Below are 142,911 nucleotides of genomic sequence, written 5' to 3' on the forward strand. Positions count from 1 at the left end.
CATCCAGCCATCCTTGAGAGATTTTTTTTTAATCACAAATAAGTGAATTTTGTCAAATTTTTTCTCCATCAATTGACATGATCTATGGTTTTTCTTTTTTCACTTATTGATATGGTGGATTAAGTTGACTTTTCAATATTGAACTGGTCTTGCTTATCTGGATTAAATCCTACTTAGTCATGGCATATTATTATTTTTATACATTGTTGGATTATCTACTGTTTTGTATTCACCCTGGTATTTAATCTGATAAATGTAGACTCCAGAATGGTGCCTCTTTGTAAATATGCAAAACCACATGCCATAACTGCTATTATTGGCATAAGTATACTTCTCCCTGGGAATGTGAACTGGTGCAGCCACTCTGGAAAACTGTGTGGAGATTCCTCAAAGAGTTAGAAATAGACCTGCCCTACGACCCAGCAATTGCACTGCTGGGGATTTACCCCAAAGATACAGATGCAGTGAAATGCCGGGACACCTGCACCCCGATGTTTATAGCAGCAATGTCCACAATAGCCAAACTGTGGAAGGAGCCTTGGTGTCCATCGAAAGATGAATGGATAAAGAAGATGTGGTCTATGTATACAGTGGAATATTACTCAGCCATTAGAAACGACAAATACCCACCATTTGCTTCGACGTGGATGGAACTGGAGGGTATTATGGTGAGTGAAATAAGTCAATCAGAGAAGGACAAACATTATATGGTCTCATGCATTTGTGGAATATAAAAAATAGTGAAAGGGAATAAAGGGGAAAGGAGAAAAAATGAGTGGGAAATATCAGAAAGGGAGACGGAACATGAGAGACTCCTAACTCTGGGAAATGAACTAGGGGTGGTGGAAGAGGAGGTGGGTGGGGGGTGGGGGTGACTGGGTGACGGGCACTGAGGGGGACACTTGATGGGATGAGCGCTGGGTGTTATTCTATATGTTGGCAAATTGAACACCAATAAATAAAATAAAAAAAGAATCTGGGTTAGAGTCCCAGACTTCTCTGTTCAGAAGACAAAAAAAAAAAAAAAAGTATACTTCTCCCTTAGCCCAGGTTCCCAGCTGCTATAGTACTGCATAAAGCCCACATATGTTTCCTTAGAACAGTTTCTCAACTTTGGTATTATGTACTTTCGGGGGTGAATAATTCTTTGCTGTGGAGAATGCCCTGTGCATTGTAGGATGTTTAGCAACATCCCTGGCCTCTAGCCACTAAATGCCAGTTATAGCAATCAAAAGTGTCTCCAGACATTGCCAGAGGTACCCTTGTGTGGGGGGGCTAGGTGGGGGGAATCATCCCCTCTCCTATTGAGAACTACAGCCATAATACATTTAGCTCCTCCTTATCCCTAGCTGGAGTGATGTTTTTTTTTTTTATCTTGGCCATTGAACAAGGGTAAGTGTATGGTTATGGATACTACAAAACGATCTGCCTTTTTAATAGTAGTGATAAAATATATAACAACTTTTGAGCCTTTACTATGCCACTACGCTAAACATGTTACCTATATTATCTCTTCTAGTACTCAATGTTCAGTGAGGGAAGATGCTGGTAATATCCCCACTTTGCAGATTGAGGCATAAATGGCTCAATAACTTAACCAAGATCATACATTTCCTAAGTGATGGAGCAGGTCTGTCTGACTCCAGACTTCATACTGCCCCTGAGATCTGTCTCTCTGCCTCTAACTCCATCACTCACACCCCTCAGTGGACATAGAACATTTCCAGGCCCTAGTCTGAATGCCTAAGTGCCCCCCCCCCACATTCCAACCCCAACATATTGGGACTACCCACCACTGCCCAAATACTTTAAACCTCTAGGCCTTCACTCTGAGCTTTTCCCTTAGCCTGCCTGGCCCTTCCCTCTGTGCTAAACCGAAAGCTCAATTTTAAGATCCAGCTCAGATGGCTGCTCGTTAGAACCTTCCCTGGCTATGTCAGTCATAATTTATGGCTCCTTTCTCAAGAGCAATAACATCTCTTCTCCAGTTAGCCTCATCTCTGCTTATGCTAGACATCTGTGACTACTTGGCCACTCCCTAGATCATGAGCTCTTGGAGGCATTGTTCGGATCAGACTTGATCTCCCAGTACCTGGCTGTGGGACTAATATTGTATCTGGAATTAGCTGATTACTAAATCCAGTGTGATTTCCTTTAGTAGAGCATGATGTCTATCCTCTAAGGAGTTGACTCACTGCATTTACTTTTTGTTTTCTATCAGTCTAACTAAGCACTTTCCTTGGTTTCACCCTATAGATTTGTTGAGGGATCTTGAGAAAATTCTAAAGGCTTGTCTTTTCCCAGCGGGGTCCTTGAGAAAGTTCTTGCTCTTTACTTGGTGAGACCTTCTGTGCCTCTCCTCAAGACAGAGCTATCAGAAGACCTTTAGAGGTCTTCTAAAGTATGTCTTTAGACACTGAAGTATGGGTTGTTGTCCAGCACCTGGGCCCAGATGCCCTCATAGGCTGGCATTTACCCATTCACCATGGGATTGCAGGATGGGCCACCTGTTCTATACAAAACTAGCCACTGGCCTTGGGCAAATCACTCCATATCTCAAAACTTTATATACTTCATTTTTCTCAACTCTTATCTTTCAGAATCTCCATAATCTTCAGTCCAAAAGAGAATGTTCTTCCTCCCCAAGGCCTTGGGCTCTGCTCTTCTTCACTGGGATGCTCATTTTGAGGTTCTAGCCATGGCCTAAGTCTTCCCCCCAAGACCTCACATGTCCCCTCCAGATCATTGTTCCAGTTTTTGGAAGATACATTGGCCTTCTCTGTTAGGCCCTGATAAACCCCATGTGATGGTGCAGCTGTGCCAGCCCGGCCTCCCTCCATGGCCCTCCAAGTGAGCAGGCTCACAGCTCCTTTACCATTGTCTGGTGATTCCAGTTGCCCTTCCATGCTGGACATAGTTGTGAGCCCTCAATCCCACCCCTCCCAGCTGCCCTCTAGCAATGCTCAAGGTTGCCGTGGTGCTCTTCAGGTCCAGCCTCAGAACTGGGCACAGGATCACAGGACTGGTTTGGGATTGAGAGCCCCAGGATTGCGCTGACTCCACCTCCCAGGATCCAGACCCTCTGGCTGTTAATACAACTTAGAATTATGGTGACACTCTTGGCCCATGAACTCATTAGACTAAGCCCTCTCAGTCCTTCTTGCTGCTGACCCTCCACCCCCTGATGTCTTGTGTCTGCAGTTTGTCTCATGAACCCAAATGTAAGGCAAAATTGGGAGTCAGACTGCCTTGGGATTAAATCCCGGCCCTGCCACCTGTGAACTGGGTGACCTCACTTTAAATCACTAATTTAAGTTACAAGCCACTTAATTTATGTATGTCTCTGTCCCTCTGTCCCTCTGTGAAGGTACTTACCTTGCTGGGTTTTGTGAGGATTAAATGAGACAAAATCTGTCCAGTGCTTGCCCTGCACCTGTCATACGGCAAGTGCCCCAGTGAGTGGTGGTAGCAAAGATGATTTTGGTGAGCTGTAAAGACACCCAGCCGGGAGGTCAAGAAACATGCGTCTCTGCCTTCCTTGGCCACTGTTACGCTGTGTAAGACTCAGGACGTTTGGAACCAGAGCCCCAGGGACTTGAGACTGAAGAATTTCCCTGAAAACCTTGGGATCGCCTACCGCTCAGTAGGCTGAGTCTTGATCCCAGAGCGCCCTCTGGTGGTTGGTACATGAAGGTGCAGGCTCGGGAAGACAAAGGGAAGGAGGGGCCTGTTGTGGGGGGTGGGGGAAGGTGGGCTGGGTGGAGACAGGCATCCCCATCCAGGAAAAGGAGAGCAAGTTGTGTTGTAGGGAGATAACCAAGCTGGGTGCAGGCCTGAATATGGGTCTCATCTTTTCCCCTGTGGGCCTTGGGATGAGGAACAGCAGGTATGAAGATGCACTACATCAGCATCTTCCACAGTTGATTTAGCAGACCCTGGACAGTCATTTTAAAAATCTGAATGTTGGGATGCCCGGTGGCTCAGCGGTTGAGTGTCTGCCTTTGGCTCAGGGTGTGATACTGGAGTCCCGGGATTGAGTCCGGCACTGGGCTCCCCGCAGGGAGCCTGCTTCTCTCTCTCTGTGTCTCTCATGAATAAATTTTTTTTTAAAAAAATCTGAATGTTTATATGTTTTCATGTGTTCTAGAAAAAAACAGTAACTTTCAAATCCTTTAGTTTGTGAATATGTCATTTTAAGGTAAATAAAAATATTTTTTTAAAAATTGGAATGCACTAAAAATTGTAAAGTGAATAATGATACAGGTGGTATTAGGCAAAAATCATAAAAGTGGCAAGCAAAAAAAACAGAAATCTGGGCAACACTGGACTAGCTTAGATGTGATTTCCTGCACAGTTCTGATAAGCTAACCTTATCTACATACTATCTGGTAATATTCTCTAGTACAATGGTCACCATTTGTTGTTTATTGTTCTAAAAAAAAAAAAACAGAAAGCCAATTCATACCTGCCTGAGGCCACATTGGTGTGTGGCGGAGGGGGTTTGGAACCCAGCCTGTCGGGCTCCGGTGCCACGATGTACTCTGGTGCCCCCAAGGATGTGCCTTCTCTGCCCACCTCTACTGGGAACTCAGCAGCAGGGCCTGGGCTTGCCAGTCTTGGTGTCAGCTGCAAGCTCGTGTCACAGTTGCCCAGTGACGTGCACATCCAGCTGGGCTGTGAAGTGAGCCCGTGGAGCCTCAGGCGTAGGCTGGCTCCAGACACCAGGAGGGCTGCCTTCCCAAGACCTGTGCTATAAAGCTCACTCTCCCCTACCAGTGTCATGTGGTGCAGGGGGTGCTGGTGCAAGTCCTGAAGTCTTGCCCCAGGCCATTTATTTACTCACTTGCTGATTAGTGGACTTGCCCCTGATTGTGGGCAGTTGTGTTGGAATTAGAGATGTTTTTCCCTGAAAAGTGTCCTGGGCCTCGCCCCCAGAGATTCTGATTTTGTATATGTGGCATTGGAGCTATATTTTAGTCATTTTGCTAGGTTTGGGAATCACAGTGCTTGATGACCTCAAGGGGGGATCCCTTCTAGTCCCCATATTCCATGAACCTCAGCTTGGAGGGGCCCAGAGACCCTCAGGCCCTTCCCCTGACCCAAACTTAAACAGGATCAAGGACACTCCTGCTCCCGGGTGCGGGGGGGGGCCCCCCCCCCAGCTGAGCAGATCAGCGGCCCCGCCCCCAGAGCATCCAGGCCCCTGCAGACTGAGAGCTCTGTAGTTACTGCGGGAACTGAATCCAGGGCTCCAGAGCTGGCCCCGCCACTGTGGTTCCTCCTGGGGCCTCACGGGGTAAACAACGCCCACTGAGCCTCATGGTGGCCTCACCGGATAAACAGGATAAACATCACTCACTGAGCCCTGGACCAGGCAGGGGGCTGAGCATCTCCCCCAAGTGCTAACACCTGAAAATCAGTACAGCAGGCCCCTCCCCCAGAAGACCAGCTAGACTGACAGGGGAAAAAACAAATTATTGACCAACCTCAAACAGGATAAGTGACAGATAAAATAACTGTAAAAAAGACACTTTATTATTAAAAAAACAACAACCAGTGATCAATGAAACCATGCATCCTGCCACTCACACAGTCACACACACAGCTGTGAGCCACTCGCACGAATACGCCCTCACCCACACAGCTCCCTCTCGCCATAAGCAGCAACCCTGTGGGTGAGAGTCTCTATTGCTCTTCCTTTTGACTTTTGTCTCCAGAAGCAACACGAATGAAAAGTCATTGGACCAGAGAAAGGGATTGGTAGAGGAAGGGAGTGGCAAGGCCCACCAGAATTCTCTGGTCTCTGCCACGGTTGGCTACATATACTCTACACGTGTACACACATACTATACATGAGGTGCCCACATGTGCAGACACGTGCCCACATTGACCCTCCATGCATAGGGTTGAGTCACTGCAGGTAACACTTAGATTGGCAGGCATCCGAGATGGAGGGGCAGGAAAAGGCAGAGTGTCCAGCCTGGACACTTATGTCCAGCTCCACGCCTCTACCCTGCCCTGATGCCCTGAATGGGGAGTTCTTAGTTCCTTGTGTCTAGGGAAGAAAAATCCCTTTGGGGCAACTCATCCAGGCAGCAAGATTGAAAAGTGCCTAAGAATTTTAAAAACAAAGAATTATGTCCTGCCTGCCTTTGGACCAAAGTGCTTGAGAAACTTGGGGTGAAGAACCCAGAGTTCCATGAGGTCTGCATTCTTTGACAAAGAAGGTTCAGGGCTGCATGAATCTTGGCAGGCCCTGGCTCGTGGAAAGTCATATGACTTAAAGAGGTGGAGCAAGTTCCTTGGACTCTGGATTTGAGGAGTGGGGCCTCAGGAGACTGAGGTCAAGTGGTGCTCCTCAGAAGCCCTTGTCGCCTTCATTCACATCGTGCCCGTGCCTAGCACAGTGCCTCACACAGAGCAGATGCTGCGTTTACGTATGAATGAGGCAGGATGCACAGGTGCATTGCTCACCTCTCAGCCCCAAGAGGATACCTGTGGCCCTCCAGGGTCAGGTGACCCTGGACCTTGTCTCTGTAGCTGATGTAGTGATTGCCTGTCAGGGGTAGACCTGCCTCTGCCTCTGCCTCTGCCTCTGGAATGGAGCTGTGGGCGAGTGTAAGAATGCTCCCTGACAGCTGCCTCCCTGGGGACAGAGAGAGGACAATCAGTGAGACAGACTGCCTCTTGCTGGTCCCAGGAATCAGTTTGTCCTGGTTTTCCACGGTTAACTGCTCTGTACATCTCCATTCTGCTGGAGGCCCTAGTGCTGTTTTTGGAGCTCTACCCTCAACTTCCCTCCATCCTCAGGGACTACCTGGGGGTCTGTAAGAGCACATTTCAAGGTATGGCAGCCTGGACTGGGTATGAGGGCTTCCTTCCCACTTTTCCAGCCATGCTCAACTCACTCCTGTAAGACAGGAGGAAGGTGCCAAGTCCTTGCCCTCCTACCAGCCTTCCTCTGAGGACAGCTAGAACATAACCTCCTCACAGCTCCCATAATCACTCTCCACCATGTCAGAGCCCTCATAGTTGGGGGGAGCCTGGGGCTGGCCCCGCCCCGTGGGATGCCCAGCCCCAACCTCACAGTCAGCATAAGAGGGCCCAGCTCGGCTGAGGCGCATACTCACCCCTTTGTAGCCCCCCTCTGCCAGGCAGGGCCCTCCCCCTCCCTGCTGGAACTGTGAGTGGTAGTAGCTGATGGCTGTGTACTCATTGAGACAGGGGGCCAACAGGTGTTCCCGGGGACTGGGGGGCCGTGGGGGCATCAGATCTTCCAGGTTCTGGTTGCTATAACGGGGTGGGAGGGGTGCCCGCTTGTTTTCCAGCTCCAGTGGAAAGGGAAAGCCCCCATAGAGGCCACTTGGGTCCGGCATCACAGGTTGGATCTGGTGCTGGTGAGGCGATGGCGGCAGAGGGCCAGGGGTCATTTCAGTGTGGGGGTATTCCCAGCATTCCTTCCTGGAATAAGTTGGGGGCCAGATCGTAGCTCCACCGGGGCACACTGAAAATGACAAGATAGAGACAAATGAGCTCCGAGTTTCCCTGGTGAAGGTTTCAGCAGGCCTTATCACTGCTATACATAATTCAGCATGTGGTAGAAATGGGCAAAAGACTGGGTGGGTATGTGGCCATCTGTATGAGTTGTCTGTGGCAGCTTAGATTGATATCTAGAATTCAACAGGGCCAATGTCAAGGCCAGGGGTTTAACCCAAAGCCAGCTCAAATAGCACATCTGTACCAATGATCCAAGAGTCAGTGAATAAGGAAGAGTATGGATGACTCCATGCAACCCACTCGCCACTGCTAGAGACAGCAACTCCATCCCAACTCCTACCAATGACTTATGTCTCCTCAACTGAAGGAAACAGACACACATTTTGGACTGGGGGGGGGTGAGGGGTGATGACATCTGTCACAGAGGGTGACTGCATGAGATGTGGCTTGGAAGATCGGAGACCAGGCATCCTTGGTCTTTGCCCTGTCCCTTCTACTGAATAGTTGCATGAGTTAGAACAAGTTACTGTGTCTTTATGGGCCCTAATTACCCTATCAGCAAAAATTTTATGAAAATACCTTTTAAACTATTGGTGGATAAGCCAGAAAATATAAAGTGCTTTACAAATTCACCTCCTTTTTAGCCAAAGATGAGAGTGAGGTGAAGATCCCCTCTCTAGGTCAGTCAGGTCTGGCCCAGGGGGTGCCACACCTCCAGATTGGGTGATCAGAAGCTTAGACTACTACTCTTGCCTTTCCCAGAAAACCACAGAGGAACAGAAGCCCTGCTTTCGGCCCAGGTATCCCATTTACACCTAGCCAGGGTCTACAAGTTTCTGCCATAGATGTCAATCCTATGGAGTGAGTTGGAATTTAGAGGAGGAGTTCATGATGCAGTGGTGCAATGAGCCACAGACTCTGAGTCCAGAGACATGGCATCTGGTCCAGCCTACTAGTGCCCTGTGACCTTGAGCACATCCCTTCATATTCCATCCCAAGAGACTGGGCTGGATGGCGGCCTCACATAATGGAGTGTTTAGGTCTATCACCCTATTCTGTCAATTCCAGAGGCTGAGGGCCTCTGGCTATACTGACCCATCTCTTCGCCCGACCATGTCCTCTTAATGATGGACTCATTGTCAGAGTGGGAAGGGGCCGCAGCTGGCGGGAGTCTGGGAGGCACACTGCAGACCACTGGCCGTTGCTTAGAGCTGGGTCCGAAAGTGACAAGTTCATTTGGAACCGAGGTCTTGCTGGGCTCCAGTTGGTTCAGGTTGGTGCAGGAGCTGGTGGTCAGTGGGCTGAGCTCGATGGCAGGCATAGTTTGGGTGTCTACACCAACACTCCTGGCCAGGAGGTCTGGGTCCTCCATGGCCACGGGCTTGTGGGACTTGCAACGGCGGCAGTAGAAGAGAAGCCCAGTGGTGCTTAAAATGATAAACAGTAGGGCCACTATGATGATCAGAATCTCCTGCTGCCCCCAGTCCCCCCTTGTGATCTCAGGGGTGACTAGACAGTGTCCTTCTGAGCAGCCCCTTGCTTCCATTTCACACCTGCAGAGACAGAGAAGGAGTCAGGGGGTTGAGTCACTGTACTTCCCTTTCCATGTCCCCTCTCACAAAAATTTATGGACCCCTGCACTCAAGCCTACCTTCTCAGTTTTCAACCAAAAAAAAAAAAAAAAGAACAAAAAGGCAGCAGATGATAACAATCACACATATCAACATCAGAGCCTTCCATCTTCCACCAGTAAGGTGTGGGAGTCAGTTACAACTTCATTCATGACCATTTGGAATCTAGGCTCTGGGCACATCTGTTATTTTTGATTCATGAGATTCAGGCATTGGCTATACACTCCACCAGTGAGGTGAGGTTTCCAACCCCATGTATCAGCCCATTTGAGCCAGCTGTCCTCAGCAGTAATGCCAGAGTCCCAGCTGCAAGTCAGCAGCACCCAGCCATGGCAGCTGGACACCACCAGTGTTACCCACTGTTCTTCAGGAGGTCACAGAACCCAGTGTGGTCCTGCACAGACCTTCCATTGGACAACCGTTCAGAGAGAGCACTTGGAATGGTCACCGTCAGCTTGGCATTCCATGGTGTAAGGCTCCTAGGAGGCTTCCGTGGCCAGTTTCATCTACTTTTGAGAGCTATTGGGAAAGGCTCCCTGCAGCCTGTTTGAGTCTCAGTGTCTACAATTTCACCACCAACACTTTGTCCTTTTGGGTTAGACATTGTCCTTCCCAAGTTCCTCTTTTAAAATGCAAACACTACCACTTTCAGCCAGGACGTGTGCTGCCAGCACACCTACTGCAGAGTGAGGTGTGCGGTGGGGCCGGAATGCCAGGTGCTGAGAGAACGGACTTGGGTCATAAACACATGAGGGTATTTGGACAAGCCATTTCCTTCTCTAAGGGCTTCGTTTCCCCATCTGTAAGGTGAGTGAGTGGACTGTATCATTCGCTCTCTTATGCACAAGCTCACAGGAAGGGGAATCCCTTGGGAGCTTGTTATAGATAGAATCCCAGGTCTCATTCTTTGGAGATTCTGATATCGCTGGTCCAGAAATCTGTATTTTTCACAAGTATCCCTGATGATTTTTTAAAAGCTCCCAAACTGGAGGGTCATGAAAGCAGATAATCACCAAGCCTCTAGACCTCTGGGATTCTAGGGATCTAAGGATGCTTGCAGTCCCCCCAGGCCAGCATACTATAAAGCACAGGTAGCTTGCAGCAGGGTTTGAGATCTACAGCAGTGTTTGTACCTGAAGGAGTCATTGTCCCCCGGCCACTTTCTGGGAAGTCACAGTCCAGAACCAGAGAATAAGAACTTTAGCCATTTTCAGACTTCAGCAAAAATCAGAAATGCCTGAGGAGCTGATGAGAAGTGCAGATTCCCAGGCCCCAGCCTAATGAGTCTGACTCAGTAGGTTTAGAACAAGGCTTGGGAAATGTTCATAAGAACCCTCCTTCCCTGAGTGTTCTGGCGTAGGTGGCTGGAGGGAGAAGCCTCGGCACCTGGGAAAAGCCAGATAGCCAGGTCGCTGGAGCACTCAGCTCCTGGTCTCTCATTGGCTTCTCTGGAGAGCAGAGTGCAGAGGTCATTTCCGAACAGTGCCCACCCAGGATGAGGAGCCAATGGCAGGTGGCCCCTCTGCACTTACCTGTCTCCCATATAAGGGTGAGGGCAGTTACAGGAGGCACCTTCAGGAGATGGGATGCAAGTGCCACCTTCCAGGCAGGGCATGGACGTGCAGTTCTCTCTTCTTCGTTCACAGTGCCTTCCCGAGAACTGGGGGGGACACTTGCAGACATAGCCTGGGAGGGAGGGGAGAGCTTCAGGCAGCTGCAGGCTGAGAGGGCCTCTGGGACAGAGGGGAGGCCTCAGCATGTCTGCAGATCCGAGCATCCATGTCTAGTTATTGAGAGCCTCCTTCTCTGACAAGCACCCTGCGGAGCACTGCTGCCAGGCTGGATGGGAAGACGTGATCCCTGCCCTCAAATGTATAGTCTACAGAGAACAGGCATCTACAGACTAGTAATGGAGCTCTACCTCATCATCCTACACGACACTTGTTTAGTGCTAGTCACCGTGCCAAGAATCTGCATGTATCGGCCCATTTGAGCCTCATGACCACTCTGCAATTGATTACTGTCATCCTCATTAGGGGACACATAGAAGCTGATGGCAGGTGAGGAGATGAGGCACAGAGAATGCATGACATTTGCTCAAGATTACCCAGTAAGGAAATGGCAAATTTAGGATTCAAACCTATCGAACCACTTGTGTATAATATCAGTATATTAGTAATTATCATAAAACAACAGAGCTTAGCAAGCCAAGGGAGAGTGGGGGTTGCAGGGCGGTAGGAGGGCTGGAGCATCACTCTGAGCCAAATGCAGGAATTAGGAAACAGGACTCTATCTTAGAGTCTATCTCTCTATCTTAGAGCCCCCTGGCGGGCTCTCCCCTGTGCTTACTAATACATCCCCTTCCTTAAACCCACCAAAACTGGACCAAGTGGCCTCTCTTCTCCTGGGACCAAAATCTGGGGGCCTCGCCACCCCCCACCCCTATACCTCTCCTCTTTCCCTTTGGCTCCTTTTTGCCCTGAGCCCTGCCCTCGATCCGTTGCTTGGCCGGGGCTCGGGGACGCTGCCTCCTGGTCTTTCCTCCACGAGGATGCCTCGCCCCTAGCTGTGGCTGCAAGGACTTAATTTATAGGGAGAGGCCTGTGGCGGTGGCCACCCCAGCCACAGCTGTGCCGCACTCACCACACAGCCGGGCAGTCGGCCCCTAGCAGGGGCCCTCTTGGCTTCCCATTTTTCATTCCCCTTGCTGTGGCTAAGGGGTGGGCGGGAGGGGATGGGGGGAGGGCTGCCCACCATGGGCCGGGGCTTGAAAAACCTGAGTCTGCTGATTGAAATAAATGTCTCTGTCTTTAAAAAAAAAAAAAAAAGCCACTTCAAGGTTTCCAAGCAGGAAAGTGACACACTGAGATCTGCTTTGTATAAAGGTCACTCTGGTGCCCTGCTGGAAGGTGCAGGTGAAGGGAGAGAAAGGAGAACAGGGAAGCGGCCGGCCCAAGGGTGAGAGACGATAGCCACTTGGTAGTGCAGACAGACAGACGTGATGGGCCCCTTAGATATTTTGGAAATGACAATACTATTATCCAAGCCAAAATGAGAAAATGGGATCATGCCAAGTGTTGACACAGATCTAGGATCCTCCCTCACTGCTGGTGGAAGTGCAGGCTGCTGTGACCATGCTGAAGAGCAACATGGCCCTGAATGTAAATTTAAAATAATTATTTACATTCTCTGGGTATGTGAATTCCATCCCGGCATGGTGTGTATGTGTGTGTGTGTGTGTGCGTGTGTGTGTGTGTATGTGTGTGTGTAGGAAGTTCTCTTACAGTTCACAAGAAGATACATATGAGGATATTCACACAGCATTGTTGATGGAGGTGGGATGTTAAAAAGATTGGGAGGTGGGATCGTTGAAAGATTTCCAGGGGTGTTTGGTGCCAACTGAGTAGAGAGGGAAGACGGGACTGCACACCCATCGGTGTACTGAGCCACAATAAAAGCAACGACTATGAATCGTGGCTATGTGGACAGGAAAGTGTAAAAACTTATATGGCACCTATGTAATTAGAAATTCAAGCCCGTGTAAAGTCAGTAGTATACATTTTGCAAGAACTCATTTAAAAACTTGAAGTGTTTGCCTATGGGGGACAGCAGCTGAGTATAGATTAAAGGGGAATAAAAGAGAAGAACTTGGCACAGCCCAGGGATAACACTGAGGTGTGTGATGCCCTCAGCCTGCGGCACCAGAGGTCCCTGATCATGCCTGTCCCCCATCCAAACAAGTAGAAAGTCAGTCCTTGTTGAGCGAGAGCAAAGCCTGCTGGCTTCCCTTAGTGTAAACCTAGTCCATCCCAACCCGTTACTCACGAGACAGTAGGGGGAAGAGAGAGACACTTGGATTTGGGGGGGAGGGAGCTTTCCCCTGAGATCTGCACCCCAAATGCACCTTGACACTTAACGGCCATGTGCCCTTGGGCAAGTTCCTTCACCGATCTGGGTTTCCTTACACAGCCCAGCAGTTGCCTGTGCTGTAAAATGGAGCCATCCGCGGCCTTCTTCAACCCCTCTCTCCCTCATGGGGCTGTGCTGGACGAATATACTTTGTAAACTCTTCAGTGATACGTGATCGCTAGTTCAACAGGCTGGGGTCAGCTGAGGCGCCTCCTGGGATAAGCCGCGGAGCCATCTCCAGCACCTTACCTGCCCCTCGGGTCTGCGAGCACTTGCCGCCGTGGAGGCACGGGTTTGGGCTGCAGTCCTCACTGCGCCAGCAGCACTGGGTGAGGGCCTGCCTCTCCAGCAAGCCTGATGCCCTCTTGCCGTGGGCCAGCAGCTGCAGCGCCTCTCCGTTGATCATGACCGCATCCAGGCAGCCTTCAAAACCCTGGGACACGACCGGGGAAGAATGCAGGAGAACAAGGCCACCCAGAAAGAGGTCTCCTTCAGGCCTGAGACCCTGGCAGTTCTCTGGGAGCGCGAGGGAGGTATTGCCTGAGCCGTCAACCAACAGGCGAATGGAAGTGCCTGTCTCCGCCACCACAATGGAGTGCCACTCTTGGTCATTCACGTGGAGCCAGGAGGATAGATTTCCATGGAAACCACCTGGGCAATGGTATTCCAGCTGTAGGACTCCGTCGACCAGCTGCAAAGAAAACCCAGATGGCCATGAGCAAAGCCAAGAAGTCCTTGTAAAAAGCACTGCTAACAGGCTGTGGGTGCAAAGAATGTTGGTTATATTTTTATGGGTGAGAGAGGCAGTATTTGGTGATTCTCAAGCATTTGGTGCTTTAAGCATTGTCTTTATAGAGTATGAAAGCCCAAGCCCTCAATGCCTATCTATGGTCTCATTTGGTCCTTACCACACTCCATGGAATGGTCTGGAGGGATGCCATCTGCGTTTCACAGATGAAGAAACCGAGACCCGGAGAAGCCTTGCTGACTGAGACTATGTCTTTTGGATTCTTCTACAAAGCCTCTCCTATGCTCTGCACTCCTCAAAGTTGGCCCTCAAGAACCAAACAGAAAACCTCCCTCACTCCTGTTCTCTTATTCAACAGTTCTGCGGTTCTCAAAGTGGGTCTTCAAGACTTTTCCAGAGGACCCACAAGGGGACACCATTTTTACAATAATCCTAAAAAATTATTTGCCTTTTCTACTCTCATTCTGTCACAAATCTACAGTGATTTCCAGACATGTGCTATCAAAACAGATGAATGCAGATGTAAAAATGAAAATCCAGCTATCTACTATAAAGCTATACATAAGAGGGATTTGCAAAAATGTAAAACGGTGCCACTCTTCTTTTTTCCTAATTTTGGACAATGTAATTATTGTTCACAATAATATGATATTTATGTTAACATATAATAGGTTTCTTGCTATTTTTAAATAAATTAATAAAGATTTTAATATTTCTCAGTTTTAATTTCTTTTTTTTTAAAGATTTTATGTATTTATTCATGAGAGACAGAGAGAGAGAGGGGGGCAGAGACATAGGCAGAAGGAGAAGCAGGCTCCTTGCAGGGAGCCCGATGTGGGACTCGATCCCCAGACCCCGGATCACGCCCTGAGCCAAAGGTAGATGCTCATCCGCTGAACCACCCAGGCATCCCATCTCAGTTTTAATTTCTACACTTGATCTTAGCCAAAAGGCCGAGAAGCGATCAGTTTTAATTTCTAATACTGGAAAAATTCATAGCTCTAACCCACAAAAACAAAACTTTCCTAGATCTTCAATTATTAAGAGTCCTGAAATCTTAAAAAGTCCTGAAAATCAAGAAGTCTGAGAACCGCTGGGTTATATCTTTTTAGTTTCCCTCACCCTAAGTGGTGCCTGATTATGGCGCCATCTTCCTTGGTTTACTCTCCCAGATGACTATTTTCACAACTTTTCTCTCTTCAGACCCTTGATGCTCCCCTCCCCATCCTTGCTCTCAGCAATCAAATGGGGACTTGCAGGCACTCTGACCATCACATCTATCCACCTTGGTGGAAGCCAATCTCTCCATTCATGTACTAGGTCCCACCCTGGTGCCTCAAGGATGAATTTCCATTGACTCCTTTTTCTTCCCTATATCTTTGTTCATTCTCTACTGTACATTCCAGTCATCACACAAATATGCTTTTATTGCTCTAATCTTTAAAAAAATTGTCTTGAACCCACTTCTCCCCCTAGATAAGACCTTCTTCCTTTGCTGTCTCATTGCAGCAAAATTACACACACACACACACACACACACACACACACACCATGATACTGAAACCACTGGTGTCAGAGTATTCAGTAACCTCTGTGTTGCCAAATCCATGATTAATATCACTACCCATCTCACTTGACCTCTCAGCAGTATGTTATCAGCCGGTCACTCCTTCCTTCATGATACATGTTCTTCATTCAGTTTCCTGGATACAATCTCTTGGTTTTCCTCCAACATCACTGGTTGCACATTTTCAGTCTCTTTTGTTGGATCCTTCTCTTTCCCCAGACATCTCAATGTGGAGTGTCATAAGGATGAATCCTTGGTCTACTCTTTTTTCAATCTACATCCTTTGGTGATCTCATCCAGTTTCACAGCTTTCAATACTAAGTATTTGCTGAAGGCTCCCAGATCTTCATCTCTATCCCAGACCTTTCCTACAGACACTAGACTTGTTTATCCAGCTCCACTTGGAAGTCTAATAGGCATCTCATACTTCTATCTCCAAAGACTAGACTTATATCTCCAAAACTGAAATTCTGATCATCCCTCAAATTCAGATCATCCCTCTGGTCTACCCATATCCTTCCCCGGGTCTGTTGGCAACAACTCCATTCCAATTATTCAGGCCCACATATTACTCCTTGCTTTCTCTCCCAGCCCTCATTCATTAGGAAATCCTGTTGGTTTTACTTTCAAAAGTCTATCCAAAATCTGAACTCTTCTCCCCAGTTCACTGTCATTACCCTGATCTAGACCACTACTCTCACTTGAATTATTGCAATAGCCTCTTGGCTGGATCTCTCTGCTTTTATCCTTGTTTCTCTAAAGTTGTTTTTCAACACAGGAGCCATGATGACCTTTTTGAATATGTCACATCATGTCAATTCTCTGCTCAGACCTTCTCATGCCTTCCATTTTGCTCAGAATAAAAGCCAAAGTCCTTCAATGGCCTATGAGAACTTGAGGCCTATGATCTCAACTCCTACTACTATTCTCTCCCTTACTTTCTTTACTCAAGCCATATACACATCTGGACTGTTCCTTGAACATGCTCAGCATTCTTCTACCAAAAGGTTTTTGCATTGTTATTCCCTCTCCCTAGAATGTTGTTCCTCCAGATGTCTACCTAGCTAATTCCCTTATCCTCTTCATATTATGGTGCAATTACCAACTCAGTGAAGACTTCCCTGGTTACCTTACTTAAAATTGCAAGTCCCTACAGTGCTGATCCCCCTTAACTTTTTAAAGTTAAGATTTATTTATTTATTTATTTATTTATTTATTCATTCATTCATTCATTCATTCATGAGAGACACAGAGAGAGAGGCAAAGACATAGGCAGAGGGAGAACCAGGCTCTCCTTGGGAAGCCTGCTGCGGGACTCAATCCCAGGACCCCAGGATTATACCCTGAACCAAAGGCAGATGCTCAACCACTGAGCCACCCAGGTGCCCTGCCCCTTAACCTTTTTTTAAGCCAAAGCATATCACATTTGGACAAATTATAATTTTCTGAGTTATTATGTTTATGTTTATTGTCAGTCTTCCCCTTGTAGGGGTGAAAGCCCTAAGAGACCATTAGAAAGGAAATTCGTTTTTCTTCCATGTGATTCCATATAACTTAATGCCGGGGTTTGTAGTCTTGAGCACCCCAGTGGTAGCCAGCCTCCCAGTCATCTTGGAAAACGCTGGTCTGTTACTCAGCAAAAGTGATAAAACAACAACAGCACACCATGGCTAAGTGGCCTCCCATTTCTCCATCTTCAGGAGCTCTCTCTCCTCCCACAGAGCAGTCCAATCTCTGGTTGTTTTTTGGATATATATTTCCATTTGAGGGGGGCTTTGGACATCACAACTGGAAAGTCTTGTGTCTTAACCCAATAGTCACACCAGCATCCCTGAAAACTATTCAGGGTTTTCTTTGCCAGAAACAGAAACTTCTTGGCTGTTCCTGAGGTTGTCCCTACCTCCCTAGTCAGGCACACCCAGATGAAATCTCTCAGGCTGGCAGTGCCTTACCTTCAGGGAGACATACACTGTCTCATTGCTGAACAGGAGAATAGCCTGTGATTGGAGTGTTTTCAGGCGGAAATGGATGTGCCAGTTCTGTGCCTCTGGAAGATTGTACCGCCCAAAGCTTTGTCCACTGAATCTTGTGGCAGTACCTGTAGAAGCAACCGGAGATGTCAGCTCCACATGAAGAGGTCTCCACAGAATCTTCAAACCAACTTTGTCTCATTCGACCCTTGGGTCATATTGCTCACATTTCATAGATGAAGAAGTGAGGCTTCTTGGGGGGCAGGGGGAGGTACCTGGCCAGGGTCACTGCAGCTAGACAGAGGCCCTGACCCTGCACACCTTCTTTTGGCCCCAGAGCCCCTTGCCTTGGGTCCTAGCTTGAGTCTGGAATTACAAGCTCAAACCATTAAGAAAGCAAGAATCAAGCCAGAAATGTACCCAATTAAACATGTAAAAATCAAAATTTCTATCCTCCATAGTTTCTGTGTTATTTCTGATATCACTGGGGGAAGAAGGAGGAAGAATGGAGAGGATTCTGTATATATGTGTTATTTCAGGAATACCATAAAGGTCATTTGCCTCAAGATCTCCCTTTCATTATTAGGAGTGTAACTGTTTGAGAAGATGTAGCCAGATAAAATACTGCTGAGAGGTTGAGAGTCACTGTAACCAAAGAAGGGGGGTAAACTTCTATGAAGTCCTGTATGTGCACCACCCTGTAGCAATTGCTAGCGCATAGTTGCAGAGACAGGAGTCTCCTCTTAAACTTGACTTTCTCCAGTTTATTTGACCATGGGACCCTCTTATGTGGACCACCTCTTCAAAGTTCTCAGAAATGGCATTCTGTAGACTCACCTTGAGAAATGCTGTGTTATATACATCAAACAGTACCCTCCCCAGAAGTGAGTCCAGTTGTTAAATCCCTAAAACTTCAGTGTGAATAAGCTCATCAGTGGACAGGCAAGGGGAAGAGTTGTATAGGCCCCAGATGTCCCAGATTGTTGAAGAGAGGGAGCAAAAGCCATGAGGAAAAGGAAGAACCATGAAGCCTGAGGCACATGGGATTTCAAGATCCTGAGTCTGTCATCCCTTAGGTCTAAAACTCTCTGCTGCTAGCAATTCTATTGTAGTAGGTCATTAATAGATGGGATATTGAAGATGATCTAGATTATCTAGGAATTCCCAGACTTGGCTAAATATCAGGATCAGCTAGAGAGTTTTATTTATTTTTTTAATAATAAATTTATTTTTTTATTGGTGTTCAATTTGCCAACATACAGAATAACACCCAGTGCTCATCTAATACAGAATGCCAGACTCTACCATCAGAGATTATGACTCAGTAGTTCTGGAAGCACACATGGATCTGTATTTTTAAAATCTCCCCACAATGGGTGTGGTGACTGGAAGAGAGACCAAAGGGGGCTTCTGAGAAGCTGGTCATGTTGTGATCCTTGTATCAGTGCCAGTTACATGGGTGTATTTGGCTTGTGAAAAATAGTTGAGCTGTACACTATGGGACATGGACCCTTCTGTATGCTGTATTTCACCAAAATGTTAATTGCCTGAGATGCTGGTTAAAAATGACAATTCCAAGGAGAGAAAGAGAGAGAGAGAGAGAGAGAGAGAGAGAGAGAGAGACCAAGAAACAGACTCTTAACTATAGGGAATAAACTAATGGTTTACCAGAGGGGAGTGGATGGGGTTGGGTGAACCAGGTGAAGAGATTAAGAGTACACTTATCATGACAAACACTGAATAATGTACAGAATTGTTAATCACCATATTGTACACCTAAAACTAATTCAACACTGTATGTTAACTATACTGGAATTAAAATAAAAACTTAATAAAAAATGCCAATTCTAGGTCTCATACAAGACTTTCTAAATAATACACTCTGGAAGTGACACCCAGGAGCACATCTCTTTAAAACCACACTCCCCAGTGGAATATCATTCAGCCATCAGAAGAGAAAAATACCAACATGGATGGAACTGGGGGGTATTATGTTGAGTAAAATAAGTCAAACAGAGAAGGACAATCATCATATGGTTTCACTCATACATGGGATATAAGAAATAGTGAGAGGGATATTAAGGGAAAGGAGGGGAACTGAGTGGGAAAATTAGAGAGGGAGACAAACCATGAGAGACTCCTAACTCTGGGAAACAAACAAAGGGTTGTGGAAGGAGAAGTGGGTAGAGGGATGGGGTGACTGGGTGGCGGGCACTGATGGGGGCACTTGATGAGATGAGCACTGAGTGTTACACTATATGTTGTAAAATTGAATTTAAATTTAGAAAATGTAAAAAAACAAAACAAAAAACAAACCACACTCCCCAGATGATTTTACAGAAGCATGAATTTTAGAACCTCTGGTGTCTGGTGCCAGGTGACCAAGAGAGAAATTTTGGCTATCACAGTTCCCCTTGCAGGTAACTCTGGAGCAAGAGACACAGAAGGGAAGCACACCTGACCTCCCAGTCCCCCACCTCCCCACCTCCACCCCCTCACACACACACACACACACACACACCACACCAAGAGTAGCATACCCAGCTTCAATACAGTGGGACCTGGAGAAAGTCCACAAATCTTTAGAGTAAGAATTTCCCCCATGCAAACAGGGGGAACCCATTAAGGGCAGGCCAGACCAGGCAAGGGGTGATGGTGACCTGGAAGCAACATCATTTTCCTTTTGCCAATACTCCTGAGCTGGTCCAGAGCATGGATTCTTGATGCCAGGGGTGCTGGGGTGAGTGTTATCTGAAAACTGACTTTCTGTAGAGCGCGGTGAAGAGCTCAGGCTTTGAGTGGGGCACATGGGTATTTAAATAACCAGCCCTTCAGTGGAGGCTGTGTGGTTTCAAGTAAACCAATACAGTCCCCATCCCTCAGTTTCAACTGTAGTTTGAACTAATGACCCTGCTTTGTAGGGTGTTGGTGACAGTCAGTTTAGGTATCATCTACACAGTGCCTGGCACATAGCAGAGTCCTTCTAGCAACAACTGCTACCACATGAATAACAACCATCACTGACAGGGTGCTTATGGGCCAGAAAAAGGCTAAGTGCTTATATATCCATTAAGTAATTTACTTTCCAAACCCACTCCAGAAGGCAGGTGATAATATTTTCATTATTTTCTAGATGAGAAACAACAGCTCAGAAAATTTATTAGCCCACCCAAGATTACACAGCTAGTAAGAGATGGAGCTGGAGTTAAAACCTGAGCTGTCTAATTTAAGTCTTGAGATTAACAGCCACCAGGCTGTAGTAATAATGGTAATATTATTAGTGACTCATCTTAGTGACCACTTTCTCTGTATCAGGCACTTTTCTAAGCAAGCCCTTGATGTTTAATACTCATTTAATCTCTATAATAGCACAAAGGCAGGGAGAAGCTAAATAATTTTCCTAAGGTCAGTCGGCTAGCGAGTGGCAGAGCTGGGATTTAAACCCAGGCAGTCTACGGGACGCCTGGGTGGCTCAGCAGTTGAGAGTCTGCCTTTGGCTCAGGGCATGATCCTGGAGTCCCAGGATTGAGTCTCACATCGGGCTCCCTGCATGGAGCCTGCTTCCTCCCCTGCCTGTGTCTCTGCCTCCTTCTCTCTCTGTGTCTCTCATTCATGAATAAATAAATAAAATCTTTAAAAATAAAAAAATTTAAAAACCCAGGCAGTCTGATGCCTGTGCTTTCAGCCATCATCGTAACTGCCTCTTGTATCCTCCTTTTTTTTTTTTTTTTTGAGAGAGAGAGAGAGAATGAGAACACAAGCAAGGGGGGAGGGGTTGAAGGAGAAGCAGACTCCCCGCTGAGCAGGTAGCCCAATGCGGGACTTGATCCCAGGACCCTGAGATCATGACCAGAGCTGAAGGCAGACGCTTAACCAACTGAGCTACCCAGGCGCCCTGCCTCTTGTAGCCTTACTGTTATTTTCAAAACACTGCAAAAGGGTCAAGAATAGGATGTCATCCCATGACTAGATTTTGGGTGGACACTACCTATTCCATGGTGGCCTGTGACCTGTGGCCTTTTGCCTTGCTAAAACCCCCCTCTAACTGCCCCACAGGGCTTCCCTGGGATCTCTATTCCTAGAGTCAGTCTGGCTGAGCCCTACAGTACTGATTGTCCTGGGGAAGCCCGTTCCTCACCATTGCAGGAGCAGCTCCTCTCCAGGCGGTGCCGCGGGGTCAGGATACTGAGCCTGGCTGTGCTGTATGTGGGCCCCACCCTGGGGTCCAGGTGCACCGTCGCTTGGCACATTTGACTCTGGCAGCTGGGGCCCTGGCAGGGCACCACCGGCATGGCTGACCTCATCTGAATTCCCACCGAGTGCTCCATCTCCTTGGCTGAGTGAGAGATGATGGATGCCAATTCCTGGAGCTTATAGAAGGTTCCAGAATGTCCCTCAAAGACCAGGAGCACATCCACCCCAGCTGTGGCCTCTGCAGGCTGAAGGCTGGCCAGGTGGATATTAGCTCGTTTGATGTCCAGTTTGTTGCTGAGGAACCTCTGCAGGTTCCTCCAGTGGTCACTCACCAGCTCCTCTGGGGTAAGCTGGTGGAAGCCCATCCACATGGCCTGCTGCAAAGCCTCCTGCCCCACATGCCACACATGGACGTGGACCCCAGCAGTGGTGGCGAAGGTCCCATCACTGACTGTGACGTTGAATGCATAGCGGCCACGAGGCAGGCCCTGGGCTGCAATAATCTTGCCATCAGGTGCACCCACTGAGAAGTGCCTGGTTAGGGTCTCCTCTCCTGCCAGGCTGTAGGTCAGTGTGTCCTGTGGGTCTCGGTCTGTGGCATGGATTTTGCCCACCATGCCACCCTGGAACTCCTCCTCCCCAGTAGTGATGAAGATCTCCAGTGGGAGGGTGGAGGGTGGATAGTGGCTCTGCTCTGTCACATGGACTCTAACAGACGTTGAAGACGAGAGGGGAGGGATGCCGCTGTCTGACACCTGTGGGCAAAACAAGCACTGCCATTACTATAGGACTGTAGCTCTCTGTCGCTCAGACAAGGCTGGGCCTCCTTGGGCAGCCATGTCTCTGTGTCTGAGGGCAGACTCAACATAATTACCACAATCATAAAAGAGAACAATAACTGCAAAGCACAGAAGGTTTTGTGGAGGGAGTTATATCCCATACCACACAGTAAGACTTAACTCCATTTGCTCATCTGACAGCTCTCTGAGCCTCTTCCTAAATCTCTCCAGCCACTCACACTTATGCCTTCTTCTTCTCTAGTGTCCCTCATTCTGTCTCTTTCCTTAGGTGAGTCATCAAATGTCTCTTCAAAATTCCTGTACACATCCTTCATGACTCCTGCCAGCCTAAGGAGGTTCTCTTTGGAATCTCCCCTTACTATGTGATTGGGGTCAGGGTGGGCATTTCTTCCTCAGATCAGTCAACAAATACTGAGTACTTTCAATAGGCCAAGCCCTCTGCTGTGATCAGGAGAAAAGAGACCATAAACATGTTATTAACTAAACAAGAGAATGTCAGACATAGATAAAGTTCTGTGAAGGAGATAAATGGAGCATGGGACAGAAGTCTGAAGAGTGAAAGGGACCTAACTCAGATCAGGTGGGAGGGGAGTTGTCTCGAGGAGTTGACATTTGAATTGAGTCCTAAGGGATGAGAAGAGGTAAGGAGAGGAGGTGCTAAAGGGAACAGCAAGTGGCAAGCCTTGGAGTGGAAAGAATGTGGTGAGCTCTATCAAGCAGGAAGGGGCCATGGCTGCTGGAGCCAGTGGGCTGGGCCAAGGGCCAGAGGAGGGTGCGAGGGAGGCCGCCTGGTCACTGATAGGCTGAGGAGCACAAGGTCGGATTTTATGTCAGAGCCATGAAAAGACATTGAAGGTTTTAACAAGGCTGTGCTATGACCTCAGTGAAGCAAAAAGAATGTAAATAAAAAATGCCTTTTCCTTTGATATTTCACCAAGCATCCCTGCAACTTTCTGTCCAGATTAGCAAGGACAAAGTTTCCTTTAGTGACGTTATCACTTTCACAGCTGTCACCAGGGGTCTCCACAACTTTCCCGACAGTGGTGTTGTTCATATGTATTCCAGGGCTTTGGGTAGGTGAGCAAGTTGTGAAACTATACCTAGTGCTGGGATTTGTGCATAGCACAGATGACATATTATTAATAGCAGCAACAGTAATTAGTACTTCTGCTAAGTTTAATATACAGCTGCCATCAACTATTTGCCAGTCACTTGTAACACTTCTGATGCATGATATCAGCTATCGCAGCAACCCTAACCTTAACATTTCTCATGAGATAGATACGACGAAGTCTCCCATCTTAAAAAAGCCATCACTGAGGCTCGAAGAGGTCAAGTAACTAACCAAAGGTCAGAGCAGAATCTCAACTCCTACCTGTGTCATAGCCTGTTTCTTTGCTGGCCTCTAGTGCCTCCCAGAAAGCAGAAATACAAATCAAGGGCAAGAGATGGTGATGCCGGTAGTTACTGAGAGATTGTCTGGGTCAGGATACAGAGTTCATCACCTCCTAGGCAATCATGTCCATGACTTTAGCTTTGAGAAAGAACCCTCTACATTAGCCTACACCTGTCCTCTGAGCTGTCCTCTGAGCTACAGACTCCCATTCCCTGCTACCCACTGGACACCTCCACTTAGACATCTCACCTAAGACAACTAAAAGGTGACATGTGCAACACAGAGTGCTCATTTTACCCCGTAAACCTGTCCTTCACCCACCTCACCGTCCTTCCAGCCTCAGCAATGGGCACATCTCCCAGTCTTCACTAGAGTCTGGAACCTGTGAGTCACCCCTGATTCTTCTCTCTCTCCCCATATCCAATCTATCACCAAAACCGGTTTATTTCTAGAAGAGCTTGTCCCTAGTCTGTCCACTTCTCGCACCTTCCTTGTCAGCCCAAGGTTTCTGCACTGCTAGCTCCAGCTGGCATTGGAATGAATACTAAATGTATTACCAAGACTTATAATTAGGATGGCTGTATTTGTTGGTTTGCCCAGATCAGTCTTAATTTTCACAAATTGATCCTGTTGTGTCTCAGTGATCACCAATTAACTATTTTTAGTGCTTCTCTCCCTCTCAGGAGCATCACAGTTTGGACCTCAAGTAGGATGGTCACCTGAGCTAGGAGGCCTCCATGATCCAGTCAACCCATCTCTTCAGCTTTATTCCCATTAGGATCATAATGCTGACCACGTTGGCCCCATCTCAGGCCACTTTAAGCTCTTTTCCCACTCGAGGTGTTGGCTTATCTTGTTCCTGCCTGTGGCACTCTCCTGCCCATTCTCACATGGCTGGCTCCCCAGGTCCCAGCTCAAATGTCCCTTCCTTATGAGGGCAGTTACCCTCTGAATATGTCTCCCCTGTGCCTTATGAGCCTCTCATCTCTTTATTTCTTCATCTATTTATTGTTTATCTCCATGACTCGAATCAAAAGCCCATGGGGATGGGGATCACCCTTTCTTTCCCCCTGCTATATATTACCAGCAGCAAGCATAGGCCCTGGCACAGGATGGGAGCTCAATATTTGTTGAAAGACTTAGCAAATCACTGACTAGCTGGATGGATGAATGGATGTATATCATCCTGAGCCCAGAGAAGTTTGCAGAATAACAGGGTCCACTAGGACTTGAGATTTAGGAAAGGGATCTTGAGGGAATGAAATGAAGAAGAAACGTTTCACTACCACCTTGACCACTTTCTTTTGGCTATTCTCACGCTACCCTTTGCAATACCACCATAACCCCCTAAATATGTATGTATCTTCTCAAATTTGGACCCCACAACAATTTCTGTGAGGTTCAGAGAGCTGTCCTAGCCAAACTCAAGCAGTTAGAGCCAAGGTGAGTGAGGGTATTGCTCTGCCTGGGAGCAGTGTGGGAATTCAGAGCTAAAGCTCTAGGCTCAGAGTATTTGGTCTGAAAACAACCCACCTCTGCCACTTATTGGTAGTAGTATTTTAAGACAGTCCCTCAACCTCTTTGTGCCTCAATTACTACATCTATAAAGTGGGGGTGGTAACTGTACCCACCCTAAAACCCTAAAACCTGTTGTGGGGGGGTTAATGCAATAAGGCATGTGAAGTACAGCCCGGGGCCCAGCACCTAGTAAGAGCTCCATACATTTTCCTCTAATTATAGAAGCACTAGTAGTGCTTTTGGCAGCACATTAATGTCCCCATGGTCACCACCAGTGGCCCAACACAGCTCTCACCTTGATCTGAAGCTGATACCATTCTTGGACTCTCCTGCTCAGGCCCATAGTGGTTACTAACCATCCATCAGGGGTCACTCGGAAGGCAGAGCCATCATTCCCCTCGGTGATTAGGAATGAGTAGGGGGGACCATTCTCTGGTGAGTCCGGGTCACTCAGGATCAGCTGCAGGACTTTGCTGCCAATGGGTGAGTTCTCCTGAGGCAGAGAGTGCCAGGAAATCAAAGAGCAAAATGAGTTCCAGTCCTTTCTTTGGTATCTTTCTGGATCCTCTTATCTGGGATGAATCCTCAGCACTCCGACTGCTCTCTCAGGCCATGTCTGGACTTTGAGCTATCATTCATTCATTCATTCATTCATTCTGCCAACCTGTAAATTGGTTATTGGCTTTGCTAATCTAGACCAGGAGCTTCCTGAGGGCAGTCTCGGTCTTAGAAACAAAGAACAAAAAGGCAGGAAGTGTATTTAGAGTCCCTTATCCTATAAAAGGTGACTTGCCCAAGGTCACATAGCTGATGATTCGTGTATATAAATTAGTTAATGCCTGGGATCCAAACGGAAATTTGTGATTCATAGGGTCAAATGAACACCTATAAATGGTTTCCTGAGTAGAAGACCAATGGAATATCCAGCTCAATGAGAAAATTTAAAAATGAGTAGGAATTCAACTAAGAAAAATGGATTCCCTGGGTATTGTTCCAGTCTCTGTTCTATAACATGGGAATTCAGTATCTATAATACAGTGGTTGTTAACAGTCTTTTTGCAACAAAATCCTATCTACAAACAGAATCTTATGAAGAGAAACTAATGGTTGCCTATCCAACAGACATTCCTTCCTCCCTTTCTTAAAAAGCCAACTTTTGTTCAAGTGTGGGTGGCAATATTCTCAGAAAAGATATGCCCTTATTAAGAAGAGATGAATTGGGGCACCTGGGTAGCTCAGGTCAGTTAAGTGTCTGACTCTTTTTTTTTTTTAAGATTTTATTTATTTATTCATGAGAGACACATAGAGAGAGAGGCAGAGACACAGGCAGAGGGAGAAGCAGGCTCCATATAGGGAGTCTAATGTTGGACTCCATCCCGGGACTCCAGGTCACGCCCTGGGCCGAAGGCAGAAGCTAAACCTCTGAGCCACCCAGGGATCCCCAAATGTCTGACTCTTGATTTCAGCTCAGGTCATGATCTCAGGGTCATGAGATTGAGCCCCATATCAGACTCTGTGCACTGGGTATGTAGCCTGCTTAGGATTCTCTCTCTTCCTCTGCCCGTCCCCACTTGTGCTCCCTCTCTCTAAGAGAGAGAGAGAGAGAGAGAGAGAGAGGGAGAGAGACTATGTATGCTTGGTCTAAATCAGTTATAAAATCTGATTTCCTGTGCCAGTTTTTGGTTTAATGGTGATCATGCAATCTGATTCTGATCACTGGAGAAGTCAACCAGGTGAGCGTTCTGAGTTTTCTTCTTTGATAAAAACAGATCCTGGGGTGGGGTGGGGTGGAGTCTTTGTTTGTTTGCCTTTAAAGATGGTTAGATAATGATATGATGCTGGAGCTGCAGCAGCCGTTTTGTAACCATGAGAAAGATGAGGGAATTTCAAAGAAGCTAGCCCAAAGCTGTGGTGCTGTTTTTCTGCTAAAATAACCAATTCTGGAATAGAACTTCCCACCATCACACCCTTTTATAGGAAATAATAAGACCTTATTATTTAATGACATTTAATCAGGTAATGTGTTATTGGCAATCAAAGCATCCTAACTAATAGTCATACAAACAAGTAAAAGTGGAGTGACTCTAGCTGATACATAGCAGGACCCAGGATTCCACCTTCCTGTCCTCTTCCTCACCTCCCTCACCTCTTATTGTCACAGTTCCCATTGAATCCCTAGGCCTCTCCAAATCCCATTTGTAAATCATTGGTATGGTGGAAATAGCTTGGGGATCTGGAAAAATATCTAGGTGTAAATCCCAAGTCTGCCACATTCTAGCTATGGTACATTTTTGCACTTCCATTTTAAAAACTCTGTAAAGAAGGCAGAGTAGGCCCTTTATCCATAGGGATATGTTCTAAGACCCCCAGTGGATGCCTGAAACCATGGATAGTATCACACCATATATACTGTTTTTTTCTTTTTTTTTAAGATCTTTCTTTCTTTTTTTTTTTTTTTTAGCATTCCAGCTGTTGTCTCTTTAAAAAAAAATTATTTTTTATTGGTGCTTAATTTGCCAACATATAGAATAACACCTAGTGCTCATCCTGTCAAGTACCCACCTCAGTGCCATTTTTAAGATCTTATTTATGTATTCATGAGAGACACACAGAGAGAGGCAGAGTCATAGGCAGAGGGAGAAGCAGGCTCCCTGCAGGGAGCCTGATACAGGACTCAATCCCAGGACCCTAAGATCATGACCTGAGCCAAAGGCAGACGCTCAACCGCTGAGCCACCCAGGTGCCCCTGATTATTTTTAATTCCATCGTTCATAGTCCCCTTTAGCAGGCTGTGTTGCTATTAGGGATATCAGTGGCAAGGTCATGGCCACTGTTTGGGTGGACTGATACCAATGGTGAGCACCCTCTACCAGGAGGGAAACAAAGGGAGAAAGGTTTCAGGATGTCTTTGGAAGCTCAAGCGTACCTGGACAGAGGTGCTGTAGTTGAGTTGGAAGAATCTTGGTGGGTTATCATTGACATCAACCACTTGGATAGCAATGACTGTGTCTTCATGCAGTGGGGGCCGCCCACTGTCTGTGGCTCGGAGCCTCAGGGAATAGCTAGAAGTCTGTAGCAAGATGCCAATGGAGAGTTAGCAACAAGACCCCTCAGTTCTGTGACTCATTGCTAATGTTTTCAAAAAAATAAGGTTGGAGACACTCCCCTATTACCCACTTATACTATTTTAGGGTCCAGGTTTTGGAGTCAGAAAGAAATAGATTTGATTCCCAGTTCTACCATTTATTAGCTATGAGAACTTGGGAAGGTGACTAAACATCTATGAGGCTATCAGGAACCACCCCCTAGGATTATTTTAAGGACCAAATGGCATAATATATATAAAGAACTTATCAAAGTTCCTGGCACAGAGCAGATCATTAATGATAACTTGTTATAATGATCTTGCCTTTGAAGATGGTTAGATAAGGATATGATTCCTGGTCAATAGTAAGAACCTAGCCTGAGCTCCTGTAGTGAAGGTTAAGGGTCAATTTAGTCCCTCTCCTGCCTCTGGCCTCACAAGCCATAGAGACCACACAGAAAAAACAAGGGTGGAACACTGAGGACAAGCCTGGAGAAGTCAGCATGGGGTGTGGACCTCAGTTTATCCCCTGGACCTGCATTAAGGCCATATCTATAGCTCTGATAAATTCAGATTGGGCCCCTCCCACATAACTCACCTGTTCCCAATCCAGGGCCTTGGCCACCTGTAGCTCCCCCTTCTTGGGGTGGACGGTGAAATGCCCAAGCTGATTCCCTCCTACCAGGCTATAGGTGATGGCACTATTTGCAGGTCCATCTTCGTCAGTCGCTGACACCTGCAGCAATGGGAGAGTAGTTGTGAATGGAGGGCAAGAGGAACCAGAAAGGAACTTTTGCCCCTGGGAGAGTAAGGGAACAGATATGTCCTCACTCCAATGACAGCCATTGGCTGGCAGTCCCTGGACCATAGTCATCCGTATAAAGGAATCTCTTCATTTTATAGCCTACTATAGATTTCAGCATGCCATGTTTCATTCATTTACTCATTCACTCATACTGACCGGCTTCTGGGTCCTGAGCTAGGAGGTGAGGGGTGTGCCAAAATGAATATGCCCACAGGAAGTTTAATGTTTAATTTTATGGGTAATTCTAATTTGGGGAAAAGTATGATCAGCTTTATGAGAGGACAGAGAACACAGTGATAAATTCTACCTGGGGAGATTAGCAAAGCATTCCTGGGTCCCAGAAGGATAAGGAGGGCTCCTGGGAGTAGAGCCAGCATTCCAGGCACGAGCCCAGAATGTGTGAAAATGCAGAGGCTGTTTAGGGAAAGACACATCTTCCTGTGTGGTTGGAGCATAGGATGCATGTCAGAGAGTGGGAGGAGATTAAGACCAGAAGGCAGAATAAAGAGGGGTCATAGAGGACCTTGGCTTTGGTTTAATTCTATGTAGTAGGGAGCAATTACATGTTTAGATGCAAAGAGGTGCTATTTGGTGCCTCTCTCCCTACACACACACCAATACTCCATGTCACACACAGTGACCAGGCCTTTCCCAGGCCTTGAGCCTCTGGCAGTCCTCTTGGATCTCTCCTATGCCCCATTCTAACAATACCTGATCTAGACCTTATCAAACATGGCTCTGAGACCCTCTGTCATGAGTAACAGTTTAGCCAAGCAGCTGCAAGTCAAAGTCCCTAGTGTATAAATTGATAAACTAACCCATGGTCATAGACATCTGGGAGAGGGGGAGATAAAAGCCCACCCAAGTCCATGCCCCCTAAAAGGCAAAGTTGCAGATCCTTACTGTGAGCACAACGTCACCCACGATGGCATTCTCTAAGACCCTTGTGCTGTACAGATCCTGGGGGAATCTGGGTCGGTGTTCATTGATATCAGTGATGTTGACCACAATTGTAGTCATGTCACTGAGAGAAGAAGAGCCTTTCCGGCTGCATTCTATGGATAGGAAGAACTTGGGGCTTGTCTCAAAGTCCAGGCTCTTGTTGACATACAGGATCCCTGAAGAAACAAGAGATGATGGAAGCAATGAAGCATTTGGGATTGCAAAGGTATAGAGCTGAAGAGTCTTGAGCCAAACCCCAGAAGAGGCAGCTCAATAGGGTTGAGAAAGACAGATCTTCTCCATCATCTCCTCTGTCTTGTCCATGATCTCTTCCATTTTCTCCTCCACTATCTCCATCATCTCCAACATGTCCTCCATCTCCTCCTTCATCTCCTTCTTCATCTCTTCCATCATCACCTCCTTCCTCTCTTCTATCATCTGCTCCATCACCTCCTCCTTCATTCCATCATCTCTTCCTTCCTCTCCTCCATCATCTCCTATCATCTCATCCTTCATTTCTTACATCACCTTCTCTGTTTTCTATTTCTCCATTACCTTCCTCTCCCCTCCTCCTCCATCTCTCATTTTCCTTATTGTCATTCTCAACAGCAGTGTTTCCTTTATTTATTTCTATAATATTTCATTGAAATCTCATTTAAATCTGTAATATCAAATCTTTCTCATATAAATCTATAATAATTCTGTAGAGTAGGAATAACTGTGGTTCCCATTTTCTAAGTGAGTCAACTGATGCTCTCATCAGTAAATGACCTGCTTAAGTTCACCCAGCTAGTAAGTGACAGAACTTAGATTATAAGGAGTTTTATACTACCCAAAACTGTTCAATGAACTGCTAAGGCACAGATTTATTTTTCTGAAAATTGGAAAAGAATAAGGACTTATTGTGTTGTTCCTGCATAGTTATATGGTGGAAAGCTCTTCTTTATAAAAGAATTCCAATTAGTAAATGAATAAGGAATGATAAAATTAGGAGATCATCATTATGCTGTGCCTAATGAAATAATGTATCTAAGAAATAATCATCTAAGGTTGCTAAAACCATTAGAAGAACAGCTGATGAAGAACTCTATGGGGGTTTGGCCCTAGGTTGGGTCAGGCTGACAACACACAAGCCCATTGTCCATCTTAACCTCAGAAAAAAATCCGATCAGCTATATATACCTCCTGACAAAGTGCAAAGCACAGCCCAACATCATCTATGAAGCACTGTTGCTATGAGATTAAGCTTGAACCTGATCATGGTCTTTAATCCAAATGTCATTTATGAGAAATATAGGGGCTAGAGAGATATATGACATCAAAAAAATACAGTCAGTAATCAATCCAAAATAGAAAAAATTCTGCCCAACATATGACTCAAGTTTCCTTAGTTAGATGGTAGATGAAATAAAGAGGGAGAGGAAAATGTCAGAGATTAAAAGAGACTTAAAACACTGCCTGTCGACCAAATGCAGTATGTGTGCATGGGGGTGGTGGTGAAGGGCAAATGTCAAATCAGACCAGCACACTGACAATTACTGAAGCTGGGTGATGGGAACATGGGGTTCATTACACTGTTCTCTCTACATTTTTATATGTTTAAAGTCTCCACAGTACAACCATTAAAAAATACTGCTCAGTGATAAGACAGCTGCATTAGAAGGTAGAAAGTACTATTGCAAGGGTGCTATGGGGAGGAATCTGACCTGAGCAGGCTCTGGGGCCCTTTCATGAGATTCTGTGAGTCTGACTCAGGCTCTTCTGAAGGAAAGAAGAGACCGTTTCCTACTTCTCTTCATGAGAATGAGGGGAGAGGCAGGGGTGCCAGGATATTTGGGGAGGGTTGTGGGAGGGAAGCAGGTAGCCATACCCTGGGAAGCTTATGCCCCAGATTCCAGCAAGTGCCTTGTCAGCCGAGGGCAGAGAGTGGTCTCATTCTCCAGAGGCTGGGCCTGAGCTGGGACCATGAAGCTACAAACTGTGGGAGGAGAGTGGGTTGCCAAGCATCCTGGGTGGGGACGTGAAGGAATAAAGGGTGTCCCCACATAAGCTGGCCCCGGGGCAGAAGAGGGGCTTGGGACCTGGAAAGATGAAGAGTAAAGAAAGAACCAAAAGAGGGATCCCTGGGTGGCGCAGCGGTTTGGCGCCTGCCTTTGGCCCAGGGCGCGATCCTGGAGACCTGGGATCGAATCCCACGTCGGGCTCCCGGTGCATGGAGCCTCCTTCTCCCTCTGCCTATGTCTCTGCCTCTCTCTCTCTCTCTCTCTCTCTGTGACTATCATAAATAAATAAAAAAAATTTAAAAAAAAAAAAAAAAGAAAGAACCAAAAGAGTTTTGCCCTATATGTGAAGAAGTCAGTGGTCCCCAAGACCCTGGGTGTGCAGGTGCGTGTTGAGGGTGGGGTTGCCTCAGGTGCTGGCTCACCTGTGCGGGCATCCAAACGGAATCTCCCCTGCTCGTTCCCACTGACCACACGGTAGCCAGTCTTCTCGGCCCCAGGACGAGTGAGGGTGGCTAGCCGCAGCACCTCTGTGCCAAGCTGGGCGTCCTCGGGCACCTGTACGCTGTGCTCAGTGTTCAGGAACACGGGCAGATAGTCATCGAGGCCTACCACTGAGATGGTGACTGTGCCCAGAGTGGACAGTGGTATCGGAGTTCCCAGGTCAGAGGCACGGACAGTGAGCTCCAGTGCCTCCTGTGGCCTGATCTGTAGTGGCTTCTCTAGCCGAATCACACCTGTGGTGGCCTCAATGGAAAAATGACCTTCAGCAGAGTCCGTCAGCGAGTAAACCACCTGGGCATTGGCACCTGTTGGAGAGACCAAGAGTATGATTCATACTGAAAGACCCTCCTCTGGCCCCACCGGCAGTGAATTTTCTAACCACAGGAGAGACTAGGGTGGAGGGTCCCCATAGAAGCTAACATACTCAGGTTAAAAGTGAGAATCTTTCAGTGGGAGATTCTTCACTGGGGGTTCAAGGCCTCATAGAAAGGTTCCTGGGGGCGGAGCATCTGCAAATCTATACAATTATCTGAAATTGCTTATGTGGGAATTAGAGTCCAATGCCAGCTTACAAAGTGAAAAATCTATAGTGAGTCCCTTGGTTGTGATAGAACAATTCTATATTTTGATTGTGGTGGTAGTTACATGAAATTCTATACGGGATAATATTGAATGGAACTATACACATAAAGACATGCTCACACGCACACATTCAAATGAGTGCATATTACAACTGGTGGGGAAAAAAAACTGGTGAAGTTTGAATAAGGTTTATAGTCCAGTTACCAGTAATGTCCCAGTACCAATTTCCTTCTATAGCTAAAATGCCACCAATGGGAAAAGTTGGGTGAAGGGTGCACGGGCCTCTCAGTACGATTTTTGCAACTTCCTATGAGTCTACAATTATGTCAAAATAAAAAGTTAAGGAAACACACATACCCATGGAAAGTCCTTAGCAAATCAAAACGTGGTGTTTCCTCAGCTTTGGCTCAAATTCTATGATTTTGGTTGTGTACTAGATAAAGCAGTAGGGGCCATTGTGCATGGTTGTGTACTAAGTAAAGCAGTAGGGGCCATTGTGTATGAAGAACACCAATACTGAATGCTCAGCCCTAAGATCCTTACCCAGTGGGAGGAGTACACACCCTGAGCCTGAGGTTCTCACATCTCACACACACCCTTTCGGTGGAATAGTGGCAGAAACTGCCTATTAGAATAGTTGAACTTACATAAGTTAAGTACACATACCATGCAATTTCCCCATATACACATTTTTCTGGAAAGACCATATTCTTTCTAAAGAGAGGAAGCTTCTGGTCAGGTCACATTTGGAATATCTGATGGAGTATTTAAATTAGAATAATAACAGTTTTAAAGGGCTAATGGTAAACTGGGTACAAAGCCACAGGATGTGTCCTAGAAAGAAGGCGTGATCAGAAGCATGTAATTGAAGAAACTAGGTCTCCTCCACCCAGAAAGGAAAGCTTAGGGCTGGAGCAGATAATCATCACCTCCCAGTCTTGGAAGGGGTGTCGTGGGTGGAAGTCTAGATCTGTTGTGACTACAGAGGACAAGGCCAGGACTGATGGGTGCCAGCTCAAAATAGGTAGCACTTGATAATTATCTAAGGTACCACAGAAGGTCAGTAGGGTAGCTGCTAGGAAGTAGGGAGGTACCATGAGAAAGTAGGTGATTAGTTGCCTAGGAAGTAGGGAGCTTCCTGTCCCTGGAAGTGTGCAAGTACTAGCTAGTGAGCACAGCAGGACCTTGTAACCATTAGATGCCTTTGCTCTATTTGCCCTCTCTTAAACCCCTACATTCCTCCAAAATCTCCCATCTCCTTCAATGCCAAGCTAAAACTCAAGAAAATTGGACATATGTACTGTGTATATATATATAAAGCACACAATGCTTCATGATGGTAGAAGTTATAATTGGTACAATATGGAACAAATATGCACAAATCTAATTTGCCCTGTAAATTCTAAAGAGAATTAACTCCAGTGCAAATAATGTCATTAAAATAAAAATGTAAAATACTGAAAATGATTCCACCTTACTGTATAGAAAATTGAGCACAAAATTTAATAGCTTGGTAGAATTCGTGCCAAAAACTCCTTTCTTTTGGCAAATTTATTGGACTTGAATAGTTCCAATTAGCGTACTTCAGATTAGATGGTTGTATTTAAAATGTCCTTGAGGGTAAATGGCAGAATTGAAAGGGCTCCAGGTCTGAGAGCCTGTGAGAAACAAGGAGGCTGAAAGGCCCTGTACCGGCCTCAAAACATTACCCAAATCTTTTGTCATCTAGCACTTAGGTATGCGGTTTGTGGGCAAACACTTTCCTCTTGTAAGTGTTTGTAGACTCAGCAAGGAGGCAGAGTCCTTGCTGCATCTCAGAGCAACACACGAAGAGCCAAACCCTCACCCCCGGTGACCCTGTGAGCAAGTCGCCAATCCTTCTCCTCCTCACCTTGGTCAGGATCCCGGGCCAATACCACAGCCACGGGGGTCTTAACCGTGGTGTTGTCGAAGACAGCCACAGCACAGTGGCTGGGGAAGAAATGGGGGGCGTTGTCATTCACATCCTCCACATAGAGGGTCACATCTGCCTGGCACGATTGGCCACCTCCATCCGTCGCCTTGGCAACAAGGCTGTACGTATCCTTCTTCTCTCGGTCTAGAGCTGTTAGGGTGGTCAGCTCCCCTGGCCAGAGAAATGACAGCAGGTGAGATTTCCCTAGGGGACATTACTCCAGAACTTGCCTTCTAGATATCCAGGCGAGACAACCACAGGCACACAGGGTTTTGTCACTCTGTGACAGAAAAGGGTCAGAGAAAACAGGTCAGTCCTGCCTATATACAGTTAGGAAAGAAGGTGAGTCCCACACCTACCTCCTCCCTAATCCTCCCAAATGCACTCCACAGCCATGTCACCAGTTTAAGATCCTCACCACAAGCTACAAAGAGGCACAACGTTTTTAAAGGGCAAGGAGGCAATTTCTAACAACACATAAAATGTGTTTATCTTCTGGTCCAACATTACACATCTGGGAATATAGCCTATGGAATAATCAGACCAAGTGTAAAAATGTATAAATAAAGATCTTTTCTGCAGTATTGTTCATAATAGCAGCATACTTAAAAATACCGTGTATGTCTTTCAAAAAGGGGCTGTTTGAATATATCATGATTTAACCATACGGTAAAATTTCTGCACAACCCGAAAGGAATTATGATGGAGTTTTATGTAATGACTTGTTATTACCTCCAAGGTGTTGCTATGTGGAAAAAAAAAAAAAGCCAAGTCACAAAATAGTACTCTAGAGTACTTATCTTTGGGGAGGGGCTGGTTATTATATAGACTTTCCAATTTCTGCATAATACATGCCTACAGTGTTTGAATTTTTTAACAATAAGCATGTATTATTTCCATACTTAGAAAAACCACCCAGTTCTTTTTTTTTTTTTTTTAAGACCCCACCAATCATCCTGCAGCTGAACAAACAGCAACAGAGAGAGATTAGGTAACCTACCAGGGGTGACTCAGCATGCCCATGCTAGAATGAGAAAGGACAATGTTGTCTCCTATCTATCCAGACAGCTTCCTGGGACATCACTCTCACCTGCCACCTCCCTGCTCAGGAATCTCCACGCCATCCTTTGAGCTACTGGTTCCAAGCCAAGTGTCAGCAGCTGGCCCTCTGAGGCCTAGGCCTTCTGTGCTGCCTGTCCCCACACCCAGCAGCAGGACAGGGATCTCACTATGGGGCTGCTCTTCCAAAGGAAGCAGACCTCATCCTGTCTTCTCCACCAGACTCTCACAGCCCAACCTCTCCCAGGCATTGGGTGGTCTACCCTGCAGGGCTGTCTGCTTCTACCTCTGTGCTTTGTCCTCTAATAATAATGACAATGGCAACCACATCTACTGAACTCTTATTATGTGCCAGACCTGAGCTAGACTTCTATATACTTCATCTCTTAGGATTTTTACAATAACACATTGAGGTCTGCAGTATACGCATCTTGAAATCATGCCCTTGACCATGAAGCTCATCTGCCTGAATCCTCTAGTAGCTCTAAAGGAGAGATTTGTACCCCCCACCCTCACTCTTTGTCCTCTCTCCTCCCCTCTGTACACCAGTTTCTGGCCTTCCATCAGGACCTCAGATGTATGTGCTCTTTCCTAAAACAAAACCATTGTATAAATTCTTCTGCCTTGAATGTCCATCCCTATTACTCCCTTTACTCCCATGCCTCCCTCCCTGCTCCTGTCAAACCTCCTCTTAGCATCCTGCATTTTTTTTTCTTAACTCAGCACATTTCAAACCACTGATTCAATGATTGCCTTTCCCACAAGACCAGACTGTCTCTTGATTATGTCCCCACCACCTAGTGCAGTGCTTGGCACATGGTGCCAATATATTTGCTGAGTGGATGTATGTATGCATGTATGGATGGATGGATGGATGGACGGACAGACGGACGGATGGATGGATGGATGGATAGATAGATAAGTAAATTACTGTTTCTTCTCCAAGGAATCTAACATGGTACTGGGCACTAGTATTCATTAAATAAATTCTTGGCTTGATCCTGTAGCTCAGGAAACCCACCTGTATGAGGATCCAGCTTAAATTCATCTGCCCCAGGTCCATGCAGAGAATATGTGATCTGAGCATTGGTATCAGAGTCCAAGTCTGTTGCAGACACTTTCAAAATAAAGTGTCCTGGAGATGTATCTTCACTGACTTTGCCAGTATAGAGAAGCTGTAAATGGAAGACAAAGAAGAGAAAGACTGTGGGAGATACACCTAGATTGAGAGAGAGGTAGAGTGACAGAGAGGGAGAGAAAAACAGAGAGAGATAGAGAGCAAGATGGGGAGAGGAAAAGAGAGAAGCAGGGCAGGGGTGGAACAGAGAGAATAAGTTGAAACATGCAAGGAAATGGAGATTAAAAGCAAGTAGTAGGATGACAAGAGAACAAATCAGAAGAGAGAATGAATGAGAAAGAAGCTCCACATTGAAAACCCACACTCATAGCTAGAAGGACCTGCTGCCACCTACTCCACAGGGGCCCTTTCAGGCTTCTGGATGAGGTTGATGAGATGGTGTGATATGAGGTATTCTGGAAGGTGTCAGGTCAAGCTACTCACTCCAGGCCAGGCATCCTGGTCTCTGGGGTGAGGTCATGCTGTCAGGCTCACTCCCTGCCCACACCCCAAGACAGACTCTTGGGTATGAGTCAGGTCTGGACCCAATGGCCCCCTGGGTCTGCCCCATCCTCCCTCCACTGCGGGCACCTTCATAGCAGGGGTTGTGGCACAGGGGAGAGGCTGGAGCTCCCTGGAAGCCCAATGTTCCTATAGCTGTTATCCCTGAGCATAGTCTTCAAGCAAACTGGTACCCCCCCACTGCAGGGTGTGGGTGAGCATGAACCTCTGTATGTGCTCTGGATGGAGGCTTTGAGCCTGGGTGGGCTGTAGAGATGGGTCCCCAGACCTCTTCTCCCTGGTTCTAGTGATGGTGTTGATCACCCCTGGGAAGGCCAGGTGGTGGGGGGAAGGCGGGGGTTGATCCTGGTCTCTTCCAGCATGGGGAGGATGCAGGCTGGTTGTTAGGATGGCTAAGGGGAATACGAAAGAGGAAGAAAGTATGGCCACCATCCCCCCAAAAAAGGCTGCCCTTCTGAGACCACCAAAAAGGTGATCATCTTGGATCCTGCAAAGACATTTTCCATGCATCCTGATAATAATGTAGGTTCTCTTTTTCTACTATGATTTTATGTGGTTGGAATGTAGAAGACAAAGGAAGAAAAGGGGATGGGAAAATGCATTGTTTTATGTTACAGGGTATGTGCTGCATATATGTGTGCAAACAAATAAAGTGTATATATGCAAATGCACATGTGAGTATGTTTGTGTGAGTTTTATATGTATATTTTCTTGTATGGATGGGCATACAGATGGATGAATGTTGTGGGTATTAAGTATATGCTTATGAATCTGTGTGTATGTATATAATATATATGTATATATATGTGTGTGTATTTGCATGTATATATAGAGTTGTTGATAATCCTTTGTGTATGTGTATGTGAGTGAGTATGTGTGAGTTTGCATTTATGCATGTATGCTGAATGGCTGGATTTTATGTAAATTTGAATCATTTTAATAAAAAATGTTATAAAGGTAAAATGTTAACATTTTAACTTTATCTGAAAACTTTAAGGTAATGCAAATCCCGAAAGTTAAAAATTATTTACTGTATTTAAAAAAATATGTTTAAATGCAAAGCTACAGGACAATGATTGTTCATTTATGTCCTCTAAGAACACAGTTCTGTCCCCAACACACACACACACACACACACACACACACACACACACCATCACCACCACCACCACCACCACCACCATTCAACATTTGTTTTCACAGGAAATTTAAGGTTGAGTTAAATGAAGTCCTCAGCAAAATGTAACACAGGGCAGTCTGCATGTTTGTGTATACATATAACCTCGGGAGAGCATCTGTGGTGCTCTGTATTACCCATGTAGATGTCGAGTTATGTATATATATATGGGCATGGTAGCAGTGCAGGGTGTCTCTAGGGGCTATTCTCTTTGGACATATTTGATAATGAGCCATGCTAACAAACTGAGTGGTGGAGGGGTTTTCCCACTGGGCACAGCAGACTGGAGAATGAAGTTACTTTACTTCTGGATATATTTTTCAGAAAAGTAGACTTTTAAAGGCAGTGTAAGGAGAGAAGTATGGACCAACGGTTTTAAAGAGCTTGGTGACTTCCCTATGCCAGGGATAGAAGGGAGGAATTACCTAGAATGTACCCTGCCTAGGGCACTAGTCTGAGGCTAGCTGGGGAGAAGCAAGGGTTGGTCAGTGATGCCCAGCTTCAGAGATAGTTCCCCCAAGCTCTTCTCCTTCCTCTTGGCCTTCACTCAAGCTTCTTTGCCTCCAATGCCACCTCACCCTCACAAGGCTCTCACCTGTGAGCACTGTGGGCTGTTATCATTGATGTCCAGGACGAAGATCTCCACAAGGACCGAAGCCTGGAACTTGCCATCGGAAGCTGTGATTCTGAGCAAGTACTTGGCCATGTGCTCACGGTCCAGGGTCTTCCTTGAGAAAATCCTCCACTCATCTCCCACTTGGCTGATGCCAAACTGGCCCAAAGGGTCTCCCTCTAAAGAGATGAAACAGAGCTTCCAGAAGCCAAGGAATAGGAATGAACCAGGCTTTGTACCATAGGTGGCTTCCCACATGACATTTTTTTTAGGACTGCTGGGAAAGACAAAAATTTCCTCCCTTAACTAAGGACCCACAGTTGTATATTGAGTTATTTGGTGTTATGAAGATTCTTCTGACTTCAACCTATTAAATGGAATTATCACTGTGAGAAGCACCACTCTAAAATATGTAGCTGAGGAGCAGGTTTCTTTTTCTTTTTTCCCTTCTTTTTTTTTTTTTTTTGTGCTTTGAAAGGCACTGGGGGAAGTTAAGGAAGCACATTTCAATTTTAAACAAGAACCTTCTGGTATCTAGTTTATCTGTTCAACAGTAGAGAGGTGGGAAGTGACCGACAACACTAAGCTCTCTGAGGTTTTTTGTTTTGGGGTTTTTTTTTTTTTTTTTTTTAATAAATGACAACACAGACTACATGGAGGTTTCCATAGATCACTAGGTTTGCTTCTGAGTCATTTTTTCCTTGACACCAAGCACTGATAGAGGAGATGGATTTATGAGATTCCAAGATTCCAGAGTTCCAAGACTCAGCTATTCTAGGAGTTGATAATCTATTGACATTTATTCTATCATTTGGAGATATTAAGACTTTAGTGTTTTTCAGTCTGATATTATAGGATGATAAGATTCTATTTCCCTACATCTCCATATTTCAAACAGCTCTGATACAGGATCTGTCTCTATAGGAATTTATGATTTTTGGTTGGAACTTCAGGTTCATTAATTTTCTCCCAGATAGCTGTGAGAGCAGAAGGAACCATGTCTATGGGGATGAGATGATATGGCATCCAGGAGAGAGGAAAAGGGACATTGAGAAGTAAAGAAGCTCTTTTTTGGCCCCTGGCTAGCTGGTTCAGCCACTGGACAGAGATTGGGGTAATTTAGGTTTTCAATAGGTATCCACTGAGGAAAGCAGCTCGTAGGGTGGGGTTTTAATCCCAGACCTGACTCAAGCTTGGAGTGTAACCTTGGTTGAGTTTCTGCCCCTATCTGGGCTTTGGTTTTCCTGTGTGTGAAATGAGGGGGTTGAACTGGAATCAGAGCTATGGAAGTGTTTTCACTCTAACACGTATGTCCTGTGATTGACTTAGGAGTGTTTCTAGTATCTTGCTCTGGGCAGAATAGACTCTACAGGCGCAGTCATCTGACAGAGTTTCCAGGGATTATACAATTATTGATGTCTTCCCCATCCTCTAGAAGCTAACTGAGAGCAGTTACGGTATCTCTCTTCTATTCTATTCCACCTAAAATAATAAGAAATTCTCTCTACGAAACACTTGCCAATTTATAGGAAACTCTCAAGAGCTTTTTCAAGTTAGATCTTACTGGCATCCTTGTAAGGTGAATGAGAACAGGCATGCCACATTCATAGATGAAGCAACTGAGATCCTGGAAGGTTAATTGATTTACCCAAGGTCACATTGCTAATAAGTGGCAGAGCCAGGACTGAAACCCATGTCTTAAGGTACCTCTTACTAGACTTTTTTTATAGTACCCCAGTTCCTCCATACCAAGACACATATCCTTACCTGTGATATAGCAGGTGACCTGTCTGTTCTGCTCAGTGATATCAGCATCCAAGGTTTTAAGAGTGGCCACAACTTCACCAGGTTCACTGTTCTCAACCACAGATCCTCTGTAGTCTTCAGAAGCAAATTGGGGAGCATTGTCATTCTCATCTGTAATGGAGACTTCAACCAGAACCTGAGAAGATAGCTGGATAGTCCTTCCATGGTCATAGGCCACCACATAAAAGCGGTAGGTCTGGTGGGTCTCACAGTCAAGTTCCTGAAGTGTGGTGATCCAGCCAGTCTCACTGTCAATGGCAAAGAGCTCATGGATATTGCTACCAGGGTCCACTGGCAGCCTGTAGCTCACCTGGCCATCATTCCCAGTGTCCTGGTCATTGGCAGTCACTTGAATGACTGAGGTCCCCACTGGCATGTTCTCAGTGAGAACAGCCTTATAGGGATCAGCCTCAAATATAGGCCTATTGTCATTGACATCCTTCACTTGGATATTGACAGAGACCAAGGAAACCAAGTGAGTATCATTATGGGGACAATGTGCCATTAAATCAATCTGGTACCATTTGGTGGACTCATAGTCCATGGCCTTTCTCACCTTTAGAACTCCTGTGTTTCGGTCCAAGGAGAAGACACCATCTTTGTTGCTCTCTGGTGTGGTGCCCTGCACTAGGCTATAGATGACTGGATCTTGAGCAGCCACTGCTTTAACAGAACCAATTTCAGACCCTTCTGGAAGATCTTCAGATGCAGAGAAAGTATACAGAGGTTCGGAAAATTGGGGCAAGGATACTTCGTTAGGAACGACCTGAAGTCGTAACAGCACCAGAGAGTTCCAGTGAGGAGGACCCCCATCTTGGGCTTTGATTTTTAAGTCAAAGGCCCGATTTTCCAATCCCACCAAGCTCTCCTTCACCTTGACAACACCAGTAATTGGGTTGACTTCAATGACCTCTTCATCCAAGTCCTCCATTGAGTCCACTGAGTAGGTGACATCTGCATTCTGCCCCTCATCTGCATCATAGGCCAACACCTGGATAACTGGGGAATCTTTACTGACATTGGATTGAATGGATACTGTGTATTCAGATGCTTTAAATTGTGGAGGGTTGTCATTTTCATCTGTCAGGATTATCTTCACAGTGCAGAAAGCCACTCTTCCTCCTCCATCCTGAGCCATGACTTTAATAGCAATAACTCTTTCTGTTGAATTTTCCCGATCCAGTTTCTGCAGAGTAGTGATCTGGCCATTGGGGTTTATGGAGAATTTCTCACCTGCTAGCTTATTGATGATGGTATAATCTACAGTGCCATAGGGACCACTATCTTTGTCGATGGCTAGCAACTCAATCACCTTTGTTCCCACCTTTGCATTCTCTGCTAATTCTGCCTCATAAATGTGCTGCTGGAATTCTGGGCTGTACTTGTTGGCATTTGTAGTGTTGATATACACTGGCACAGTTGCTCGGAAGACCCCATCAGAAGCACCTACCCTCAAATTGTAAGAGGAGTCCAGGTGCTTTTTGCAAAGGTTGAACATAGAAATTATTCCTGATGAGCTGTTAATGGAGAAGTGCCTGTCCTGATTGCCAGAAAGAATCAGGTACTCCAGACGGGAGGTGTCCCTGCTGTCAGGGTCTAGAGCTTGGACTTTAAGAACCAGATGTCCACAGGTTGCCAGCTCACTGACATTGGCTTCATACTGAGGTTGCCTGAACTCTGGGGGATTATCATTTATGTCAGAGACGTTAACAACCACAAGGGTTTCACCAGTGAGTGGGGGGTCTCCTCTATCCATGGCCCTGACCTTCACATGAAAATGTTGTTGAGTTTCATAATCCAGCTCTTGAACTGTGGACATCTCCCCTGTGCTCCCATTGATCTGGAAAAATTTGGAAATATCTGAGCCATCCTCTACGATCTCATAGGAGACATCACGGTTTTGCCCTGAATCCTGGTCAGAAGCCAACAGTTGGATCACAGGGGTCTGGGCAGGCAAGCCTTCTGAGACTGAAGTAGTGTAGACCAATTGAGAGAAAGTGGGAGGATTATCATTGATGTCTTCGACCAGGACTTCCACTGTGGCTTCAGAAAATGACCCCAGAGCTGTGTCTGTGGCTCTGACCGTGAACACATGTTTGGTTTTAGACTCATAGTCCAAAGGGCCTGTTACTGTTAGAACACCAGTCTTAAAGTCAGTGGTGAACAGCATCAAGGGCTCTTCCTCCACAATGTTGTAAATGAGTCGGAGTCCCTCTGGACTTCGAGCCTGGGTGTGGAGAATGGGGGTATAGAGTGTGATATTTTCAGGCACTCTCACTTTGTAGTAAGGACTCTGAAATAGTGGGTTGGATTTATTTCTTACAGTGACAAGTACCTCTTCCTCAGTCTGGAGGGATGGGGTTCCTCCATCCCGAGCAAAGACTTTGAGGTGATACTTATTTAAAGCTTGATAATCAAAGGGTTTCTTCAGTGATATGTCCCCAAGATAGGGGTCAATTCGAAAATATGTGTAATCTTCTGCAAATGCATATGTGATAGCACCATTTACTCCCAAGTCCTGGTCAGTGGCAGATACCTGAAAGAGGACATCCCCTGGCTCTGTGCCATCTTGGATAATTGTGTAATAGGGCAGATGCTTAAATTGAGGGTGGTTGTCATTGACATCCTCAACAGAGACTCTGACCAGAGCCTGAGCCACCCGCTGAGGGGTCCGATTGTCCCTCAGTTCCACTGCCACCTCATAAGTATCCTGTTCTTCTCTGTCAAACACCACGCCTTTTGTCTGCAATACTCCTGCTGACTTGACCATATGAAACATATCTGTGCCATTCAACAGGAAGTAGGAAAGAGTGTCGTTCAGATGATTGCCCTGGGCGCCAAGGATCACCAGTGCCTTTCTGTCCTGTAAATTCTCCTTAACTGTTGCTCTGTAGACAATCTTATCAAATTGTAAGCTTGTGTTAAGGGCTTGTGTCAAAGAAATTTTTACCAGTGCAGTATCGTGATACAGGCCATCAGAAGCCTTGATGGTAAGCTCCCGAGAGACTCCCAGGAAAGCAGGATTCAACACAGATATACAACCTGTGATGGGATGGATGGCCACAGCTTCATCAGCATTTCCAGTTTTGATGCTATAATTGACTTCTGAGTCCTCATCACTGGCCCTGCACGATGAGGAGCTCCATACCCCGATGAATGGGCTTCGCTATTGCTACTTCATATACCTGGTCAGAGAATCTGGGAGGAGAATCATTTACATCTCTGACATTGATGATGACCTGGACTGGCCTGGATGCAAATAAGATAGGGTTTCCTTGGTCATGGACATAGACACTGAATTGGAAAGAGGGCATGTTCTCATAATCCATTTCTGATATGATGATTAGGGTTCCCATACTAGGATCAATTTTGAAAAACTTCAAAGCTTCTGATTCCAAAATTTCATAGACCAACAAGGAATTAGCTTCTTTATCATTGTCAGAGGCACGAATCACAAGGGGGTTGTTGTTTTCATCCATTATCATGCTGTATAATGGAGCTGCTTCACTAACTTGGCCCACAAAAATGGACTTTAAGAACATGGGGGCATTGTCATTTTCATCAATGATGTAAACAAGAGCCATGACATCAGTAAATGCACCTGCCATATTGCTGCCTCGGATTTTCAGTTGGTAAGATGAAATTTTCTCATGGTCCAGTTTCTTCTGGGTGGAAATGAGGCCAGAATATGAGTTCATGGAGAATACACCATCCTTGTTTCCCTCTCTTAACTCATAGGTAACTTCTGAGGAGCTTGTAGCTGACACAAGGAGGATTGGGGAACCAACAGGGATTGATTCAGGGATTTCTACAAAGTACTCAGCTTTGGAAAAGATGGGGGCACTGCTATCTGAGGGGTAGACATTAATGATCACTGTAGCCAGGTCATGCCTCTGTGGGGAGCCTTGATCTTCTGCCTTGACTGTCAGACTATACCGGGCGTGATTTGCCTGGTCAAGTTTCTGGGCCAGAGTGATGATGCCTAGCAAGGTATCGATGCTGAAGAAACCCTCGCTGTTCCCTGAAACAAAAGACAAGACAAACTGAAGTTTGCCGCACGACAAGAGAGACTAACTTGGCTTTATAGATCAGTAAAGGGGCTATTACACAAAACTTGGACAGGACAAAATCTACATGTTATGCTACTCTGGATTTAGTTATGATATAGTATATAGGGAAGATACCTACTTTATAAAATACCTTATGTGATGCACATGGTAGCTACTCCATAAATGGCAGCTTCAATGATTACTCAGTTTTGGGGTCACAAACTAAGCTACAAATCAAAGCTTATAGGGGCACCTGGGTGGCTCAGTGGTTGAGCGTCTGCTTTTGGCTCAGGTTCTGATCCCAGGGTCCTGGGATCGAGTCTTGCATCATGCTCCCCACAAGGAACCTGCTTCTCCCTCCACTTGTGTCTTTGCCTCTCTCTGTGTGTGTTTCATGAATAAATAAGTAAAATCTTTCAAAAAACCCCACAAAAAACTCAAAGCTATAGAAGGTCTTGAAAGAAAGGAAACATATACTTTTCAGGAAAAGCACACCCCACTCTATTTCAGTGGTGGCTTTTATAGGTGAGTTTAAAACACTACACTATCTGCTCCCCCATATAGTCTATGGTGGGAAGGTCCTTGTCAGGCTTGGGGGTTGAGTGGCACAGAGTTAAGTGGGGAGGAACTGGATAGAACACACAGACCCAGAGGCTCCTGGTCAAATGCCCTTTCTACCACACTTGGATTTCCTAAACTTGAGACAGTCTCACATTGCCTTTGCAATTTTTTCAATATCCAGCCTCTACCTTTACTATTTTGTACCATTATTTAATGGCTATTTTCCTTTAAATTGATTCATTTTCTTTAACTTAAAATATTTTAACAGGCAACTTTTGTATTGCTATTTTTAAAAAAAGAAAATCATAAAAAAAGAAAAAGAAAATCATTATTGCTTGTCATAAAATCAGAGGTTACCATAGAAACAAGTCATTAAACAAGTTATTAAATTCTGGATAAAATCTATTACTTGCTAAAGGATGTGAGCCTGAGACCTATCCTTTTCCTACAGTAAAAACAGAGTAGCAAGGACTAGAGAAGAATTATAGAGATTCTAGTACCTGGGAAAAGTTTTGTCCTTGACTAATCAGGAAGCCCAAATGAGAATCAAGGGAGAGTACTTTCTCCACATCTGATTGCCTATTTTTTTCTAGGCCTTTTAAATTTTAATATTTATTTTGATAAATGCATAATAATATTTCAAATTTAAGTTTTGAGGAAAGTTATGGTTATACATTATATGATTCACAAAATCTAATGTAGAAAATTAGTTCTATTTCCCTAAAAATATAGTTTCTCAAAGTTACCAGTTTTTAAAGTCTGACCTCATTTAAACAGCAACAGTTTCTTCCTTCCTTCTTCCCTTCCTTCTCTCTCTCTTTCTTTTTATAGGAAGAACAGATAACATGAGATCTACCTCTTAACAAATGTTTAAGGTTATAGCACAGTATTGTTAACTAAAAGCACAATGTCATACAGCAGATCTCTAGAATTTCATCTTGCATAACTGACATTTCCCCCACCCAGTTTTATTGAGATATAATTGACATATAATGCTGTGTTAGTTTAAGGTGTACTGCAAATGATTTGACGTACATACATACATATTGCAAAATGATTGCCAAAATAAGTTTAGCTAACATCATCTCACATAGGCACGATTTTTTTCTTATGATGAGATGACTACCTATTTAATGCTCTTAGTAACACCTGAGTAATTTTGCTCACCAGCAAGGGTACAGGTCTTCCACTTAGGGAAGTATTGCTCTTTACTATTCTTATTCTGCTTATCATTCAGGTGCATATTTTATTATTTCAATGCAAAGAAATAGCTAGGCTTCATCACAGAACATTCCATCTGATTCCCCCCATTTATGGAAGCTATTGTCCAGTTGACTAGTGAGATGATTTCCTAATTTGCCCTTGTGATACAAACCCTAAGTTCCATCAAAGAATACAGTTTCAGTAGGTAGACTGTAATTTAAAAGGAGTTCTATTAAAAGTAGCCAAGTAAACTACCTACGGGTAATTATAATTTAGATTATACTGCTGAGAAAAAAATTAGGGCACAAAATTGTATATTCATTTCAATCTCACTAAGGCAAAGATGCACCAAAAAGATAGGAAGGAAATATACACAATTATTTTGTCTATACTGAAAACTATGGCTGAGTGCTATTTTCTTCCTTATGTATTCCTGCTTCTCCCATATTTTAGAAAATGAGCATGTGGTACTTCTATAATCAGAAGAATATTTTAAAACGAATCTTAACTTATCTGTAAGATAAAATACATCAATGGGGTTGTCAATGAGATGAAATGATATAAAAGATGTGAGTATGCTCCATAAATCACAAAAATAAGCAATTAATGGGTTAGAATTTGTATTATTTTTCTTTAGTGATGCATAGATTTCTGCCGCATGGCAAGGTATAACAACTTCTGTTTCTTAAAAAAAAATGTAAAAGCTCTGATTTCTGGAAAGTTTATAAGCAATAAATGAACATTATGCCCTATGAGAGCAAAGAGCAAGTCATCTTCACTTTGTCCCTCCACAACATCTAGCACTATGGAGTATTAATTTTATTAAAGATAATAATAATTATTAAATATCATTAATTATGAATTAGCAAACATTAAAATTATTAATAATTAGCTAGATACTAGGTATTATAATTTTTGTTTCTTTAATTATGTGTAATTAACACTTATCAATGATAGCAATAAACCCCTAGCATTCATATAATATTTTACAGTTTACAAGATATATTAACATACATTTTCTCTTTTAATTTTTATAAAAGGCTTTCTGGCACAAAGAATATTGTTCCCATTTATGAGAGGAGGAAAACCATATAATAGATATAAAATCACAATACAGCTTTAACAGAAAATGTTACTCCTAAATGTAATTCCTAAAACTGTCCCATACATCTTATAAAGTATTTATAGGTCCCTTCTATTGTAAAGGCAAAAGGTATTACCTTTTAAAATGTTACGTGGACTTCATAAACATCCTTCACATATACAATTGTTGGTGAATTTATATAATATGTACATAAATTCTCCCATTACTAAATAGGCCCTTAGTTATTATTCTTACCATCTTTGGAAGTGTGTTAAGTAATTATAAGCTCAGAGAATACTCTAGAAATGATATTTGCCAAAATTTAGAAAGCCTGGCATTTGACTTGCAGTGGTTTTTCTTATTGCCATAAACTCTTCCCTCATAGTCTGGACTCATTGTCAGGCCTCTCACCTTTGAGGAGGGAGTAGTGGATCTCAGCATTGGCTCCCCGGTCAGCATCCATGGCTCGGACCTGGAGCAGCTCTGTGCCAGAGGCTGTGGTGTCAGGAACACTTGCCTCATAGTGGAGCTGGGTGAAGCGAGGTGAGTGGAGGTTTCCATCTCCACGTGAATGGACACCCACACGAAGTTCCTCTTGATGGGCATCTCCTGGTCTCGGACCTATGGGCCCAAAGGGATAATGCCATGAACAGAGAAAGGACTGCAAGAAGGCAGGGTCAAATTAAGGTCAATGAGATAGAATGCCAGTGAAAAATATACCTAATTGTAACTCTCTGTATTCCTTTAAATTTTGCTCCCCTTTATACTCTTTTTTAAAATAAATTTATAAATTAGTGATTATTAGGCTTGACTATTTTCATGGATAATCCCACTTTAGGAGGAAGGCAGAGATAAGCACAGAAACAGTATTTTCCAAATTAGGTCTCAGAAAATATTAGTTCTTCAAGATTTTAACATGTTAGACAGGAAAAAAAAAATTCTCTGGTCAACTAAATTTAAGAGGCACTGAGTTAAATGAAGTTAAAGTTTTCTTTGCTGTAGGATTTTACAGAGCCTTTAATGTATATTAATGTGCCCAAAGGATGATAAACTGACACATAAAATGCTGCACCTTGGGTCAGGAAGGCTAGCTTTGATTCTGGTTCCTTCATAAAGAACTGCATGATAGTGAGCCTCTGTGGGCCTCAGGTATGAGAGTAGTGAGTCAGGTCAGGGTTGGGACTGAGTGAGACACATTAGGCATGCAGGGCATAGACTGAAGGAGGCTCACTCTCAGGGTCATAAAAGTGCGGGAACCAAACCCTGAAAGTGAATCCTTCTTCAATTCTGTGCCCTGCACACCTCATTCCCTCATCATGGTGCTAGCTCCAGGGCGAATAGTCTCTGGTTCTTCCCATCTCTGACACTGTGTCAGTCCATGTTGTGGCCATGCAGTCATGGAGCAGGGAGAGAACTGTTGGGGGGTATTAGAGTGAGCTCAGAGAAAGCCAGGGTGGCAGGAGCTTCTTTGGCAGCTATCCCCTCTTCTTTACTCTCAAGCATCCCTTAAGCCTGCCTCTGTCAGGCTGTGAAATGTCACATCTCATGTCATGGATCATCATGAGCATCAGCACACCTGGCTCATCAGGGGAAAGAGAACCTTCAGCATTGCTCCATATATGTCCACCCCCACACATCCACATGCAAGTGCATCCTTCCCTGATTTCTCAGTTTACTCACCATGACTGTCAGTGTGTGCTGGGAAGGGCCTAAGCCCAGGTCCAACTTCCCCACAGTTACCAGGACCCCACTGCTTGGGTCCAGCTGGAAGAGGCTGGCACTTCCCGGGTCTTGGCTGCCATGTATGGTGTAGATGAGGCCCTTGCCCTTGTCTGGATCTGTGGCCTGGACTTGGAGGAGCTCAACGCCTGGCAGTGTATCCTGGGGAACTCTGACTTCATAATGAGCCTCCAGAAACTGGGGGCGATGGTGGTTAACATTGGCAATCATGATGATGTAGACCTAGGGAGGAGAATGAGAGAGAAGGTTGACTGTAAGCTCCAGGGGGTCAGTGACCTTGTCTGTCTGGTTCTTCACCATATCATTTGTGCCTAGCACAGTGCCTGGCACGCAGCCATCACTCAGTAAATATTTGTTGAGTGAAAAACAGGATTTCAAAATCCCAAGGCTTTGAAATCACATGCAGTGTAGTGGTTTTTAAAAACAAAATTCTGGTTAAAAGGGCCTTTTCTTCAAGTGAAATTTTTTGTGAAATTCCAACATATGAAACAGATAGAACTCTGGCTGAAACTAGGGTAGAAATCTAGGGCCCCACTTACCATCATTCCTCATAGCCATGGTAGCCCCTATGGAACTCTGTCTTTAAATGAAAACTGCTCATCTAGACAAAGTCCTTCATTACCAGAGATCACAATGGGAACAAGAATTGCCCCAAGACCATAGAAGGCATATCAGGTAAGACTGGAAGACAAAATTTTGGTTCCAAATTCAGTGCCCTCTGAGATACACCACATCCACTGAAAACCTTCTGTAGCTTCATCCCAACCAAGGAGGCCTCCCATCCCATCTTGGCTCAGGAGTCCCTGGGGAGGCCTCTAACCTGAGTGGCAATGGTGTGTGACCCATCGGTCACCTCCACGGTCAAGTTATAGCTCGACCTCCTCCTTGTGTCAAGAGGCTTGGCGATGACAATGCTGCCTGTGGTCTTCTCAATATCGAAGTCCATGTCCTTGTCGCCACCTGGAGTGGGAACAGGGGGGAAAAGCACACATGGCCTCAATGATGAAGGCCGCGTAGTGCAACAGGATTTGGCTAGCAGATTTAGAGGAGGTGATAGTAGATCCTGTCAAGTTATTGTCAAATTTTTAAAGATCTAAGTGATGGTACAGAAAAAGGTAATGTTTAAGGACTGAAGAGTGCCAGAGGAAGTCCAGTGTCTGCCATAGAACGTGTTCTGCTACCAGGACTGAAACATGCATGAATAATGGAGCTCTACATTGTGGCTTTTCAGATAGTTTACATAGTCTAAAGGAGCTTATATGTAGGGAAAAAATGAAAATAACTCCGTTCACCAGGAGGGAATTGATTTCATAAACTATACAAATCTAAATATGGAATTAATATGCAGCTATTTAAATGCCTACTAAATAGAAATCTGTTTAGTGGCATAGAAATATGTTCACATTATATTTTAAAAGGTTATATAAGTGTGTGTGGGGGGGGTGTTAAGAAAAACAACTAAATGAAAAGACATCAACATTTTAGCAGTGGATTATCTTCTGACTAGTGGAAGTTCGGATGATTTTAATTTTCTTCTCTGCATTTCTTAGTGTTTCCTAAATGATCTACAGAATACATGTGTTGATTTTGTACAAAAGAAAAAAAATCCAAACAAAAAAAATGGTGAATCAGAATTGAAAGTAGATCCAGAGGTCAAAAAGCTTGGGACAGGTGTACATCCAATCTCTGAACCAGGGTGGGAATCTCTATAATAGAACTCCATGGTTCATGTGGTACTTAAACTCTCAGAGGTTCTTGAAATTCCTGGCTGGGTTTCAGAGAATCTACAAATCCTTATATTTGTGTGCAAACGTTGGTGTGTCCACATGCACATCTTTTGGGGAAGAGGGCCTGAGTGTTCATTAGATTCCCAAATGGATCATCAGATTACCAAAAGGGTCTGAGATTCCCTCTTCCCAGATATTTTAATAAAATCTTCGTTTAGAGACAGTAAGGAATTTCAGAGAAGACCAAAAGAGCTTGGTCTCTATTTAGAGACCTATAAAGAGAATGGACACTTTCCCTGATTGTGAGGATGGAACCTGGGATTAGAATATCAAGCATGGCCCCAGAGTACACTGGTCTTCAGGCTCATGGTGAATGATGGCAGCTTGACATGGATCTCACACTGAGGCAGGAGAGGAAACACAAAACTTGTACTGTCTCCTGAGTCTTCCAAGCACTTGGAGTAACTGTGGCTCTGCCCATTTCTGCCTGGGAGCTACCAGTGAGACCATGGAGGTTCTCCTGAGATCATAGCTGGTGTGGAAGGCCAGTTTGGCAGAAGTGGTGGTTCTACTCACCCACTGCCCCAGAGAATAAGGGGAGAGACAGTCACCAATCATAGACAAAAGAGGGGCTGCCAGGGAGCATGACCTGAATGAGAATGCTCAGAGGACTGTGCTATGTGGACCAGGGCTGGTTTATAAGGATGGAGGGGCTGGCCCTCCTAGAGCTCTCACCAGAGATGTTGAACCAGAAGAGCCCGGGTCGGCCCTCAACACTGATGACGCCCACCATGTGGTTCACAGGGTCTGTCTCCATGACTGTAAAGCTGTAGTGGGGCTCGTCAAAGGCCAGTGGTATGGATGAGGACCGGGGCTGGGGGATCCACTCGATGTGTAGCCGGACGCTGGCTGAGAGTGGTGGCTGACCACTGTCTGTTGCTTTGATCTGAAAAGAAGCCAAACCTGAAATGGAGGCTGTGTCTGTAGGATTGGGGCCAAGAAATAAGAAGACCCAGGTATTCAGTGAAGAGACAGAGTACCCTGTGACTAGTGGAGCTGGACTTTTATCTACTCATCCCTTCATTCAACACACAGTTGAAGGCTCACTGTAAACAGGCACCATGCTAGTTGCTGCTGGCACAGTGGTGAGCAAAACAACCTGTGCTCAAGAACTTCAAGCGTAGCAAAAAAATTATCAGAGCCTTAAGGTGTGCGTTCCTGAGCTGGACTGTACATAATGGGCCATAAACATAAACTAAATAGAATTTATGGAGCTTTCACTAGTATCCCACCCTGCTCTAAGAGCAATATATGCAATATCTAATTTAATTCTCATGACAGCCCTGAGAGAGGTACCATTGTATCTCCCTTCTGCAGGAGGAAGTGCATTCAGCGTGCTGAATTCAGCTCCCTGGGATCATCTGCCTGGCCAGCAAGTAGCCGGGGTTGGATCCCAGGATGGGAGGCCTCGGGCTGTCAGACATGAGAGTCCACATCTTAGCCACATGTTATATCGGCTTCCTACAAGAAAAATGTTCTTATTTCCATTTTACAGATGGTAAAACAAAGGTTCAAAGAGGTTCAGTGACTTGTCCAAAGCCACACAGGTATAAAATGGCAGAGCTAGGGCTGGAATGCAGGCTTACCTCCAAAGTCTATGCTACTCTCACCAAAATCCTTACCTCTAAGACTAGAGCAGATTTCCCAGGTAAGGACCTTATTGCCTTCAAAGAGAAAGGCCAAGAATTCTGATGCTTTCGCTGATGTCAGGGCTCCCATTTCTCTCAGAAAAAGCCAGAGAAGGGAGTACCACCTCCACCATGCCTGATGGCTGTATCCCTTCTCCTGTATCCTCAAAGAAAATCACTAACCAGTTATGACTCTCCCCACTCTGTGGCCTCCATCCCCTCCTCACCGTGAGGATATTGTACTCCCCGGCCATGAAGGTGCTGCTGGATGACACCATGCCTGTGACTGGGTCAATATTGAAGCTCCCCTCATCACTCTCCTCGATACTGTAGGTGACTCTGCCATTGAGACCCTCATCAGGGTCTGAAGCCACCAGCCTGTACACGGGCCCAGGGGTTGCCGGGCTCAGCCTCTCCGGAAGGCGGACATTGAAGAGCTTGTGGGAGAACACAGGGGGGTTGTCATTGACATCTACGATGTGTATCACCACCCTGGACGTAGACTTTAGGGAGGGCTCTCCGTTGTCCAGGACAGTCACCTGGGGACAGAATAGAGTATGAATGGCCAAGTGTGAAGCAGTTAATATGCATCACCACCCACTGCAACCCTACCACGTGACCCCTGCCTTCAGCGGCCTGGAAATAGGAGTCAGTCTGTTCTTTGGTATATGCTTGTGAGTTTTATTATCCTAACTTCACCTACTTGGAACCCAGCTTTCTGGTAACCTCGCCCACAGGAAAGCCAGCAAGAACAGAAAAAAGAAACTAGTAAGAATTAGAAGAAAAACAAAAAAAAGCCACAGAGGCTCTAGAGAAAAGTGATGCTCTTTACTCAGGAGGCCCATGGGCCATTTCTCAGAGACCATTTACTTTTTATTTGCTTGTAATTCTCACAAGCTTTGTTCTCTGGTTTCCTTAAGCTACTGGGGGTTAGAAAAAACAAATGAGAAGATGTATATAAAGGAGTGGGTGGTACCTTTTGAGTCAGGCGTGTGGACCGATGCATGAAATGAAATCCAGAGTGAGAGAAAAGGCACTAAAACAATTTCAGAATCAGGGGCTATTTCATGTTGGGGCAAATCGGCCCATGCATCAATAGCCCCAAGGGCATCATGCAAGATAGGACATTTCCACTCTAAATGGTACTGAATTTTTTAAATATTTTAAATATTTTGGTGTTTAAAGATAAATACCTCTACTGAACTAGGGAGGATGCCTCAGTCCCTAGAAGGCCATTTGCAGCAGCTGCTTACTAATAATACCTATTTCTGACAAAGGGAATGTGCCAGAGCTAGGAGCAGAGAAGGCCAATTTATTTCAGTTCTGCTGAAGAATGTGTGCCCCTCCCACCTGATGTCTTTAGGCCTGGAAGAAATGCCTGTTCATGAGCTATGAATAGCTCTAGAGGGGGCACTAGATTCCTTCTGATTTACTCCCCTGTGGGTCAAGACTGACTCCCCCTGTTGGAATGGGCACCAGAGATGTTTATATGATTTTAGAAATATCCTAGAATCCACAGATCTAGAGAACAAAGGTCTGGGTTTTCATCCAGGCTCAGCTCCTGACCTAGTGCTTGACCTTGGGTGGCTCTCCCTCTGACTGTAGGGATGGGCTGGAAGCCATAGCACGCGTGTACCGTGTGTACCGCTCCCTTTTCCTGCACTCGCTGCAGGCTTTACTAATCAACCAGTGCTTCCTGCCCAGCCCAGACAAAGTTTCAGATTCCTTCCCTTCCCAGTGCTGGAGAGCCAGGGAAGACTCTGATAATCTTCATCACCAACCACAGCAAGACTCAGCTTAAGAAACTCCTCCGCCCTGAGCCCAGTGCCCTCCTCAGCCATAGTGGTTGGAGACATGCTAGTGGCCCCAAGGCCTGGCTAGGCTTCTGCTCGGACTCCTTCAGGAGGTTTTAGAATCCAGTGAATGAGTTCAGTACCATTACTCACCTCCAAGATATGTTCATCCTTGTTCTCTCTGTCCAGCTGCCGGGCTGTGGATAGGAGACCTGGGGGAGAGGTAGAAGGAGGGACACCTGAGCAGAGGGCTCCCAGGGCCACTTACTCAGGAGCAAGTTCACAGATACATCCAAATCCTGGGCTAGAACTTTTCTGGTCTTTGGAGGACAAGGACATTAAAGGGGGGATGGGACTCTGGAGAAGGAGAAGGGAAAGTGAGGAGGTGGGAGAGTACAGCAGAGATAATGGGATCAGTGGAGGCTCCCACCTGCATCCCAGCTTCTACCTCTAGGAGGGATGCTGTGCACAGGTTCTATGGTGGCTGGGGAGGGGGAGGCAGCTGGTGTCCTCTGGGTCCCGCTCAGCTTGCCTGGACATTGAAGAAGGTGGATTTGGTTATCTGCAAGTCTAGTTTTAATTTTCTGAGGCACTACAACTATAAATTGAGGCCATCTGAAGCCACAGAGGAGAGAAGGTACCATTTTTCTGCAGGCATCAGGGAAGTCAAGAAGCAGATTATGCGAGAGGGTCATCCACAGACAGAGAGGTCAGGGCTGGAAAGGGAAGTTCTCTTCCATGAAAGCAGAACAGATGAGGTCAATGGATCATCTGAAACTTTCAGTAATGTGTTTTTGTTTTTAAATCTTATTTAAGGGGATCCCTGGGTGGCTCAGCGGTTCAGCGCCTGCCTTTGGCCCAGGGCATGATCCTGGAGACCCGGGATCGAGTCCCGCATCAGGTTCCCTGCATGGAGCCTGCTTCTCCCTCTGCTTGTGTCTCTGCCTCTCTCTCTCTCTCTCTCTCTCTCTCTCTGTCTATCATGAATGAATGAATGAATGAATAAATAAATATCTTTTAAAAAATAAATCTTATTTAGGCAATAAAAGGATGGAGTAATGAAGTATGGAGATGGGGGCTTGGTGAGGGGAGAAAGGAGTGGGGATTCAGTGATGGGGTGGAGCCTCCCATGCTGGAGCACGTGTGAGGAGTGGCCTCTGTTAGTGTTCTTCCCTTGCACACTAGAACCAAGTCACCAGGAGAACCAAACTGCCTCAGGCATGGTGGGGAGCAGAAAGGTTTCCTGGAAAACCCCACAGCCAGAGACCCTTCCAGTTAAGGAAGAAAGGCACATTCCTCTGAGACAGTGTGAATATTGTCCCAGATCCCCCCACCCAGCTCATCCCCAAGTTAAGAGGCCTGATGGGCAAGGACCCAGGATCCAGGGGGCCTCCAGGAGGAGTGCAGGGAAGAGAGGGCCTCAGCGGGTGAACCTTTCCTCTGGTTCAGTGCTGACTTTTCTCCCTGCACCTTCTCTCTCTCCATCCCCTCTTGCCCCTTTCCCTCCTGTCTGTCTCTGTTTCTCCCTCATCCAACCTCCTCCCTTCGTTACCCCTCTCTTCCACTCTGTCTTCCCCCTGTTTACCTCTGAATCTTGCACATTCTTTCTCTGATTTTTCTTCTCCCTCTCCTTTCTCTCCCCAACACATCCTCTGACCTTCTAAGAGCCAGCGTCCTGTGGAATTGCTGCCCGTGGCATTGCCTTTGTTGTCAGCCTTATCCGCGTCTCTGAGCTCAGTGTCCAGATTCCCAGGAAGTGCCACGTCCAATGGGGACATAGCAGAGTTGCCCCACAGGGCTGTGTGAGGGCCCACTGAGCACCCCTCCTGGCATGAGGTGGGCCCCTATCATTTCTCCTCTCCAAACAAATGTTTCCCATCACCCACCTCAGGCCCATTTATGACTTTTCCTCATCCAGTGATTTTTCCAACTGCTGTTGATTCCACTTCTAATGGATTCCAGATCCTTCTATGCCATTCACCCTGACCCACCACAGTCTAGGTCTTAACCCCAACCACCTGCCCACCTCCCTCTCCCCCAGGATCCCAACAGTCAGCACCCATGGTGCTCCTGTGTGTCTAGATGTTCTTCCAAGCTCTTTATATCTCTCTCTCAATTAACTCATCTAATCTTCACAACCACACAGGAGAGGGCCATTATCATTTGCACTTCACTGGTGGGAAAATCAGGCTTTGAATAGCTGAGTAAGTGTCCTGAGATCCTAGAGTAGATAAGTGGGGGGAATAGGATCTACCTTCAGACAACTGACCTACTTGCTGGCTCATCCTCCCTGCTGGCTAGGACTCCAGTGACTCTCCCTGCCCCCGTGCCCCTACAGACTGCTGCCTGCAGTCCTCCATACCCTTTGGCTGGGCATCCCCACCCCCACTCCATGCAGCCATTGTTACTCCACTACATGGAGCAGCTCCCTCTCTCCTCTGAGCAGTAGTGGCATTGAATGCCTCAAGGCCTGAAACTGTGTTTCATTATCTTTGCATCTCAACATGGCACATAGTTTCAATGCTTCATAAGGACAGACACCTTTAAACATTTGCTGAACGAATGAATGAAGCTCAGGCTTCCCTAGAGATTGTAGATGCTGGCAGAGATTCATTCATTCATTTCCTTCTTATTTATTGAGGTCCTACTGTGTGCCAGTTACTGAAGATATAATAGAGGGCAAAAATAGTCAAAGTTCCTTTTCTAGAAAGCTTTTGAAGCTTAGTGGAGGACAAGGATAATTAATGGAATATTCACATGAGTGAATATAATGTTCTATGTGATAAGTGTTTAAAAAAGAAAGGAGTGGATGGTGTTAGGAGATGGATCATAGCATCAGGAAAAACTCTCAAGGAAGAACAGCTAGGCTAGGATCTGAAAGAAGAGCAAGAGTTAGCCAGACAGAAGAAGAGAAGAAACTTACGGAAGAAAGAACAGTGTGTGCAAAGGCCGTGTGCCAGGACAGGGCATAGACTGAAATAGGCCACATGGCTGAAACCAGAAAGTGACAGAGTGAGAAAGGCAGGATGAAGCCCGAAAGGTCAGCGTGGGCCATGTCAGACACAAGTGTATGAGGCATGACAGGTTTTGACTTTATCTTAAGGATGTGGGGAAACCATCCAAGGCATCCAAGCAAGGAAGTGGGATGATGTAATAGGGGTGATAAGAAAGGTGGGCTAGGGGCTCCACTGCTGACTTATTATTTAATTTTTAAAGTTCATGCTGGGGCAGCCCGGGTGGCTCAGCGGTTTAGCGCTGCCTTCAGCCCAGGGTGTGATCCTGGAGTCCCAGGATCGAGTCCCATGTCAGGCTCCCTGCATGGAGCTTGCTTCTCCCTCTGCCTGTGTCTCTGCCTCTCTGTGTGTGTGTGTCTCTCACGAATAAATAAACAAAATCTTTAAAAAAAAAATGTTCATGCTGGTTCAGATTTCTTCTCAACTGCAGAAAGACTAAGAACATCTCTGTTCTCTGGGGCATTTTGCCAGATCCTCTGTCAGGGAACTGTTTACAGTAAACAGAATAAGGATTTGGAAGATGCTGAGAAGCCAGTGCCTTAGGTGAGAGATCTCTTCCTTCTTCTGAAAGGCTTAGGACAGGATGGGCCCAGGTAAAGAGGCAGCTTAGGCCTATATTCCAGGGCTAAAGGGTCCTTCTAAAAGGACTAATCCATTCCCTGAGGTCAAAAGTTAACAGGAAAGGCTCCAAACAGATGTCCCTGTGCAAATAGACACTAGTGTCCTCTACCCACTGTCTGTCCCAGGACCTCAGGCTCATGTTCCTCTTTGTACCCTTTTGTCTTAAAGATGGGTGATGAGTTTTCTCCCTTCCCACCTTCTCCAATCTCACCAGGGTTCTGTCCTTCCAAGAGTCAATTGTGGGAGGGGCACCAGGGTGGCTCAATTGGTTGAGTGTCTGACTCTTGGTTTCAGCTCAGGTCATGATCTCAGGGTCTTGGGATTGAGCTCTGAGTTGGGCTCTGTGCTCAGCAGGGAGTCTGCTTGAGATTCTCTCTCTCTCCCTCAGCCTCTCCCCACTCTCTCTCTCTAAAATAAATAAATAAATCTTTTTTAAAAGTGAATTATTAGAACCAGAAAACAGGATTTTGGGTTCAAAGAAGAAAGCGTCAGCCTCCTCTGCTATAGGATTGTTGTTCATTCTCTAGGAGGAAGATGTGGCCTTAGAGATGTACCCAAAGTGCTGAGAGCTAGCTCTCAAATTCCAACACCAACAGGAGCCAGGCAGGCAGCATAGATTTGGGAAGCTGGCCGGGAATGGTACAACTGGGAGTGAGGGAACCATGAGTACCAGAGGACATGCACCTGCTCTGCACAGAGGGCTCCTGTTGGCTCCAGGCAGTTACAGCCCTGTGCAAATGTGGGGTTAGTATGGCCAGATCTCCTAGTTGTTTATGAACAATGAGAAATTTGGAGTGTTTTATGGAATTTTTAAATGTTGGCAACAATTTGAAAAATGATTGATTAAAACTTGTGCAAGCCAAACCGAACACCTCTGAGGACTATGTCTGGCTCACTGCTGCAAGCTCAAGACCTCTGGATTCCTCCAAACCATCCACCATCCTTGCCCTAGATGGCCTTGGGCCAAGGATAGATATTTGTGAGATGGTTGCCTACACCAAAGTGGCTCTCTATTGCCACCACTCTGTGGGCAGGCTTTAGATCAGTTCAGAATGAGGGTGAAGAGATTCAGTGTGGCTATGACTCAGGGGAAGGGTCAATTTAGGAGCACTCAGGTCTAAAGTAGTCCCAGCTTGACCACCACGCAACCTGCTTAGCTGCCCTAGGCCTGGAAGAAAGAAAGAAAGTCAACATAAGTAAGAATTTTCCCAGAGACATGGACTTTGTAGAGCAGTGGTTCTCCAACTGTGCACACATAAGAATCCCCTGTAAATAAAATATGGATTTCTGGCCCCAACCTGTGTTCTGATTCAGAACGTATAAAGTGAGGCCTCAGAATTTGAATTTCTGCGCCTGGGTGGCGCAGCGGTTTGGCGCCTGCCTTTGGCCCAGGGCGCGATCCTGGAGACCCAGGATCGAATCCCACATCAGGCTCCCGGTGCATGGAGCCTGCTTCTCCCTCCGCCTGTGTCTCTGCCTCTCTCTCTCTCTCTGTGACTATCATAAATTAAAAAAATAAAAAATAAAAAAAGAATTTGAATTTCTGGGGCATCTGAGTGGCTCAGTGGTTGAGCATCTGTCTTTGGCTCAGGTCGTGATCCTGGGGTCCTGGGATCGAGTCCTGCATTGGGCTCCCAGCAGGGAGCCTGCTTCTCTATCTGCCTACATTTCTGCCTCTCTCTCTGTGTCTCTCATGAATAAAATTTTTTAAAAAGAATTTGAATTTCTAACAAGTTCATAGGTGATGCTGATAATGCTGGTCCAGGACCAAACTTTGAAAAGCACGGTTGTAGAGCTCCCCCTATTCACCCAGATTTCTGAGGTCCTTACCTGTAACAGGGTGAATAACAAAGAATCCCATGTTATTCCCACTGGTGATGTTGAAGGTCAGCTTCCCTTTGGAGCTGGAGTCCGGGTCCCGGGCATCCAGCTGAAGCACAGAGGTGTGCAAAGGTGCATCCTCCCGGACGGAGGGGTAAAACACGGGTCTGGACATCTGGGGTGGGTTGTCGTTGACATCCGTAACCTCGATGTAGACTTCAGTTACAGAAGAGAGAGGTGTGGAACCCCTGTCCACTGCCAGTACCGTCAGCCAGTAGCAGGACACAAATTCTCGATCCAGGGGTGCCAGAGTCTGAATCATACCTAAGGACAGTTGATCACCAAACCCAAAATATTTTAGAGCCTAAAATAGCTTTAGAAATAATCTTCCCTAATAGTTCCGAAGCAGTACTGTGGACATAGGAATTCCACAAGAAAAGGGGATGCAGCCAAGGTGGTGTGGGAGCTGCTGAGTCAAATTTAGGGGAATTCGTATCCTTTTGTAGAGCCTCTTGGAAACTTTCTCTGCTAAAATAGGCCTGTGGCAATTGTCCTTAACCTAGTTCCTTCAAGTTTCCGATATTATAGGTACCAATTTAAGGGTTAGGGGTTTGATAAATAAATTGCTGTCCCCCTCTCCAGCATCTTCATGATTTCAGTCTTTTTTTTTTTTTATGATTTCAGAGTCTTATGGTCATTCATTAGTTCACTCACTCCACCATTGCTTACTACGGGCCAACACTGTTCTAGAAGTCAAAGGTCCAAGAGTGAGGAAAACACGCTTGCACCGTAGGTTCTCATGGGTCACACCGAGCTGCAAGAACTTGTGTGAGAGGACAGGACCCAGGCTCACAGCCATAGAGTGTCAGAGCTGAAGGAACCTCACTCCTTTTCAGGTGGGGAGACGAAGGCCCATAGAATGTGATTTGATCAAGATCATGTAGCAAGTGGCAGAAGAGCCGGGTCTATCATTGGTTCTCAGTCTAATGCTCTTTCTACCACATCACCCCTGCCCTTCACGCTGGAAATAAATTGCAAACTCCTCGAGGACAGTGCCCCACCTCTATTCACCTGAGGTCTCCCCCAAGGTGCCCGTCTCCAAAACTACACAAGCAGAGGGTACTTGCAAGTGTTTGTGGAATTGTGCTTATTTTCTATGAAGCTCAAAAGGAATAAATAAGTTGGTGCCACCTCTTTGGAGGGCAATTTGGAATTATCTATTAATGCATAAGGAAAATATGCATTGTCCTTCGACCCAGCCACTGCATTTTTAAGGATTTTTCCTGTAGAGACTTAAGCATTTGAGCAAAAGTGTATGATCAAGGATATTACATCTATATGATAGAATAAAATGCAGCCATTAAAAAAGAAGGGAGGGATCCCTGGGTGGCGCAGCGGTTTGGCGCCTGCCTTTGGCCCAGGGCGCGATCCTGGAGACCCGGGATCGAATCCCACATCGGGCTTCCGGTGCATGGAGCCTGCTTCTCCCTCTGCCTGTGTCTCTGCCTCTCTCTCTCTCTCTCTGTATGACTATCATAAATAAATAAATAATAATAAAAAAAAAATTAAAAAAAAAAAAAAAAAAGAAGGGAAATTATTCATATACACTGATATATAAGATATCCTGGTGGTGTGTAAGGGGAAAAAAGTGTTGCAAGCTTAGTGTCTTTTGTATTATTTTCTCACACAATAGAATAAACAGTCATAATATATAAGATTCAAAGAAGAAAAGTTTACAAAATTATAGACCAAATTGTTAATAAAGATTAGATCTGGGGAGGTAGGACACAAAAATATACATTCATTTTTCAATTATATTAAAAATTATAATGATGATGCATTACTTCTATAAGCATATACATGTAATATGTTATATATAATAGTAATATATAATATGTAATATATGTGTGTACATAAATATATACAGATGCCAATGAGATGGGTGATTTGACTTAAATGGGACACAGACACACAGACACACACATCTTCAATATGATAAAGATAAATTTAAAGTAAAATAAAAGGGACAAGATAGAGAGTCCCTATCTATTGCCTTTCTTTTTAGCCTGAAACCTGCCTTCTTTCAGGATGGCCCCTCATCTGCTGAGGCCCATCCTCTCCCAGCACCTAGCATTCCCATCCATCCCACTTGCCGTACCTGTGTCCTGGTTGATGCTAAAGGCTGCAAGGCTGGTGCCAGCCCTTAGGAAGTATTGGAGCTCTCCATCCAAGCCACTGTCATCATCGTGGGCAGCCACCACCATCACCTGGGTGCCTGAGGGGCTGTTTTCCTGCACTTGGCCCTGGTGCACAAAGGAAGCAAAGCGGGGAGGGTGGAGATTCTCATTCACATCCAGGACTATCACTTCCACGTGGCAGAGGGTCCTGCGGGCCAGAGGCCTCCCACTGTCACTAGCCCACAGGCTCAGATTGTATCCAGCCCGCCTCTCAAAATCCAGCTCTCTCTCTAGACTGAGTGCGCCGGTCATCAAGTCCACGTGGAAGGTCCCATGGGCATCATCCAATAGGACAAAACGCACTTCTCCCGCAGGCCCAATGTCAGGATCAGAGGCATCCAGAAATGTTAGAATAGTTCCTGGGGGCAGATCCTCTGGGACTTTCAGGCTGCTAAGTTCTGTGATGCATTGAGGAGAGTTGTCATTGGCATCTTCCAATATGATTATAAGGTCAGTGACAGTGAAGAGCTGGTGGCCCTTCCTGGGCTGATCCCTGGCTTCCACCTTGAGTATATATTGTGGTTCTGATTCCCGGTCCAGGTGTCCTGTGACAACCAGTTCCCCAGTGAGGGGATGGAGGGAGAACTTCTCTGTGGGGCTTAACAGAGTGTAGCGGACCCTCCCATTGTCATCTGAATCAGCATCTTTTGCTTTCAACTCTGCAATTGTGGTTCCAACTTCTGTGTCCTCTGAGATGGTTATCTGGTACCCCCCAGGAGGAAATCTTGGTGCATTATCATTCCAGTCTTTCACATTCACCGTCAGCAGCTTCCAGGAGGACTTCTGGGGAGTTCCCAGGTCATACACTGTTACATTGAGGATGTAGAAACTGGTGACTTCATAGTCCAAAGGGGCAGCCACAGTAAGCATCCCTGTCTCCAGCTCAATGTCAAAGCAGCCCTCGTCATTGCCATCTGCAATTACATAGACCAGTTTGCCATTAAAGCCAGTATCAGGGTCAGTGGCTGCCAGGTGGGCCAGGGAGGTATTGACAGGAACACGCTCAAGGATATCAATGGACTGTGGGAAATGGTCCTCAAACTGGGGAGTATGATGATTGATTTGATATGCACTTAAGGAAATGAAGTCCTCATCATTGGAGTCCTGGTTCTGAAACCCAACAGAATGGAGAATGGTCTTTGTGAAATGTGTCAATACTCCTGTTTTATCACATGTTATAGGAACCTCAAAACGAGGGTCTTTTACTACAGTAATATTCAAAGTTGTGGGTGAGGCATAGTGTTTCCCATCTGAGGCTGTAATTTTCAGGGAATAGGTGATGGGTTGACCAGCAGTATGATTCATAAAAGAGCGTTTGAGGGATATCACTCCAGAGAAATGATTTAAATCAAAATACTCTAGTTCATTGCCTGACACAAACTCATATTTTAGGTTCTGAAGCTCATCCACATCTATAGCTGACACCGTCATTACGGATTTTCCTACTGGCCAGTCTTCACGGATAGACCCAGTGCAGTTGACTTGCTCAAACATAGGCTTGTTGTCATTCAAGTTCTTGAGCCTAAGAGATACAGACACTTCTTTTTCCTGGCGAAATGGGGACCCCCAATCTGACGCCCGTACCCGGAAGGTATAAATTCTTCTCATGAGCTCATAATCCATGGGTTTGGAGGTGGAGATGATCCCCAGGTAAGGGTCGATTGAAAAGGGCACAGCTTTTGGACGAGTGATGGAATAAGTGACATATCCATTCTCTCCATGATCCTGGTCTGTGGCAGTAACTGTCAAAATGCTGGTGCCTGGAGGGATGTTCTCATCAAAGGTACCATCATAGGAGGACCTGTTAAAGATGGGGGCATGGTTGTTACAGTCCACAATATCAATAACCACGGTGGTGGAAGCCAGGCCCGGTGAGGTTCTGATGTGTAGCTGGTAGTGGGCTCGGTCATGGAAGTCCATGAGCTTCGTGGTGGTCATAAGCCCAGTGCGAGCATTAAGTCTAAACCCCGCACTCTCTGAGGATGGCTTTAGAACATACTGCAGGTTGGGGAAGGCTCGGTTTACTCTCACCATCACCACACGGCTCCCAGGAGGGGAAAACTCACTAAGCTGCACTCTGTAAACAGCTTTCTCAAATTTGAGGGAAGCCAGTTTGGCAGCAGGTAGGTGAAAGCCCCTGATCTGGGAATAAGAAGAAGGCCTACTCCCACGCCTGGCCTGCAGGCTGAGGTTGAACCCATGAAGGTGCTCCAGCCAGTTGATGTCTTTGACGGACACTAAACTGAACTCACTGCTGCGGGCATAAGACTTGATGGCTTTGAAGTACTTTCCAGGGTCTCCACCAACAACTTCCAGTGAGTCTACTTCAGCCCCTGAGCTGTTTGCATCCACCATCACGGTGGCATATGTGGTGCCCTCACTGCTGTCTGGTGAAGCCACCACCACCGAGGTGATGGCTGGTGGCTTCCTGAGGGCAGGCTCTACATGGATGACAAGTGCAGCCAGATTACCAAAGCCGTTGCCCTCTGAGATTTTCCTCATGCGGTCCACAGCCAGCACCTGGAGCTCATACCTCCCTCGCCAGGTGACATTGAGCTTCCCAGCCAAGGTGACCACGCCACTAGTGGGATGGATGGCAAACATCTCCGACCTCATGTTAAAGGCATAATAGAACTTGGCATTCGGGCCCAGATCAGCATCTGTGGCAGTCACCTTGCAGATAGGGCTCTTGAGAGGCATGTCCTCAGAGATGGTGACTCGGTATGAAGGTGGGGAGAAGAGGGGTTTCAGGTCATTCTGGTCCAGGATGTGGACCACCACACGGGTCAAAGTTTCTAACTCCAAGGTCTTCTCCGTGGCTTGGATGATGAGGGTGTAGCTGTCTCGTACCTCCCTGTTCAGAAGGGCCGTGTTGCTGCTCTTTGTCCTTATTCTCAGAAAGCAGAAGTTACCCACCACATATTCCTCTGTTTTAAACACATTGGCCACGTCCCCAGAGATAATCCGGTATCTCACTGCCCACTGCGGCTCAGCCAAGTAAATGCCCATTTTCACGGAGCTCTCCACGTAAGTCTTGGGGGCAGAGTTTTCATAGATGGTTGCATTATAGAGAGAGTGTGTGAAGCGCCAGGCGGAGGAGGAGACGATCCCTTCAATCCCTTCTTGGGGCTTCTCACAGGTTGTACAATGAAGCAAGAAAATGACAAAGCCCAGGAAGGCAATAACCATGATGGATAAGCTCCCGAAGCCCTAGGCGGAAAAAAAAAAAAAAAAAAAAAGAAAGGAAGGGTATAAGTTAGGAAAGAAATAGCTCCTATGGGATCCCTGGGTGGCGCAGCGGTTTGGCGCCTGCCTTTGGCCCAGGGCGCGATCCTGGAGACCCGGGATCGAATCCCACGTCAGGCTCCCAGTGCATGGAGCCTGCTTCTCCCTCTGCCTGTGTCTCTGCCTCTCTCTCTCTCTCTGTATGGCTATAAAAAATAAAATAATAATAATAAAAAAAAAGATATACTCTTACTCGTATCCGAATACGTGTCTAGATCTGGCAATGCCGGGCATGGTTTCGGCAGGACATAGGCTCATCTTTTAAAAAAAAAAAAAAAAAAAAAAAAAAGAAATAGCTCCTATTGTTGTGGTTCTTAGCTGGGGTGATTTTGCCCCTTTGGTGACCCTTGCCAAAGTCTGAAGATATTTTCAGCTATCCTGGTTTGGGGGGAGGGGTACTATTGGCATCTAGTGACTGGAGAGAGGCTGGGGTACTGCTAAACATCCTGCATCTCACAGGACAGCCCCCCAACAACAAAAAATGACCCAGCCCCAAATGTCAATAGTGTTGAGGCTGAGAAACCCTGTATTTGAAGACGAGACAGACTAGTTTAAATGCTTTCTCAGGGGTACCTGGCACATACAACACAACCCTGACCACTTGACTCCTTTTCCTAAAAAATCATCACGGCTCCCCCATGGTGTTGAAGTAGTTTCACCCAGGTCCCAAGCTTAACAACCTGGCTCTACGTACTTCCTCTAAGACTGCTCCATGAAGGCTGAGGTCCAGCCAAGTGAGGCTGTGTCTGCACATGCAGGGACTACAGAAAAGCCAAGCGACCAAGACCATAGGCCTGGCATCAGACTACTTGGCCATCAGCTATGGCTCCAGCACCTACTAGTTGGGTGATTCTCTGGGCAGGTTATTTAACCTGTGTAAGCCTCAACTTCCTCTTCTATGGAATGGGGATAAAGATATTATCTACTTCCTTGGATGGTTGTGAAAATGAAGTGAAATAACAAAGGTAAATAATGCAGCAGGGTACCTGGGACATAGAAGTTTTAACTCAACCCTAACCCTAAGAACACCAATAAAAAATAAATTTATTATTTTAAAAAAAGAAGTTTTAACTCGATCTTGGCTATTATTACTAATAGGAAACTCAGTTTCATAAAGGGAAGGGACCCATCGAGGGCCCTACAGCTAGATAGCATCAAAGCAAGAATTAGACCTGGGGCTCCTTGCATCATAGGCCAGGGCTGCTTCCCCTCTCCCAGGCTTATCTGCACTCATCCCACTGCAAGCCCCTTTGGATAGGGCCTAATTCTGACTCATCCTGTAACTTCGAATCTCCTGGAATGTCAGAGCTACAATGGACCTTTGAGACATGGAGTTCTGACCCCGCTCCTCAAGCATAGATGGAGAAATAGAGCCCCAGAGGGGTGATGAGTCTTGCCCCATTCCACATAGTGGGTGGCCAGGAAATAACTAGTCTCTGGGAATTGTTCAACTAACTACAAATGAGTGCTTCACCCCCTAAGACCTGCTGCGGCTCCAATTCCTTCCTGGGTCATTTCCCACATGGCTCATCCCTGAACTCCAACCTGGGTTAAAAGTCCAGCCAGACTCATCAGGGAGAAGGTAGAAGGGGAGTAAGGGAGGGCAGAGTTTGGCTGCCAAACTAAGCCTTCCAGAAGCAGAATGTGAGGCTGCATACACCAGGCTAGTGCCTGGCCTGCCCGTGAGAGTCTTGACTCCAAGGAGCTTCGTGGCTGCCAGCCAGATGTGCGGAGCATTCCTGGATGAAACAGGCAAGACTTGTTTTTCCAGTTGCCTTGCTCTTCAAAGGCGAAAAAGAGTTAAACTCCTGGGGCAAGAGGGAAAAAGAGAGGCTTGCTTTCCAGAGTCCTGAGGGAGCTAAATGCAGCTTCTTTAAGACCTGGTAGGGAGCATCCCAACATGGGAGGCAGGATGGAGGCAGGAATGGAAAAGCCTGCCTATCTTGGGATCTGCAAGCCTGTGACAGAAAAGAATTTGAATATGCCCCATCCTTCCAGCCTCCCCACTATCCTTCTCTTGAAATCCTATTGGTGGCACCCCAGGTCCAGCACCTTAGAGAAGAGGGAGCAGGGATAGAGGCAGATTTTACACTTGGGGTATCTACTCCCCATCCTTCCTACTCCTCTACTCTTACTCCTTGCTTACCGCTGCGGCCCACAGTGAAGCACGCCTCAGGCAGAAGCCATGTTCACCCCATTCCACTCACCCATCCCTGACACAGTCTCCTGTAAGAGGGAGTGGACCCCTGAGTCATGTGGACCCCAGCCCTACAGGATGGCATTGCTTTGGAAGTTGAAGCCCCAAGGAAAAACGAGTTCTTACCCCAGTCCCAACTCTTCTCACTAGGCAGTCCAGGGAGCCTAGCATTCATGCAGCCTCCCTGCTCAGCCTGCCCTGCTTTGCGGAAAGCTTCCTGTTCACCAGGTCAGCACCCGTGTAGGGCAGGCCCCAACAAGACACAGCACTCAGCAGCTGCACAGGCATCTTGTAGAGATGAGCTTAGGGAAGGGACCAGGGGCAGGATCTCCCTAGAAGGGGATAAGATGCAAAGAGGATGCACCTTTGAATGAGGGTTTGGTGACCAGAGTTGTTTTCAAGGTGTAGGACCCACAGACCAGCCTGTGTCTGGACATTTGTTTCCTGGCACTATGCCTGGGCAAGTGAACAGGTTTGCAAGGTGCAGAGGCATGGTGGGCTCCCTGGGCTGTCCTCCCAGCCCACAGCACCTAGGACCACTATTTTGAAACATCTTGTGAAATCATAAACCAATTCAAATTACTTCTTAAAATTTTCCAGTGGCTTTCATAGCATTCAGATTAAAATCTAAACCCCTTACCAAGGCCTACAAGACCCCATTCCATGTGGGCCCTGCCTGCTTCTCCAATGTTACCTCCCAGCACTCTCCCCATTGTTCACCAAGCTGCAGCCACATGGGCCTCCTTTCTCCTCCACAAACATGCCAAACTAGAGCCTGCCTCAGGGCCTTTGCACTTGCTGTTTCCCTTAAGATTTTCACAACACTAACTCCTTGTTATCCCTCTTCCTGGCTCAGCTCAAATGTCATATCCTAACCCCCAATTTGATGTAGCCTCCTTCCTAGCACCCTTCTCTATCATACCGCCCCATTTTTGTCATGACTTTTAGCCCCACTCAGTTATGTTCTTTCTAATTTGTTTAGTGACTGTCTTCTACGCTAGACACTGGGCTCCATGAAGATAGGAGCTTTGTGTATCTTATTCATACATAAATTCCCAGTGCTTGGCACATAACCTATTCAACAGTTGAAAAATGGAAGGATTTGGACTTAGGAAAAGCAATGAGAGAATGAAAACTGAAAGAACCTTTAGTGATTATCCCTTCCTTTCTGAAGCTGGAAAATGAAGTCCCCCCAAAAGAAAGGGACTTGCCCAAAGTCTCAGGGTAAGAATCAGAGCCAGGTTCTTTCCTCCCGACCCTACTGCCAGAAGGAGAAGCCACAATTACTTGTAAATCCGACCACTTGGGTTTAAGTCCAAAGTCACCACTTGCTCACTATATCACCTTGGGTAAGCTAACCTCCTCAGACCTCTGTTTTCTCATCTGTAAGATGGGGCTATGAAGAGTCCTGTTTTCCTGGGATTTTATACAGACTAAATAAGATCATGCCCATTCATGTACTTAGCACAGCTCTTGGCCAATAGAAAAGCACTCAATAAATATTAGTTATCATTAGTTTTTAAAGCCAAAACAGAATCAAAGCCTGAGGTCAGAGTGAGGGTGGGGTCCACTGAGTCCTCTGGAGAAGGTCCAGGCTGTGCCCCAGCAGAGCAGGAAGCCGCTGGTCTCTGGTCGAGTCTAAGCTTGCTGGCCCAGCCACAGGCTGTTCTGGTAAGCTGCGAGCAGGCGCTTGTCTGGGGTGGGGCCTCCCGTTCTTGGCTCCCCAGACTTAGAAGAAAATCTGCATGTGGGTGAATGTGCACATTTGCAGGAGGGCACGCATACATACTTAGGTGTCTATTTTTGAAAAGTTGTATGGGTACTTTAATTGTGTGTGCCTGCTGGACAGAATGAGTATGATATGAGCGCATAAGTTTGTAGCTATGGGGCTTGTGTGTGCACAGGCGTGAGCAAGTGCAGGGTGAGGGTTCATGAATAGACGCTTCTAGGCTATATGCCTGAATCAAATCTGCCTCCTTGGAACACCCAGACCCTCTCATTGATGGGGAAAACAGCCGAAAGTGGTTCACAACACTCAGTGTCTGGCTATGTGACCTTGGGCAAGTGGCTTACCTTCTCTGATTTTCATTTCTCTACTTCATAATACCATTTTGAGAACAAAATTAGTTAATATACATAAATGCTGAGTATAGTATGTGACACAGTTTTCAACAAATATTATCAACTACTATTACTTTTAGCAGCCAGCTCACACTCTTGACTGCTGAGTTTGTAGGGAATGAAAACTCTCAGATGTATTATCACATCACCCCCAATCTGTTCTTCACAGGCTGATTTTCTCCAACTAAATGCTACAGGGCTTTAATGAGACCATGATGCACTTTAGCCAGTGTTTCAGCTCACCACTCTGGCTTCTCAGAATCTCGATTCTAACATTCAGAAACTTGGTGGTTGTGGCACCCATGTCTTTATCCAAGTCACTGATAAAAAGTCTAAGCACAAATGGGAGGAGCAGTGCACTGAGATCTTTCCTCATTCTTGTGGTTAGTGACCTCAAGTGCAATTCTGGAATGAGTCACCTCAGAATACAGAGCTCCCCATCTCTGGGGAGTCCAAGCAGAGGCTGGGTGGCAACCTGAGAAGGATATGGTACTCTAGAGGGATATTTGCCCTTGGGGGAGACGAATAAAGCTGTAAAGTCCCTTCCAACTCGTACAGGTATGATTCTTTGGCCTCTGCAGGGCTATGATCTCTACTAGACCCTGAAAGAGTCCTCAAAAGCAGCGAATGGATTTCCTCTGGCTGTGGATCAGGCTTGCATGCTCATTGATGCTTGCTCAGGGGTCCTTGTAGCAAGCTAATCTGGCCCTTGCGAGACCTGGATCTAAAGTCATTTGTTCCCTGTGTGGCCTTGGTCAAATCAGCCACAAAAGCCTTGTGAACCTCTTTCTTCCTCTGTAAATGACGTGCGATATGTTGGGTGAAGGGACTGGAATGGGTTCATGATTTCAAACCCCTCTATTGCTTTCAAGGGCAAGATCTCTTTTTTTTTTCCTAATGAAATTATAAATAGAGAAAAGCAGAGCTGCACTATTAGGAGCCGGGGTACAAGGCAAGGGCCTTGCCCTCAGGCTTGTCCCTCACCCCACTGGGAAGCACAGATTTTAAAAACTGGGTAGATGGCCTCTAGGAACCCCTGCAGATCTGACAGACTGGGGCTCTGCTCTTCTAATGTCCTGTGTCGTGTTATAAAAAAGTCCTAAGACACACAATTGGATGCGCTATGAATCTAATGTACTATGATCTATATCTGTAATGGTCCACGTGCAATGACTTTAGTTCTGACTAATGCTGTCCCTTCCACGGGGAACCAGATGTACTCAGATTAATTCAAAGCCAAATCAAACTCCCACCAAAGAAGCTTTTACCAGATTTCTTCAAACTGTCAGGCTTTGTTTCTGACAATGAAATTCCTGCCTGTCACTTCCAGAAGTACCCAGGTACAGACCAGTGATGACATTCTCCCCCATGGCACAACACCTTCCCTTTCTGTAGGCAGTTCCAGATATTACGTAGTAGCCTACATAATACTCCGAGGAAGCACATCTGCCCTTTTACTCCCACCTCTCAGATAAGGGACGTGAGATTTGCACAGCATACCCAAGGCCACCCAGAAAGATGGTGGCTGAACTGAAAACACACAGCCAGACTTCCCAAACCCAAATGCTCTGGATTTCCTAGGCTGTAGGAAAATGCAATGAGATAAGATATTGTTTAAAGTTTGGAGATACTTTCGTGAAAGAAAAAGTCCCTGGATTCATTTTTCTGGATAGGAGAATGTCCAATCCACTTAACTGTAGATTTGAGTGCAAGTATTTTCTTGGTAAGTATTTTCTGATCCCACTCCCCTCCCCTCCATGGTGTCTGCCTCTGGCATCAGTGTTGGGGCTGGCTCTCATGCCTCTCAAGAAAAAATCCTAAATATATTCTCTTTGTGACAATAGCTTAAAGGTGGGGAGGGGCAGGAGGGATTGTGCCTTTGAACCAGAATTAAAATCATCAGTGAAAGAATATTGACATTCCAGGTGCCTGCTAGTCCCAAAGTCTTTAGCTATGAAGTTGTTTTTTCTCCTAGTAGTAGGGAGCCCCTGAAGATTTTTGAGAAGATGCAGGACTGGAAAAGAAGTACATGCTGAGAAGAGTAATCTGATATCAGATTAAAAGGGAGATCTTTCCATTCAAGACTCCCACTCTGGTGTGGACTAGGCTTGAACAGCAGCTCTACTGGATTAAGCCAACTGGAATTCCCTGTGGGGAGAGAGGCTTGATTTACTTTTCAGAAACTTGGATGAACCCTGAGTCATTTGTTAGTATGTAGGCAGCCCCTGCCAGGTTCTGCTGTAACAAAACAAGTCAAAGAACTGGACACAAGTGGGAAAGGAGCCAGTGGCTTGAGCCCTTGATGGGTCGTGTGACGTTGGGAAGGCCACAGAACCTCTTCCGAGCCTCACTTTATCTGTCTGTAAACTGCAGATAATAATAGCTACTCCTACCTACTTCCCAGGGCTGCAGGGGAGACAGATAATATGGTAGGTGAATGTGCAGGGAGGAAAAGACGCAGAGGAACACCTTATTACATGGCTTGGTAAATGGCAGCCCGAACTGCCAGCCGACTGAGAGGCTCTCAGAGGAGCTGTCAAAGGCCAGGCCTGCCCACACCTGAAATTAGAAGGCAGAGATGACTAACAAAGGAAGTCCTCACCTAGGACATGAGTGAAAAGGAGCTGGGCCTGGGGGGGCCCCTTCTTTATTACTGATGACAAAAAGTATAGTGTCATATCTGTATATAATCTGTAAGTTAAAAAATCTGCATGCATTATCTCACCTGGTTTTGAGGGAGAAGTGCAGCACTGAGTAGAATTAATAATAGTCAGGGAAGTGGGCTCTCGAGTCAGATAGATCTAGTTTCAAGTCCCAGCTCTACCATTCACCAGCTGTGTGCCCTTGGGCCGTTATGTCACCTCTCTAGTCCCAGTAAAAAGGGATATGGTATAAGTACCATCTCACAGAGTTGTTGAGAAGACTGAATGAGTCAATGCATGACAAATAGCCAAGCACTAGAATGCATTCAGTCCAAGTTAATTATTGTATCAACATCACCATTATTATGACACTTATTATGATCCTCATTTTGTAAATGAGAAACTGAGGCTTGGATAATTTGAAGGCTCTGCCCAGATTCATCCATCTAATAGGTGGTGGATTCAAGTGCCAGCCAAGAATTGGAATCCATATTCCAAGAAGAGAGGGCTGGTGTAGCTGGAGCCAGTTATTTAGAACAAGGTTTTCCAAAAGAACTTTCTACCATAATGGGAATGTTCTATATATCTGAGATGTCCTGTAGGGGAGCCACTAGCCACGTGTGGCTGTCAAGCACTCAAAATGTGGCTGGTACAACAGAGGAACTGAGTTTGTAATTTTATTTAATTTAAATTTAAATAGCCTCATGTGATTACTAGCTACTGAATTGGCCAGCTCAGCTCTAGAGAGCATGGCATGGGAACCAAGAACCAAGGATGCTTGGGATTCAAAGGAGGATGCAAGATCCACCTATCTGGTAGACATGGTGGGCACACCATGGCCCATCATACTTCTAGAGACCCATGAAAATATTTTAATTTCTATTAAATTCAGAAGAAAGAAAACAGTCTTTTAGGTTGAAGAAAATGTTTTCATATATAAAAATATATCTTGGGCAGCCCAGCGGTGGTGCAGCGGTTTAGCGCCGCCTGCAGCCCAGGGCATGATCCTGGAGACCCTGGATCGAGTCCCATGTCGGGCTCCCTGCATGGAGCCTGCTTCTCCCCCTGCCTGTGTCTCTGCCTCGCTCTCTCTGTATCTCTATGAATAAATAAATAAAATCTTTAAAATATATATATATCTTTATATCGACATCACCATAAAATATAACTTCTAATATTTCTTCATGGATAAAGGGCCAATAATGCCTAGGAACCTTGAAAGTATTAATATGACCCTGGTGAGATGAATATTTGAAGGAAACAGAGGGCTTCCAGGCACCTGAATTTTGGGGACAAAAAGGGACAAAGTGGGGAAGGATGAGAAAATGTTTTGTTATTGGGCCTCCTCTGCCAAAGTCATTCATTCATTTATTCATTCAGCACTTATTTCCTGAGCACTGAGGGCATTCTAGAACAGGAAACAAGACAGATGAGGCTCTTACTCTTGTGGTAAGTCTATTCTAATCAGCAGAAAAAAAGATGGTAAATCAGCGTGGTCAGGGGAGCCTTACATGACAGGGTGACATTTGAGCAGGGAGAGGGCCACAAAGACTTCTTGAGAAAGTTCCAGGCAGAAAAACACAGGCAGTGCAGAGGCTCCACAACAGGAACAAGGAGGTCATGCAGATAGACCAGAGGGAGCAAGCACTCTCCAAAGTCTTGAGAGCGCTTCCCAGACACTGAGGCTCTTTCAGCTACTGTTTATCACCAAGGTCAATTTTCGAATGGAAGAGACACCCATTCACACCCACATCTCTATCTACATTTGTGAGGACAGTTTGGCTGTGGGCATTCTAGGTTTGCAGACCTTGACACTTAGTGAGGCCCAGAGGGAGCAAGAGGTCTCTTCCTCTTGGGATTGCCTACGTGGATCCATGCACTTTGCGGTTGGAGCTGAAAACTCCCTAAACCAGAGGCACCCCAAGATCTGCAGGCTTGGAGGAAGAGACAGGAGGGAAGGGGTCCCACCCCATTTCCTGTGGGGTTCCTGGGCCAGAGTGGTTTGTAAGATGAAAACCAGCTCCAGCTCAACAGGACAGAGAACAATATTTATCAATTAGAAGCTTGAGAGACAAGCAGGGCAACAGAGCATCTCCTCCAGGTTCTACATTTGTGCCCTGGGACAGATTGGGACACAAGTGTGAACTCAGCCTTGTACGAAGGCCCATGGGAAATCTCAATTTTCTCCTCCTGACTGGAAAGGCGACAGGAGGTCCCTGTACAAGAGGAGGGATAAGGAGAGGGGAGAAGAGCTGTCCTGAAGGTCTGGGTTTGGGGTGGCTCTCTGGGAGGGAGGAAGTTTGTATTCTGAAGTCATGGGGGATAGACTCCCCCAGAGGAATGAAAAGCTTCTTTTTTTACATTTAAATTCAGTCTGCCAACATATAGTATATACTAAGTTTCAGATGTAGTGTTCAATAATTTATCACTTGTATATAACAACCAGCGCACATCACATTATATGCCCTCCTTAAAACCTATCACCAAATTACCCCACCCCACCCCCACCTCCCTTCCAGCACCCTCGGTTTGTTTCCTAGAGCATCTTTCAGTGAGTAGCACAAATTGCAGAGGCCGGAATGTCCCTGCTACATAGCCTTGTCTAGTGGGGTGCTTCCTGTCTGTGCCTCTTGTCACTCTGAATCCAGTGGAATCCTTTGCAAAAGGGTGAGTTTTCAGACATGTAGACACCAACTTCCACACTGGGTGACCTTGAGTAACAAACTTGAGTTCTGTGCCTCTGTTTTTCCTCATCTTTAAGAGGGAGATAGTAAGTAAACTCACCTCAGACAGTTGTTCAGAAGGTTTGATTCGATGGTTCATATTAAATGCTTAACATGGTGCACAGCACTCAGCCATCACGAAATAAATGCTACCTGGTGTGATTTTTACTGTTGTGATTTTTAAACTATAATCATTATCATAGGTGAATTAAACAGAGCTGGTGCTGTGGTAGATGCAAGTTGGGGGTACAGAGCCTTAACTCCCATTTGTTGCCACCTCCACCTTCTGAGGCGTCTCTGTGACATTCCCAGGCCTCATGAGGGCACAGTTGGAAGACTACTAGAAGTCTAATCTGTTTAGAAAGATGGGAAGACTATGCCCAGACAAGGGAAGGCATCGTATTAAATCACGTACGACAGTGGTGGCGCAACTAGAACCAGAACCTAGTCTCCCTGTCCTGGGCTCTTTGCACTGACCAAGCAGCTGCCCCCAGCCTGGCTTTTCTCCCCACCTGAAGGCTCCTTGGAACCCACAAAGCCATCCTTAAGGTCACCAGCCAGGAGGAGACTGCAGGGGGTAGGAGCTAGGCCTCAAGGTCAGACCTGGCCTTCATCCTGCCTCTGCTTGTCTCTCCCTGGCTCAGTTTCTCCATTTGTGACATGGAGATATCAGTTCTTACCTCATGGAGGATTTAATGAGCTTCTGCATGGAAAATATTTAGCACAGTGCCAGGTACACAGGAAATAGCTAATGTTATTACTATTATTAGTCATTACTATTGTAAAAATACAGTAATGTTACTACAGTTATACTAGGTGTTAAAAAGAAAGTACATGGGGATAAAATGGAACCATGTATGTGTACTGATCCCTGCCTATGTCCCAGGAGCTCCTTGCCAAAGTACCCTTCTACACACACACACACACACACACACACACACGTGCGCTCGCGAATGCACCATGGGTCTTCGTGACATCCCTTCTTTCCTTGCAATGATCTGTAGCAAAGCTCAAGCAGGCAGGTTGAATGACATCAAAATAATAAGAATAATTATGTATTCCAGGGTGCCACTGGCTCAGTTGGTTAAGCATCCAACTTGTTGATTTCGACTCAGGTCATGATCTCAGGATCATGAGATCAAGCCTTACTTCAGGCACCGGGCTGGGTGTGGAGCCTGCTTAAGATTCTCTCTCTCTCTCTCTCTCTCTCTCTGCCTCTGTACCTCCCCCCACTCATGCACACACGCACACACACATACACACATACACACTCTCTCTCTCAAAAGAAAAAGAATTTCTATTCCATATTCTTTTCCTGTCACCCTTTCCCCTGTAGTGGGTGCAGAGAGCTAATCAATGTAACGTCATTCTGAGGGAGGGAGTCAGGTGGATGTGAGCTGCCAGTGAAAACAGAAGGTAGAGAATGTCGTGGGTGCACCCCAACAACATGAATTTCCTGATCTTTTTCATTCCGACACTGGCATGCCGGGGTGGCCTCTCCACGCCCCATCCTCTGTGATCTGTATAATGAGTCCATTCGGCGTAGTTCCCGTCTCTATCCAGGACATGACAAGCTGCCTTCCCAGGATCTAGCGGGCCCTGGAGCCACCAATAAAGTGGACCCCGTTCCTCCTAGCTGGCTCTGAGACGCTGCTGGGATGGAAGCTTCTCATTGTTCCTCGTGCATGCCACCATCAGCCACCCAAGGCCACTCCTAGTCAGGTCTACCTCTAACTCAAGCACCCTGGGAGGTGGGGAGGCCACTGTTAGGGCCACAGAACATGATGGCCACCTGCTCAGGCTTGGGCCTAAGGCAGCTGTTCGGAGTGCCGCCTAGGTTTATGACCATTGCTGGCCGTATGATGTAGTGTAAACTACTGAACCTGAGTTTCAGTCTCTTCATACATAAATCAGAGAAGATAATCATCAGGCTGTCGTGAGGCTCAGTTAAAACGAAGTGTCTAAAACCATCCTCCAATTGCCCCACACAGGAGCCCTCACTTGCAGACACGGTGTTGAAGGTGGGCCCCACTCCTTTGGTGTCAAGGGTCCTCGGTAACCCATCAGAGGGCCAAGCGGGGGGCCCAGTGGGGGCTGAGCAGAACCCCCTCATTTTATGGGACTTCCCTTGTCCATCTGGGAACGGGGCCTGGTCCCTGCTCTCGCTCTCCTGCCTTCATGGAGCTGGCCCTCCACTGAGCTGTTGTCCAATGATACCCCCAGGATGGTGATGTTTAGGGAATGTGAAATGTGTACAGAGATACAGACACTGTCGCCGCTGACATTTATTGAACATTTACTATGTGGTGAGGCCCAGTAGTAAGCACTTGGCATGCATTGTAGCTTTAAACTCGCTCACAGCAACTCTGTAATTATCCTCATTTTGTAGACCAGATAAATGAGACTCAGAGAGGTTACCCAACTAACAATGCACACGGCCAGCATGTGGCCACAGCAGGATTAAAATTCGGATCACCGGTGTGTGATGGGATCCCCTGCCTCCCCCTTCCCTGGAGAAGGGGTTGGAAATAGCACTCAAGAGGAGAGGGATCGTTTGCCCAGCAAACGCAGATTGTCAGCAAAGGCTCTGTGTCCAGCCTTCCCTCTCAGCCCATTCCCCCTGGCCTGGCCTGGCCTGGCCTGGCCTCGCCTCGCCTCGCCATGCTGCCTGTCCGGCCGAGGCCGTACCCCTCTGCGCACAACTGCCCAGGACAAAGCAGGTGGCAGGCAAGCCTGGGCAGGCAGGGAGCGGCACTCCAGCAGTGGGGTGCCACAGGCAGATCCTTTCTGAAGCCCCTGTCAGCGCCACGAAACTGGCTGAACCTGTGGAGGGCTGGTGACACGAAAGGGTTAGGGGTGATTGTGAGCCTCAAGGTGCATACTAATGAGATGCCAAGCAGCCTCTGCTGGTTGGCTCCAGGCCAAGCCCTGGAGTTCCATACACTCAAGCCCCCTGAGCTCAGTCCATACTGATTTCCTGTTTCCCACAGTAGCTCTGAGCTCCACTCCACCGTGGCACACACAGAGTGGAGCCACTGGGCCCACTGCGTTATCACCAGACAGGGCTGGCCCTTGAATTGAACCAGTAGTTCCCACCATTGGGAATCCCCTAAGAGGGTGCGGGTGGGGGTTAAAAACACTCATTGCCAGCCCCACCCCAGATCTCTGCTAAACAAAATCATTAGGGGTGGGGCTCAGGAATAGATGTTTAACAAGTTCCCAGGGTGATTTTGGTGGGACCGGTGTTTGGGATCTGCTAAACAAGGGCATCTCTTCCTTTAGGATCCTCTCATGCCTCCTTTCAAAATGGATATCCCATCCGTGACCCTCTCCTAGGCTCTGGTGGAGAGGGGTGGGGAAGGGAGGAGAAGACCGCAGGCTCATAGAAGTGCTTCCCGAAAGTCAGTGCGTTAAAAATCACAGCCTCATCTCAAGCAGTCTGATTTAGCAGGGCTGCAGTGCGCTGAAGCGCACAGTGTCCCCTACAGGTGGTCTGCTGGCCACTGTGGGGAGAGGGGGGTGGGGTGCAGATGCAGCCCCTCAGGTAGGGCAGACCCTCGGTTATCTCTGGAGTCATTTAGAAGAGCAGACAGGAAAGGAAAAGTGACAGGTCTGATTCCCATGTCTGACTTGCACCTGAGAGTCTCTGAATCTGCAGATCGCTCTATGCATCGGCATCTCAGACCCCGGAGGCAATTGTTTATCTTGCTGTGGTCAGGTCTGTCTATCTCCCAGATAGATGCTTAGCCCTGTGAACCATATTCTACTTGCAGTAAATGGAGCTGAACCGGAAAATTAAAAGGGTTCCATGCACGTATGTACATCTCATGACACAGCAGTCCTGCTCTTAGGGGACACAGCAAAAATGTGCACGTGGACTCACCAAGGACTAACAGGGAATGTTCAAAGAGGCACTATTGTAGTAGCCCCACAGTGGAAACACCCAGAATGTCCATCAAGAGCAGAATGAGGATATTCCTCCAAGGGAATACTATATAGCAAGGGAAATGAAGTATTGTTCTAGGCAACAGTACAGATGAATCCCACGCAAAATCAGCCATGTGCAAAAGAGTGCATACTGTACTCTTCCGACTATATAAAGTTTAAAAACAAGCAAACTTATCTGTGGATTAGAGTAAGACAAAGTTGCCCTTGCGGGGGGTTAGTGACTGGCAGCGGCACAAAGGAGGTTTCTGTAATGGTGGAAATATTCTGTTTCTTCATCTGGGAGCTGGTTAGTTTCTGGAAAGTTCATTGAGCTTATGATTTGTGCATTTCTCCATGCATATTACACTTCATTAAAAAGTTTTCTGAAAATGCTAATAAAGGACTTCAAAGAACCTTTAATAAAAGGGAAGACACTGAAATAATAAAAGCATTCTGACTACAGCACATTGCATAGGATTTCATTGCTTCTGGGATCTTGGACTCTTCCTGCCCCAGGACCAGGAAGGAGATAGTTCTCAGAAACCAAGAAGCACGGGAGCTGTGCCAGAGCATACCAGGACTGTGGAACACTGAACACTCAGCAGCTCCCTCTCCCCACCCCCACAGAACCGCAAGGGCAAGGCAAGCCCGCTCTCCACTGGGTTCCCAGGCTCAGCTGAGTCCCCATTCACTGGGGTTTACTTCATGCAGCACTTTTTTCTATCCTCAGAGCAGTTTTCTTGTCCACTTTCTAGTTTGATCTCCTCAAAGGCAACCAAAGAGTATCTCCATTTTATAGATAGGGAAGTTGAGACACAGAGAGGGGAGGGTCAGAAGATTTGGCCAAGTTCATACTGCCAGCAAATGGCCCAATCAGAACTCAAACACAGGTCTTCAGCTACCAAGTCCAACATTCCTTTGGCTATATCACAGATAGGCTCTTCTCAGTAATAGTCATGCTGATTGTAGCTTCATCACTTAGCAATCACTTGCCTGTGGCTGTCAGAGTCTTTCAACAACCCAAGGATGTAGGTACTGTCATTTTATCCCCATTTTACAAATGAAAAAAACTGAGAGGCAGGAAGCCCAAGTGCCTTGTCCCAGGTCAGTGGCCAGTAAGATGGTATGTGGTTTGGAAAAATGGCCTCTCCAGAATTGGAGCTCGGAAACACTCGTTTAGTGGTTTCCAAACCCAGCTGGTCCTCACTTGGAGTTCCAATGGAGCTTGTAAAAATACAGATTCCCGGGCCCCACACCTGGATCCCACATTTTAGGGCTGTAGATCAAGATGGGGCTGAGGAATCTGGTACACAACCCAACAAGAAAGTATTTGACAACACCCCAGCTGCCTGGGTAATCACTATGTTTGTGTGTGTGTGAAGGGGCGGGAGGGTGACGGGCCAGGAGCATCAGGAGGGCTCTTGGGGAGCTGGGGGTATCTGCTTTTGCTCCGGTCGCAGGTTGGACGCTGGTGTGTTCATTTGATTAGAACTTATAACTTGATGTTCTTGAATGTTTGCAAGATGGAAAAAAGCACAGTCAGGGACACTGTATAAGGAATCTTTACAGGGTAGAGACACACTAGGGATCTAATAGGGTTCTTCTAATTATATATTTCCAAGAGTTGGAGATTTCTTGGACTTGAATTTTCCAAGATGCTATGATTCTCTCGATTCAATTCCCAAGACTTCAGGAGCCCCCAAATCTGTCATAGTAGCTAATGTTTAGTGAGCTTTTAATATGTGCTGGCTACTATGCTAACAACTTTATATGCATCCACACACAGTTCTGCGAGGTAGATAGCATTACACACCCTGCACCCTCAGAGAGGTGAAGTGATGTGTCCAAGGCCATGGACATAGCTGGAGCACCCTGGCTCCAGAGCTCATGTGCCCAAACCCTGACGCAATGCTGGTATCAAGCTCTGCCGCTTCCCAAGGCTAAGCTCCTGGGCATCCAAAATGATGCATTTTGTGCCGTGCAGTCTTGCATTTGCTGAGAGGATCCAGAGGAAAGGGGATGCTGCAGGTACAGACAGCAGCTCTGACCTGGGGCGCGTGAGCACACGCACACTAACATTACCCCACAGCTGGCATGTACAGTCCTGCTCAGCTTGCACGGAGGCCAACCGCTTGAGCACTGGAGCCAAACAGGACCTAGAAAATGGAGACTTCTCCACTATGGGCTCCCTGCCCCCAGCAAGGGAATGGACAGGTGCCTCGCAGGGGCCACTCCAGTCTCAGGAATGGGAAAAGACTCAGGACTGAGAGAAGGCAGGGCGGGGGGGAAGGGGGGGGACGGGGATTTCTCTCTTCCACAAGCTCCACACTGGGAAATGTTTAAGGCAATCGCCTCTTTCAGGAGGAGATGAATTTTCGGAGACAGTTTGCTAATCAGTGGAAATATCAGGCATGCACTTGCCCAAGGGGAGACAACAAAATAACCTTGTACTCCAATTCCCTTCCTTAAATTTCTGCTCCTCCCCACAGCCACACACAGTAGCCAAGTCACCCTTCAACTTAACCTCCCTCAACACGGTCCTCCAATATTTACAAAATAAAGGCCATGCTCCTACTATGATTTTCTGAAGTCCTATGTTTTATATACAGACATATGAAGATATTTTCAGATGCAAGTGTATATCTGGGATTTGCTTCAAAATAATCTGATGAGGGAAGAATTAGTGGAGGAAACACAATTGTTGAAGCTGAGTGATTTTTTACACTCTTCTAACTTTTGTTTATTTCTATAATTTCCCATGAATTAAAAAAATCATATATAAATTACATTGAAAAAAAAAAAAGCCATACGCCTTAGCATGTCACATAAGACCTTCAATGACCTGGCCCCACCCTACCTTTGAGTGCACATCTCTAACCATTCTCCACCCAGGTGATGGTTTCCTGCACACACCTGCCTTGCCTTGACACATGCTACTTTCATTTTCTGAAGTGCCTTTCCTACTATCCATTCCTTATTTAAGCCTTATTCAGACTTCAAAACTGAAGTTTTGTGACAGCTCCTCCAAGAAACCTTCCTTCACTGACTCTATGCCTGGGCTGAGTATCTCTCCTCTGGGCCCCCATGACAGTCTCAGTGTGCCTCTACTTTACTGCCTACCTCAAGGTATTCATCCATCCATCTATAGGTCTGCTTCCCCCAACCGTGAATCTCTGGGGACCTGATACATGGAACACACTCATTAGGTGTAGTGAACTGAGTGCCGAGAGGACAGAAGCTGTGGGATGGAGAGGAAGTGGCTTAGCCTTTCTGAGTGTCTCTTATCTTCACACGGAAAACGGCACCAGCAGCAGCCAAGAGGCACTACTGGGCTGGCCTGCAGAGCAGTTATGCAGAGTAGAAGGTCCTTGTGAAATGGTCTAACCTGGTGACAGCCCGGTCAATGAGCACTCCCCTTTACATGTTTAAATCTCATGCTCAGCAATGGCTCCCTGTTGGCTGTACAACGACCCAGGACACCATTACAAACTGGTGACTTGAGGCAAGTAATTCAAAATCTATGGTTCTGGAACACCTGGGTGGCTCAGTGGTTTGGTGCCTGCCTTTGGCCCAGCGCATGATCCTGGAGACCCAGGAGCAAGTCTGAGTTCCCCATGGGGTTGCCCATGAGTTCCCCATGGAGTTGCCCATGAGTTCCCCATGGGGGGCCTGCTTCTCTCTTAGCCTTGGGCTAGTCATCGGGTTCCCCATGGAGAGCCTGCTTCTCTCTCTGCCTATGTCTCTGCCTCTCTCTGTGTCTATCATGAATAAATAAATAAAATCTTTTAAAAAATCTATGTTTCCATCCATAGAATGGGACCAATGATTCTTAGAGACTTCAGGGAATTCCTGAGGACCCTTCTAGTTGCACAGTTACAGATACCTGCCAACTCACTGGCAGTGGTGTGTATCCCCAAGTGTGCATGTGCATGTGGGGGGGGGTGTTTGTGGGAGTTGGGGGAGGGGCCCAATTTATGAGGTTTATGTCCCCTGTCCCCTGAAGGGCCACTCAGAGTCTAGCCGCCAGCCTGGTTGTGTTCTGGGGATGATTGGCCGGCCTCCTAAGTGAATGACCAACCCGACCAGGAAGCAATACTCTTCCCTGAGCCAGGCTCGGCAGAGAGAGGTGGAGGTAAGTGAAAAGGCCTTCCCCACTCACATGCTGAGTGACCTCAGCCAAGTGCTCAGCATTCTCTGTCCAGGCTGTAGCGTCTCCATCTGTCTGATTCGATTATCTCTAAGGATCCTTCGCTCCCCACTCTTATTGATCTGTGACTGGCTAATGCTTAGTCCCTGTAAGTGACAGTGCTCATCTATGAATTAGAAATGAAGATTCATTTGTTCTCTCAGCAGATATGCAATGAGCATCTTTGATTGGCCAGGCGCTGTGCTAGACACAGGACCAGAGCAGTGAGCAACACTTAGTAGGAGAGATAGTACAGAAAAAGACCCTCGAATAATTAGTAACTACAACTGCAATTTTTCTTATGAAGGAAGACTTCAGGGTGCTGTGAGTGGTCTCCACCCAGGGAAAGCAGAAGGAGCCGGTTAGTTGATGACCATCAGCGTACTGAATACGACCCTGTGTGCTACATTTAAATGTCACATCGATCTCTGAGAAAAAGACTATTGTTAGCCCTATTTCTCAAATGAGAAGACTGAGGTTTAGAGAAGTTGAGGCCCAGGTCACACAACTAAAATAATATCCAGGATTTGGAGTCACACTTTTCTTTGTAAGTCTATCTAGAAACCCCCATTATCAATGTAAGCATTAAGACCATCAGCCATAGAAATAGTAGCTTTGAGATTCTGAGCCAACTCAGCTTGTGTAGGGGACCCAGGAAGTATGGGAAATGCCCAGAGGCTCCGCCCTGTCCAATTCCGAAGGAGCCCGAAAGGCAAGGCGCACCCAGGGAATACAGAAGGTCCCTGATTATACCAACATCATTGCCCGGTTCTCTTTAAGACTTGGCCCTTGCCCCACATTCTGTCCCACCTGGCCTCACCTGGCCAGTAGCAGTGCCAGCACATCGTCTGTTACGGGGCTGCTGGAAGGAGAACTTCTAGGCCGAGGTGAGGAAGAAAGTGCAGGGAGCAGACCACGGTGGCCCAACTCACAGGGGACCAGCTGGCAGCCCCTCCCTGTAGAAAGGACAGCCACCGCTGACACACAGGGGCTGGAGAATGTCAGAGCCCTTCTTGGTCTGTCTCCTGAGTCCTTAAGGAGACCACTAAGAATCATGGAATCAGAAGGAGTTTCCAGGGAGATCTTGGCTCCCTCTATCTCCTCTTCCATTTTACAGATGAGAAAACTGAGGCCTGGGGAGCTTCTGGCAGAGGGGGGTGTCACTGTTGCACTCTGTCGGGCTAGCCAGTGTCATGGACTCAGCACCTCCCTGCCACGATGTAAGCTGGGGTCTGTGGAGAACACCAGGGGAAACTTTGCCCCTGGATTCCTCACCTGCAAAATTGACAACCTCTTTGCCTTTATCCAACAGGCTTACTGGGGTGAATCAGCTAAGAGCGGATCATAGCCACCTTCATTTTATATGTAGGGAAATAGGCCCAGAGAGGTATGGAACCATCTATACAGCCTGCTAGTTACAGAGACGTGAATCATGAAATTCTCTTTCCATCCCCCCTTGCTTCAAAAACTCGCAATTTTCAAATGACCAGGCCCAGTCCCTGAACACAGGAAGCATCCAGTAAGTATCAACAGTAATAATAACTATTATACTAGTCGTGTTCTGCGTGGAGGGCTCTGTTAATCTGCCCAGGCTCAGCTCCCCATCTGTCAAAGGAGCCCTGAGCTTGCTTCTCTGCCTCCCTCCTCTCTCCTGAGCCGAGGCCACCAGCGCTAGAGTGAGGCAGGGGCCAGAGACAGCCTTTCTGAGCCCTCAGCAAACCGGGGCATGCTCTGCTGCTCCCCACATTGGGGCATACGGCACACCCTCTCTCCAGTGGAAGGCTGAACTCTGGCCTGGTGGCTCTGTTCAGCGTTCCAGTCCAGCTCACCTGCCTCCAAAGATATGCATCGGATTCCTGTTTCCCCCAAGACAGGGGAACAGACCTGCTCCCACTCACCCCACCTCAGGGGTGCCTCTCAGACTCACAGCCTTTTACAGCCCTTAGAGATGGTGAGCACCCTCACTTTACAACCAGGAAAGCTGAGGTTCTAATCAGGGTGCCTCAAGAGCCATACAGGAGCCAGGGCTGGCCAGCTTATCAGACTGTCCCGCAAGCCCTCCTTCTCTCCTCCACGCCAGGTGGCTTTTCTGTAATAGGACTCCTTTGCCCCCTGGACATAACACCAAGAAGCCAGCACCTCTTGGTTCCCTGGTCCCAGAACCTCCCCCTAAAAGTACGTAGGAAAATGTCCCCACATCCCTCTGAAGGCTCATCCCCAGAAAGCCCATGCGGAGACTCTCATTCTTGCAAGGACACGACTCCAACTTCCCACACGTGCAAATATGACCTTCCTCCTCCATGAGATCAGACTCCTGGCCTTGTCCATTCCTGGGCCCCAATCTCCAGCCCCCAGGCTTGGGCTGGCTACATCTCTGGCTGCATTCAGTGTACCTAGGTGCCCTGGGCCCAGGTGTCCCTGCCCTACCCCCACCATGCCTGCCCCAGTCCAATCCTGATCCCGTCACCCACCCTCCAAGAACCTGGACCGCCCCCACCTGCTCTGGGACAAGGCACAAGAATGGATCCGCTGTGCACCCCCTCCCCCAACCTCCCATCCTCCAGCAGTCCTTACCTATGCCCTTCAGGTAGGGGAGGGTGCCCCAGGCTGGGCTGCTGGGCTGGAGCCCTCTCCGCGAGCTCGGGGCTGACAGGCTCCGGAGGGAGGCGCAGAGACTCCGCGCAGGAAAGCCCGCGTGCACTCGCGCTCCGAGGAGGCTGCTGAGAAAGTTGGAGTAGGTGTGTCCCAGCCCAGGAGGAGGAGGAGGAGAATTGAGGCGGATCATCCCCTCCTGCCAGCTCTCGGTCTCACGGAGAGGGAGGGAGGGAGGGAGGGAGGGAGGGAGCCAACTGGTTTGTGGCCCAGAACTCACAGTGGGGAATCGAGTCATGGAAAATGATGGCTGGAAAGTTGCTGAGAAACTAGGCCCATCTCCACCTCCCTCCTGGGCTTTCCAGAGGGATAAACTGAGGCCCCAGGCAGGTAGTCCTTGGTGGAGGACACACAGAGACCATGAGCCATCTAGGGAAGGACCTGGGTGGCTAAGCACTGGGCCGGTGCTCCCCGAACATTCCTCCCTGACGCCACAGATCTAGGACACCCCCCACCGCCACCCCCACCCCCACCCACCCAGGTCTGTTCCAAAACCCTGGCGCTGCTGCCTCCGAGCTCAGTAACTCTGGGTGAGATACTAGTCTGAGCCTCAATTTCCTTTTTTCTTTTTTTTTTTTACAGATGAGGATAATAATAACTCTTATCTCATGAGGATTAAATGAAATAAAGGTTAAAAGGAAGTCCCTTAGCAGAGAAAGTCTCCCGTGAAAGGTCATTCTTCTCACTGTGACTCGCTGTGACTTTCTCTACAAGTGGCTTAACCTCTCCAAGCTCTGGCTGCCCCATCTGTGAAATGGGAATAGGAATCTTGGCTTCATAAGATTGTGCAGATCCACGGGACAGATACTGTGTGTAAAGTGCCAAGCACAGCACCTGCCTCTCACTGGGAAGCAAGACATCTGAGTTTTGGGACAATTTATGGGGTACCTCTCTGCTCTGGCTCCCCAAATGACTCTAATATGCTCCCTGTGTCGAGAACCAGTGTTTTAAGGGAAGGGAAAAAAAGTCAGACAGGGATTAGCTTTTTAGTTATAGAATGCATTCCTTTGCTTGTTTTGTGTGAGGCCCTGTACCTACACTTTTCCAGGGACTGTACCTGGTGCTGGGGAAAGAAGGGTAAATGAAGCTGTTCCTGCCCCACCCTCCCAGCCGAAAATGGTTCTGCAACCATCCTATCCAATCCCCTCCCTGCTACCCAGGACTCGCAGCCCCTCTGCAGCTTCCCTGACCAATGAGTCTTCGCTTGCTTACCTCTAATTATAGGGAACTCATTACCTCTCCCACCAATCAGTTCTGACTCTTGGCATCTTTATCTGATATTCAGCTGAGCCCCAACCCTTGAACCTGGTTAATAAACAAAAATTTTGCATTTCTTTATTATTACCATTATTATAAGCTACGTGACCGAAGGCAGGTGACTCAAATTTGCTAAGTCTCTGTTTCCTCAATTGTTAAATGAGCTGACGACTCCTGGGGCTGCTCAGAACAGATGTCTTTTCTCTGCCATGTGACAAAAGCTGAGGCCTGGTTCTATGGCTAGGACACGGTTTTCTAAGAGTCCAGGCTGGACCCTAAGGGCAACTGGAGGCATTAAGGTTCTGGTCTTGGTGCTTATAAAGGAGTAATGAGGCTCTTGGCTATTTCCCAGCTCTTGGGAACTATTCATTCATGGACCTGCAGTGGCGCGAGTGCAGCCACTGTGGGCGGTACGCTTGGGAATCTGTCACCAGCATCGGGGATGACCAGGTGCCAGGCAGGCTGCTGTGGTATGTTGCCCAAGACGCCCAGAGGAGCTCCCCAGCTGGGGGGAGAATCTCCCAGGCCTCTCTCCTACAAGCTGCCTCAGCCCTGGTTGAGAGGCCTGGGGCTGGATATGCAGCATGAGGGGAGCTCCAGTGGGAAGGCTGACCTGGACAATTATCCACTTGACTGGTTACCACCCAAGTCTTCGAGTCCAGGCCGATTAGGCATTAACCCAAGGGAAGGTGGCTGAGTCGCCCCCAAGAGGTCTTTGACTAGTCATGTGCAGAGTGGCAGGCAGCTGTCTCCCCTCTGGTCCCTACCTGGGCCAAGGCTGGCCTCCAGCCTGTCCAGTGCAGGGACAGCCTACAGCCTAGGGAGGGAAGGAAGGGATGACTTCCCCAGTCACTACTGATCCAGACCCTCGTCCTTCTTCCTTCTTGGCCCCAGGACCTGTCCGGGGCATCTGCTGGCCTCCAGTGCCCCATGCACCAGGGAAATTGGACTCCACAGTGTCCCCCAAGCATACTTGGACACTTCTCATTCCTGAGCTCCACTCACAGCTTCCTGGACATCTAAGATCGTCCCTATCCATCTTGGTACAGCCCCCATAGGCCACCTCCCCTCTGTGAGCTCCCCCGACCACACTCCTGACCTGAGTGAGAAGTAATAATATAACAATAATATCTAATCTTTATGTCAGGCACTCAACTCAGCACTCTGTGGGGATTATCTCGTTTCTCTGAACACCACCACAGTGGATTAGGTGGTTATCATGCTCTATTTTTCAGATGAAGAAACTGAAGCTCAGAAAAGCTTTAATTACTTGCCCAAGGTCACAGGTCTAGACTAAGCTAACTTTCAACCTCCCATCTGTCTGAAGTCCTTAACCACTGGGCTGCGCTGTCCTGGGTCTGTCCCTCCTCCTGCAGCTCTCTGACTAAACCACCTGTGTGACCCTCTGCTTTGTGTTCTGCTTGCATGTACCCCTGTCTTCACTGCAACCCTGACCCGCTCCATAGTAAGCTCTCAGGGGATGGATCTCTATCTAACTCAGTGGTTCTCAACGAAGACTGCGCATTGACATCACCTGGGGAGTTTTACAAATCCTGATGCCCAGGCCGGCTCCCGGACCAATCATATCCTACTTTCTGGAGGTGGGCCCCGGGGCATCAGTGTTTCCTACACAGTGCCAGGCACATTATGGACGTTAAAAGGAATTACATCTGATCTGAATCCTCTGTAGGGACCTCAGTTTCCCTATCTCAACAAAGCAGATGTTGAACTCAGATCTTTAATTCCTAGCACTGATGTTCTAAAATTCTAATATTCTTTGCAAGGATGTTATAGGCTTCTAAAGACAAACCTAGCAAATAGTCTCTGTCCACTCCTGTTACCGGCCTGAGGAAAGCCATATTACCCTGTGGACTGGGTGAGCTTTCCCTCCTCCCTTCTGGGTTATCCTTTCCAGAGCAATCTGTGCACCTTTGCCATGGGACAGACAGTATAAACGGGGGGCCTGAGCAGTGATGAAAACTCTGACTAGGTGGCTAACTTCAGGGCGCTCATAAAGTCTGAAAGCACAGATCATGTTATTTTCATTTTTAGCAAACTGGATCCTTTTGATTCTTTTGGGGGCAGGCTAAAGGCTCAGATTTCTTCGGTGAAAAGCAGATACAAATCTTCAGAGACAGACAGCATTATCCCAGATGCGAGTGCAGGGTCAGCTGACCAACATCTAGGTTGGCCCGGAGCTGAGGGGTTCCCAGGGATCAGAGCAGGACGGTCCCAGGGAAACAGGAATGGCGGTCACCCAACTGGAGGGAACTGCAGCGTTATCGCGTCACCCATATGTGTTACATATCCAGAGTGGGTGCCGAGTGAGTGGGGTCCACTTGGGAAGACCATTCTCAAGAGAAGATTCAGCTCACTGGGGACAGTTGGCTGATGGACTGGCTATTTTGAAACAACATGTCAATGAACTTGCAGTGCAGCTATTTCCAGGGCTGGGGGCCCCTGCCATCACGCTGCCTTCTCCCTGGAGAGGGCCACACTGCAGGAGGGGAGTGGGCTGGGAGAGAGGTACAGAGCAGAGACCCTGGAGCCTGGGCTGTGGACCTGTGAACAGGAAAGGCTCCAGAGGCCCGGCTGTCAAAGGGACATGATGCCTTTAAGGAGAATGAAGTCATCGAGGGGCTGGGGCCACCTGGCTCTGCGAAGGCTGCAGCCTGCAGCCGAGAGGGAGAAGCAGAAGGTGGGAGGCAGGTGGGCCGTGGGGGCCGAGCCCGGGATGTCAGCTCTGGCGCGGACAGACGGGCCCCAGCAGGAGTTGGAACAGCCAGCCCTGGCGTTGCCTGGGGTGCTCGGGAATGTAATCAAACACTCAGCAGACCTGCTGGCCATGGGCATCTGGGCACCACCGGGCCCTCCAGCTCATCCTGACCCCCAGCTGGCAGTTCTGACAGGCTCCTGCCAGGAGAAGCGTCCGGCCTTGTTGGCCAGGCCGGTGAGCATGAGCTCATCTGCTGTCAATCCAGCCCTCAGTCAGCCCGCCCCAGGCTGGTGCCGGCAGGTGGGACTCCGGTGCTGAGAGCTCCTGGAGCCAGGCTGGCTGGTCCAGTGGCCTTTGGTTAGGTCACCCCAATAGGAAGCTGAGATAGGGGAGTTACTCTGAGGTCTGGAAACAGAACCTCTACTGTTATCCCCAAGTATAGCTGCCCCCAGACTTGGGGCTCTGATATGGCCCTGGCGTGGGAGCCAGTACCCCTCCCACATCCTCTTTCTCACAACCATGTACTGCGTCTCCAGCCTCATCTCCCCGTCTCCCTCTTGCATAGTAACAACAGCAATAATAGTACTTGTGGTAATAATAACTGATATTTGTTATAATTTATGAAGTGCTAGCTAAGCTTATCATATCCTATTATCCTCAAATAAACCTTCCTCATGAAATATTATTATTTTCATTCTCATTTTGCAGAAGAAGAAACTGAGATTCAGGGAGTTTAAAGTGACTCATCCGAGGTCATCATACCCTTAAATGGGAGAGTGAGGATTTGAACTCAGTTTAGCTAGCTCTAAAACCCATACTTCTACCATGGAAATATTTAACCGAGTGAGAAAGCAAACACTGAGGCCACTCCATCTATCACGAAAGTGGGGTGCATCTCCACTTCAGGCAAGAGTCTGTTGATGGATCTTTTTGCTGCCACCGCTACTGATGACAGTGGCTGGTTTTTTTTTTCTTCTTCTTCTTCTTGTTAGTTGTTTTCATTTTTAAGCTGTTTCTAGGAAATAATTGTTGGGTGATGGCTTTATTTAATTCTGGAAGGAAAGGGGCATAACTGAGGACTCGTCCCAAGGAATATTTTAAGATCTCTATGTTAACATTTATGGAATGACTTATGTACTCTTCTGTTAAAGGCTCTTCAAGTAAAACAATTTTATTTATTAAAAAAAAAAAAAAGAAAAAACATGCTTCTGGCCTCCCCACTCCCACTCTGCCTTGTGTGTTGCTCCAATCAAATCCAAGGACTTAACCACCCGAATTTAGAAAGGCCTCACAATGCTCTGCTGTCTGTGTCTCGGAATCTCCATAATTTGGCATCAGGTTCCTCTCATTGTCATTTTGCACTGGGCCCAGCAGGTGATGCAGCCAGCTGGGCGCATCAGCCAGCCTGCGGCTCCCCAGCCTCGACCCAGCACCCTCCCTTTGCTCATGCCAGGCCTCTGTCCAGGCTGCCATCCCTCCTGCATCTACCTGGTTGCACACCCACCTGGTCCGTCACAAGGCTTCCTGCTCATGAGCATCTCTTCATTGCCCCCACCGCGCCTCCCCCCTGGCCCGTGTGGAGCAGACTGCCCTGTTCTGGTATCACAGTGAGGTCAGGGCAGGATATCACTGTGTGGTCCTCATCCTCCCTTGCCGTAGTTGTCAGGGGAGTGGAGCACAGGGTGAGATTTGGACTTGAAATTGGACAGATGGATTCAATCCCAGCTCTGCGAACTGTGTGTGCAGCTGTGTGGCCTTGGACAAGCTACTTAGCCTCTCTGGGTAGCAATGTCTTCATCTGCCATACAGTGATAATAACATATCTTGCAGGAATTATTAAAATTAAATAATGGATGAATTGGTAAAACACTAAGCAATATGCCTGGGGCAAAAAGTAGTAGTTTCCTGGATCAGTCTGGTGTCTAAATCATCTATGAATTTCCCAAAGTTCTCCACATGGTGCTAAGGAAATGTGCAAGGTGCGGAGGAGGATAGATGTGAAATGGCTTTGGAAGTGCAGCAATGCCACGGATGTAGAGAAGTAGGATGTAATTTTACAGATGAAGAAACTGAGGCCTAGTGAGCTTTGTTGGCCTGTTCAGGGCCTCGTAGCCACCCCCCCACCCCCTCTCCTGCTCTTGATGCTTGGGTCCTGCTGGGTCACTTGAAGGCCAGCAGGGCAGAGGCCCTCAGGGGCAGGAGTCTACTCCCTGCTGCCTGAATTCCAGAGGCAGCTCTGGCAGCCCCAACAGCCCTGTCTCCTTCAACAGCCACATTCCAGACATTCTGCCCAGGTTAGGAAGAGGGCAGCCCTAAGGCTAGGAACCCCGGAACAGAGGCCTAGACAGTCAGTGGGGAGAGCGGCTTGGGTCTCTGGGAGCAGGGAGCACTGGCCACTCTGGCTTCCTCAGCAGCCCCAAGGCCCTCTTCACAGGCCAGGCCTCAGGACTGCTGCTCCTTCTGCAAATAGGAAGTACTCAGACGGAAACTGCACAAAGAGGGGATTGCAGAAGGGTGAAGTGAAGGGCTCAAGCAGGGCAGCTCAAAGATAAGTTAGAAAGATGGGCAAATCAGGGAAATACAAATCAAAACCACAATGAGATACCACCTCACACCAGTGAGAATGGGGAAAATTAACAAGGCAGGAAACAACAAATGTTGGAGAGGATGCGGAGAAAAGGGAACCCTCTTACACTGTTGGTGGGAATGTGAACTGGTGCAGCCACTCTGGAAAACTGTGTGGAGGTTCCTCAAAGAGTTAAAAATAGACCTGCCCTACGACCCAGCAATTGCACTGTTGGGGATTTACCCCAAAGATTCAGATGCAATGAAACGTCGGGACACCTGCACCCCGATGTTTCTATCAGCAATGGTCACAATAGCCAAACTGTGGAAGGAGCCTCGGTGTCCGTCGAAAGATGAATGGATAAAGAAGATGTGGTTTATGTATACAATGGAATATTACTCAGCAATTAGAAACGACAAATACCCACCATTTGCTTCAACGTGGATGGAACTGGAGGGTATTATGCTGAGTGAAATAAGTCAATCGGAGAAGGACAAACAGTGTATGTTCTCATTCATTTGGGGAATATGAATAATAGTGAAAGGGAATATAAAGGAAGGGAAAAGAAATGTTGGGAAATATCAGGAAGGGAGACAGAACATGAAGACTCCTAACTCGGGGAAATGAACTAGGAGTGGTGGAAGGGGAGGAGGGCGGGTGTTGGAGGGGAATGGGTGACGGGCACTGAGGTGGACACTTGACGGGATGAGCACTGGGTGTTTTTCTGTATGTTGGTAAATTGAACACCAATAAAAGTTAATTTAAAAAAAAAAAAAAAAAAGATGGGCAATATTTTTCCCTCCCGCTCCACCATTGTCCTCGTGTCCGCTCTCCCTCCAGAGGTTGCCAACTGGCCTCACTCAGGGGTGCACAGATCCCCAGCGCCTCCCACTTTGGTCTGGAAATACATCTACACAACCCACCCTGCATGTCTACTCTCCTGATGGCTTTCCTTCTGGCGTTACCTTGTATTAGAGGGAGCACCGCCTTGGATTAAAACATTCTGGGTGCAGACCCCAACTCAGTCACTGCCATACTGTGTGGTTGTAAGCAAGTTTCTTACCCTTACTCCCAAGTAACTCATCTGTACAATGGTGGGCTAGACTAGCTTTTGTCAAAGTGCACTTCATGGATCAGCTCCACAGAAACCCCCAGAAAGTTGGCTAAAATGAAGATTCTCACGCTTCCAACCAGATAAAATGGGCAAAAAATGTTGGAGAAATCTTATTTAGATTTTGTGTTTACACAAGTAACACATGATACATTTTCCTTGTGAAATAATAAAATATTACATTGAAGGTTAAAGCTCTCTTTGCCACCACCACAAATAGCTTTTCCAAAGGCAACCAAGATAATTATTTAGGTGTGCAAACTTTGTAGATATTTATATTCATACATAAATGTACCACAAGGAAATATATAGCATTTGGAGTTTTTGATTTGTTTGGGGAAGGAGGGTGGTTATTGAAATAGTATCTTGTGTGTCATCCTGCAACTTATTCACTCAGCAATTTGTCTTGGGGTCTTTTCGTGGAGTACACATAGATCCCCCCACACTGGGAGCTCTCCAGGTCATTTTGGGGCTCATTCAAGTTTGAGAACCTCTGAGCTAGATAAACACTGACGTCACAATCCCTGAGTCTGATTTCAACATAGAGAAGCGGCAGACTTAGCAGGATATTCCCCAGGAATGAGGGGAAGTCTGGCCTAATTGGTACTTCCTTAGAACTGGACTCCACTGTTCAAATAGGCTCCCCCACTTCCCTTCCCTTCTCTTCCTCTTCCCTTCTCTCAGGGCCACACCCTCTTTCCCTTGACAGCCCCTAGTCACCCTGATGTCATCTGTGCAAGCTAGGACTGACTCAGGCTCTCCCTGCCACCCAGAAGGCAGCTCCCTATGGCTCTTGATGAGGCCTGACTGGTTTGACTTGGTAGGGAGTTGGTGGTTTCTCAATACCTCCTCTCTGGGGACTTCCAAGCACACACCATCTGCCTCTGTGGGGAACTTAAGAGCTGTCTGGGTCTAGGGTAGTGAAAATCTCTTCACTGTCCTCAAGGCTCTGCCATCACTGTGGGAACTTGAGCAAGCCACTGTCCTCAGAGCTTCTCTCTCTGCAACTATAAAATAAGGCTATAATCAGTAATCTCTATTCCTGACAAATATATCTAGCAAGCAAATCTATGCAAGTTTGTTGAATGAATAAATATTGAAAAGTCCTTTCCAGCTCCCAAGGACTATGAATTTAAGGTAACCATTACGATTAAATTACTTACCATGTGCATAGCCCTAGAGTGAGAACTGAGGGGGACCGAAACCTGGAAAACAAATGATGCAAACAGCCAAGTTGGGGAATCCAGTCATTGAGTCAATCAGTATTTCCCTGGAGTTTAGCATGTGGCAGGAATGGAGGAGCCAGGTCAAGGCAGTCAAGAAAGGACCAGGGGTCTACTCCCAAGCCATTGGGGAAGAGTGAGGGTCAGAAGAGAGGCCAATACATATCGTGGTCACAAAGACCATGGGTCCCATAGAAGGTCGGAGGAGAAAGCATTCACAGAAAAAACGAGGTATATACAGAATGGAAGCAGAAGATATAAATAGGGAGCGTGTGTGACACATGACAGGCTCTGAATAAATGATAAATTGATAGATTGTTATAGAGACCAACTCATGATAAATGGATACATAGAAATAGATGAGTACCTTAAACAGATAAGAAATAAGCAGATGAAAGTAATTTAGCAATGCATGAGTGGATGGACACATGGAGGGATGGATGAGTGGGAGGGTGAATGGATAGGATGGGCAAGCAAAGAGATAGATAATCTTGGTCCAGGATTATTGGACTTTGGATCAGGTATCTAAATTTAGATTTGCTTATTGACTATTACTGGCCATGTAACCAATGAGGGTTTTGTGTTACAAACAGAAATGATCAGTCCAGCCTGCCACCTATCCCAGGAAATTATCAGAGTTCCCTGAATAAAGCTACTTGCAATTGTCAGAGGATAGTGGTTATAAGCAAATCTAAAGAACTTCCCAGGGATGTCTGGGTGGCTCAGTGGTTGAGCGTCTGCCTTTGGCCCAGGGCATGATCCTGGAGTCCCAGGATCAAGCCCCACATCAGGCTCCCTGCATGGAGCCTGCTTCTCCCTCTGCCTGTGTCTCTGCCTCTCTCTGTGTGTCTCTCATGAATAGATAAATAAAATCTTTTTAAAAAAAATAAATGACTTCTTAGATCTAGTTATACCTAAATTTGGACAGAGTGAGAGATTCATAAGGAATATAGTCAATGATATTGTAACAATATTGTACGGTGGCGGATGGCAGCTACCCTGGTGGTGAGCGTAGCATAATGTATAGAGAAGTTGAATCACTGTGTTGTACCCCTGAAACTCATGTGACATTGTGTGTCAACTATACTCAAAATTTAAAAATTAAAAAAGGGTGACTGATAGGAGAATAGATTTAGGAGCTGGAATTTATATTACACACAGTAGGTCCTACTCCATCAAGTAACAGTTGAGCAAACCAAGGGCCTGGTGTCTTGGGACTGCTTGAGTTCCAAGGGCCTGGTGTCTTGGGACTGCTTGACACAATTCTGTCTCACCATCCAAAGCACGTCATCCTCCCCAGTGCAGCCCCACTGCTGTGATGCCCAGATGTGCCTCCCTCTACAGAATTACCCTGATAAGTCAGCCTCAGGGGCAGTATCCAGAGCCCAGTAATATCAGAATCACCAGGGTGCCATGGACAAGAGGAGATTGTGGTGTCCTTGCCCTGTCCTCTAAATCAGAGCACTTTGATGTGTCCAGGTTGAGGATAATAAGTTGCTGTGGCTTGAGTTGGTTGGTGTCCAGCAGGATTGAGACTTGAACCCAGCTGTCCTGCTGCCTCCTGCTGCCTTTTCCAGGGCCCCCACTACTGCCTCCTACCCAGGGACAAGGAAATGGCCCAAATGACCTCTTGATGGCCCTACGCTCTGAGATTTCAGACCCCTCAGCAACTACCAGACATAGGCTGCTCCAATTGCCTAAGGATTTTGAGCTAAGCCCGCAGCTTTCTCGGGGCTGCTGGTGGGATCCTTGAAAACCTAGGGATAAGGGAGATAAGTGGTTCTTGTTCCTCCTCCCATCTGGCTGCTGCCCAGATGAAGGCCACTCTAATGCCTATAGTAAAGTCCCAGGCATGGAGCCATGGAGCCTTGTAGGAGAAGTACTCACAGAAACCCCAGGCTTGTTTCCCACAGTTGTCTCTGCCCTAGCTGCTCATTACAATAACCACAAGGGAGAGGTGCGGTGGCAGGGGGGGCACTTTACAAACTATTGCTGCCTGGGCCCACCCCCAGAGATCTGAACGCATCAGGATGAGGTACAAGCCTGGACACCAGACTGTGAAGACTCCCTGTGTGGTGCCAGTATGGAGCTAGAGTTAAGAAGCAGAGCTCGGAGGCATCCCCTCCCCAGGGACTTGCTGTGTCTCCAGCTGAAGTGCTAAGCATTGAATCTTCATTTCCCAGATGGAGAAAATGAGACTCAGAAATGCTGGGTAACGTGTCCCATAGCACATAACATGCTCTTTAAAAGGTGCAGAAATAGAGGCCCCTGGGTGGTTCAGTTAGTAAGCTTTTGACTCTTGATTTTGGCTCAGGTCATGATCTCAGAGTTGTGAAATCCATGCTGGGTATCGAGTCTGCTTAAGATTCTCTCTCTCCTTCCCACCCCCATCACCATTCGAACTTTTTCTCTCTCTAAAAAAAAAAGTAAAAAGAAAGGACAAAAACCAACAAAACCTGCCTGCCTTCCTAGTGCAGAATGGGAATTTAATGCATGGGTATGAATGACACAGAGAATGAATGTGAGTGCAGGAGTTAAAATTAGACCCCCTCAAAAGGGAAGAACCAGGAAGGAGTGCGCAATCCACTCAGGCTGTCACCCCCAGAAGGACAGACGTCCCTCCTCTCAAGATCCAGAATGCTTAAGAGGAGTGGAGCTGGCTGTGCTTGGGTCCCTTGCAGGGTTGGGATGAAGGAAGGTTGACCCTGTGTTCATCTGACCCTGAGTGTTTGTGCATCCTTAAATTTTGTACCCTATATGGCTGAGATACCTGGTGCCCCTCACCCTGGTGCTGAGCTGGGTCTCAGGCCTGAACCTTGGAGTGCCCTTGAAGTGACAGCCCACTGAGACTGCATCAGATAGCCACTGGATGCCTCTCCAAAGGACATTTGGATGCTGTTAGTGCAAGGAGAGAAATAGATACTGGGGAGATGAAAATGTAGGTGCTCATACCCAGGCTCTAGAGTAGAGCAGTTAGAAACATGGCTCTGGATTTAAATGCAGTGTCTCCCCTTAATATTTATTTGACTTCAGACAAATCAACTTGTTCTCTGTTTCAAAATGATGCTATTAATGTTGCCATCTATTGATTTCTGTCTTCTGGTTCTTCATTCCATGTCCCTACCCCTATATCCCAGTGTTCTCAAATTTTCCAGTGAGGTCATCTAACTGTAAGGGAGAGTGGACTTAGGTACCTGCAGGTCTGGGAATAGAGTTTGAAACCACCCACAGGGGCAGCCCGGTTGGCTCAGCGGTTTAGGGACACCTTTGGCTCAGAGCATGATCCTGGAGACCCAGGATCGAGTCCCACATTGGGCTTCCTGAGTGGAGCCTGCTTCTCCCTCTGCCTGTCTCTGCCTCTCTCTGTGTCTTTCATGAATAAATAAATAAAATCTTAAAAAAAAAAAAAACACCCACAGGAAGTACTGCCTCCTTTGAGACACACATCAGCCACACCACCACCACCAGCAAGTCCACATGAGGCATATACCCCAGGAAGCCAGTGCATATGTCCACAAATCATCATAGCAATGTCACTCATAAAATCCAAAAACTGGACACAAGCCAAACATCCATTGATAGTAAAATAGGTAAATGGAGCAATACTGCATGACCAGGAAAAATAACAAACCACCGCCACAGGTAATGACATGGATGGGTCTCAGACAACATGCGTAGAGAAGGAAGCCAGACCCCAAACAGCACATGCCCTATAATACGTGGAGTTCAAGAATAGGCAAAACTAACCCTTTGAGCTGTGCTGTAAAGATCAATGAACTTTATTCTGTGTAATGTTAACTAAAATGGTTTTTAATTTTTAAAAAAGGAAAAATATGTAGTTTTTGCAATCTATCCAAATATGCTTGTGCTTCCTTTAACAACTATCTCCTCCGAAACATTTCTGTAAAATGGATTCTCCCAGAATATAGGTCTTGTTTGTTGGCCCCCCCTTCTGGGTGCCTAATTGCCCTTGTAAGGCACACTCCCTAGTTAAGAAGCTCCCTGCCCTCACTCCAATATGCATGATTTCCATAAACCTGGCAAGCTACAAGTTGTAAACTACTGGTCCGTGAGCCACAATCACCCCTCTTCAGGTTCTATTTGACCCACTCTTCTTTTTCTTAATTTAAAAAAAGCTTTAACTCATCACCAATTTCTAAAAATTGGGAATATTTAAAGAAAAGTCCAGGCTTCTCTTGAAAGTCTGGATGGTCTAAAAAAAGGGGGGCACATTGGCAGCAAAGCACTGCAGCTCAGATACTGCACATTTTCTATGGGACCAGATGCAAGTACTTGAGTCACCCCAGTCCCATCCAGCCTGCCTCACTCATTTTCTTGGCTTCCCTGGCTCTTGCTAGCATTTGAGTGTGCGTCCTTGCTCTCACCTCCAACTCATACCTCCGTGACTCCTCCGTCCAAGTCCTGCCCTGGCTTCCACATCTCTCCTTCAGAAAACCTCCCAGAAAGGCCACCCAACACTGTCCTCTCCCTCTCTCCTCCCTCCCTTCAGGGGCCCATAAACTACAGACTGTGGGCCAAACCACTCTCCCCTGTTTTCATACTGCCTGGAAGCTAAGAATGGTGTTACATTTTTAAATGATTGAAAAAAATCGAATCAAGTGTAATATTTTGTAATGTATGGAGTTGAAACCTCTGCATCTATAGATAGTTTTATCGGAACACAGTCACGATTGTTCATTGTGTATTGTCTGTAACTGCTGTCATGGTACAATGGCAGAGGTGAGTAGTTGCAACACAGACAGTATGGTCCACAAAGCACAAAATACTTACAATCTGGCTTTTTACAGAAAACATGTGCCAAACTCTGCTCTGGCTCTAGCCTTCCACAGGATTGTTGCTGTATCGCCTTTACATACTTTGCTGTTTGGATAATGTGATAATTTGCCCTGTCTTATACTCTTTAATGACATTGTGTCATATTTCTCCTTTGTACCACTCCCTCCTTGGTCTTCACTCTGGTGGAGCAAATTGTTCTCTGCCTTAGGGGGTGGGAAAGCAGGAAGAGCCTGAACCCCTGGAAGTGGATTCAGAAGGACTCTGAGGAAGATGTCCAAGCTAAGATGCCAAAGGAGGTACATGCCCGAATGCCTACTTCTTCTTTTAATTCTCCCTGCTTATGGGAACCCTTGACCCTAAGTCGTCCGCCCTGGAAGGAATTTCAGAGCACTTTTCTTTCTCTCTCTTTTTTTTTAAATTATTTATTTATTTGAAAGAGGAAGAGAGCACACAGTGGGAGGGGCAGAGGGAGAAGCAGACTCCATGCTGCCATGTGGGGCTCCATCCCACCATCCTGAGATCATGACCTGAGCTGAAGCCAAGAGCCAGACGCTTACCTGACTGAACCACCCAGGTGCCCCTTCAGAGCACCTTTCATCCATCCATCTCTTCACTCTACACTATTAGTTGCCTCCGTATGTCCGGAACTGCTTGGGTAAGATGGCCAGGGAAGGCCACTCTGACCAGAGGACCCTTGAGGGGACCCAGAGTGATATGGAGCCAGCTGCACAGATCAGAGAGATGATATTCCAGGTAGAAGGAGGAGCAGCAACCAGGCCTTGTTTTGTGCTACTTCCAAGATCCAACCCCTTAGTCCACTCTGAGCAAGAGAACCAAAAACTGGAAGGTATCTTGAGATTATTTATCTTTTTGGGTTTTGCTCCAGTTTTTGCTTGTTGGGTGTCCGACTGCTGTACTAGGTAGAAGCCCCACCAAAGGAGGTGCTATGTGGGTCTTGTTAGCCACTTCACCCCCATGTCACAACTGGGGATGTTTAAAGGAACAGAAATGGAGAGTGATGGGGAGGAAATGCTGGTGAAGACGTGGCAGGTCTGAGGGTTTATGTCTAAGTACTCCACTGATGGTAAATGAGACTCTGCAAGATGCCAGTTGGTTACCAAAAAGTAACAAAGCCTCCTTCTCCCCTCCCATAATTGCCCCACTTAATTCATTAAAGGATTATCCTTGAGACTGGGGGAGGGGAGGGAGCCCAACCTGGGAGTTCTGGCAGCAGCCCAACTGCTGTGAGGCAGCAGGAAGACCTGGGGACCCCCAACTGGGGCAGCAAGAACCAGGTTGGGATGGAGGAGCCAGGGGTCTAATCCTAGCTCTGCCCCTGAGTGACTGTGACCCTGGGTGGGTATCCTCCCCTTTCTGGGCTTCAGTGCTCTCATCTACACAATGAATAAGGATGGGGTAGGAAGAGTGGCTTCACACTATGCTTTGAGGAGCCCTAGGGTCCCAAAGAGGGGCTCTTAAGGGTCTGCCTTGCAGGGAGGGGCAGCAGAAGATAGGACAGATAGAAGTGGGGGCTCCCACTCCCTTTTCAACCAGAATAGCCCTGCTTTAATCTGTTTCTCACTTTGGGTTTCCTTACAAGGAGGTGATATTTGGAGTGATAATGAAAGCAAACATTGAGCCGTCACACCTTGTTGGGTGGATTCCATGCAATAACGCATGCCAAGTGCTTCGCACAGTAACACAGCACAGTATTTGTATCATGAGAACATACATCTTACAGGAAACCGAGGCTGTTAGATAACTCATCCAGGATCTGAGTGAGGATGCAGACACTTGGAGTCAGGCCCCTTGACCAAGAGCATGGATGTTTTGTATTAAGCTGACAGGCTCTTGAAGCTCCCCTACTGGCTAACACTGTGGCCAAGAGTACCTCGAAGCTTGCTGAAGGAGATGATACGTGTGAGACGCTTGCCATCATACTTGGCTCATGATACAGGCTCAAGAATCATTAGATACCATTATGATTATTTGGATCTTAATTTCATGTGAAGACTGATTCCATTCCTAAAATGTGTTTGGAAGGGCCTGGAGTAAATGATCCCTAAAGCTCTTCCAGCCCTGGCAGTCTCCTGGTCAGAAGGAGGGATGATGCTGTGGGTAGGCAGCACCCAGTGGCCCCCCTGGGGGAAGGGGTGGCTGGTGCTGGCCTGTAAAGAAGCTTTCACTAGTTTTTACAAAATGAGACAAAGAAGACAAGCCTGAGATTTTCATGAAGCTCGCTTTGTTTTGTTTAAAGGACTATCCTTGAATCAGAGATGAAGGCCTATCTAACAACAAATATGTTTGGTGATTTTTGAGCGATCACTATGTCCCTGACCTGTGTCACCTTACATAGATGTTCTTGATTAATCCTTAACACAACCCTTACATAACTGAGGAAACTGAGGCTTAGCATGGTCACTAATTTGCCCGCTGAAAAGCAGCAGAGCTGGGATTCACACTGAAGATCTCAGGACACCAGAGCTCTGCACTCTTACTTAATATGCTGTCTGTCCATCCTAGGACCTGCTTTAATGTTTAACAGCTGTATTGAAATATAATTTATATGCCATCAAATTCACCTGTTTAAAGAGTGCAAGTCAGTGCTTTCAGTTTATTTATAGAGGGACACAACAATCACCATAATCAAATTTTCGAATATTTTCATCACCCCAAAAAGAAATCTCTTTTTTTAAAAAATTATTTATTCAGGAGAGACACAGAGAAAAGCAGAGCCACAGGCAGAAGGAGAAATAGGCTTCCTGCAGGGAAGCCAATGCGGGACTTGATCCCAGGACCCTGGGATCACGCCCTGAGCCGAAGGCAGACACTCAACCACTGAGCCACCCAGGCGTCCCACCAAAAAGAAATCCATACCCATTAGCAGCTCCCTGATCCCTATCCTTCATCTCCAGTCCTGCCAACTGCTAATCTACGTTCTGTCTCTGTAGATTCACCTATCCAGACATTGCAGATAAATAGAATCATACCATATGTGTTATTTTGTTACTGGGTTATTTCATTGAGTATGTTTTTGAGGTTCATCCATGTAGTAGCATGTATCACCACTTCATTCCTTTCTATGGCGAAATAAAACTCCATTGTATGGGTGTGCCCTATTTTGTTTATCCACCCATCAGTTGATGGACATTTAGACTTCTTCTACTTTTTAGCTTTAAGAACAATGCTGCTAGAACATTTGTGTGTGAGGCTTTTGGGTTTGGGGATTTTTATTTCTTAAGTAGGCTACACACCCAACATGGAGCCCAATGCAGGGCTTGAACTCATGACCCTGAGATCAAGACCTCAGCTGAGATCAAGAGTCAGACGCTTAACCAACTAAGCCACTCAGGTACTCCTTTTTGGTTGTTTTTTGTGAGTTATTTTCCGGACATATGTTTTCATTGCTCTTGGGTAGATACATAAGAATAGAACGGCTGCGTCATATGGTAATTCTATTCTTAACATTTTGAAGAACTGCCAAACTGTTTCTCAAAGCAGCCATTTTCATTCCCATGAGCAAAATAGAAGGATCTAATTCCTCTACAACCTTGTCAACACCTGTTGATAGCAGTCTTCTTGATCATTGCCATCCCAGTAGACGTGGAATAGTATCTCACAGTGGGTTTGGTTTGTGTACCCCCAGTGACTGAAGATGCTGGGCATCTTTTCATGTACTTATTGACCATTTGTATATCTTCTGTGGAGAAACGTCCCTTCAAATCCCTTGCCCATTTTTTGGTTAGGTTATTTGTCTTTTTGTTGTTGAGTTGTAAATGTTCTTTGTATACTCCAGATACAAGTCCCTCATCAGATACACGATTTGCAAATATTTTTCCCATTCTGTGGCTTGTCCTTTCACTTCTCAATCATATCATTTACAATGCAAAAGTTTTCACCTTCACACTATCCAATTTATCTATTTTTTCTTTAATTGCTTATGCTTTACGGGTCATATCTAGGAATCCATTGCCTAATCCACAGTTGCAAAGATTTATCCCTCTATTTTCTAAGAGCTTATAGCTCTTTAATTTAGGTCAATGGTTCATATTGAGCCAAGGTTTATGTATATGAGATAGAGGAGTGCAAATTCATTCTTTTATATTTGTGTATCCGATTGTCTCGGCATCATTTGTTGAAAAGGCTATTCTTTCCACATGGAACTGTCTTATCACCCTTATCAGAATCAACTGACCGTAAATGTAAGAGCTTATTTTTGGACTTTCGATTTTCTTCCATTGGCCCAGATGCCTATTCTTAGCCAGTTCCACACTGTCTTGATTCCTGTAGTTTTGTAGTAAGTTTTAAAATTGGGAAGTATGAGTTCTTCACCTTTGCTCTTCTATTTGAAGATTGTTTTGGCTTTTCTGGGTCCATTACATTTCTATATGAATTTTAGAATTAGCTTGTCAAACACTGCAAAAAAACAGCTCTCACTTTTAAAAGTGTTCTCTTATGAAATACAGTGATAAAAGACAGTAATTAAAAAAAATTTTTTTAATGACCCTGTTTGAGAAAAAAAAGCAATTCTATATAAGGCCCCCCAAATTGTGGGGCATTTTACCAATCTGTGAAATTCAAAAGTGACTTAGAAAGTCCTGGAGCATGGGCCAGATTTTGAGGTAGGGCAAAGTGCACACTGCTGGGGAGAAGGAAAACAGATGACATGAAATGGAGTTTTGAGGGGCCCCTGGGCCCCTGTTGTAACATAATCTAGGAGTGTCCTAAGGACAAGAGGTGGGGCACAGAGGGTCCTATTTGTATAAAATTTGCATACAAGACCCACAAAGCTCCTGAGGAAAAAGTCGCCTTTAGTAAAGGGAATCAGATTTGGTGATTTGGCACTGTCACCACTTGTCAAGGTGAAGGAAAGAAGGGATCTGGGGTACGGCTCGACATCTAAGGTCAGATGTACAGCACTGAATACTTCCCCTGAACGAAGCCCTTCCTATGCAGCATCTCATTTTATTGCTCCCTGCAATCCTGTGAGTTCACAGTATAGTTGCCTGCTTAAGTACAGAACACAGCACTGTCCAACAGAAAGATCCTATGAACCACACGTGTGATTTTAAATTTTCATGAGCCACCTTTAGAAAGTAAAAATAGCAGATGAAATTAGTTTTGTTAATATATTTTTATTTAATTCTATGTATCCAAAATGTTATTTCCAACACATGATCAATATCTAAACATTTATTTGTAGAGTATTTTTCATTCCTATTTTCCTACTAACGCTTTAAAATTCAATGTGCTTTTATACATGTCCAGGACATCTTGACTTAAATGCTAAGTATTTGATCCGCATTTGAATTTCACAAAACTTACAGCTGAAACGTAGCTTCACATTCCTATTACTGACAGCATACTTAAAAGCAAACCAAGTATCTGTTTTAAAATTTAAATTTGAATGAATAAAAATTAAATGAAATGCAAAAATTTCCTCGGTCACCCCAGCCAGATTTCATACGTTTGTGGCTCTCCCACTGGGCACACAGGCCAGCATCCCTGTCACACTGTATCATGAGGGTAGTGACAAAGTCAGCTTGTTGAACACCATATCCCTTGCTTTGTTTGGGCACATAGTAGGTAGTCTTAAACATTTAATAAATAATGTGTAAATGGATGAACCAACAAGCAAACCAAGCTAATGAGCAAATGAAATAATGAGTGAAAAAGAAGTAAACTAGGTCAAATGCCTACAAGCCAGTGGCAAGGAAGGAATTCAAAGCCAGGTCTGACTCATTCCAAAAGCTATTGGCTGCAAAGAACATATGTGGACATAGGAAAGGAAAGCAGAAGCCTAGGCCATCGAGCCAAGGATCATCAGGGTGTCCTCCAGGCCCTGCCAGCCCTCCATAGGCCCCCTTTCATCCACCTACCCTTCCTAGCCTGCTGTGCCACCTTTCCCCCGGCCAAGCTCTGGGGATGCTCCAGGAGCCCAGAGGATGAAAGGCTGCTAGGGCAGGTGACACCGTGAACGTGGTGACAGCCGACTGCCCCGAGCACCAGGGCAGAGCTCTGGGCACAGGAAATGGGCACCAGCTGCACAGACAGAGCCCTCGTTTGTCTTGAAATCGGCACGACTGACCTCATATCTGGTCACAAGTCCTGGTGCTGATCCAAAACCAGAAGGAGAAGCCAAGGGAGACTTCAGTTTCAGTCACAGGACTTCAGAGCTGGAAAGAGTTGGGGCATCATCTCATCCAGAACATTTATTTTGTAGATCAGGAAACGGAGGCCCAGGAAAGGCAATAGTCGCACACACGGTTCCTTTCTTTAAGAGGAAAGGCCACATCGTACATTTGCCATTGCTGATGGTACCACTATTTCCTTTCTCTAAAATGATACCAGTTCTGGGGCCTCTTCTAGCCCCTGGAAGTTCTGTTCCCCCCGCCCCATGGTGCTGGCCCCCAGTGTTCTGAAGAGTAGCCACACTGCCAGAAATCTCAACTGGTTCTGCCTGGAGCTTTTGCTGATTGTTTTCTCTGCCTGAAATGCCCTTCCTCGCTTGCTCTTTACTACTCCACCCCTCACAGTCTCAGGCCGGCTAGATAAACACCTCCAAGGCTGGGCTCAAATGTCACTGTTTTGGTGAAGCCTCCTCTGTCCCACTGAACTAGCACATCTCCTCCTGCCCTCATCCCATAAGGCTCCACATGACAACTATTGGACAATGGAGAAAACCAGGTGGGCTTTACCTCCTTGGTCCAGGAAGGCATTAGTGGCTGAGACCCCATTAGTGGGAGGAAGTTGCGGAGATTCAGACTGGAGAGCAAGAATGAGGCCAGATGGGAGAATGGGGCAGGTTGTGAACAGTGAGAAGGGAGAACCTGGAGGCCCCCCTATGTCTGCCTGTAGTGGGAGTGTGATCTGGTCCTTGGGGGCTTCACTTGATCCCATTTTCACAAGAGATGGAAAACAGCATCATTGAAGACATGCTCCCTGCCTCCCGAGCTTCAGCTGTAGTAGAGGAGACTCACTTATTCATGTTTAATGAGTGCTGAGAGCTTACCTTGTGCTGGCCACTGTCATAGGCAATGGGAATAAAACTAGGTTTGTGTGTGTGTGTGTGTGTGTGTGTGTGTGTGTGTGTGTGTGCACATGCTCGCATGTCCGCAGAAGCGAAAGGATAAACATAGCTAGCAATCCTTTCAATGTGCTAAGCACTGTTCTACATGCTAGAGACACAACGGTGGATGAAGCAAGTATGTTCCTGCCTCGGGAAGTTCCTGTTCTGGTGAGAGAAGACAGATATTGAATAAGTCATGACAAGTTTGACAAGTTCAGTGCATTTATGAAAGGAGCATAAGGAGCACCATGGGAACGCGCAGCTGGGGAACCTATCTTGATTCAGGACCTCCACAATGAGACGACATTTCATCTACACCCCAGAGATGAAATACAAAGATTTCACAGATGAAATGTGAAATGGTAAAGTGCCGGGTGCTTTGGGAGTCCATCAGGAGGGCACAGGACTCTGACCTGGTTGAAAGGAAGGCCCCTTGGAGGAAGTGACATCCAGTGATTGCCCACATAGATATCACTATAGATGGAAGGTGGATACGAGGAACAAGGAAGACCAGTCACAGCAGATCTGGGCTTTCCTGCAGAAGTGATATTTAAGATCTGAAACACACATCAGTTAACTGGTGAGTACTGAAAAACAGTGCAGGTGTTCCCAGCAATGGGGCGGGCACATGCAAAAGCCCTGAGGTGGAAGGAGATGGCTCCCTGCAAACCATTTTTGTCTCCAGGCCCTTTGAAAAGGATCTGCAGGTCCAAGCCACCAGTGAGAGCAGAGGGCTGCTCTCTATACCCAGAGAGCACTCACTGTGTTTGCTGTGCTCCATCCGTGGGGCTTTCCAGGCACCGAGAGGCATCTCCCTCGGGCCTAATCCTGGACTGAGTATCCAAAAAAACTTCAAACATCATTGAACTTAGCATCATGCCTCCTTTTCCTGAAAGGGAGTTGAGACTCAGAGAAAAAGCAAGGGATTTACCAAGGTCAGAGATAATCACGCTGATTAATCACTTACTATGTCCCAGCCACTGTGCTAAGCTCTTTACTGTTCAACACTAGGGACAATTATTGGTCTCATGTGATCAATGAGAAAACTGAGGCTCACAGAGGGCATCTTGTCTGGGGTCACATAGCTAAACAGTCCCCAGAAATTTGAAACCCAGGTAGCTGACTGCAGAGCCTACGCTCCTCTTCAGTGGGACTCTTTGGCAGAAGTTGTCCAGAGCTCAGGTTCTCTGACATCCAGCCTTGTGCCTCTGCCACCCGGAGTCCTCAACATCCCTGCGCCCAACAGTCTGACTTCAGGTGGAGCACTGAGCAAGAGTGCTAACGGAGGGCCCCAGGGCTTCAGCCCACCTACCTTCCCTCTCTCCTGCTTGCTCTCCCACTAGCTTTCCCAGCCCAAGCTCCACCCACATCACCCTAATTCCTGCCCCGCAAACAGCACCAATTTGGCACCCCCTCACACCTTTTAGGGGCACCCAGCCAGCCCTTAGAGGAAGATGCCTAGCATCGGCTTACTGCACAGGCCTAGGAAACTATCTGGGGTTCTTTAAACAAGAAGTCCAGATCCTGGGTGCCCAGAATGTGATCAGGAAGTGGGGGATCATAGGCTTGGGGTGAACCATACCAATAGCTCCACAGACTCTTGATTCCATGGGGAGAACACAGCTGCCAGAGGGGCAAGCGGGGCCCAGAGCTCCAGGTGGAGTGGAATCCAAACCGCAGACAATCCTGGGGTTACCGCTAGGTTCGCCCTTTGTCCCCATAAGGCAACTTTCCAGCAGGACCAATTGGTACACATTCCTCATGTCCCTACAGGACATGCAGCTCATGCCCATACTTCCTCCAGGGCCCTTACCTAACAGTGACCCCCACCCCACACCAAAATCACCCCTTCCCACCTCGGTTCATGCCCCAGCTTGTGCAAACCACAGGCCTCATACTGCACTAAGGCAGGATGAGTCAGGGGGAGAGCTGAAGGTGCTAAGCCTGGGAAGCTGCTCTGAGCTGGGAAAAGGAAGCTCTGTGGCCCCCGAGAGGAATGAATCAGGCAGGAGTGGTTCAGATCCTGGTTTCCAGCCTCTATTCAGCAAATACCTGTAGCAGCAACAGATATGGGGGAGGGACCCAGGCATGTCTGGTTTGGGGTCAGGCATTGTTGAGGAAGTGCTTTACCAGGAAAGTAGGTAGATGGCATCTCCAGTGTCGTTAAGACTGCAATTTGCTCATGGGGGGCAGGGAGGTGATGCAAGAGGGCTCTGTGTGTGTGCACACATATGTGCCTTTGGGTGTGTACATACATGCATGTGTCTGTGATATGTATATGGGATGTGTATGTGTGTGTGTCTCTGATGGGGGCACATGTCTAGACACACATCTGTGTGTGCGTCAGTGGGTGTACAGTGACTGTGTGTGTGTGAAGGCGTAGGCTTCTCTGCCTATGTCTGTATGGCTGTCATATAGGTCTGTCTATGTGTCTTTGCCTCTGTAAGTTAGGTTGTGTCTAAGTGCAGCAAGCAAGAGCACCCCAAACTTGGTGCCTGGCAAATGATGCCAGAACCTATCATCTCAACCACTACATTTGACTGTTAGCCCCGTGAGGACGGGCACCACTCACGATTTTTCTCACTATCGTGAGAACATATTAAATACTAAATACGCAGGTGTTGAATTACTATCTCAGAGAGGCAGGCCCTCACCTGGTTCAGCTGCCCGGGAAGCACAGAACATCCCAAAGAGGAGGCCCACGGTGGTAGAGGAACGTCAGCCAGGCTGATCCCATTCTGAGAACAAGTCTCAGAGGACCTTTCCAACCCTTTGGTGTTTCCCTCTGCCCCGGTCAGAAGTCAGGAACAGGACTCTGAGCTCTGTGATAACCTTGCTGTGTGAACTTGAGAAGTCCCTTCCCCTCTCTGGACCTCAGGTTCCCTATCTGTTCACAGAGCAGGTTGGATTACAAACCTCAAAGGCCACATCCGGCCTCAGCATGGTGTGGTTTTTACCTTCAGTAGCTCCCGCCCGGCTAGACATCGGGTCCATGGAATGCCTCCCAGAGCCTACTCCAACGTCCCCTGGTCTCTGCTCAGGCAGCAGCCAGGGGTCCTAACAAGTGCCACTCTCCAAGGCTTCACATTGCCCCTGGGCTCTCCAGGGTGAACACTCATGGGTAACCCGCAGGCATTATAATTAAGAGCACCTTTTCTAGAAACACACAGGTTGACATTTATAAGCTTGAGAAGGGAACATTGTGGGACAGTGGCGATGAAAAATGCAGTCCCCTAGCAACCTTAGCCTCTGGGCCTCTAAGGGGGGGAAGCATTCTGTAAGTTGTGTTTTCCAGAAAGTTGCGCTGGAGAGAGGGGAGGGGATGAAAATGCTACAATTTTCTTTTGTTTTAAGTGTTTCAGATAGGAAGCTTCCCTGGATGTGTTACATGCTTCCCTGCCTTCTCAAACAAGAGGTGAAATATCATTTCATCTTTCTTTGATGACTCCAGGCCATTATAAAACATTAATGATTGAATTGAGGTTTTTTTTTTTTAAAGATTTTACTTATTTATTCATGATAGACACAGAGAGAGAGAGAGGCAGAGACACAGGCAGAGGGAGAGGGAGAGAAGCAGGCTCCATGCAGGGAGCCTGACGTGGGACTCGATCCCGAGTCTCCAGGATCACACCCCGGGCCGAAGGTGGCACCAAACCACTGGGCCACTGGGGCTGCCCTTGAATTGAGTTTTAATACAGTGGTGTCCTGAGGGCTGTGTAGGTCTATAAGGCTATTTTCACTACCCTGGAAAATCCAGGCTTTCCTTTTTTTGTAATTGATTATTGCTCACTGATAGAATGTCAGCTGCAACTTATTTCAAGGGCCCTTCTCTCTCCATTCTTTTTTTTTTAATATTTATTTGTTTATTCATGAGAGACACAGAGAGAGGCAGAGACACAGGCAGAGGGAGAAGCAGGCTCCTCACAGGAAGCCCGATGTGGGACTCGATCCCAGGACCCCAGGATCACGCCCTGGGCTGAAGGCAGATGCTCAACCACTGAGCCACCCAGGCGTCCTCTCCATTCTTTACAATAGTAAATCTGTTAGATAACTACATACTACACCGTGTAGAAAACGAGTCTATCAACTCTTGGCAAGGTGTTCTTTAATGAATGAAATACATGGTAGAAGCCTTTTTGTCGCCAGCATTTTTTAGCCAAGTAACCCTAAAAAATATCTTTCTGTGGCTCAGTTTTCTGATCTATAAAACAGGACTAATAATAGTATCCACCCATAAAGCTATTGCCACTGAACCTAAGATTATATGCAATTAAAGCTCTTAACACACTGCCAATAGTAGCTATTCAATAAATGTTATTTGTTTTACTCTTTTTTTTTCCATGTTTTTTCCTGGGAAGCAAAAAGGGGCTGAGTTGTTTTATTCTTACCAGTATTCTTGTCTGAGTTTTGGATCAGTGACATTGTTGGATAGCTACTTGAGTTCTGTATGAGTGAAATGACTCATTCCTAAAGAATGCTTTGAGCTGCAAATAACAGAAAATCCAACTAACACTGGCTTAAACAAATAGATGTTTGTTTTTATTCTATTACAAGAACCATACAGGCAGACAGTTATTGGCATTAGTTTAATGGTGCAATGATGTAAGGACAAGTACCTCTGTAATTCTTTTGGCCTCTACCTCATGGTCACAATGTGGCTGCTGCAATTCCAGTCATTGCATCCTTCTTTATGGCTGGAAGAAGAAGACAGGGCGATGCCAGCTGGCTGTCTACTTTCCCAGGTACCCACTTTCCAGCAGATTTCTCCTTGTTTTATCATCCAGAAGTGGATCACATGGTCATTGTTAATGCAAGGATTCTGAAAAACAAGAAATAGGGTTGTCATGATTAGCTTTGACCAAACATCACATCTCTCTTAGGACTAAACCACACCATCTCCCTGCTCCCATCCTCCATCCAGGGTTCTATTAGTAAGGAAGAAGGGGAAATGGAAATTAAGTTAATCGCTAACATTGTTTATTCCAGTGACTATCATATTTCTTTCACTGTCTTAATTAGGAAATTTTTATTCCAAGTGACAGCCAAATCAGACAGACTTAAGCAAAAATAATTGGATAGAGAGAGGAATTAATAGGAACAGGGAAGAAATAAGGAAAGGAAATACATATAATATATATACAAATATAGTGCATAAATAAATAGACTCCTATTCCTGAGAAGTCCAGGAATAGTTTGGTTTTAGGTAAGTATAGGACTGAATGTACAAACAATATTGGCAAAAGTTTGCCCTTCTCTGCCTTTTGTCTGTTTTGTTTTGCATTTGGTCAAGTAGATTCTCCTGACACCTGACGGTGCCTGGGAGCTCCAAATTCTCATTCTCCCAGGCTTTTGTCAAGTTGAAAAAAGAGTGAGTCATTTCTCCCTGTTGCCATAAGCCAAAGTTCCAGGGTAAATGTTAGTTGGCTGTGATTGGATCACAGGCCCATTCCTGAACCAATCACAGGGACCATCGGGAATTCAGAGCACTGATTGGCAAGGCTGATCTCAGACCTAACACTGGAGCAGAGGTTGGGTCAGTGGCCCCAAACCACTGGTCAGAATTAGAGGTCAGAATGGGCTGGATGTCTCATGGAAATTAGGTGTGGAACCAGAAAAAGGGGGAAGGGACACGGAGCAGACAGAGAGTTTTGCAGTTTCCAACTTAGACCTATGAATTGGGAAAAACAGGGATTCTGGCCCCAGCTAGCAGTGGTCAAAACTATCTTAGAAAGGCAAAATGACATGCCCAGAACCATTTGGCTCATGGATGGTTAGTGTGAATCCAATGGTTAGGGAGCACCTGAGCTCCCAGTGTTTCTCCTACACCACATCCTGAGCTGACGGACAACTGGTCAACCCAGGGAGATAGTTCAGGAGCCACAGGGCCATGGGACAAACTAGTCAGAGGGACCACCAAGAGAGACCACTGGTTCTACATAGTCCTTTATGAAGCTCCATTATTTATTTTTTTAAGATTTTTTTAAAGATTTATTTATTTATTCATCAGGGACACAGAGAGAGAGAGAGAGAGAGGTAGAGACATAAGCAGAGGGAGAAGCAGGCTCCCCACAGGGAGCCCAATATGGGACTTCATCCCGGATCCTGAGATCTCGTCCTGAGACAAAGGCAGATGCTCAACCGCTGAGCCACACTAGGTTCCGCGTCCCTATGAAGCTCCTTTAACTCCATCATCTTATTAAAGCTTCATACTACCCTGTGAGGAGGGCAGGCTCAGAGAAAGGTCCATTCTACTGAAAGAGAAGACAAGAGGGCACCTGGGGGGCTCAGTGGTTGAGTGTCTGCCTGACTTTAGCTCAGGTCGTGATCCAGGGGTCCTCGGATCAAGTCCCCCATCAGGCTCCTGGGGGGAGCCTGCTTCTCCTTCTGCCTGTGTCTCTGCCTCTCTCTGTGTGCTCTCATGAATAAATAACATTTAAGAAGAGAAAGAAAGATGGGATGCCTGGGTGGGTCAGCGGTTGAGTGTCTGCCTTCGGCTCAGGACGTGATCCTGGAGTTCCGGGATCGAGTCCCACATTGGGGTCCTGCATGGAGCCTGCTTCTCCTCCCTCTGTCTGTGTCTCTGCCTCTCTCTGTGTGTCTCTCATGAATAAATAAATAAAATCTTAAAAAAATAAAAATAGAAAGAAAGAAAGAAAGAAAGAAAGAAAGAAAGAAAGAAAGAAAGAAAAGCCAAGAAAGATATGGAGAGAGCACTCAAGGCAGAGGAGTGCTAGTAACCCCTGCCATTTCTCCAGCACTTACTTTGCACCTGATCCTGCATTATCTCATTCATCTCTCCATAATGCTGTGAAGAAGGTACTATTAGCACTACCATTTGACAGACAGCTCCGATTCAGAAAAGTGAAACAACTTGCCCAAGATCACCCAGCTAATAAGAAGAGAAGCTGGGGCTTGAAGCAGGTCTGTTTAAAAAACTGGGCCCTGGGGATCCCTGGGTGGCGCAGCAGTTTAGTGCCTGCCTTTGGCCCAGGGCGCGATCCTAGAGACCCGGGATCGAATCCCACGTCGGGCTCCGGTGCATAGAGCCTGCTTCTCCCTCTGCCTATGTCTCTGCCTCTCTCTCTCTCTCTCTGTGTGACTATCATAAATAAATAAAAAAAAATTAAAAACAAACCGGACCCTAAGTAAATGAAGGAGGCTCCACCCAAGCTGGGTTCTTAGTGAAAGCAAAGCAGCCTACTGTGATCTGAGGATCCAATGGGTAGATATTTAGGATGCCTGGACAGCCTGGCAGAGGCAGGATGAGTATCAGGAAGGCAGCCCCAAAAAAGCTTCAACAAAGAGTCAGTCCCTTTTGCCTGCTTCATAACACCTGGGATTATGCCCCCTCTGCTTTCCTTCTGTCCCCTTCCTCCAACATTATCTATTCATGCCAGCTTTAGCCCAAAAGACTGTCCCTAAAGTCCAGGGATCAGCCCAGGACAAAGAATTTGGCCTGGGAATCTTGGAACCTGCATTGGCTTCTATCCCTAATTCACCGGGCAAACCTAGGAAAAGCCCCCTCTCTGGGCCTCAGTTTCCCCACCTGCAAAAGTAGCTAGTTGGACTCCATAATCTGAGAAGGCACTTCTGGCTCCAGCCAGAATCATTGTCTCAGGTTCCAAGATTTCTCCACCCCGCCTCCCCCATGGTGGCTTCAGATTTCTTGCCTGGGGGAAGAGCCTGGGCAAGTTGCTACAGTTCAGCTCGCTCCCAGCAGAGAGGCAGAGAGGCATGGCTCCCAGCCCAGCAAGGAGTTTTACCTAACCTCAGCAAGCTGAGCAAATCCCTGAGAACAAAAAGGGGAGAGGACCGAAAGAGGGAGGGGATCCAGCGAGTCTATTATTGCCTTGCTGAGCCAACACTTTAACCCTTTCCACCCTCCGCCAGCAGCAGGAAGGCGAGCAGGGACTCAGGGCAGGGCATGCTTAGGCTTCTAGGAACTGCTCTGCACTCGAAGCCAACTTTCCCTAAGGGAGGCCTCCCAGGGAGCGGCTGCAGCTGGAGAAGCCATTTGTCCTTCAGAGATCCAGACGTGGGATGTCACAGTTGGAAAGAGCTGGGAAGAGCCCCACTCCATCATTTGCAAGTCAGGAGGCTGAGGCCCAAAGATGGGGAATAAGTCGGTCACGATCACATAGCTTTAGACTCACAGGAAGGAGGCTGATCAGCACAATGCCAAACACATAGATTAATAGAATTTGTTGAATGACAGAAACCTAGCCCCCTCGACTATACCATATTGCCTTTTAGGATTCTTAAATCAAAGTTTCCATCCCTAAATTAGAAGCAGATTGTTGAGGCCTGTCTATAAATTCCTCACTTGAACCTGCAGTGACTAATACACCCAGGAGTACGGGATCAAACCCACCATGGCTATTAAAAATTTAATACAAAGCCCCAGTGCCTTGGGGCTGTGCTTTTTTATTAGCCCTGGAACAGGGTGAAGCCTGCATAATCAGTCAGGCTGAGCCAAGAATGCTCAAGAGTCCCATCCCTGAGAAGCTCTGAGGGAGCACTTTTCCCCTCTGGAGGCATTCTGGGGAAGACCTTCTGAAAAAAGAATATCTTTCCTATATCAGCCTTAATTATAGACAAAGGGGGGCTCTCCTTAGCCAAGAGAAGTATGAATTAATACAGATCACACCACTACACCCGTACAAATGACCTTTCACCCTTAGTATGAGGCCCACTCTCAGGTCTCCCAAAAGCCTCTGTGAACATGTATATGACCCGCAAGGGAAGAAGGGGATGGGGGTCCATACTATCGATGAATTTTAAGCAGGTTGCATATATTTGAGCTGGGAAAGCAGCCGGACTGCATCAAAATTGGGATCCTGGGCTCCTGCAGTCAATGAGGGGGCAAGGGCCAGAAGAGGGCTCTGGGTGACCTGAGGATGGCAGTGGGGGTGCAGCATAGCTGCCTTACCTACTCTGGTAGATTGTGGGACTGATAGGACTGTGAGAGAGCAGGGGTGCCTTCTTGGCCTCGTCTCCCTGGGTCCTTGGGAGAGATACAAGCTCTAGGGACTATTCGTGACCATATGAGCATCACTCTGTGCCCGGCACTGTGCTAGGCACCAGGAGTAAAGGAACAAAACCCACATGGTTCCTGCCCTCAAATACAATGACAAGTAGGAAACACAAAGGTCGTCCTACTGTCATTTCAGATGTGCCCAAATCCCAGTGCTGAGCTCTTTGGCGAACTAGCAGCCCACAGGGATCACCAAGTCATGTTTATTAATCACTTATTAATTGCATTCTACATACGTGTCCCTCTCTCATAAACACATCCAATCCATCAGTGAGCCCTCTCAGCTCTACCTCCAAAATATACACCCTGAAATCTGTCAGCCCCTCTGCCTTTGATCCAGATGCCATTTTTTTGTCCCATGGATGGCTGTCCTTCCTGCCCTTCCCTTGTCTCCCTCTAGCCTGTTCTCCAAGAAGCAGCCAGAATGAGTTGTTCTCCTCCTAAAACCCTCCCTGGCCCTTAGCATGAAGTACACACTCTCTGCCATGGCCCCCAGACCAGACCTCCCTCCCCTGTCTCCTGCCCACCACACACTCTCTCCTTCTGCACAGGCCTTCTTTCTGCTCCTTGAAGATAACACACTAGCTTCTTTCTCTGGGCTCCCGCACTTGCTGCTTCTCCTTGGAGGGTTTGTCTTAGCTCACTGTCATTCAGGCCTTGACTCAATAGTCACCTCCTCAAAGAGCCCCCCCTTGACTACTCTAATCAAAGCCCCTGCCATGGCTCATGCTCCATCACATTCCCTTATTTTTATTGTTGCAGTAGTTAGCAGTAACTGAAATCATCTTATTTCTATGTTAATTGTCTGTCAGTCTCCATCTACTAGAATTCTAGTATGCCCCTTCAGGGCAGGATTTCTATCTTATTTTTTCACTACTATTTACATTGCCCCTAGAACCCAGTGCCCAGTGGGGTCTTCAAAAACTTTTGTGGCCTCAGGACACCTGGGTGGCTCAGTCAGTTAAGCATCCCACTCTTGATCTTGGCCCAGATCTTGATCTTGGGGTCATGAGATCAAGCCCCATGTGGGGCTCCATGCTCAGTGTGGAGCCTACTTAAAAAAATTTTTTTTTAAATGGCCTCATCAAATGACTTGTCTAATGCTCAGATGCACATTTTGGAAAGGAACGTAGAACTTAAACCCATCTACCTATTTATCAAATGGGGAAATGAAAATACAGAGAGAGACCAGGATTTGCCCAGTCATATGATCCCTTCAGTCATTCATGTAACTACTACATGGAGAAGAGGAAGCAGCTGTGAGGGTATGAGAGGAATAGCTAGTGCCGATGGCCTGAGGCAGGACCTGTATAGGGAAGCAGGTAAGAGATGAATGAGGAGGGGAGACATGTGAGGTGAGGTGAGGTGGCCAAGCAGGCAAAAGTCAGGCCAGGCAGATGCAGCTTGGATTTTATTCCCCCTGAAGCAAAAAGGGGAATTATTTCACTCCCTTGGGTAGGATGCAGAGAGAGCCTGGGATTTGGGAGACCAACCAGGCACCCACTAGAAGCCCAGAGTAAAGATCCCAAGGTTGAGTGAGTCCCCCTGGCGTGTTTGCCAGGGCATCAAAGGTGCCGTAGGCTGTCAGCGCCTGTCTGAGCTCCACTTGGGCAGAGGGTTGCATCCAGAGCCCAGTAAGTGGGAAGGCAGCAGTCTCTGCACAAACCCACTGCTGCCGGTGTGCCGCATGCCAAATTGCTGCACGCTTAGTTACTCATGCCACAGGCTTTGGACCAATTAAGTGAGCAAAGAGGGTGGTTAACAAGGAGTAAACAATCTAAATGCCCATAATTACACTGAGGCTTTGCTATAATACATCTAAGCCAAGAGATGGGAGTGGGAGCAGGAGGAAACACGGGGTCTCCTCGTCTTTGTTCTCTATGGTCTGCCCCGCTGAAATTTCTTCCACCCAGCTCACCCTGTCTCGTGCTCTGATATGGCAGTCTGCAATTTTTTTAAAGATTTTATTTATTTATTAATGAGACACACACACACACACACACACAGGCAGAGACACAGGCAGAGGGAGAAGCAGGCTCCATGCAGGGAGCCCTACATGGGACTCGATCCTGGGTCTCCAGGATCAGGCCCTGGGCTGAAGGCGGCACTAAACCGCTGAGCCACCCAGGCTGCCCGGCAGTCTGCAATTTTCTTGTCTTTTTATTTTCTATTTTTTTTCCTGGCGGAGGAGGGTGTGCATGCTAGGTTCTCAGCATTAGGATTACAGCAGAACAAAGCGAAGTGCCCGCTCTTATGGAACTGACTCTGTAGTCAGATAATCAACAGGTAAACAAATAGCTATAAAATGCCTACGTGCCACAAAGAACACTGATGTGGAGCAAGGGGAATAGGAGAGCTTCTGGGGGTTAGACACATACAGTGTGTCCAGAGAAGGCCTTTCTGATAAGGTGACATTTGAACAGAGATGGGAAGGAGATCAGGGCTCAACCATGCAGTTACCTAAGGGAAAAACACTCCATGCAAAAGGTGTTACAAGTCTGAAGGCCCTGAAACAGACTTGCAGACACAGGCCAGCAGGACTGAGCAGAGCAAGCCACCTTGTAGGACCGTTTGGGCTTACACAGCTACTGGGGCGGAGTGGGTTCCAGGTAGACAGAACGGCATGAGGGAATTCCTCAGGAGAGACACAAGCACTTTCTGTTTTTCTAAGTATGTATCTTATTTGATCCCTAGAACAGAACTGTAAGGGTAAGAAGTGTAGGTTTCTTTTTCCATTTCACAGCTGAAGACCTGAAGCTCTAAAGTATCTGCCAGTTGAGCCAGCATCACTACCTTTTAGGTCAGATCTGAAGCTCGTTCTTTTTGACACTGCACCATTGTGAGCTTCCAAAAGCAGCTCTCAGGCAAGCCTCTGATTGGGTTACAAAGTTCAAAGCAGAGCTAAGTCCCAGAGCACGATACAGAACACTCTGTGATGTGTCTATATAGAGTATTAACACATCCCGTAAGACTGTAGTAATTTTTAAAAAATAAATAAATAAAAATAAAAATAAATAAAAAGACTGTAGTAATTTAACCAACGTGGCCGAAAAACACAGCTCTCATCTTTTGAAGAAACCTTTATGGAAACACTGAAACTTAGAATCATGTTCATGTCAGATCCTAACTTAATATTTCTGGAATGAAATTCTTCTTAAATGTATTTGTCCTTTGGAATTTCTCTAAGAAGTTTCCTACAAAGTACTGGATAAAAGGTAATATGAAAGATTAAATTAAGATCATCATCCAGAAGATCAGATTCCCCTGAAAGAGACATGTATGCAGATTTTGGGAACATTTCCAGAAAGTTTTCTCTAGCTCTGCCATCATTGGACATTTGTTTCTGTGCCATCCGTGTTTACTGAATTTCTGATATTGTTACTGTCATTTTCATTATTCGGTTTCCATTTGTCACCATACCAAGTGAAAACAACAAAATGGGTGTTCATGAAATTTGGCAGAAATGTTTGTGAGCATCTTATGTAAAACATAGGCTGTGTAGGAAACAATTTTTTTGCAGGGATCAGGTGGGGAGCATCTCAAAGAGCAAGAGAGTCATCTTAGACACTGGCAGGGTTGCTGATCACGAGAGACAAGCCACAGCCCTCAGGAAACTATGGAAGGAGAAATGCAAGGAGGGATTTACAATTTAACTCCCATATTGCAAGTCACAAGGGCAGACGCTCTGAATCACAGACATTGATCTGTGATAGAGCTGGTTCTCCCATGGGCCACTCCATGTAGCATGATCCAGGGATCTATTTCTTAATAATGCTAATGACACTGGCAAGCAACCCTGGTACAACACCCCTAGTAGGCTCCACCCCTGGGAGCATTATACCCATGTTATAATGATTGGGGAGCAGTTCTGTGAGTATAGTGGTTCTCATGCTTTTTGGTCTCTGGACCCCTTTACACTCTTACCTTATTAAAACGGAGAAGAACATGTTAAGTATTTATGTGGATGTATTTAAAAAGTAACAATAAAAAAATAAAAAGTAACAATAAACTCATCACATGTTCATACAAGTATTCCTATGAAAATATTTTCAAAATCAAAAAATAAGGAGAAGAGTGTCATTGTACATCTTTTCAAATGTCTGCAAGAAACACCTGATTTTCCTCTCTGCTTGCTGTGATATCACAAGTCCTGTAGCTTCTGGAAAACTCCACTATGCACTCATGAGAAAATAAGAGTAAAAAAGGCAAGGAAGTTCTTAGCAATAATGAAATTTATGTTGACCTTGTGGACCACGTCCAAGGGTCTCTGGGACCCAGGAGTCCCCAGACCACTCCATGAGGACCTCTGATATAGCAGTTGAAGCCGAAGTCTGGGACTTTGGGTGAGGCACTTAACAACCTCTCCATGTCTCAAATTTCCTGCCTACAAAATATGGATGATTGTAATACCTGTCATCATAAGACTCTTATGACAATAAAGTGACTTAGTATGGGTAAAGGGCCTAAAACAGAGTACCAGCTGAGTAAGCACTGGCTGTTCCTATTAGCCTCTCAAGAGCTGAGTGCATGCCCCAATGTTTACAGCAGCAGTGTCCACAATAGCCGAACTGGGGAAGGAGCCTCGGTGTCCATGTGGTCTATGTATACAATGGAATATTACTCAGCCATTAGAAATGACAAATACCCACTATTTGCTTCAATGTGGAGGGACGTGGAGGGTATTATGCTGAGTGAAATAAGTCAATCGGAAAAGAACAAACATTATATGGTCTCATTCATTTGGGGAATATAAAAATTAGTGAAAGCGAATAAAGGGAAAGGAGTGAAAAATATCAGTGAGGGTGACAAAACTTGAGAGACACTTAACTCTGGGAAATGAACAAGGGGTAGTGGAAGGGGAAGTGGGTGGGGGGTTGGGGTGACTGGGTGATTGGCAATGAGGGGAGCACTTGGCGGGATGAGCACTGGGTGTTATGCTATATGTTGGCAAATTTAACTCCAATAAAAAATTTTTTTTTTTAAAAAAGAGCTGAGTGCATGGATTCATCGTTCCTCCAGTACAGAGCACAGAATAGGCACTCCAGGACTCTGTTGTGAGTAAAGACACACACACACTATTCCTTCTCATGAGAGGACTCTGCAGCCCTTCCTGGGACCGAGGAAAGTTGGTTTTCTTGCCCCGATTAAAAAAACTAAACAGCTTGGAGAGGCCAAGTGACTTAGTCACTTATAGTCACTCAGCAAATCCCACCATACCTGCTGTCATAGCTGAGCACGGTCCTCCTCCACCCACCCTTGCCACCCCTAAAGGCCCCTGCACACCCTTGGAATGGAGATCCCTGTAGTATCTGATTTTGTCCTGCTGTGAGATGTGCCCCCTCTGCAGACTACTGGGCCAAAGCATGCCTGCAGAAGCCCTCTGTTTAAGATCCTCAGGCTCTCTCCTCCTGCTGCCCCATCCAGAGAGCACTTCTTGGTTATAAATACTTATTAACTTATTTGAGGGGACAGTCTCTTTGGTTTTGATGGTTGCCATGCCTGGGATGTGGGAGGGGCCTCTTGTAAAAATGTGGATGTTTGTTGAAAGAAAAGAGGAATAAAACTATGTCTTTTTCTTGACAAAATGAAACCACTTGGATAGTTTTTCTGGATACATAGATGTTAGGGATGGTGGAGAGAGAAGGAGAGAATGGTAAAATGTTAAAACAGAAAATCAAGCAGACACATAGGGTCTCAAGAGTTAAGGTGTTGTGTATGCAGAGCTCTGGCTCTGTTTAGCTTTTAAAGCAATAATGGTAATAATTGCAAGAATGGCTCACGGGTATTAGGAGCTTGCTGCGCGCCTGGCACCATGCTGAGCACTCTGCACGGCTTGTCTCACTGAATGCTCGCAAAACCCTAGTCAGCAGATAATAGTGTTATTTCCACTTTACACATTGGGAACCTGAGTGCTTGAGTGACTCGCCTGATGTCCTACAGCCAGCAAGGGGCACAGCATCGCTGTGGTGTGTCTTGCAAGGCTCAAGGAATAGAATGCAGACCAGAGTGGGTGGAAGGAGGCTGGGATGAGAGAGCGGCAGGTTGGGGTGCCAGGCAGCAGAGGAGGCCCAAATGTAGGTGCCAGAAGTTCGATGTCTCTGGGGCTACGCACAGGTGAGCCAAAGGAAAATGCTGCTGACTTATATATATTTTTTTAATTTAAATTCAATTAGCCAACATACAGTACATCATTAGTTTCAGATGTAGACTTAATCCTGCGACTCGACACTGACTCAGGGTGACAGGTGCAGAGCCTGACTGAGCACATCTCATTTTATAAAAGAGGACACTGAGGCTCAGAGAGGGGAAAGGCCTTACCCAAGGTCACCCAGCAAGCCAGAACCCAGCCCAGTCACTTCTTCTACCCCAGTGATTTTTGGCGCTCTGCCAAGTGCCCCTCTTCTGAGACACACACTTCCACCAGCCACCAGCTCTCCTGAGTCCCTGCCTCTCTGCAGAGAGGGTGGCGTGGGAAGGACCACAGCATGGCCTTCACTCTAGGCTACCCTCCCCTCCCAGGGCCGGACGAAGAGAGCAGTGGGAGCATGACCAGGCCTGCAGTGGCCGCCTCGGGCTCTCCACCACTGCTCCCCCCCCCAGAACAAAGCACTGTTAATGAGAGCAAATTACAAGGGTTCTGAGAATGGAAGCGGGCCCTTTGATGGCTGGGGTGGGAGCTGGGATGGGATGAGCCCCTCCTCTGTCCTCTCCCCGGGCAGCAAGCAGGCTGGCACAGGATGGTGCTCACAGAAGCATCCATCAGCCCGGTCAGTGTGGGGGCTCCAGGTTGGGCTTCTCCAACCAGTTCTCCACTCCCAGCAACCATAGAAATGACAGTTTCTGGTGGCCAGGCAGCTTGGCAGAGTTCCTCAGCCATTCCAGACTTAGGTCTTAAAGCAGATTTGGGGGAGAAACTCCAGCATCCCCTAAATCCTTGGAGAATGGACTAGGGCTCTGAGGATTGCTCTGCATCATCTCTGAGTTTGGTTAACTTTTCTGTCTGTGGTGAGGGGGCTCATAGAGTAATAATCACTAAGATATATTAAGTTCTTAGTCTGGTACTAGCACAGCGCTAAGGGGCTACATACCTTAATCCCCACATAAACCTATGAGCACAGTGGTTATCAAGGTACAGTTCCCATGCCAGTATCACAGGGAAACTTGTTAGAAATGCAAATTCCCAGGCCCCACTGCCTTATAGAGAGTGAGCACTGGGTTCAAGGCAGCAGGGCAGCAGGTAGTAGATCCTGGGGTCGGACCCTATTCCTGCTGCTCTGGGCCTCACAAGTCTAACCTCCAGGCTGTACTGCCGGTGTCCTGCCATCCCCATATCCCTTTTGCGTGGGACATCACAGCTGAGAGAGGCTGAAAGGAATTTCAAAAGGACAGCATATTCCTTGTTTCTAACTGGGAAAGATTGCCAGCAGCCTAAATGACCACCAGCACCTGGCTGGTTAATTCAGCTATGGGGTGTCCATATGATGGAATATCCTATAAAACTGGTATTTTATAGAAATTGAATGGAAAAGTTTTTTTATATGCTATGGAATGATCTCGATATTACAGTATTACATAGTAAAAAGCTAAATGCCGAATTATATATGGGGTGGGGGGAAGCTACTATTTGGGTAAAGAAGGAGAGAATTTGTAAACCAATCTGTTCATACACACACTTTCCCTCTGAAAGAGGGAAAAGATTGGGGGACATAGAGATCCCCTGGAGGTGACAGGGAATAAGGTTATAGGAGGAGATTTTTCACATGCTTTTATATGGATCGCCTACTCATATGATAACCAGAATACAATTACAATGGAAAAGAAGAAGGAGGCACGGCAGAGACTGTGAGAAGACAGAGCAGGTAAGGACCAGGAAGCTGAGGGCCTGTAAAATGCCAGGCACTGAGCTGGCCTCTTTACCTGCATTACCTCCTCTAATCTCAAGATGAACAAACCTTGGGGCCTTGTACTCCAAGTTTCCAGTGGAGAAGACTCCTTCTCAATAAATTAGAGGTGAAAGGCTGTGACTTCCACGTTTATAAAGGAGTGTCCATCATGCTGGCTGTTTCCCCAGTGCCAGGCACAGTGCCTGGTACATGCAGAGCACCTGAAAAATTGGGAGGAAGAGAGGAAATGAAGGATAGCAATACTGACTGAGGATCACCTCAGAGGAGGTTTGGGATCAGCTAAGCCAGGTGGGCAAATCCACGTCTAGAGGCAGAGGCACTTGCTTAAACTGGCTCATAAGGAATTCTAAGGAGACTGGACATGAGGGTAGACAACGTTTCTTCATGATCCACTTACTTTGGGAACTGTCACGATCTCCTTCTGCCCTCCTCCCCTGCCCCAGTGAGGATGGAAGGGGACAGAAACTGGCCATTTTGATTGGGGCAGAAGAAAATAAGCCATAGTAAGGTTTGAGCCTATGGGGAGAAGGGTCCCTCAGCAACTGGGGGGGAGGGGTGGCAGTGAAAGGAGGCAGTGAGTATAAGCAAGAAGCTCCAAAAAAGGAAGCTGAGATACAGCAAAGGCCAGTGGATTAGCAATCAAGGGACCTGGCTCTAGTCTCAACTCTGCCTCTTACTAGCTGTGTGGTGTGGGCAGGTCACTTCACCTCTGACCCTCAGTGTCTTCATCTATAAAAAGCAGGATTATTGGGAGACCCATTACTAGTGGTCAGGGGTTGGTGGGACACAAAGAGGCCTGTGGTCCAAGATGCAGCTGGAAAAGCAGAGCCAGCCTATGGCAGATTCTGCAAGTTGGGCAGAAGCGTCTGGATACCTCCACCTTGCAGGGAGTGGGGCACCACAGAAGGTGTTTCTAAGGGACAAATGACCTGGTGGACCTGCACTTCCTTCCCTGGCTGCATGTGAAAGGACAGGCTCCAGGCCAGGGCAGGCTCCAGGAGTAGGCCTCATCACTCACCTCTGTTGGCCAGGCCTTCCTGGAGAGCTGCCCAGAACCAGGGTGAGAAGGGCTCCTGACTGCTCATGGACACCTGGGCCTCCCTGTGCCATGGGGCTAGATGTAAGAGGCTGTGGATCCTCCCGCAGAGAAGGCCTCCCCCTAAGGAATGGCTGAAACGACACCAAGTCACCTAGGTGCCCCTGGGCATCTCCCCATCTCAAGTCTGACCATCCCCATTCTCCCAAAGCACACCAATAGGGCTGTATGGGCTCTGGGGTCAAGTTCTATTCAGAGTGGCTGTGTGACTTGGGCTAGTCCCTGCCTCTCTCTCACAGGTCCTGCATTTCACAGCTCCAAGATGTAACTGTCACATGGAATACAGTGAAAGGATACTCCCCTAGAGTTGTACAAACCAGCAGCCCTGTCCCTGTCGTGTTTCCCAGCTGTATAAGTGAGGACGAAGCTTGGCCCGGACCATGTCTGAGGGCACTCCCCATCTCACTGTGCATCAGCCTGAGCACGGCTTTGGGACAGGAGGAAGGAGGGAGCCATGGCCTTCGTGCTCTGCCAGAGGTCATGAGAGAGAGGAAGGTCTAGAAGCTGGTGGATAGCCAATCCCCGAAAGCAACAGTGACCTCCACCTCCCAGAGCCAGACCTGGATTTGCACCCCTGACCCCTTCCCCCCTCCTCTTTCAAACTACATATAATCTGTCTAGCCAGGTTTCCTGCAGGAATAAGCCAGGAGGGCAGCCTGGGTGGATCAGCAGTTTAGCACCGCCTTCAGCCCAGGGCATGATCCTGGAGACCTGGAATCGAGTCCCATGTCGGGCTTTCTGCATGGAGCCTGCTTCTCCCTCTGCCTGTGTCTCTGCCTCTCTCTCTCTCTCTCATGCCTCTCATGAATAAATAAATAAAATCTTTTTTTTAATTTATTTATGATAGTCACACAGAGAGAGAGAGAGAGAGAGAGAGAGGCAGAGACATAGGCAGAGGGAGAAGCAGGCTCCATGCACTGGGACCCCGACGTGGGATTCGATCCCGGGTCTCCAGGATCGCGCCCTGGGCCAAAGGCAGGCGCCAAACCGCTGCGCCACCCAGGGATCCCCTAAATAAAATCTTAAAAAAAAAAAAGTAATAAGCCAGGGAGAAGAAAATACACCTCATGTGGTCATTGAGCATTAATATAAGTAATGCCAGTCAAGCACCTCGCAGAGTGCCTAGCCCAGAATAACAGCTCAATAAGCATTATGTTCTTCACTTTTTTTGTTTTATTTTGTAAAACAGCTTAAATGTATCCACTCTCAGGCATTCTCACTTTGACCAACTTAAGATTCACAATAAGGTCCTTCAGGCATGGGCCCAGAGCAGAACTCAGATGTGCACTTGCGAAAAGCACAAAAGGGGTTCTAGGGAGTGAGAAAAAGAAAATCAGGATACCTCCCCTCCCCGCAAACAGAACAACCCCAATGTCCTGATAAACTCATAGAGGTAGACCTGCGGAATTTGGCCGAATTTAAGTTAAAGGAATGAAGTACTGACTGTGTAATTCCAGGACAATGTGCAGAGGTTTTATCATGCTGGCCCCCCAAAGTCAGGTTCTGGGAGTGGTACCCAGCCCTTGGGCTAGCCCCAACTCAACCTTCCATGGGGGGGTGGTAGGAGAAGGAATCAGCAGGGAAGACTCAGGGCCTTGGTGCTTTGCTGACTGTTATAGGACACCCCAACGAGGAGCAGAGTCAAACCCAGCCCTACCCTGCCCTGCCCCAGCAGCTGGATGGAAGGAAGGGCCAGGTGTGGGGTACAAAGGCAGAAAGGAGAGCTCCATCTGGGCTCTGGAGATTCTTAGAGTAGGAAAACTAGCAGGCAAATGCACTAGATATGACTCCTCAGACGTCTCTGTATTTTTAGATCTTACTCATTTTTTATGTAATTAGAAAAAAATAACACATATTAAAAAACAATACCAGGCTGGTCTGAAATTCACAACACATGGTCTCTAATCCTGACCCTGCCATCAGGGGGCATCTTTGTAGTTGAACAAGTCATCCTCCCAACCCCCTACTTCACCCCCATTTCAGCTTTGAACCTTGGTTTTCCCCTGTATTATGGTAAGCGGGGATTCCCTCCTATTCTAACAGCCTGTACCTGTCAAACCTGGTGTCAACATCAGGGTCATGAGATTATAGATGCCTTTACCTTTTGGTTGTCATTTCCCCATTTTTCACACTTAAAATTTTCCTATTACTACTTTAAATCTGGGAGAAAGGCAACCACTGAAAAGTCATCGCCTCCCTTAGCCTCCTCCTCAGTAGGAAGCAAACCCCATGCCCCAGGCTATTTGATAAAAAAAAAAGGGCAGGTTAAGACAGAGAGGCTCCGTATTTTGTCAGCCTCTCAATGGGTCACCTGCTTGATCCTGTGATTCCATAAACCCAGAGCCTCAGGTTTCCAGAAAGCCAGAGCTGTTCTGTCTCACAAAGACCATCTGGTATCCAGTTTCCTAATCTACACAGTGGAGCCTTAGGACCAAAGAGAAATAGGAAGTGGCTCCAAACCACAGTGTTCACCAGTGTCAGAGTGAACACATCCAAAACCCAGGCAGAGCTTAGACACCATTATGTTCTGTTACTTTGTACCTTGTTATAATTTCACACTTAACCCCAAAAGTTGAAAGAATAGTGGAAGACATTTAAATAAACCCTTTACCCAGATTCATCATTTGTTGACAGCCCCATTTTCTCTACCATTCTCTCCTCTGCACATGCAAGCACACTCATGTCTATTTTACCTGAACCATTGACAAGTAAGTCAAACACAGCATCCCCCAGTGTTTCAGTGTGTATTTCCCAAGTAAGAATGTTCCCTGACATAACCACAGTATAGTGATCAAAATCAGCAAATTTAATGTTATGGTCCATATTTCAATTTCTTTACCTGTTTCCCCCCTCAAACCCATCCTCAAACCTTGGAACTGCTTATTATTTTTACTCAGTACCCCTGTGCCCAGGCGCCCCTCCTTTTCACCCTAGGCAACATGAATAAGGCCTTTCATCCTTTCTCTCCCACCCCCTACCTCCCATTTAATGCCCCTTTCCACTGCCCTCTCCACTAGGGCATGCCCAGGCCAGATGCAATGGGAGGTGCTGCTGTGAGCCCTTAAGCTGTCCTCCTCTGACCTGGGAGCACAGACACTTAAGCCTCTGCCTCCAGCATGCCCAACTGGAAGAGGTGGGTAGAAGGTCCCATGGAGCACATTCCAGTCCTCAGTAACGCTCACTGGCTTGTCTGTCCCAAGGCACAAGATAGGCACAGCACGTTGGCAGTGCTGAGGAGCTCAAATTCTAGCTAGTTCTAGAAACAAAACCCACTCCTATGAAAAATCCACACACTCCAAAATATATTTCAGCTAAGAGGGGTTTGTGACTGGGGAAAGAGCAAGAAGGAACTTTCTGGGTACCGGAAATGTTCTGTATGTGAGTGGTGGTTATAGGGATGCATACATCATCAAGCTGTTATCATGAGATGGTGACCCCTTACTCTATGGATATCTCAATAAACAGTCATATCTATATAAATCCTGTGTGTGTGTGTAATCAAGAATCTCCAAGGTGGGAGCAACTGGGTGGCTCAGTCGGTTAAGCATCTGACTCTTGGTTTCAGCTCAGATCATGATATCAGGGTTGTGAGATTGAGCCCTGCATGGGGCTCCCTGCTCAGCACGGAGTCTGCTTGGGAGTCTCTCTCCCTCTCTCTGGCCCTTGCAGTCGTGCTCTCTTTGTCTCTAAAATAAGCAAATAAATATTTTTTAGAAAATCTACAAGGTGGAACACAGCACAGCAGAGAAATGGAGCAGAGCTCAGAGCTCCAAGAGGAAGGGATAGTTTCTACTTGTGTCCAACTGGCCTGGAGTAGTTTGCATCTGTCATTTTTTAGACACCAACTGTTGAAGAAACAAATTAATTAATTTGATACTATATAAAAAATAATAATTTGATACTATAACCATATTTCTTAACATGGGAAGATGTTCATGATACTTTGTTAAATGGAATAAACAGGTTATGGAATAGTGTGTAAGAATGATCTCATTTGGGGGGATGCTTATGCTTGCATATATTTTTAATATCTAGTCTGGAAGAATGTATCAATCTTCTATTAAGGATTCTCTCTGGGTGAAAAGATAAGGACAATTTCTTTTTTATTCTTTTTTTTTTTTTTGTCACTTTGTACTTAAATTTTTTTCACAGCAGATAGGAACTAAGTGAAAAAGCAAACACTTCTTAAAAATTATCCATAAGGGCAGCCCCAATGGCGCAGCAGTTTAGTGCCGCCTGCAGCCTAGGGCGTGATCCTGGAGACCCGGGATCGAGTCCCATGTCGGGCTCCCTGCATGGAGCCTGCTTCTCCCTCTGCCTGTGTCTCTGCCTTTCTGTGTGTGTGTGGGGGTGGGTGTGTGTCTCATGAATAAATAAATAAATAATCTTTTTAAAAAATTATCCATGAAAAGTGCCTGGAAACAGTGTAGGTAGGTCCTGAGCCTGCTGGAATTGAATGTAAATCCATCTTTACAGAGGGGTTATAGTAGATAACTGTGTCCCAAACTTACCTGACCAAAGACTTTGGGGGAAATGCTGCCCTAAAAAGAAAAAAATAGAAGGATTCTGGATCCCTGATAATGGCACGGCACCATCACATCAGTATGAAACCCCTTGTGTCAAACCTCCTTATAAACAAGAAAAACCTTCTATGTGTACACTATGGTTACTTGGCTTTTTTGCTACACAGTTGAGCTGAATTCCGGTTGATAGGAGCTCGCATAGTGCCAGGCACATAGGAAGTGGCCGAAGACCCAACTGCTCATGTTTTCAGCTCTCCAGTGGGACACTGGCATCTTATCCCCAAACAGAAGCTACTTTCCCAAGCCTTCCACACGGGGTTCCTGGGCAGTTACTGAGCACAGATGAATCCTTCCTCTCTCTGAGCTCCAGCTGAACAAGTTAGGGATGGAGTCAAGCTCTGGCTGCAAGGGAAAAGCCTGGAAGAAATCCCAGTCCGGGCAAGTCAGAACCAAATGCATGTGGACTTGATGGAGCCTGGTGAGTTTCTGAAACCTCAACACCCAGCTCGCCTGGGGATGGCCCCCACTGACAGCTGACAGTCCCTGGCTTCCCCAGGAAGAGGGAAACTTAAAAGGCAACCACTCCAACCTCCGAGTGCTTATGCCCTCTATAGCATCCCCACCAAGGAGCCCCCAGTCTCCATCTGAGTACTCGGTGATGGGTACCTCTCCAGACTACTTCCCCAGACAGCTCAGCCCTCCGTCAGAGGATCCAGAGAAAGTTCTTTCTTAGGTTGAGCTGTGGCTTCCCCCCTTTGGGCTCGTGCAGTCCAGGACTGCACGAAGCGAGCTGTCCCTTCAAAATCACTCAGGCATCGTAGGTGTTTCTCCTTAATTAAAATAATAGTAGCGATAGCTACTGTGAGTGTGGTATTTGCTGCGTACTAGACACCACACCAAGCACTTGAGGTGTCTGATCTCCATTACCCCTCACAATGGTCCCATGAGCAAGGGGTTACTATTGTCCCCATTTTACAGATGAGGAGTCTGAGTCTCAGGAAAGGTGAAGAGGTTGCTCAGCTAGTAAGTTTGCAGAGCTGGGCTAGGAACTCAGACGTTTCAGAACTTTACCACTGTACTCTTGTCTGCTAACCTCCTATGCACATGCGTGCGTACACACACACACACACACACACACACACACACACACGCTGAATCCTTCTCCAGCTATATCCACATGGACAACTCTGCAATGTAGCCACAAAAATCCTCACATGGCTCAGGAGAGCCCAGAACCTTTCGAGAAATTCTGTCTGCCCCTCCTCCAGGCCACCCACCCCTCCCCACACTCAGCACCTCCTAATCCAGCCTTGGGTTTCTCCTCACACCACTCTAGGGGAGGTGCACTGTCTTTATCCAGGCCTTCCCCTCTCCATTTCAAGTGATTCTAAGGGGCCCATCCGTCACAGCGTGGCTGCCGAAACCACCACCACAGGCACATAACTCAGGTTGAGCTAGCTTTCTTACTTGCCTGTTTTGCACCCGTAATTGGTACAATGGTCCCATGACCTGACTGTGGCTAAGGAGAATCTTTGGCAGTCTCATGGGGACTCTGGGAGAAAGAAACTTTTTCCACTCCCCATGGACTACTTGGATTAGTACATAAGAAGATATAAATCTGGAGACACAAGCCAAGCCCATTGTATTAATTTCCTATTGCTGTGGTAACAAATTACCACCAACTTGGTGGCTTAAAAGAACATATATTTATTTTCTTATAGTTCTGGAGGTCAGAAGTCCTAAAATCTAGGTATCAGCTGGGTCACATTCCTTCTGGACACCTTAGAGGAAGATTCATTTTCTTGACTTTTCCAGCTCTTAGAGGCTATCTCCACTCCTTGGTTTATGGCTTGCTTATTCCTCCATCTTCAAGGCCAGTAGAGTGGCATCTTCAAGACACACACACACTCTCTTTCTCTGACTTCTGCTTCTGTCATCACATTTCCTTCTTCTACTGTGATCCTCCTGTCCCCCTCTTATAAGGACTCACATCATTACACTGGGCTCACCTGGATAATCTCCTCATCTCAACATCCTTAACTTAATGATATATGTAAAATCACTTTTACCATGTAAGGTAACATTTGCAAGTTGAGGATTAGGACATGGACATCTTTAGGAAGCCACCATTCAGCCACCACACCCATCCATGCAGAGGAAGCTTAGCAGCAGCAGAAGAGAAAGACCAACACCAATAGAATAAAAAAAAAAACTAAAGAATAAAGAGAAGAGAGCCCTTGATCCATCCATGCCTGAAATCCCAACCTACTGGTTACATGAGCCAACAATTTCCCTTTTTGCTTAAGTTCATTTAATCTGCATTCTGGTGGGAAAGATCCCAGGATGACACTGTTGCTCTGGTCTTCCCCACATCATCCATATGGATGATTATGTGGTTGAACATTACAGCTGCAACCCATGCTAACCTTCTATATTCTCTGGTACATGACCCTGTACCAGAGACCTTAGTGCTGACAATACCCTTGTTGCTCTGTGTTTCTATCACACACAGAGACATCACACCAAAAGTGAATGAGAAGCCTGGGCCTTTGTGGTACATAGCCAGGGGCAATCACTCTATCTCTTTCCCATCTCCTTCTCATCCAGCTTTTGGCAGCAAAACAATGACTTTGAGAGAAAGCCAAGGAGAGGAAAGGAAAAGAAGTAGCTGTTAAAAAAAAAATACACATATGCACACATGTAAAGCCCATCTACCATGCAGCCCCCTGTACCCCTGACTAGTTCACAATCCAGGCAAGGGAATGTTCTATGCTTGCCTAGTATGATTCTCTATTTTTAGAAAAAATTTTTTTGCAATAACAACTCACTAATTTAGGGAATTTTAAGAATAGTTTTGTAGGGTCTTTTTCTTTTATTCATTCTTTCCTTCCTTCCTTTCTTCTTTCCTTCCTGTCTTTCTTTCTCTCCCTCTCTTTCTTCCTTCCTTTCTCTCTCTTTTCTTTCTTCTTTTTTTTTTTTTTTAGTGTGTGTGTTTTTTAAGATCTTTATTTATTTATTTATTTGAGAGAGAGAGAATGAGAGAGAACATGAGCAGGGGATGAAGGGAACAAGCAAGTTCCCCTGAGCAGAGAGCCCAATGTAGGCTTGATCCCAGAACCCTGAGATCATAACCCGAGGCAAAGACAGTCACTTAACTGACTGAGCCACCCAGGCACCCCTCTTTCTTCTTTTTTTTAAGCAAACCATAAGATGATCAGATCTTTAAGGGCTCTTCTGGTACAATCTTGTTAAGCTTCTTGGGAGTGTGCTATTAAGGGGAAAGGCCAGAAGAGAACCCTGGGAATGGCCCCAGTGTAGCAACAGTCCCACAAAGAGGAGGTCAGCCCATGCCCTGACTTCAGCACCATCCAGGCAGAGGGGAACTAGGGGCCAGGAATGTTCTGCTCCATGGGTGCTTGTGGTGGCCGGATGGAGGGCTGTGTTCTGTGCAGGAGATGCTGCACTTCCAGGTCTACAACGTAGCAGTAGAGTATTACACTTCGTCATCCTAGGACATTTTCCCTGTTAGGACTTAGTTTTCTCTTCTGCAAAATGAAAACATTAAACCGGAAATCAATAAATCTTTCCAAGAGACACGAAAGGGCTTCTGGAGAACTGGTAATGTTCTTTTTCCAGAAGTGGGTACTGATCACATGAATGTGTCCAATTTGTGAAAATCCATTGAGTTGTACATGTATGATTTGTTCACTTTTCTGTACATATACTCTTCTTAAATAAAGTTTACACAAACAATAGAAAAGGGGGAAGTGGATGTGAGTAGATACAAAGCAAATGGGAGTGAATTGTATAAGAATGCAAAACAAAGGATGAAGGCAAGTCACAGCTTCCCACTTTGAATCGAGCATGTTAGGGAAGAGAAGGAATATGGCCAAAACATTAATTGTACAGAAATGAGAAGCATTATACTCTTCGGACATAGTTATTTGTTTTGTTTTGTCCAGTTTCAGATACGGTTTGATATCTTCATGTCTGATAGGGCAAATTAACAAAGACTGTTTTGAGACATTTTATTTAAGTTCTCCATAAGAATGCTCACGAGGTCTGGTGCTGGATAGGTTCTCGGTTATCACAGCCCACACACAGTTGGCTCCCTTGCTCTGGCGCCAGCTGCGCCAATTCAGCTGGTGGCACGAAGTAGGGGAAAGGGCAAGTCCCATAGGACCCTCTAGAGTTTGGCTTGACCTTCAAGCAGTGGTTGCAATGTCATCATCGCACTTAAAGGGGTCATGAATAGGGGTGCCTGGCTGGCTCAATCAGTAGATCATGTGACTCTTGATCTTGGGGTTGTGCATTGGCTCCACATTGGGGGAAGAGTTTACTTAAAAGATAAAAATAGGGCAGCCTGGATGGATCAGAGGTTTAGCACCGCCTTCAGCCCAGGGTGTGATCCTGGAGACCCGGGATCAAGTCCCCCGTCAGGGTCCCTGCATAGAGACTGCTTCTCCCTCTGTGTCTCTGACTCTTTCTGTGTGTGTGTGTGTGTGTGTGTGTGTGTGTGTGTGTGTGTCTCATGAATAAATAAATAAAATCTTTTTAAAATAAAAAATAAAAATAAAGGGGTTGTGAACAAATCATTGGTGCAAAGTGACTAAGGTTCATCCACTCCCTAAACATGTACTGAGCACATGCTCCCTGCCAGGCACCCTTCTAGGGGCAAGGGACGCAGCAGTGCATAAAACAGATAAAAATTCCTGTCCTGGGAAGCATCCATGATTCATTAAGTCACTTACTAGTTTCAAAGACTTATTTAATTTTTTTAGCTTGTGATAAAATATATATAATTTAAATTTTTATCATTTTAACTATTTTTGAATGTACAGTTCAATAGCAGTAAGTGTATTTACATTGTTAATGCAGCCAGTCTCCATAACTTTTTCATCCTGCAGAACTGAAGCTGTTAGACAACAGCTCCCGTTTGCCCCCTTCTCCCAGCCTCTGGCAACTCCCATGCATCTATAACATGAGGGCAATAGACAGTCATGGTGACTTGGGCCTGGTGACCCGGCTCCAGGCATTTATCAGGGGTATCCTACTGTGTGCTCAGCACTGTGCCTTCAAAGAACTTGAGGATGGTTTGGGGGATCTAATAAGCAGTTGTGATATGAGATGTCTGCACAAAGTGCCAAGGGGGGAAAACAGCCACTGGAGCTCAAAGGAAAGAAGCTGCCGTGGACTGGCAAGGACTTTAGCTGAGCCTTTTGGGACAGATAGGCTTTGAATAGAGAGAGAAGGAAAAACTCTATGCACTTTGGAAGCCTATTCAGCCAACCTCAAACTAAGCTCTGGAGGCAGTTCCTGGCTTCGTTTCCCTCCCTGGAGCAGCAGAGGTTGAATGGAACAAACCTTGCTGACAGAGACAAGGGATGCTCAGGCCCAGTTCCACTGGTGACATTATTTTGTGCCATTGTGTTTCCTGCAGGTGTTTCTAGTCGTTGACTGCAGGGAGTAGGGTGTGGACAGTTCAGAGCTTTTTAGCTAGAATATCAGAGTCTTGCTGAACTTGCTTGTTTTCTGCCTTCTGCAGCTGTCCAAGCAGTAGATAGACCCCCCCTTCCGGGTCTCTCTCACCTTACCCTCTGGGAGGGCAGGATAAAGGAATGAACAGGGGCTCAGATTGCATGGTACAGCCCCCAGCAGGTGCCTCTGATGCAGACTGTTCCCAAGGCGCAGCGGTGCTGGCCAGGGTGGCACCCGGGAGTAGGGGATGGCCCGCTCTCTCCTCAGCTTTCTAAATGCCCTCTGTTCCAACCCCTGAGCCTTGCTTTCCGCTACACCCAAACCGCCCGTAGGACTGGTTCTCCTCAGCACAAACAGCTCTTTGTTTCCTGCTTGCACTCATTTGTTGGCATCTGAACAGTTCTCTGTGGTTCACAGTTGAGGCCGGCCTGAGGCAAAATGAGGCTTGGGGGAGGTTGGCATGGGTGCCACACCTTGCTTCCACTCTCCTGCCCCCAAACCTAGACCCTCCAAACCTTACCCTTTATTTATTTATTTTTTCAAACCTTACCCTTTAACACAACACCGACGCCACCACCGGAATATCCCCCCCATTTGGGGTCCCATCCTTCCCTTTTCCCCATCTGCTCATCTAAGAAACAAATCTCCTCTAAAGGGTGAGATTTTGATAAAGCATTTCCGTTTTCATATAAGTCTTCTACAGACACACTACCCTGAAAGAAAAATGAAATATGAAATGATAAAGAAAAATGGTGAGGAGTTTTGGGCATTGTGATAGGTTTCTCAGGGCACATCAGGCTGCCCACACAGTACATGATCCACTCGGTTCCTTGTCTATACAGTGGACACCGGGTACACTGCCCCAGTGACTCTTAATCTCCGCTCAACTATTAATGTCTGTGTCCTCTTCCCCTTTGGGAAGGTCTCCGTTTTCTCATCATTACAATAAAGGAGCTGGATTGGATCATTACTGCCAGCCTTACCATTGATAAGCCTGTGCAGGCAAGGAGGGATACAATGATACCCTGACCCCAAAGAAAAGTTCTCTATTTTTTAAGAATTATGAAACTAGGGGACACTGAGTTTCCTCTGACCCTCTTTCCTCTCTGCTACTTGGGATGGCTTTCATCCTAGTACCACACTTTACAGGCTCAAAAGTGTCATCACTGTCCTGACCCAAGCCAACATTTGTTCAGTAAATAACTGTGAACATCTATAAGGTGTCATGCATTTTGCTGACTCTATGGAAATAAGCTTGATCTGCCAGCTGCTGGAAAAAAAAGAAGAGCATATTCAAAAGGAGCATAGCTCCTATGGATGGGACTTCGAATGTAAGACAAGAGTGAATAGAAAAAGCCCACAGCTGAAAATAAAATAAGATGAGGGGGATCCCTGAGTGGCTCAGTGGTTTAGAGCCACCTTTGGCCCAGGGCATGATCCTGGAGGCCCATTATCGAGTCCCACGTCGGGTTCCCTGCATGAGCCTGCTTCTCCTTCTGCCTGTGTCTCTGCCTCTCTCTCTCTTTCTGTGTCTCTCAGGAATAAATAAATAAAATCTTAAAAAAGAAAGAAGAAAGAAAGAAAGAAAGAAAGAAAGAAAGAAAGAAAGAAAGAAAGAAAAAGAAAGAAAGAAAGAAGAAAGAAAGAAAAAAGAAAATAAGATGAACATTCAATAACAAGCAGCAGCCAACCCTGGGGAGGTCTAGAGGCAGCCTGTGCAAGGGCCCTGAGGCAAGAACTAAGGCCACTAGACCTGTAGACCTGTCAGGGCATCAGAAAGGTCAGTGTGTTTGCAACCTAGCGAGCTGGGGTGATGGTAGGACAGAGAGAGGAAAGTGACACTGGATCGTGCAGAGAGATTTATGGGTTTTATTTTGGGCATAGCAAGAAATCGTTAGTTTTTTGTTTGGAGGTTTTTACACACTTTAAAAAGATCACAGTGGCTGCTGTAGTATGGTCATCAGCACCACGCTGTACCTCTCCTGGGCACCGTTCATGGCACAGGCAATGTAAACGGAGCCCCCTGGAGTTGTGCAAGATACAGCAGCCTGGACTGTCCTTCCCAATCCCCACAAAAGTTCAGGTGCTAACAATCCCCACCCCCCACCCGGGATGGCAAGAGTCCGAGTCTTCCTCAGGGGCTTTGAGGATGTCAATCCTCTGTCATCTTTGCAAAGCGGAGGGGAGCTCTAGCCCCTCCACTGTGTCTGATCTGATCCCTGCAAACACTCGCTTCTCCCAAACGCTTTCATCTGCAGGGTCGAGCCAAGTGGCAGCAGACGCTCCCTCACTCTCCCCTCTTCAAGCTGACACCCTCTAAGCCTTTAAGCAGCCTGTAACTCCCTCGTCTCAGCGCCCCTTGGAAGGGAGCAGCCGCAGATTAAGCGCTTCTGGGATCCAGGCGCTGAGGAATTCGGGGCCTCTCAGGTTTCTTGGCAGGAGTTACAAGTACATGCAGAGACTCTTCTTCAGAACAAGTGAAAATAATTCCTTCCAGGGGCAGAAAAAGGCGTGCTTTTGGCAAAAGGCCTTCATAAGATGTTATCTCAAGAGACCCGCAGAGGAGCGCTTGGGAAGGAACTTGCTGAACCTGGTGGGGAAGGCCCTACGAGGTTCCCACGGGGACCCGGGAACTGGACCGGGCGGCCTCCAGGGGCTTCCACACTCCTGGGGCAGGAGGACGCAGGCAGGGAAGGGACATTGCACTGTGCGACATCCGTACCACGGAATGGTGTGCAGGCACTGGAAGGAAGGAAGGAGGCAAATACGCATCACTGCTGCGGAGAGATTACTAGTGATACTTTGAGTTACAAACAAAGCACATCATGAAACGTATAGTACAATCCAATCCGTGTAACAACAAATATACATATGGGGGTGCCTGGCTGGCTCAGTCAGGAGAGCATGGGACTCTTGATCTCGGGGTCATGGGTTCAAACCCCACAATGGGCATAGAGATTATTTAAGTAAAGAAAACTTTTTTTATTTATTTTTTTTTTAAGAAAACTTTTTTTAAAAGTATGTATACATATATATGAACACACAAATACCTTTACATATTACATTGCAATATTTCTCCAGAAAGATAAGGAAAATTAAGAGTTTAGGAAATGAAATGGAAGCTGAGGAGAAGGCATTGTAGCTACATTTTATACCCTTCTGTACAGTTTGGAGTTGTATGTTTGGGAGGATTTTACCATGGATATCACATTTTCATTGCAAACAGAAAGTTGGGGGTTTCAGAGATGGGAATCATGTAGTCCTGCAGTTATTGCCAGGGCTGGGACCGGGACCGGGTCCACGGCCTTCTCTCTTTGTCCCTAGCACACGGTCTTCCTTGCCAAGCCCAGGAGCCAGCCTTGGGCACAGGAGGGCTTGGACGCCTGGCTGTGTGTCCCACAGCTGGGAACCAGGGATGTGAAAATTATGTTTCTCAGACCACAGGGATGTTGGCATCTTAGGGCTTTGGGCTTCCATTCTTGAGTTCCTTCACAAATCGTGCCACTAAGGTAGTTGTGGAGCAAATCTCCAATCCCTCTTCCACTCTGAGACTCAGTTTCCCTCACCTGTAAAATGGTGTGCCTTGGGGTGTGTGGTGGAGCAGGAGATCCCTCAGGGTCCTAAAAAAAGGATGGGCCAGGTGGCTTCTGGCAGACGGGAGTCCAGCCCAAGGCCTAGGACTTCTCATTTCTTGAGTCAGGCTTCCCCCTGCTGGTGTCAGGTGGTACTCAGCAAGCTTCCAAGAAGCAGATTCTCCGTGGTGGTGTATACCCCCCAGGGCTGGGGACAGGGCCCTTTTGGAGTTGTGGGGCCAGCCACAGTTTCAGGGGCACAACTGACATTTAGCAGGCAAGGGTGGAGACCTAGGCGTCCCACAGTGCATGTGACAGTCCTGTACCATCAAGAATTGTCTCATGTCCTGTGTGTCTTTTCAATGAACAAATCAAGAAATCCTGTTTTAATGAACCGAGCCAGAATCTTGCTCTCCTTTGCAAACATTAACAAAGTTGTTTGGGTTTTTGTTTGTTTCTTGTGGTTCTGTTTTGCTCTGCTTAAAGGTAGACTGAAGGGCAACGACTCTGTGAGTTGATGGATGCTTATGCTTTGCTTTGCCTGGCGCTTCACCAAGATTTGTTCACCGCCTCCTAAAATGGCATCACAGTGGCACTTGTGCTGTTATCATTCTGACCTACTTGTACTGCCTGCTTTTGTAGCCATATCCGTTGGCAAATTCACAACCAAAGACATCTGAGACTTCTTTTAACAGATGGAGAACTAAACATTACTGAATTCTCAGAGATATAGGAAATGCAGCGATTCTATTTTGTTTTCTTTTTTCCAGCTTTACTGAAATAGTATAGACCATGTGTAAGTTTATGGTGTACAATGTGGTGATTTAATACACATAAACGTTGCAAAATGCTTACCATGATAAGGCTACTTAACAACAACAACAAAAAAGGCTACTTAACATTTCCGTGCTCTCACAAAATTACCTCTGTTTTGTGTGCGGTGGTGACATTTAAGATCTCTCTTAATAACTTCCAAGTATATCACACAGTATTGTTGACTATAGTCACCGTGCCATGATTAGATCCCCAGATCTCACTCATCATACAGCTTGGTCTTTAGACTCTTTGACCAACATCTCCCCATTTCCCCCATTCCTCTGCCCCTGGCAACCACCATTCTACTCTCAATTTCTTTGAGTTCGGCCTTTTTAGACCTGACATAAGCAATCCCCCTGTTTCTTTTTCTTTGTCAGATTTATTTCACTTAGTGTAATGCTCTTTGGGTCCATTCACGTTGTCACCAAGAGCAGGATTTCCTTCCTTTTGTGGCTGAATAATATTCTGTTGTATATATAAATTACATCTTCTTTATCCATTGACCCATTGATGATCACTTAGGTTTTCTCTGTGTCTTGGCTACTGTGAATAATGCTGCAGTGAATATGGGGATGCAGATACCTCTTCAGAGTAGTGTTTTCACTTCCTTCAGATATAAACCCAGAAGTTGAATACCTGGATCACATGGTAGTTCTCTGCCTAATTTTTCAAGGAATCCCCATACTGTTTTCCATAGTGGTTGCACCAATTTACATTCTCACTAATAGTGCACAAGGAGAGCAAAGTTCTCTCTGAGAAGGTAACATTTGAACTGAGATCTGAGAGTGATAAAGAAGCAGGCACTAAGGAAAAGTTGGGGAAAGACTGTAGTTCCAACAGAGGGCACAGCAAGTGCAAAGGCCTTGAGGCAGGGCAGAACTTGTCATGTTCCAGGAACACAATGAAGGCTACTATGGCTAAAACATAGTGACTGAGAGAGTAGTGATAGAAGACAGGGCTAGAGAGGTCATTTATTAGACACCAGCTATGAGCAAGATCTACCCTAGTCTCCCATTTGCTCAGACTACTTGCTCCCTGTGATACTTAACTCTGCTTCTCTGAGCCTTTCCCATCCTTCAAGACCAGGGCCTGCCCAGCTCACCCCAGAAATTTCCCTGACTCTCTCAACTCTTAGACATGGAGGGCAACCAATATGTATTTGGAAGTGGGCAGCTCTGTCCACTTTCTTGCCTCCTAAAGCAGTGTTTCTCAAACTGTGGTCTTCAGACCACCTTGGTCAAGGGTGATGGTAAAGAAGCCCTGAACCATGTCTGGGCTGCAGTCTAAGCTCAGACATCAATGCAGTGGATGGACTTGGAGGTCAGGTTGCCTGATTTAGCAAAATAAAAGACAACCTACCTGGTTAAACTTGAAGTTCAGGGACCTGACAAGTAATTATTTACTAGAAGTTAAGTTCTAAGTGTTGCATGGGACATACTTATACTAAAAAAATTCATTGTTTATCTGGAAACAAATTTAACTGGGAATCGTGCATTTTATCTGGCAAATCTATCCTATGGAGAGTCTTTCACTCCTGTGAGCCTCAGTTTCCCCATTTGGAAAATGAAGGGGTTGGGCTAGATGACTTTTATGGGTCCTTACGGCTTAGATGCTCCTGTGGTCAGTTCAGACCCATTCCACAGCTCTGAGAGCCTTTCTCATCAATCCCGCTAGAGGGCGCCCTTGCCCTCCTCAAAGGCCTGGCCTTGTCTGTGGCTCCGCAGAGGCTTAGGTCCCGCTGGCTCTGGGGGAGCCCTCTGGAAACCAGGTCGTGAGGCCTCCATGGCCCAGGGGCCTCACTTATCCGTAGGGCAGCCAGATCACAAAGACACAAAGGGAGACCTCATAGACTCTCTGAAGATAAAGACCATCTCATCCAGCATCCCTCTACCATTGTTTAAGAGCCTGGACCCCTAGAGGGGAAGGCACTTGTCCAGGCCCACACCAGGGGTCTGAGAACTAGACTCCCATCTCCCTGACCAAGACCCCTTTACCTCCTAAGGGTGCCTTGTTTCTCTGTTTCCTGCTGCACACGTTTAACCCTTGCAGTCCTGTAGCCAAAGCCATTACAGACACCGGGCAGCCCAGCTCAGCCTAATAAGAGAGATAACCTCTCGGAGCCCCTTCACAAAGGGGATGTGGCCTTGAGGCAGGAGCCCTTACAACTGAGAGGACTGGGGACAAAGGATCTGTCTAGGTGGTGGGGAGTGGGGGCGAGCCCCTTACATTTAAGTATTAATCTTTTTATTATTATTGGCCTCCTCTGTGTCAGACACCTCAGAGGACCACTGTCATCAGACAAGAAACAAGATCCAGGTTAGGTCACTGGACTAGAAGGGCTCAATCCAGTTCTACAGCAGACATTCAGGAGGAAGGAGCCTTCTGTTACTGGGGACTCAGATGGTCTCCAGCTGAGACTCACACTCCTTTCACTGCAGATAGGAGTTGCCCAAAGCAAGGTAGATCTCCCCCCAACTATGACCTAGGAGATGATTTCAGGAGAGTTACAGATTTGGCATTCGTTAACATTGAATTAATTACAATTCAGTTCTCTTTGGGGCCATCTGATTATCAAAGAGAAAATCTCTTAGATTTCTTTCTTTTAATAAAAAACAGACCACCCCTCAAGCATGGGACACATTAATAATTGCATAACATTGTTTTTTCACTGTATTTATATTTTTATTGTATTTATCCGTAAGGTTTATCTCTAGTTATGGTAAATGATACTGATTTTCAATCTAAGGTAATGAAATCATTTCCTTTAAGTGTTGTCTTGTTTCGTTTTTAAGTGATTTGATTTAACAGTAAGGAAAGCACAGATAGAATGTAGAAACACTCACTGCCTTGAAGGATTCTAGGTCCTGAGGGCCCCTGTTAACTGAGCTGATCAGTGGTTCTGCAGCTAGCAGGGGTGCAGCCCTGTCCTCCCAGGGCCCTGGGATTCATGCTTCGTGCCCCTCTGGTGCTGCCTTGCCCTTGAAAAGCTCCCAGAGGGAAACATTCCAGTATGGAGGAGAAAGCTCTGGGCCCCAGTTTCCTCCTTTTTGCCTTGTCTCATCATATGACACAGTCCCTCGAC

General features: G+C 46.6%; 1 protein-coding gene across 1 annotated transcript; it reads right to left on the reverse strand.

The window, feature by feature from the left end:
• Positions 1-5,526: 5,526 nt before the first annotated feature.
• Positions 5,527-86,721, reverse strand: FAT2 (FAT atypical cadherin 2). The gene is given in 26 exon segments (XM_041747060.1): positions 5,527-7,504; positions 8,593-9,050; positions 10,661-10,814; positions 13,287-13,728; positions 17,305-17,450; positions 21,461-22,271; positions 25,526-25,723; positions 28,157-28,300; positions 28,914-29,051; positions 30,024-30,238; positions 32,488-32,871; positions 35,040-35,273; positions 37,183-37,336; positions 39,573-39,769; positions 41,358-44,523; positions 44,525-45,417; positions 48,705-48,857; positions 48,860-48,914; positions 49,974-50,255; positions 50,854-50,993; positions 52,496-52,706; positions 53,676-53,987; positions 55,395-55,453; positions 60,707-61,021; positions 62,856-66,144; positions 86,590-86,721. Coding segments are annotated over 25 exon segments (13,062 nt in total). The 5' UTR covers positions 66,124-66,144; positions 86,590-86,721; the 3' UTR covers positions 5,527-6,971.
• Between the last annotated feature and the right edge of the window lie 56,190 nt (positions 86,722-142,911).

This window comes from Vulpes lagopus, chromosome 3, assembly GCF_018345385.1.
Source record: "Vulpes lagopus strain Blue_001 chromosome 3, ASM1834538v1, whole genome shotgun sequence".
NCBI lineage: Eukaryota > Metazoa > Chordata > Mammalia > Carnivora > Canidae > Vulpes > Vulpes lagopus.